The following is a 144,179-nucleotide window of genomic DNA, read 5'->3' as shown; positions in this document are numbered from 1 at the left end:
ATAGATTTAGCTGATCAATCAGATATCGTACCACAATTTAATATAAAGTTTAAAACGATATGATTAATTTCCTAAAATGTATTATCTACTCCCAACATACTGCTTTAGCTACCTACTAATTGTGATTCAGTAAATATTACAATAACCGAAAACCAGAATAAAAAAATACAATAATACACAAAATATACAATATACAATTTTGTGTAAACAATCAAATAGCAAACACATAAGTTTATAGAATTTCGTCACTAACAAAGTTTTTCTGTTAGTTCGTTATTTTAACTTCAGCGGCAATAGTCGTTCTATTCTACACGTACTTCGTTGGATTTCAATTATTTTAAAAACTATTATGCATTTTAAAAGTGTTGTTATTTTCTACGCGGTGTATTTCTTTACATCAGTATGGGTAAGATACTAATTAATCTAAAATAATATTTCCTAAAATAAAGATAATTATGTACTTGAACAAGGTGACTTATGTAATTTAGTCCTATAACTTATACGTTAAACTATTATAGCCTTAAACATTTAAAAGGTAACGCATATTATATTTTATTCCTTTTTTTTTTTTAAAAAAATTACTACAAATATTGACTGGTCGAAAACTAGTTTTGAAAAATTACTTCTTAAAGGGATTGCATGCGGTCTGCTTTTAGGGAGTTTTGTAGGTAATATTTAAGAAAAAAGAGGTTTTATTAAATTTCGACCATGTCGATTAAATTATCAGTTAGTTTGTATATGACTCAAGATATTATTTTTAGTTTAAACAATTTTTTCTATGAGTAAAAGCCATTTCGGTTTATTTTAGACCAAAATTCCTTAAAAAAATTCGACTACATAGAATGGTCCAATCTTAATTGTGTTAAGAGATTTACATTTTTTGGCTGTTTTACTATGTTATATAAGAAGTAGATTTTTATTTAAAAATTTCTGTTTCTTGTAATTAATAAAATTAAATATGTACTTTTTTCAATATTAAAACCCAATTTTTTTACATAAAAAAGGTTAACAATTAAAAATCGGGTTTCTCTATTAATTATTTAGGTTGCCTGAGAACTTCTTAGATCTTAAAAAAGATACATTTTTGATAAATTTATAATATTGTAATTCTTAGTAAACATTAATAAAACTATAATATTGAAATCGTTTTACCAGAAAATGAGTGTCTTACATTTGATATATCACCCGGTACTAGTATTTAACTATAAACCATTTTACTTAACTTAGAGCACCGGACTAAATAAGGAGCAAATAGAAAAATGTATTTTACTATACCAATATCCGATTAATATCCCACACAGTATGAAGGAGGATTTTGGAATTAAATATCCGAATATTGATTTTGAATGGAAATTTAACCAGCCACGTCATTTCAATATTAAGAATTTAGTTTTGGCGTTAGCGTAAGAAGGAACAAAAGACAACTTTGAGGTACTTGATCTTATAGAACTAGTTTAACATTAAAACATTTCAACTATTAACAAATATAAAAATATCACAGATACATGTTTGAACAAAGTTGATAGTTGATTTCTCTTACAATATAATAATTTTTTTCATATTTTTTCCCGTGATAAATACTTAGTTTCTATATCGGTTATTTAAAACTATATATATGTATATATAAACACAAAGTTTAAAACGATATGATCAATTTCCTAAAATGTTTTATCTACTCCCAACATACTGCTTTGGCTACTAATTGTGATTCAGTAAAATATTAAAATAACCGAAAACCAGAATAAAAAAATACAATTATACCAAAAAAATAAAATACACCATTTTGTAGTATGTCTCTACGACTTCCACCTTATCAGTGACTGTACAACGTGAGTAAATAATCAAATAGCGAATACATAACGTTTATAGAATTTCGCCACTCACAAAGTATTTCTGTTAATTCGTTATTTTGACTTTAGCGGCAATAGTCGTTCTATTCTACACTTCATTAAATTTCAATTATTTAAAAAACTATTATGCATTTTAAAAGTGGTGTTATTTTCTGCGCGGTGTATTTCTTTACATCAGTATGGGTAAGATACTTATTAATCTAAAAAAATATTTCCTAAAATAAAGATAGTTATATACTTAAACAAGGTGACATATGTAATTTAATCATAACACTTATACGGTAAACTATTATGGCCTTAAGCTTTTAAAAGGAAACGCATATTAAATTTTATTAACTTTAAAAAAAAAAAAATAAATACTAGTACAGGTAATATTTAAGAAAAAAGAGGTTTTATGAAATTCCGACCATGTCAATTAAATATTAATTCATCAGTTAATTTGTATATAGTTCAAGTTTTTATAATTAGTTAAAATAATTTTTTTTATGAGTAAAAGCCATTTTGGTTTATTTTAGACCAAAAATCCATAAAAAATGTTGAATACATAGAATGGTCCAATCTTAATTGTATTAAGAGAATCACATTTTTTGGCTGTTTTACTATATTATGTAAGAAGCAGATTTTAATTTAAAAATTTCTGTTTCTTGTAATTAAATAAATTAAATTTGTATTTTTTTCGATAAAAGCCCAATTTTTTTACAAAAAAAAAGGTTAACAATCAAAAACCTGTTTTCTATATTAACTAGTTAAATTGCCTAAGAATACTTAGATGTTTAAAAAAGATATACTTTTGTTAATTTTATAATATTGTAGTTCTTAGTAAACATTAGTAAAACTATAATATTGAAATCATTTTACCAGAAAATGAGTGTCTTACATTTGATATACAACACGGTAGTAGTAAATAACTATAAACCATTTTACTTAACTTAGAGCACCGGACTAAATAAGGAGCAAATAGAAAAATGTATTTCACTTTACAAATCTCCGCTTGGAATCCCAGCCAGTAAGAAGAAGGATTTTGGAATTGAAAATCCGAATATTGATTTTGAATGGAAATATAACCAGCCACGTCGTTATAATATTAAGAATTTACTTTTGGGGTTAGCGTATGAAGGAACAATTGAAAACTTTGAGGTATTTGATCTTATAGAATTAGTTTAACATTAAAACATTTCAACTATTCACAAATATCAAAATACCACAGATACATTATTGCGAAATATTCGTGTATGTTTAATATTTAACTTAGAATCGAATGCTGACGTCCTTTGAAGTAGATTATTAGGTCAAAAAGTTTAATGAATACTAGGAAATAATAAATATCTGCAAAGTTAAAGAAAACGAAAAGATTGGTCAATCTGAAAAAAAATATATATATTATGACATCTATGTATACACATTATATTCGATTTTCGAAGCTGTTATAACAAACACTCGCACAAACACAAAAAAAACATTCGAAATACTAACAATTGCCCTACAATTTTAACTAATCAAGTAAAAAATGCGTGGACCCAAAATATAATATAATATCAAAACCGTTTCCACGTTGGAGACTTCAAATAATATAACTAGGTCGATGGTAAAAATGTTGTTTTGTTTTCAAATATTTTCTTATTTAGGACATAGGTGTATGACTGTAACTGTTTGAACAAGCATACAAAACAACATATCGAAACAAGTAGTCTTCTTATTTTAAATAAATAATACAACTTAAAACGAGTTTTCAACACGTTTTCCCGTTTAAGGAAGTGATTATACAATTATTTAGAAAAGTAATGATAAAGGTTTTAAATTTTGAATTTAAAAATAAAATAGTAACATTATTCATGACCGGATGTAGACATTTTTAGGTGTTCCAAGACCAATTGCAGGAATATGGATAATAATAAAATACAATACAATACAAAAAAAAATGTATGTATGAATACTATGTTTTGAAACTTTCACGGATTGAAATATCACATGAAGGATTTTCGGATATGTTCGGTTAACAACCATTGACGCGGATATATCCGAAAATCATTCATGTGAAAATATATGTATTCATAATAACTTATAATTTTTTTTATTATTATATAAATAATAGTATATTATAAATGTATTTACAATTTTCTCATTTCTGTAAATTCTGCCTAAAGTTATACATTACATTTGTGTCTATATCGATTATTTTTAACATAATACAACTTCAAGGTCTTTTATATACTAACGAATTTAATAGTACAAAAAATCTGAGTACATCTACCATTAAGGAGCTTTTTATGTGTATTATTATGACTCGTATGTTTTTTCATACCGATACGAATTTAAGGTAAATAAAACGTAAAAAAAAAATATAATTCTTACCGTGTAATGTTTACGGCATTTATAACGTACAACAAAAATTTAGAGCATAAAATAAAACCTTACATAATATGGTTTCAAACACAGATTTGGGTTTCATAGAGCAATCCAGTTATCACAGATAAAAATACAAATATCGATAAGAGCATTGTACCTAATAACAATTATGTGCTTGAAAATTAATGTTTAGTTTAAGGGTGGATATGATTAGGGTTACATTTGTTACTTTTTTGTTTTAAATGTATTCACTTTTTGTAATCTCTGGTGGAACCAGTTGACATTGACTATTTAATAAAACATTTCAATTAAACAGTTTTTGTTCGTTAGATAAAACTTCTCTTGTATATTGGAATTTAGAATGTAAGAATGAATAAATAATTAAATGCTCTCAGTTTGTTAGTTGTTCATTAACTGATTACTTACTTAACATACTACAATGCATTTAAATGACAATTACACATAGGGCTTTACACATTAAAGGACTTGCTTCCACAAGGAGTTGAACCAAAGTAAAAAAGAAAGCAGAGTTTAAACATTATGTTATCTTTATAAATTAGTCACAAATATAAAATAGGTTTATTTATTATCCACAAATTACAAAGCAATAAATATTTGCAATGTGCATTATTTTTTTGCAAGCTTTAAAGGAACTATACTCATCGATTAATATGTCATCATACTCTAAAATTTTTGTGATGTGCGATTCAATATTTAATTTAGCAATACTGCTTATTTAATGCCCCAAATGATCGCTCTGAAGAGCAGTTTGATACAGGACAACATAGATACATTCTCAGAGCAATATTTACAAAAGGGTTTAAAAGGGTCCTTCATTTTTAAGTGTTAGACACGTCTCTATAATTGATTCACTAACAGAAGATGGGCTATGTACAAATCTGATGGCGCCTCTAAAAAGTTACCACCAAGGGCAATCGCCCCCCCCCCCCCTCCCTTCTAAATACTTCACTGTCGTCTCTCTATATAAATGTATTGCTATAATAACCCATATATCGTTGTTAGCAATATAATGAAATATTTTCATTTCTAGAATCATAAAAAAAAACAATTTACGTGAATTGTTTTTGGTTTTTTTTTTTTTGCAATACAATGTTATTTCAAGGTCATTGTAATTTTTTCTCGTTCGATAAGAGGATTTTAGGGAGGGGTGATTTTGCAATATCTTATAGCAACTTGTATGAATAATAAATTTAAACATTTATGATAATCTATTTTTTGTTTTTTAGTAAAATACAATTTGATTGGACTTTGAAGTTTATAATATAATTTAAAAGAGCCGTAGTCTTTTAATAAGTTGGATCATTATTATTTTTATTTTTATAATACATAAATTAATCGAAGTAATTGCTCAGACTTAAACGACAAAACAGTTCCCTAAACTGCCATAGTCTGCTATGCAAGGTTTCCACTCTAAACTCAATGGTCATCCGAACCAACTCGTTTACAACCTCCCTACTAGTAAACACAATAGTATGATACCGACCGTTGGGTCCTAACCTAACCTAACACGGGTCGATGTTACCAACCGACAGTTATTGGCGTCTGTTCGTTTCTCACATCTGGTACACTATGTTTGTAAATGGTCCAGTATTAAAAAAGTTACAGTGAATACAGATAAAAAAAAGTCCACTTCAGAGTAAAACTAATACCTTCGCCGCTCTGCGTCAAAGCTAAAATTGCATAAGAAAAGCGCAAGATATAAGATACTATGTGTTCGCTGTGCTGCTGCACGGAGTGGAATCCTGGTCTATGAATGATGCTATTACAAAGAAACTGAGAGCATTTGAGTAAATAAGAATACTAAAGATACCTTGGACAATCTACTCCTAATATACTGCTTTGGCTACTAATTGTGATTCAGTAAAATATTACAATAACCGAAAACCAGAATAAAAAAAATATAATAATACAAAAAAATATAATATACCATTGTGTATCTCTCTTCAACTTCTACCTTACCAGTGAGCATACATCATGTGTAGGCAATTAAATAGCAAACACATAAGGTTTATGGAATTTCGTCACTCTCAAAGTCAATATATAAGACTGTAAAATCCATGACAAATGTACTTGTTTTTCGGTTTGTTCCTTATTTTGACTTCAGTGGCAATAGTCGTTTTATTCTACACGTACTTCATTGGATTTCAATTTTTTTTTAACTATTATGCATTTTAAGAGTGCTGTGATTCTCTGCGCGGTGTATTTCTTTACATCTGTATGGGTAAGATAATTATTAATCTAAAATAATATTTCCTAAAATAAGTATAGCATATGTACTTAAGCAAGGTGACTTATGTAATTCAGTTCTATAGCTTATACATTAAACCATTATGGCCTTAAACATTTAAAAGGTAACGCATATTATATTTGATAAACTTTTTAATTTAAAAAAAAAATCACTAAAAACTGGACGATAACTAGTTTTTATTAAGGGCATTGCATGAGATCTTCTTTTTAGGAGTTTTGTATAGACAATATTTAAGAAAATTATTTCTACAGACATTTTTATTGTGTACTTACCCTAGTATTAAGAGGAAGATTATGCAGAACAGTTTGCGTACGAGCCGCAACCACGGGATACATTTTTATGTATCTAAGGTGGCTAGTAAACATATTAAGTTTCTGGCTAATATTTTAGTGATATCTCTTACCCCCTATCTTCTATATCCTATAACATAAATGTAACATCCCCATTCCCACCCTCATAAGAAAGACATATAAAATTATAGAAGGCTATAAATAAGGATGAATTTTCGATGTCGATGTCGATTTTTTCGGTTGTGTTCCAAAGTAAAAACCATATCTCTTATCTCTCTCCCTTATCTCTGATCTCTCTTTTCTTATCAGATAAATCAGATAATTTTTCGTTATGATAACCGGTATCGGTGCCAATTTTTCGGGTTGTGTTCCAAAGTAAAAACCATATCTCTTATCTAAACAGATAAATCAGCTGTTATTTTTTTGTTATGATAACCGGTGTCGGTTTTCCGTGTGTGTGCCATAGCAAAGACATAAAAATATCAAAAAAAGATTTTAATACATTTCGACCATGTCAATTAGCTTATAAATTAATTTGTATATGATTCAAGGTATTATTTTTAGCTTCGATATTTTTTTCTATGAGTAAAAGCGATTTTAGACCAAAAACTAAGACAAAATTTCGACTACATAGAATGGTCCAATCTCCATTCTGTGAAGAGATTCAAATTTTTTGGCTGTTTTAATATGTTATGTAAGAAGCCGATTTCTATTTAACAAATTCTATTTCTTGTAATTAAATAAATTAAAATTTGTATTTTTTTCGATGTTAAAACCTAATTAGTTTACATAAAGAAAGCTATCATAACGCCACTAAGTAAAGTTTTCTAAGAACTCTTAGATTTTTAAAAAATATAGTGTATTTGATAATTTTATAATATTGTAATTAAACGTTTGTAAAACTATAACATTGAAATAATTATCCCAGAAAATGAGTGTCTTAAATTAGATAAATCACCCGGTACTAGTATTAAACTATAAGCCATTTTACTTAACTTAGAGCACCGGACTAAATAAGGAGCAAATAAAATCATGTATTTTCCTATACAAACATCCGATTTATATACCAACCACTATGAAGGAGGATTTTGGAATTGAACGTCCGGATCATGTTTTTAATTGGAACTTATGCATTGACCTTCATAAAAATGTTAAGAATTTACTTTTGGCTTTGGCGTATGAAGGAAAAAATTACAACCCCGAGGTATTTGATCTTATATAACTGATATAAAACTGATCAACTATTAACAGATATCAAAATGTCAAAAAAATGTAATTGCGAAATATTAGTATAGGTATGTCTAATATTGTACTTAGGTTCCAACGCTGACGGCTTTTGAAGTAGATTATTACGTCAAAAAGTTCATTAAACGCTCCGAAGTTTTAAACCAACTTGGATGGCTCCTTCGTGAAGATATAATTGATTTTTATGCATACTTAAACATAAAAGGAAAACAATTGTCAAAGGCCATAGAATTAATCCCTTGGGCTGCAGAGGGTAATATTAAATTTAGTTCGAAGTAGCGGTTTATACCAAGTTAACAATCTTGATTTATTAAATTTTAGAGGGCGGTGTTGCTACCGCAGTGGAATTCTTGTTGACCATGATAGATATACTACCGGAAGTAAACAAATACTCATGCAGTTAATAATATAGTATATTTAGGAACATCAAATGGAAACCGTATTGAAGAACGAACGGATAATCCCTGTATAATAAATAGGAACACTTGGATAGAATTTAAAATCAGAATTTTCAAAAATGAAAAAAAAACAATATCCTATTATTTGTAGTTTTTGAAAACTGACCATAGACATTGACCATTTTTCTGGATAAAAAAATTGAATTTGAAAATGTCGTTTTAACAGTTATCATTAGAATCGCTAAAAATTAAACAAATGCTTAAAATATAAGATTCGTTGACATTTTTTATACAGCTTAATTATATATGTTAACTATTTTGCTTACATTTTAGGGCAATGGTCTAAACCAAAATCAAATAAAAGAGTTCATTGAATTGTATACATCAGGTATAACTGATTCCGGTAGAATTGATCCTTTGGAAGTTAAACAAATCTTTAACGGGTTTGGTATGCCTATTGAGCCGCGAGAAGAGTTATTTGAATATTACCGTAAGAATAGAGTATACATATACTCACGTTAGATATACTCTGAGTTCTTATATAATATATTATAATTGAAACTTTCACAGGGCCCGCTGCCATAGAGTTGATGGAGTTGATGATCGTTACGGCAGAACGTTCTACGACAGTTCACGAAAATGTAATATAATTTATTTATAACATGTACATAAGTTTAGGCTGGGTTCTTTCTAATTTTTAAAACTCCTTCGCTCTCATGCATTACTTCCCCACGGGAAAAAATAAATAGCTGACCCAACAATTTTTTTTTAGTTATATCAACTAGAAATGTATTGTGTCGCTATATTAACTATAATTTTAGTTGGACCAACTATGTATTTTTTCTGTGTCTATTGTTTAATTATTCGTTACACGCTATACATAGTTTTACTTTGTCCTTTTTTTAGGAGATTGTGTTAAGTACACAAGAGGTCAGAACATTGATAGCTGGTTTTAAAAGATATGACACGGACAATGACGGTCTGCTCTACGATGGCCAAGCAAAAAAGTTTCTGGAAGAATCACTCACTAACAATCCGCAATCTTCAAGAACGATTAATTTTGGAGAAATTTTCTCCAACTTTCTATTAATATTTGATTTTTCTTCAAAAAAAAAGAACATTGCGGAATTCTTATTTGTCTACATAACAAACAAAACAACTGATGAATAATCATTAACATATTATTCGAAGTATTGTAATGTTTAAATTTATTTATTAATTATAATATTTGAAATATTGCGCTATAATGTTTTTTACCTTACAATAAATATAAAAATCATTGGTGATTTTTTTTTCACAGAATATGTAAGAATAAGTATTACAATGATAATTAAACAATTCAGTACCTAAATGTAATGGCTCTAATTTATTAAATACCTAATAATATAATATTTATAAAACTATTTTTTTTTCGAAATTAGTTTTTTTTCTCGCAAAGTGGTCTCAGACAATGTAATTTTATTGAGTTCCTTAGGCACTTAGATAATTTTCTTCTGGAACACTTCAACTGTGTTTTTGTGATCATAATTTTTTATAAATTTATAATCCCACATTTTAGTTTTCATTTTTTAGTTGAATAATGCATATTATTAAGTTGAATATTATTTAAAATCAGTAATTAAAAAAAAGTAACCGTTATTTATATATTATGTACTTGACGTCAGATTGGGATATTTACAATCATTTAGTAATAAATAAATGAACCCTATAAAGTTGGCACTTCCTGGGCCCATTCACTAACAAACTAAAACTACTGTATGTATTCATCAATAGAAGTGTGTTAATTAGATCATTTATTTGTGTTGTGTATTATTTAAATACCAAACATCCACTCGTATAAGATCTTATACTACATACATAGTGTATAAAATTGCAACAATAGAAATAACACTACACAATAACACACTAGTATGTAAACGTATATACTGATGAATGAAACAACAATATAGAACACACAAACACACATAATATACTAAATTTCATTCATTTTCTCTATCTATTCTTCTTTTAATTCCAAAACAAAATAAATAATACTAACAAATTATAAATATTAATAATTATTAATATACTTCCAAAACAGAATAAATAATACTAATAAAATATAAATATTGTAATTAAATTATTCGCATCTAAATATATATACATATATATATATATATATATATATATATATATATATATATATATGTATACCTTCCGTTTCAAACCTAACACTGACTAACACTCAAGTTTGTAGCTCTTACACTGTTCGCCCCCTTGTCGTCCTGAGAGATATCGCAGAACATCTGGTCACTTCTGCCTTAAGTAACCGTTCGTTGTTATTCGCTCGGTCCACCAATAAGCTCGTCGACATGTACGTGGGATCTCGGTCTGTTCGGTGACAAGATGGTACGCAGCATATTGGGCCAGCAACTGTTGACAGGGTTGGTGCAACCCAGGCTGTTAATATCGCCCGACAACTTGTCGCTGGCCAACTAACTAGTGTACTTGTAGGACGGCGGGGGCCAGTGGACAACGCGCCGGTGTTGAGCAAGCTGCCGCTCAGCGACCACTCCTCGATCCTGTGCAACGACCGGACGAACCTGCACCATGTCCAAGTGATACTCGAGAGTTTCTGGTAGTATCGGCTCATGGACGTGGCCGTCGTGGTGCCATCGCAGATGCTCTAGATACTCGGAGTCCAGGTGTGACCAAGCCGGTCCGCCGATTATGATCCACTTGTGGCACGCCGGGTTCCACGTGGTAATGGTAGTAGGACTAACGGATTTGAATTTGACCGGTAAGCGTCCAATGGTACTAGGGGTGTATGTTAAATGACCACATCGGACAATGCCTCACCATACCCGACAACTTTCTATCCGCGCATCTTACCCTAGTACCCACAATTTACAAACTGTATTTTACCTTGACGGAACAACACAGATATTGATGTGACAGATGTGATAGACAGATATTGATGTGTAATTAATTTGTAACAGCTTGTGAAGAAATGACAATATAAAATATACTAGAAAAATACGCTTAACCAATTTTGACGGTAGTTCTGTATTAAAAAAGGCACGAACAATTGTCATAAGACGGGCTAAAATCTGTTTCAATACAATTTAGTAATATTTTCATCACCTAACGCGACAAGGGTTAAGTGTAAAGTTTTTTTATTTAATAATTTTATTATTAGTACAATATAAAAATTATATAATAATAGTTATATTATACAAGACATTTTTTTATACAAGTAAGGTTAAATAAAATAAATAAATTGAATAAAAAATTAGAACTGTACTTATTATAATATGTTATACATTATATGGATCGTAACTTAAATTGAATAGGTAATTATTTAATAAAAAAATATAAACGAAATTTTATAAACAGTGAATATATAAATAGATTACAAAGTTAGAAAAAAAACATTTAGGCCGTAACAAAACAAGTAAAAATTGTTTTTGTTCAATATAATTAATCATATTCTGCCTTGGTTAATCAGTGGAGATTTTAACGTCAACTTCAGTACAGAAGTAGAGAGTCTTATAAAATTTCTGAAATATACTTTTAACCTCCAGATTAATTCAGATACACAAGTTAGTACTACACAATCAGGAACCATCGTAGATGCGGTAATCCAGCGGAAATTAGACAACTTACAGTGTCGTGTTTATGTATCTCATTATAATTAACATAAACCGATATAAAATATTAATTGTTTCTTAATAAAGTTCTCGCATATGATAAGTTCAGCTCTATTGTAATAACACATATTACACACTTAAATTCAATACTTTTATACAATAATTATTATCATAATATCATGTTATTATCAATATACGAAGCGCGCGTCGTGTGTGTCGTAGTATCTCATAGGATAATTATCTATTCTCCTTGACACTTTATTACACATGGAAGCGTACATCTTAAAACAACAATACACTCATTAAGAGGGGATTGTATTTTCATGACCCGCTGTCCGAGTCTGATCGAATTTACACGATCATTAACGATCTTTAATGACCCAAAAGACAGGCATATGACCAGCTTCCAGACCAGCGGAGCGTCAGTTCTTCTTCCTTAGCCTTCACTTTCCTTTCAACACACTTTCGCCTGTTTCGGGTAGCTACTATTGTAGTGCGACGTAGAATGTACACTTAATCTGTTCATACCTCCGTGCTTCGTATGAACATTGCTAAATATTCATCACATATCCTCTACATATATATTTCCACTATACGAGATCTGTATAGCACACGTGTCGCATTCACTTAAATTATAAAAATATCGTTGTTCATTCGTTTCTTCAATGACCTTTACTGTTATCCTAATGAACCGATCGCCAAAGTACATAAATCAATTTTAATGGTTTAACTAGCCTGGCTACATTGTATGAGGTTAATTTAACCAGCGAGCTATATAGTCTGTTATAATAATTCTTTGGTGTTGCTACTATTAGCACGTATTAAATTATAAATTATATATGCTACGAAACTTTATATAGAATTGTACTCTGTCGAGATAGGTCAATAATAAGGGTAGCGTTATGACGCGAGCACTTAAAACACGCTATTAGTGTCTGTGGTCATATAGCCACCGGTCTTGGTTGCGTATACATACATATATACTTATATACGATAAACGTCGAACACATCTTGACAGCATCAATTACACACACTAAAGGATAAAATATTATATCCACACAAAGGTACGACATCATAATAATAATAAATACGTAATGATAGAACTAGGTATAGCGGAAGGATCATAAAATAGTACATATTCATGCCCATATTCACATATAAACATTTCTCTCCATCTAATTACCTTTACTACCTTTTTTTTTTTTTTTGTAGAACCCGAAATAAGATGTTTACACATAACTATTGTGAGTACTTTTCGCGGCTCACTTGGTTTTTTTTTTATTACGTTAATTTTTTACCTATTACGCTGCCAGCTGTCAATTTATTAACCATTTAGTAAATTCTAATTAAATTTTCAATACTTTTATACAAAAACTAAGTTAAGGGAAAACTTATAGTTCTCACGGCCAAAATACTAGAATTTGAGCTAGTCAAAAACAGAGTTGTGTATCATTCGAATAAATCGTTATATAATTAATATTCTTTTTTGAGCAATATCTATTCGAATCGTTTTCAAATATATTATTTAAATGGTTCGTACGATTTTGTTTAAGAAATTATTTTTAGAGCATAATTTTTTTAAATACAATACATACCTATAAAATTTATAAAATATATAAAAGCCGGATATCAAGGAAAACTATTTGTTATTCGAATAAATTGTAAATAAAAAATATACAGGAAAGTTCAAATGTCTATAAAAAAAATGCTTTAAATATTTTTAAATTCTTCAAAAGTCGTGCCCATACTATACTTTATTTAGGTCGTTAAAAAATAATATCTAACAAAAACAAAAAATTATTACTTATTTGTAAATTAAATTAAATTTTTGTGTTTGTAAATTTAATTAATGTCAAAAACCGATACACAATAATGTTGTCAAGTCCCAGCAAACGAAAAATTGTTTGGAAAAACACTGTACAATACTTTAAACTTATTAAGAAGACTTCTCAGTTGGAAATGTTTTCGCTCAAATTAAAATACTAGTAATAGTAATTATTATAAAAATAGAGTCAAGTTAAAAAATATGGACCAGCCTTAATGTGCACAGTGTAATTATTTTCTACAAAAAATGAAATTTACAGGTTTCCGTTAAAGTGTTTAGGCGTCCATAGGCTGCCGGTGTCTGTGGTGATGCAGACGCCGACCGGATGGGCATTGACCAGATCCGGGTTGCGCGTAGTCTGTTCCTCCAGCAGTAGATGAACTGCACCAGTTTCCGGTGTCCGTCGTGAATGGCCGCGTGGGACTGAGCTGTGAGCATAGCCACCGAAACACTGCTATTTGACGATGATGTCTATGATCGCCAAACAGGTTAAAGTCTCGCAAGGCCGACTTGGCATTCGGGCGATTCATCCGGATGTTCGACGGCGATTCCGAAGTGGACTTCAACAAGAAAGCCCAAATGGAATGCTTCACTTGGGGTCTGCCCAGCGCCATCGACCGTGACCCATCCGCTTGGCTCGACTACGATGTGGAGTACTCGTCGGTCACTTAGCAGTGTGGCCGTCACCGCCGTCGTCGTACTATTCCTGTCCATCGGCGTTCCTGTTCTACGACAAACCGTCCGTGTTCTGCGACCGGCAGTCAGTGTTTTTCTACGCGTTCGGCACGTTGATCGGCAGCCAAAGCCGCAGCAGGTGTTCCAATCCAACTGGCGTACCTGGGCAGCATGATCACCATCCCGCAGGCCGAACCCGAAATCGACAACCAACAGTCACTGCTGAAAACCGACTTGGGCCTAATCGGGCGCCAGCAATTTACTACCGATCAACTCGTCGTCAGGCTCAGGCAACGATTACCAGGCGCTGGTCCGGTGGTACCAAATTATGCCGGCCGAACATTTCGGCTATTCCGTCCGGCGCATCTTGACGGCTAACGACTCCGTCGTGTTGGCGTCCAGGCGCAAACGGTACACGTGCGAAACCAGCGACACCAGGCGGTTGCACGAGCAGTCGTCCACGGACGTCGTCGAGTCATATTCGTCCACGCTTTTAGTGCGCAAGGGCTCGCCGTTTTGGCACCGGATCGGCGTCATCATTTCGCGCCTGTCCTAGACGAGAATCATGCTGCGCTGGGACCGGGACAACGACGCGACCGGCCAAGTGTTCGCCGAAACGACCGTGTCGCAAGTGAACGGGCCGTTTTTCGGACACTCGTTTGCGCTGTGCGCGTTCGTCTGCGAGACCGTCAGTTGTTTGAAAACCCAGCTGAAATCGGTTCAATTTCTACATTAAATTTTATATTGTTATTTACTATATTTAATAACCGAACCTAACCTAAAAGTATTACAACACATTTGTTTAACCAAAAAAAATCTATAGTCAATGCAAAACAAATTAATATCGTTATTATAAATTAAAAATCATCAAAAGAATAGATTACAAATGTTACTTTATAAGGTTTGAAAAGTTGTATTTTATGACACAAATAAATTATTTGTATACATTATTCATGTATTTAACTAGTATACAAATTAACTATTAAATAAGATTTAAAATAAGAATACAATTTAATGTACATAAAATATACTGAATTGTACATTATAAAAACTTTAGATAGGTAAAATCAAAATATCAAATTACTTTACTTGATTATCAAAGACATGGATTCTCCTCTTTGTCAACTTGATAATAACTTCAAAGTTCAATATAATTCTACTTTACTCTAAAAAAAATCTAAACATGCATGCATATTTAAATTATTAAACAGGTGCTATAAGAGATTCCAAAATCACCCCACCTTAAATCATGTTAGCGGAGGGAAAAAAATGAAAATTCCCAAAAAATATTTGTGTATGATAAAAACGATTCACATAAGTAATTTTTCAGTTATTTTAGAATATCGTAAATAGGTCAGGTTGGCCATGAAATTCATAACAAAACTGTATTTGTCGACGTCAGGTGTACATTATAATAGCGCAAATTCAATATGGGTATCTAAATAATGTTTACAGTCTTTTAACTTGCAAAAAAAAAATTATATAAACGATTACTATATTTTCATTTATGTAAACAGTGCAAATATGGAAACGCACATCATACCACACCAGTGTTTTTCTAAAGTAAAAAAATTGTGTTTTCGAATTAAGGCCAAGGCACGAATTCGATAAACAATACTTTAATATAAAAAAAACATATTTCTAAACTTGTTTAATTTGACCTTTGTGCCTTTTGAAACACGTTCAAAATAACGCAAAACCTCACTTTCTAAAAATTATACATGTATGACAAACCAAATGGTTTCATTAATAATAAGACTGTTATAAAAATATCATTCAGCTCGATTCTCGTTTATGGTAACTCCTTATTTTAATCGAGTTAGTACGCTGGTGTTCTGGACCGATATGCACTACAATTGCCTATGGCAACAGCCGTTTAATTGGTTAACAAACGAACCTTTACTCACAAAATTGGTAATTTTATTAAATTTCAAACTATCTAAATGAAAAATGATAAAAATTAAATCGTGTTATGTTCATAATGATAGTCTATGAAAAATTGTAGGTTGAGATTCTAAAAAGCTTCTTTCAATCCGTGTAGATTATACCGTGTTGTAGTAATTGTTTTATTTATATCAAGATAAAAACTACTATTCAAGTCGACGTTATACAAGAAATGGTTATTCTTTATTTATCATCCAGTCGATTTTAAATTTGCTGTTGCTAAGCCACATATTACTATGACAGACAAACATTGTAATTAGCTATTTTAATAATCGAACCTAACCTAAGATTATTTCTAAATTTTTTTCAACCAAAAAAATCCATAATTAATGCCAATAAAACCCATATCGTTATTATACATTACAAAACCAAACGAATTTTTTAAAAGTTATTTAATGAGGTTTGAAATGTTGTATACAAAGACATACATAATCTATTCATATACATTATTTATTTATTTAATTAGTATACAAATTAACTATATAAAAAATGTAAGATAAAACAAGTTTTTTTCGAATTTAATTTATTTTTATTTAAAATTTCCCAAATCTAAATATACTATGAAAACTATCAATCGTCTAATTATTCTCCTTGATTTGATCATCAAGGACATAGATTAGATTGTCATAATTGTCAACTTCATAATAATTTCCATCAAAGTATCTGTATTTGAAGTATATGCGGTTTATAGCCGATATACAACAATTTACACCATCGATACCAGAAGTTACTATATATAAAGTTAGATTTTCAATTACTCTGAATAAACCTATTAAATGACGCATATTGAGATAAATTGCAAAATCTGGATCTTTTTCACCTAAAAAATACAAATTAAATTAAATTCAGCTTATTCGATATTAAAAGATAAAGTTTCATCTTTATGTTACTGTGTAATACGTCTTTTAATTAAGTGTATTTCAAGAAAAATCCAGTATCCACGTTGTTAACGCTCCATAGTTATATTATTATTAATTGATTAATGTATACAAATGTATACAGAAAATTGTACATAAAATGATAAACAAATTTGATGTGCAAATTTACTTATTACAGTACGGATTAATTTTTTTATAGCTGGAAGAGTTGATAGTCTTCTTTTCCATCCCATTTTAGTACCTAAAAGCTACTTAATTGAGAGGAAATTCTAAATGTTAAATACTCCAACTTTAGGTATTACCGTCGAATTAGTTACAAATTTTTATAGAACTTTGAACAAATTGTATTTTTTAGAATACATTTTTACTAGTGCATAACCATTATACGTTATGATTAGACTAAAAAATATAATAAATCCTCACCCTGAAAATTGTTTTTGTATTTCCATTTTTTGAGCGTAGCAATGAGACTAGTCTCAGAATTTCTAAAACAAAAACTTGCCCATTTTTGGTTGAACTTGTTCATAATTAACCAAGCTGTACCTCTATAAATATACATGTAAAACTGTGATTAGTGGTTACCTTCGTTTATCTGAGGTGCTTCGACACCTATAACCAAAAAATAAAGCAAACAATTATACCATTAAAAAAAATTGTATTATCCATTTATAACAGTTTTCCAATAATTGGGGAATATTTAGATAAATTATTCAACATAATATAATGTCAAAACTTCTAGCAGCCGCGTTTAAGTTAATGACTTTTAATAAGTTATGAGCCACCATCCAAATCTTAATGAAAAATCATAATATATAAATACAACTTTGAACTTTAATAGAATATTTATCGTTTTTATTGCAACCATACAATTATTAAATTTAATCTTTGTTCGTATGCTAATGTAGGTTTTTATATTTTATACCTGTAACAGAATATATATGTGATCACGATAAGACGTTGGCAAGTTGTCCTGTCTAAAATTAAAAACAAAGTATATTTTAATGTAAATCATATTTTTATAATAGAAATCAATATTGAAATTTATGATTATTCACAAAAAATATGAACAATTTATTAATAAGTATTTACCACGCATTGTATCGTCAGAGATTTGGTTTTTGAAAATAAAACTGAAACATTTTATATTTAATCAATATCGAATCTTATCGAATGTTGAAGTAATTTCATAACTTGCTAAAAACATTTATTACCCGGCAGTCCTAGCATAATAGTCATTTCCACTGGAAAAAACATAAAATAAATGTATTATATTTAAACACATAAATATGAATATTTTATGAATTTTGAGCAAAATATGTTTGAATATAATTTTATGTCATATATCTTCATCAACTAGCATGATATATCATTATCATTATTCATTTATTTGCTATATTTTTGAATACCCTTGACTTAAATCTCAGTTTAATAAATTTTTTAGCATTTGTTTAAATTCTTTTAAAGGAATTTTACTGATTATATGATATAATTAAAACACAATAAATGTTTAGCAACAAGAGAATTTCGCACTTCTTGATTACCTATTTATGTTCTTAACATGTTCTTTAATTCTAGTGGCTACCATTTCACCTAACATTCCTTAACTTGTTTTGTTACCAGTGAATTATAAGTGAGTTCTATTTAAATTATGGAAACTGTGCCTTTGAGTATAATAATAAATTTATTGATTTAAGTCATTTAAGTATTAGTAGGAGTTAGTAGCATCCGAGAGCCAAGTTTAAGTAAAAATGAAGACGTCGACATTTGAAGATGGGATTTGTGAGTTTAGTGACGAAAGTTTGTTGTTTACACTACGGATATTTTGATAAAATAAAAAATGTTATCCTTTAATGTATTAACCTCGCTTTTTAGATGTTCGTTTTCTTTAGCTAAATTAGAAATGCGTTCTAACAAATCATCAACTTTTTTACCCAGACGAGAGAATTTATCATTGATAGAGGTAACCAATTTGTTTTGCGATGACTTAATATCGTTGATCGAAGAGATAAGTGCGTCCAATTTCTCCTCCATGATTAAAACGGGATGTATGCTATAGTGATGTATGCTGAGAGGAAATGACAACAAGCGCCTTGATAAGCACCACACGCCTGGAGCAGTTTGAATATGCAACACAATTTACAGTATGAAAACCGTCGCTACAGTCGTGTCCTTGACACGTGCCGAGAGCAGTACGAAAATAGCGCAGAATGAAATAACGAGTGTGTAGTTATGGGCCGTGGACTTCGGACAACGATAAGAAGAACTAAAATGTATTTACCCAATAACCTCGTACACAACAAATTTTGGTCTTATCGAAAAAATATTGGGCAGACTGACTCAAAACCGACACCAGTCTGCACGCGCACTTGTTATACAAATTCTGATTTAAAAGACGTAAAAAACGGACTATTACTTTCAAAGAAAATTCAAAGTTAAGACGGAGTTTAATTTGTACTATTGTAACGCTAAGAAGTTTTACTCTATCTTTGTTCCGTTATGACAACCCACTCTTGTGTCACAACGTTTTTCTTCGCTAGACTAGTGTTTTCGGTTCCCTACTCTGCTGTCTCGGTGCAATTATTTAGGTCACATCTTTATCTTTTCAGGCAAGTATCTAGAGTTATAGCCCGTTCCTGACTTTGTTGTACAGGTGTATTTTTGGCTGTATCCATACGGGTTTTAAGGGAAATCAAAATATTTATTAGAATACTAGTTGCATTTACTAGTTTTAACTTGTTACTTTTCTCAATATTGGTAATGTCTCACCAAAAGTATCTAGTAAGCAAGTATGGACCGTTCTCATACTATAATATTCATTAGTTATTAAACTTCGTTTGGATATAAAATGCTCTAGGGTATGATTTTTAGCATATCCATATTGTAATTCGCCCAATGAACTAAGTATAAAAAAATTAAAATACCAAAATCCAATAGTGTACAATATGACGTATAATATCTCATATATGACAAAATAATAACATGAAATAACCTAATTATTAATAAAAGACATTCCATTTTTATCGTTATGTAATTGTTTAACAATGTTTGCTATCTAACACAAGACATAGTAATACGTCTGTTACAAAGTTTTCGAAGATACCTTTTATTTGATTTAGAAGTCTCTCTTTTTCATCGCCTGTGAATTCCTGAGTATTTTCCCATAAAATATCCACTCCTTCCATGGTTATGATGGACTCACCATTATTTATTAGTTCATCATTCATTAATCCGAGAACCATAAATTTTGCAACACTTATCAATAGTTTGCTTGCTACTTGACATTCTCCATAGACAACTATTATCTGTTGTTCTCTCCAAAGGGTAACAAGATAATTTGGATCTAATTTGCTTGTGTTATCTGTGCACGAATATGAAAAAATATTTTAAAACCAGTTATAATAATGTATAATTTATAATTAAACTGTGCCACGAAATAAAACTCGCTAGGATCAGGGCCATATTTTAGATTTTAGGGTATTTTTTTTTTAAAGATATACATCAAACATGAATGAAATGTGCATTAAATATTCGTTCTTATTTACTTATTTCGCTAAGTTCAGTCACGTAATTATATTAAACGTAAATAAATCAGGAAAACCCCCCCGATTTTCATTAATCCACGTAGAATTTTAATACAGTAATTTCAAACAGGCTTGGCCTGTTCATCAACCAATTTACAGTCAACCACAAGTGTGGGTTTTAGATATTAAAATCCCACAAAAAAAAAAAAATATTAATTTTATTCTGTAGAATGTATAATAAAATACCAAAAAACATTTTGAAAGAATAATTGAGTTTAGTCTTGATTACAAAATAGTTTGATCGGATGTTTCTAAATACATCATTCTAAATTTAAATTACTATGTATGTGTTCTAAATCTACTTTCTGTCATATTTTTAGACCATGTTTACAGCAACTATTTTCAAAATGTATATTTCTTAACGATTAAGTTTTTCTAAATTCTACTGAGAATTCAATAAATGTAGGTTTCCTAAACCCGCGCTCAAAAAAAGAAAAAGAAAAAAGAAACAGTGGTATCTACAGAATGGAAATCGGATCAATTTAATTAACCTACTCTTCCTTTTGCGTATTATACAAAAATAATGATTTAGATACTTACAACGACCAGTACTGTTATCGAATAAAAAAAATCTGGTTAAATTAGCCTCAAGAAGCCTGCGTTTAAGATTAACTAGAGGTGGATAGGTTAACTCCACGAAATTATTTTCGTCACAATCCTGGTACTTCCACTCCTTTTCCGCCACCTCGTACTGCTTCAAAAACTGCAGCTCTTTGGATTTATCTTCCAGGGCACACTTAGCATCTAATAAAATCTGAAAGACATATATACATATAATTAGTTCTATAAGTATTATCATAGAGTTATCAACGACTGTCCTCAAATACCAATAGTATTATAGTATAACAGTTTTGCAGCTTTTGTGAAAGATCAAAGACATTTTAGAGGTTCTGGGAATTAGTGAATGCCTAGTTTAATAAGCTACCTAATTATAGTTTGCATGATATCATGATACAAGTCGTTTTAAGTAAAATTATAACTATAGACAAAAAGGAAAATATTAATATTATTTCAACATTTTGAAGATAATATGCGTGTTGCTATGGAAACAACCGAGTACAAATAGTTTTATACATTTTTGAACAATATTCATACTTGTTATATTTTAAATAGAATGTTGCACTTACGATGAGGCCAAAGGAATAAATTGCAAACAACACGACACAACGAAGACGCATGTTTGAGTTGATTACCAAAAAATACCTATAACAAAAAGAAACAATAATAGGGTCATTCCATACCAAATCACCTAATGTGTGTGCGAGTGGATTTTTGAAATGCCTCAAACTTACATATCCTATGCAAACAGTTCCATAAAATCAATAAACAAAAAAATGAAGAAAACATTTTTTAAAACACTTTTGGGACTTAGGCGATACTATATTTCTGATATTTGCTGTGAAAACACCTTAAGTTCACGATCGCCTTACTTAATGACTAATTATGATATCGTAATGAATCTTTCACTAAACAATTTTAATTTAAGTGTTCTTTTTCATAATATACTTGAACATTTTTTTAAATATTTAAGTACTAAAAAACTGAAAAACAAATCCAATATTTTTCGAATTTCATTCAATTTTTTTACTGATTTAAGGTCAAAATTTCAAAACTTTTTTTTTTTATTCTGATACATCAGACACTACTTGTTTGATTCATAACTTTTTTTTAACATTTTTTTATTTTTTTTTTTGTAGGTAACATTTTAGTTTGACATTTTACTAAAAAGTGATATATTTAAGAGCCTATAACTCATTATTTCCCATTGTAGTCCTACAATAAAACGGTTTAGAAAATTCTCCATTATACAACTTTTACCAAATGTTCTACATACATAAACGTAAGTGCTGTAAAAATTTCAAAATTTTTGGTTTATGTAATAAAAAGTTATAGATTTTTAAGTATAGAACTATTAAATAAAATGCCAAACATTGAAGTTGTTTGTAAATCACAAAAAAAAAACAAAAAATTCTAAAACAAAGTTATGAATCAAAAAAATATAGTATGATGTATCAGAATAAAAAAAAAAGTTTTGAAATTTTGACCTTAAGTCATTAAAAAAATTGAATAAAATTCATAAAATTTTTAATTTGTTTTTCAGTTTTTAAGTACTTAAATATTAAAAAAAATGTTCAAGAATATTATGAAAAAGAACACCTAAGTCCCAAAAAAATTTTAAAAAATATTTTTCTTCATTTTTTTGTTTTATGGAACTGTTTGCATAGGATATGTAAGTTTAAGGCATTTCGAAAATCCCCTCGCACACACATTAGGTGATTAGGCATGGAATGACCCAATATTTATTATTTTTCATAGACAAACACACTTATCAATGGTGGTATGAAATTATAAATCGTAAACAGTAAATGGCACATTATAGATTAATACAAGTAACAAATTCATTAATGAGTTAGTCAAATATTTGTTTATTAATATTCGACAGATATATACACACGTCTTATATTATTTACTCAGCAATAAAAAATCCATATTAGTTATCGATATTAGTTTCCAGTTTTGTACAAAATAATGTCCTGCGAAATATACGTTTCCGATAAACTGAGCAGTATTATTGCATAGAATCTTTTCGATAAAAATACATGGTACCAATTTATAAGATATTGAATTTTAAGTTCTTGTTTATAATATAATAAAAGTTGTTATCCGCTATCGGTTGCCGTGTTGTCAGTTTTTATATTAGATAACGTCCGATCGTTTGCTCGCGGTATACCCATCAGCCACAGGCCAAACATGTTTTATTTGTTACTTGTTAATTAAATTATTTATTATTTAGCAAAATGTATTTATTTGTTCTACAGTAAATTTAAATTATTATCGAAAAATACAATAAATAAAAATATTTTAATCAAACAGTTCTTGTATATGACGCTACCTACTTCCGAAACTTCAATGGTAAATTGCAGAACATTTTGTTTTTAACTAGTCGGTAACCTATCTGCAATAATTACTTTTAAAATGAATAAAGTTTTGAAATCAGGACGGGAGGGCAAGTTCGGTTGAGTATTGCGGGCAGACAAAAATAAACACAACACTCCACCATTACTTCGGCCTAAGACTTTAATAATTCTAAAACTAATTATTCAGAGTTTATCGATCAACAAAATAATACAATAAAAATAAACTTAGCTTAAAACGCCAATGAAATTATGTGCAGTCAATTTTTAAATGACGAATGCACTCTGAAACATACCAAAAAAAAAAAAAAATTATTTAAAATGTTACTTACTTTGTAGTTGTTTGATAAACCTTATAGGTTGAGTTATGTGTGAGAAACTCAAAAAATCACTAGTACAGTTTATGATCGGTTTGACTTTATGTAGTTAGTTTTGTGACTCTCCTCCACTTGCCGCATTTTCTTAAATTGCAATAACACTCCTTTTGCAATATATTGTGTTTACACAGGATAACCAATCGGGTACTATTGTAGATGGTAAAACGGCTCTTCGCTACCCCCACTTTGTCTGGTTAGTCCAATGTGGTTCTAACACAAATGTGACACACGTATATGATATACATTTTCTATAGCGGCCATTGTACAGTGAGCCGTGCATTGCAAATTATATTCAATTTGAATAAACTATAGACTAGAATTATTAAAAAAATATTTAATTTGAAACCACCTATTTTTGTTATACAATCAAAAGCAACGTTTAAAAAATTAACCAAAAAGTATTCTTTAAAAGAGTCATTTTCACCTTGACATGATTGACAGCTGATTGTAACGGCCTTTTGTTTCAACAGTAAGGTGTTCAGCCTGGTCGAAGTGAATAAATAAAATATGACCCAAGCTTTTAAAATTGTATATCTTACGTGCAAATTTGAAATATTTAAGATTTCAATCAATGTTGGCGATCACGATTTACGCTTATTTGAATTGTTTTCTAAATGAGTTTTCTTTGTACAAAATACGGTTTAAAAAGCATATTCATTATAACAACGAAATGGTGTCAACGCAGTATAATATTAAAAAGCAGTAAATAGTGTTTAGATATTCTTTCTAATTTTCTTTTTTTCACAATTATTGTGAAAAGAATAAAAATATCAATTTTTTTTAGAAATCGCCCTAAATTTTCGGCAAAATAGTCTTTATTAAAAAAAGTGAATTATTTGTCTATGGTACCATTTAAGTTTAAAAAGTCGGCCTTCGATGGACTTTGTAGACCCAAAGAATAGATATTATACGTTTTCAGTCGGTATTTTGCTATATTCGTTTTCTTCGACTACTTTTTGCGCATCGATGAAAAATAATAAACCGTCATAAAACAAACACTTTGTACTAATACACGTGCACCTTTTCATTTTCTCTTAAGATAATCGCATTTCTAAGTTTTTACAATAATTGGAAACACTTAATTGACTGTGGACAACACCTTGAACAAACGTCCGTCGCTGGCCATGACGTACAAAATTCGGGGCAGAGGGAAAATGGCACCTATTAAACTGCAGTCCGAACAATTTAAATTTTCTCATATGCTCTAAACACTAAATTATTGTTATTATAATTTTGGTTAAACGAATTTACGTTGTTGTGAGTGCGGATATGGCGCCCACGGTGACCATGTATTCGATAAACGGTATTTCCAAGTGTTCGTCAATAACTGGCAGCGGAGCGACAGGGTCCTAACAGAATGACGTAAATAACATCTATACATATAATATTTTTAATTTCAATCAAAGCGTACTTTGCTCGACATCGAGGTCATACCCACGTCACAGTAAACCGAGGTAATGCATGCAAGGGAAATCACTAGGTTAATAACATGGGTTGCTATGCGTCAGTGAGTAATTAGACAATGCAAATATTTCATTATATTGTTAACAACGATACACGGGTTATTATAACAATACATTTATACAGAGAGAAACTATTTTATGTTTATGACCAATTTATAAAGATAACATAATGTTTAAACTCTGCTTTCTTTTTTACTTGTGTTCAACTCCTTGGGGAAGCAAGTCCTTTAATGTGTAAAACCTCAAGCGTAATTGTCATTTAAATGTATTGTAGTATGTTAAGTATGTAATCAGTAGAATGTACAACTAACAAACTGAGAGCATTCACTTGTTTTTCGTTGATATATAACCATAAATGAACCATTTAATTCTTTAGTCACTCTTACATTATAAATTCCAATAGAGAAGAGTGGTTTTATCTAACGACTAAAAATTGTTTAATTGAAATAGTCAATGTCAACTGGTTTCACCAAAGTGAATACATTTAAAACAAAAATGTAACAAATGTAACCCTAATCATATCCACCCTTAAACTAAAAATTCATTTTTAAGCACATAATTGCCATTAGGTACAATGCTTTTATCGATATTTGTTTTTTTATCTGTGATCACTATATTGCTCTGAGGCCCAAATTTGGGTTTCCAAACCATAATATGTAAGATTTTATTTTATGCTCTGAATTTTCGTTGTATGTTATAAATGCGTAAACAACACACGGTTAGTAATATTTTTTTTTGCGTTTTATTTAACTTAAATTCGTAACGGTATTTTCACATACAAAATTTAAAACATAAAAATGTATATTTATTTTCTTTATCGGGAAACTACGTATTGAAACAGGTTTTAAAACACGTATTGAAAACACGTTTTAAGTTGTATTATTTATTTAAAATAAGAAAATTACTTGTTTTGATTTATTGTTTTGTATGCTTGTTCAAACAGTTACAGCTATACACCAATATCCTAAATAAGAAAATATTCGAAAACAAAAACAACATCTTTTATCATCGAACTAGTTAAATTATTTGAAGTCTCCAACGTTAAAACGATTTTGATAATTATTATACATTATTGTTGTATGTTATAAATGCGTAAACAACATACAGTTAGTAAAATTTTTTTTTTTGCGTTTTATTTACCTTAAATTCGTATCGGCATGAAAAAACATGAGTCATATGAGTCATAATAATACACATAAGGAAGCTCCTTAATGGTAGATGTACTCAGATTTTCGTACTATTTAATGCATTAGTATATAAAAGGTCTTGGAATTTTTACTATGTTAAACATATTCGATATAGACACAAATGTGTTGTATACCTTAGGGTAGAATTGACAGAAATGAGAATATTGTAAATATATTTATAATATATTATTATTTATATAATATTAAAAAACTATGAATTATCATGAGTACATATATTTTTTGTATTTTATTTTTATCCATATTCTTAAAATCGGTCTTAGAACACCTAAATGGGAACCCCCAATTTTTTTTGGATATTCTGTTAGATTATTAATTTTTTAAGATATTGTTGGTAAAATTTTAAATTGCTGCCAAGTAGTTTTTGTAGTATTATCGCTCAAAAATGACAAAATTTGACAATTTCATGCTTTTTGTGAGAGCCAAGCTTCCACTTGCAACGTTAGTATACCGTATCAATAAACCGTCGTTACACCGTATCGGACATAAATTATCGTTTAAGAGTAAGACTGACAGGTTATTATATACGAATTGTTATGAGTTCATTTCCTATCAGCCCTGATATTATGCGGCATTAAATATTATTATTATTCGACTTGTTGTTGACTGTATTGTAGTTTAATTTTCTTATTTATACAATAATTTTAAATATTAATAAACTTAAATTTAAATTTGATTTGTTATGCATTACTATAAAATATATTTGCCTTTTTAATATTTTGTGAGCGTTATTAACATTGCAAATCATTTTATTTTATTGGGATTATACTAATCACGATTAATTTCTGAAACTAATACATTTATTCTATAATAAGTTTATTTTTAAACGTTTTGAAAACAATTTTGTTTTTTTAAGTAGTATAATGTTTAAATAAATAACATAAAATTAATAAAAACGGAGTTTAAAAGTTATATAAATAATAATAATAATTTTATAAGATTTTGAATATTGATATATTTGAATTTAAGTTGTATTTATGGTATGCATTACTATAATATTTGCCTATTTAATGTTTTGTGAGCGTAATTAATATTGCAAATCGTTTCTAAAACTAAAATATTTAATATTATTAATATTTTATTTAATACATTATTAATTAAATATTCTATTATAAGTTGATTTTTAAAACTAATTTTGTTTAATTAAGTAGTAGTATGTTTCAATAAATAACATAAATTAAATAAAAACCGAATTTAAAAGTTATATAAATAAATAATTTATAATGATATAATAAGATTTAACAACTATAATTATATTTGCTACTTATAATGTTTGCTAATTATAATATTTGTCAATTGTAAAAAATTATTAAAAGAAATTTTAGCATAATGGTTCCTCGCCACTACCACAGACAATTCAGAAAGAGGAGAAAATTGTTGTACCCCCTCCCTGAATTACCTTGGCAGCAGTGAGATCTTTCAGTACTAACGGTTTGATAGGATGTCCGACCCCAACCTCCTCGACTTGCATTGCACGTTCCCGACGAGTAAATGTGCCCCCATCACACAGATCCCCGAAGAAAACGCACAAATTAAACCGAGCTTGGATGAGATACGAACTTGTCACCTTATCTGAAATAATTATGAAGTGCCTAACCAAACGCGCCAGTACCCAAGATGACGTCATTAGGCGGTATTGACACTTTTAAATCGATTCGTATCTAGTCATCATCGAAAAAGACTAGATTATTTCTTATTTAAGAGGGCGTCAAAGCAAAAGTGAAACGAAACCTATTTGACCATAACCTATTTGATTTTTTTCATTTGATTGAAGAATAATTACTGAAGTGCAATAAGTGCAGTACCTATCTAATTTGTTTTTATTTAATAATGTAGTGTAGTTATGATACACTATTTTACATGTTATAATTTACATATTAAAAGCGTTTTGGTGATATTAACAGTTTGTTCTGTTGATTATTGTTAATTGACCATTAAAAATTGTAATTAATAAGTACACAATAATTAATTACACATGAGTAAGATATTGATTGAAAAACCTGAACAGATGTTATAAAAGTAAGTACCTACTGTTATTTTGAACAGAAATATTTTTATTTCTTAAATTTCATGAGTTAATAATTTATTATCATTGTCAGGTAACAGAAAACTTTGTAATAGTGGCAATACGATGAACTCCCGTATGACAAGAATTTAGAAGCCTGAAGCGCACAAAATCCATTGATTAATTCCAGATTTGCAGTACAACAATAAAAGATATGCATTTGTCTTAAACATACACATAATAGTAAGTTTTTAAATATCCTATTTAATTAAAATGAATATAAATCATGGTTTTACCTATTTGTTTCAGGTGAAATTGGCTATATTAGAAAATACTTTCTTTTAGGAAAAATGTTATCAATGTCATTTAATATCAAACCACTGATATGACTAAGACTAAGGAGCAAAAACAATGTAAAATATGATGTTTTTGGTAAAATATATTCTTAATAATACTTCTTTTAGAAATATAAAGTGTCTTTTAAACATACATTTATCTGTACATTTTTTTTTTGTTAAATAGAAAATGGTATTTTTTAATCATTTATTTTTAAAACTGTGCATGTTTTTACACGCATAATACATTTTAAATTATAACTGACCTAATTGCAAATACTTTGTACACATTAGCTATACTTTGAGTTTTGACATCATTTGATAATTGATTTTAATAATCTAAAATCCTTAATCTGTTTTTATGTAATTGATAACACAATCATAGATTAGACTTGGTTATGCGAGATCGTCGCGCCCACGGCAGCTATGATGCTGACAAATGAAACAACAATATAGAACACACAAATACACATAATATACTTAATTTCATTCATTTTCTCTATCTATTCTTCTTTTAATTCAAAAACAAAATAAAAAATACCAATAAAATATAAATATCAATAACTATTAATAAATAATAAAAACAATTATTTCCATAATAAAATTAAGTATATAGAATTCTTAACAAAGTTTAGATAAAAAAAATATAACAACTATAAGACAAAATTGGTAAAATTCTTGTTGAGTCTCCCTATTTGTAAAATAATAATATAAATTTATGTATTCTTTAACTAATAAATTATGTTAGAATAGTAAATAGTTAGAATTATTTTTCATTTTTTATTCTAATAAGGTATATATATATATATATAAATAAGACTAATAAATAATAAATACTTGTGTATATATATATATATATATATATATACCTTCTATTTTTAATTCAAACCTAGAACTGACCAACAATCATGTTTGTAGCTCTAACACTGTTCGCCGCCTTGTCATCCCCATCGATATCGCAGAACATCTTGGTCAAGAACACTTTTGCCTGAAGTGTAACTGTTCATTGTCGTTCGGTCCACCAACAAGATCATCGACGTGTACGTGGGATTTCGGTCAGCGGTGCTGTTCGTCGACAAGATGGTACGCAGCAAATTGGGCCAGCAACTGTTGACAGGGTTGGTGCACCCCAGGCTGTTAATTTCGCCCGACAACTTGTCGCTGGCCAACTAACTAGTGTACATGTAAGACGGCGAGGGCCAGTGGACAACGCGCCGGTGTTGAGCAAGCTGCCGCTCAGCGACCACACCTCGATCCTGTGCAACGACCGGATGAACGTGCATCATATCCAAGTGATACTCGAGAGTTTCTGGTAGTATCTGCTCATGGACGTGGCCGTCGTGGTGCCATCGCAGACAGGTAGCGTACAGGTGTACCAAGTCGATCCATTGATCATGACCCAATTGTGGCACGCCGGGTTCAACGTGTTCATTAATAAAACCCCGGTGTTCGGGCTCAACAACAAACACATAAACTTGCACAGGTGAGTTTCCCTAAAAGTAGGTGCCAAGACAGTCTCAATGGTGTCCCGAAAGATGCTCATGCAGCCATGTCAAATTCCGGCATTTGTGCAAATGCCGGAAGTAGGGGTAACGGGTGTGAATTTGATCGGTAAACGGAAGTATACATTTATTTCGGATATACGTCCAATGGTACTAGGGGTGTATGTTAAGTGATCACATCGGACAATGCCTCACCATACGCGACAGCTGTTTCAATACAATTTTGTAATATTGTCATCACCTAACGCGACAAGGGTTAAGTGTAAAGTTTTTTTATTTAATAATCGTATGATTAATACAATATAAAAATTATATTATATAAGAAAATTGTTATTATACAAGTAAGGTTAAATAAAATGAATAAATAGAATAAAAAATTAGAACTATACTTAGTATTATATATTATACATTATATGGATCGTAACTTAAATTGAATAGGTAATTGTTTAATAAAAAATATAAATGAAATTTTTATAAACAGTAAATATATAAATAGATTACAAAGTTAGAAAAAAAAACATTTATGCCGTAACAAAACAAATATAAATTGTTTTAGTTGAATATAATTGATGTATTGATTGTACTTAAGTAATAAAATTGTAAATTAAAATCATGGACAAGAGCGTAACGCAGTACTGTAAGATGTTCATTGACCGCAGTTCAAAACTATTTAATCTAAAAACTTTTTTGTTTTTTTTCTCTCTTTTCTTACATGTCATTTCGTTGTGTGATTAAATTAAAATAATTTACAACTACATATTATAATTGATATTTAAATTTAAAAAAATAATAAATTAATATGGACAAAAATAGATATATTTATATATTTAGGACGAAACGTAAAATATATAAATTGGAATTTGATTCCGAATTCCGATTCACACAAAAAAAAACTTTGAAACATTTAAGCTATGCCTAACACATACGCGTGACAACAATAGGAGTATGAAGAGCGCCATAAGGCCTATCAGTATGTGTAAACTATACTAAATGGTCAAACAATACTCATGGCTGTTGTATACATTTCCCCAAACCAACATAATATACAATCAGTAATAGATTTTCTTCACTTCTGCCATACACAGCAGAGTCGTCAGGTAGTTTGAAAAATAACTATCGCATTCTGCCTTGGATCAGTGGAGATTTTAAAGTCAACTTCAGTACAGAAGTAGTTTTTTTTTATTACATTAATTATTTTACCTATTACGCTGCCACCTATCAATTTATAAACCATTTAGAAATTCTAATTAAATCTTCAATACTTTAATACGAAAACTATAGTTAAGTGAAAACTTATAGTTCTCAAACGGGCCAAATACTAGAATTTTGAGCTAGTCAAAAACGGAGTTGTGTATCATTCGAATAAATCGTATAAGATAATATTATTTTTTGAGTAATATCTATTCGAATAGTTTTCAAATATATTATTTAAATAGTTTGTAAGTGATATTTTTTAAACAACTATTTTTAGAGCATTATTTTTTATAAATACAATATAACTTTAAACTTTAAAATATATAAAACCAGTATGTCAAAGAAAACATTTATTCGAATGACAAATATTATTCGAATAAATTGTAAATAAAAAATTTACACGAAAGTTCAAATGTCCTTAAAAAAAATGCTTTTAATATTTTTAAATTCTTCAAAAGCCTTATGATAAAATATTGAAGATTTTTGTGCTCTCTTGGTACTTAAGAGTTAAATTATTAGATACAAAGCAAACTTCTTATTGGACAATTCATTGGTCATGCCCATATTATACTGTATTAAGGTCGTTAAAAAATAATATCTAAAAAAAAAAATAACTATTTATTTGTAAATATAATTAAACTTTTGTGTTTGTAAATTTAATAAATGTCAAAAACCTATACACAATAATGTTATCAAGTCCCAGCAGAAGGAACATTGTTTGGAAAAACACTGTACAATACTTTAAACTTATTAAGAAGACTTCTCAGTTGGAAATGTTTTCGCTCAAATTAAAATACTCGTAATAGTAATTATTATAAAAATAGAGTCAAGTTAAAAAAGATGGACCAGCCTTAATGTGCAAAGTGTAATTATTTTGTACATAAAATTAAATTTACAGGTTTCCGTTAAAGTGTTTGGGCGTCCATAGGCTGCCGGTGTCTGTGGTGATGCAGACGCCGACCGGATGGGCATTGACCAGATCCGGGTTGCGCGTAGTCTGTTCCTCCAGCAGTAGATGAACGGCACCAGTTTCCGGTGTCCGTCGTGAATGGCCGCGTGAGACTGAGCGGTGAGCATGGCCACCGAAACACTGCTGTTTGACGATGATGTCTATGACGCCAAACAGGTTAAAGTCCCGCAAGGCCGACTTGGCATTCGGGCGATTCATCCGGATGTTCGACGGCGATTCCGAAGAGGACTTCAACAAGAATGTCCAAATGGACTGCTTCACTTGGGGTCTGCCCAGCGCCATCGACCGCGACCCATCCGCTTGGTGCGACTACGATGTGGAATACTCGTCGGTCACTTAGCAGCGTGGCCGTCGCCGCCGACGTCGTACTAGTCCTGTCCATCGGCGTTCCTGTTCTACGACCAGCCGTCCGTGTTCTGCGACCGGCAGTCAGTGTTTTTCTACGCGTTCGGCACGTTGATCGGCTGCGGAAACCGCAGCAGGTGTTCCAATCCGACTGGCGTACCTGGGCCAGCCTGATCACCATCCGCGCAGGCCGAACTCAAAATCGACAACCAACAGTCACTGCTTGTAACCGACTTGAGCCTGACCGGCTGCCAGCAAATTTACTACCGATCAACTCGTCGGCAGGCTCGGGCAACGATTTCCAGGCGCTGGTCCGGCGGCACCAAATTGTGCCGGCCGAACACTTCGGCTACTTCGTCCGGCGCATCCTGACGGCTAACGACTCGGTCGTGTTTGCGTCCAGGCGCAAACGGTACAAGCGTGAGTCCAACGCCACTAGGCCGTTGCACGTGCTGTCGTTCACGGACAATATTATATGAGACGCATACTGTCAGAACAGCTATTACTTAACCTAACAAAAAATACATTTGTCTAGAACAATGTATTATAAAAAGGCTAAACTTTCCCAAACACACCGCACTAGAATAGTATTTTATTAAGAAAATGTACTAGGGTCCCATGCATAAAATGTGTAAGTATAATATTTATCAATAAAATGATTACTAGATGACTGCTGCTGATGTTTCTATCCAACTGGCGTACGAGGGCAGTCTGATCACCGTTCTGCAGGCTTAGCCCGAAATCGAGGACTTACAATCACAACTGAAAACCGACCTTAGCCTGACAGGCCGCCTGCAGACGTACTACCTGATCAATTTCTACATTAAACTTGATGAATGGCTTTATGCAAAAATGCCCTAAGTGCATAACATTTATAACGTTTTGGTAAAAGGAGAAACCTTTGTTTAGAAAAAAAAAAAAAACTCTTCGATGCGAATCTGAATATAGTAGTTGCAATCCTGTACACAAATCAACAAATGTCAACAATATAATTTGTATAACAATATGATATTGAGAAAAACTGTTTATTATGAAACACATACAATTACTGACAATTTGGATATTTGTGCGGTAAGCAAAAACTTGATTAATGATTCAACTTTAACATGTGGCATAAACTGTGATGCCAACTGCTAGTTAAATTTTTCTAGTCTTATTGAATCATCGTCAATTAGGACTTCATCAATTCCGCCCACAAAATGTACGTGATGGCTAACAATGTCCATTATAGTAGTTAGTTCACAAATACCATTTTCCACCTCAGCCTTGACCGTATATAAGTCACTTTGGAAATTTATCAAACTTCTGAACAACCCAATAGAGAGATTCAACGTTACCTTAAAATATAAAACCTTTTTTTTTTAAACAAATTTCAAACTTTAGCTTACTAGATACTAGTTTTCTTTGTTACGAAAGAATTATTAATAAAATAAAAATTATTCTCATAAATGATTTTAATTAGTAAATTATACGTTCAAGAAAGCAAAACCGTTTTAATAATATTTGAATATTTACTTACTATTTTCATAATAGCTTCCATAATAAATGTTATTCGTTCATATCCAAGCGTTGATATCAGCTGTAATAGTTAATAAATAACCGAACTGAATAACAGAGCTGTAATGTAAACAGTTCTGTTGTGCAACTTGCTAATAGCATAGAAAATCGAAGGAAGTAAAGTTCCTTTACTTGAAACCCAATGAACTTATAACTTTGTAGTCAACATTGACTGATCAGCATCGATTTTAAATTTTTATCATTTACTAGAAGGAATGTATAATAATGTGAGGTATGACGAGGAAAATAACATAATAATAAGTTACAAACTACAAACAAAAAACTACTAAAAAAAATACTTTTTATTGTTAGTAAAAAATTTCAGGCACAAATTGTTCATCATAAGAAATAAACTACACATTTTTATAAGATTAGGTATTATAGCTATAATTTATTATCAAAGCTTATTAGATAATTGTATGCATTTCCGTTTGAATATGTTCTTACTTTGTAAATAATAAATACAGTACAAATTATCAGATACACGTTCATTCAAATTGGTCGACAATTGACTTTTTCGACAGCCGCTGTTTGCAAAAATTCTGCCGTCATAATCCTTTCGAACACTGTTATCCATTGGAAAAGTCACGGTAAACCAATAATATACATGTGTTTCTCAAGAAATCACTGAACTTTATTAAGAAAACAATTGTTTGAGTATGTAAAAGTAATGATTATTGTTTATTTATCTTCGAGACGAATTTAAATAAATTCTCTGTTGCTAAGCAACTTATTACTGGTGTATGACGAACAAATATTACTATTACTGCGGGAGCGTTATAATTACTTTTAGCCAATGTAAATAATATAGGAATATAGCTATATTTGATAACCGAACCTAACCTAAAAGTATTACAACAAATTTGTCCAACCATAAAAGTCCATAATCAATGCAAATAAAATTTATATCGTTATTATAAATTAAAAATCATCAAAAGAATAGATTACAAATGTTACTTTATAAGGTTTGAAAAGTTGTATTTTATGGCACAAATAAATTATTCATATACATTATTCATGTATTTAACTAGTATACGAATTAACTATTAAATAAGTTTAAATTAGATTAAAAAGATTTAAAATAAGAAAACAATTTAATATATATATATATACAATATGTTAATTTATACTGAATTATATATTATGAAAACTTAAGATAGGTAAAAACAAATTATCAAATTACTTTACTTGATTATCAAAGACATGGATTCTCCTTTTTGTCAACTTGATAATAACTTCAAAGTTCAATATAATTCTACTTTACTCTAAAAAATATCTAAACTTGCATGCATATTTAAGTTATTAAACAGGTTGCTATAAGAGATTCCAAAATCAGCCCACCTTAAATCATGTTAGCGGAGGGAAAAAAAAAATTACCTAAAAATATTAGTGTATGATAAAAACGATTCACATAAGTAATTTTTTAATTATTTTAGAATATCGTAAATAGGTCAGGTTGGCCATGAAGTTCATAACAAAACTGCATTTGTCGACGTCAGGTGTACATTATAATAGCGCAAATTCAATATGGGTATCTAAATAATGTTTACAGTCTTATAACTTGCAAAAAAAAAATTATATAAACGATTACTATATTTTCATTTATGTAAACAGTGCAAATATGGAAACGCACATCGTACCACACCAGTGTTTTTAAGGCCAAGAAAAATTAAGGCCAAGGCACGAATTCGATAAACAATACTAAATAAATACAACAATACAAATAAAAATTATACATGTATGTCAAACCAAATGGTTTCATTAATAATAAGACTGTTATAAAAATATCATTCAGCTCGATTCTCGTTTATGGTAACTCCTGATTTTAATCGAGTTAGTACGCTGGTGTTCTGGACCGATATGCACTACAATTGCCTATGGCAACAGCCGTTTAATTGGTTAACAAACGAACCTTTACTCACAAAATTGGTAATTTTATTAAATTTCAAACTATCTAAATTAAAAATGATAAAAATTAAATCGTGTTATGTTCATAATGATAGTCTATGAAAAATTGTAGGTTTAGATTCTAAAAAGCTTCTTTCAATCCGTGTAGATTATACCGTGTTGTAGTAATTGTTTTATTTATATCAAGAGAAAAACTACTATTCAAGTCGACGTTATACAAGAAATGGTTATTGTTTATTTATCATCCAGTCGATTTTAAATTTTCTGTTGCTAAGCCACATATTACTATGACAGACAAACATTGTAATTAGCTATTTTTAATAATCGAACCTAACCTAAGATTATTTCTACAAATTTTTTTAACCAAAAAAATCCATAATTAATGCCAATTAAACCCATATTGTTATTATACATTAAAAACCAAACGAATATTTTTAAAATATGTTATTTTATGAGGTTTGAAATGTTGTATACAAAGACATACAAAATCTATTCATATACATTATTTATTTATTTAATTAGTATACAAATTAACTATATAAAATAATGTAAGACAAAACAATTTTTTTTCGAATTTAATTTATTTTTATTTAAAATTTCCCAAATCTAAATATACTATGAAAACTATCAATCGTCTAATTATTCTCCTTGATTTGATCATCAAGGACATAGACTAGATTGTCATATTTGTCAACTTCATAATAATTTCCATCAAGGTATCTGTATTTGAAGTATATGCGGTTACATCACTCGTAAAACAAATGTTTACTTAGGTATAATATTTTAACCAATGTAATGAATTTATTTTGCTTTTTTCTTGTCTAAGATTTTAACCTAAGGTCTAGATTTTTTTCCGATGATATTTAAAACGTTTTTTACCATGAAGACTGAAACTTATTCATAATATTTAATAATTTAGAATGGGAATTTACGGCTTGAGAGGTACTTGTTCTTATAAATGTTATTTATAAGTATAAATAACATTTTGTTATTTTAATTTGTATAGCCTAAACAGTGTCAGCTATACGCTTATACTTTAAACGCACAATTGTCATCCTAATGACATGACAAATAACAACCCTTCAATGCCAATCAGTGGTTAGTACTATTCAAACCGGTACAGTCCAAACTAAGCACATTAAAAAACCAACACAGTAAGAAAGTTAGGGGCAGTATTAAATAACAGTATACAATTCATAAGCAACAAATATTTTAATTATAGTGATTTAAACTGTTTATTGTGAAGTACATTAAATTTATTGACAATTTAGAAATCGGTGCGGTATCAAACAATTGTTTAAACAAAACTAAAATATCACTATGAAATAGGTTATTATTATAGTTCCTAATTCTTAAGTTATTGAAACTCAGAAGAAAAACGCCTAACTGAAGAAAAATCTTCTAATTTTACCTTCCAATGTTCACCATTAAAGAATTTATAAACGTGACCTCCTACGAAAGTTTCATCTATTAAAATGCAAAAGTCTTCGTCAAGATCAGCAATATGTATATATGTACGTGGGTATTTAATGCTTCTAAATACTCCTACTAAACGACACATCATCCTCAAATCCTGGAAAAGTGGATCGTCTTGACCTTGAAAACAAATTACCGAATTTAGCTTATTTCTTACTAATTTTCTTAATTTACAAGACAAAATTTCACACGTGTATAATAAATCGTAGAAAATTAAAACAATACATAGGGTTAGATATAATATATTTCTATGTATATAGGTAAGATCTGGATATAACATATTAGGTAGGTGATTTTTAAGCAACAAAATTGGTGTTAAATAGAATGGACATAAAAACCCAAAGGATCTGTAGGCAATCGAAGAACTATATCGAACAGATAAAATGTAATCTGAATATGACTAACATCATATATACTGTATGTACACTTACGTATTAACAATGTTATAGCTTCTAAAGTCATATCTCTTCTAGCACTGCCCAAAGAAGTCAGATCTTAATTACAAACAAAAAAATAGTTAGTTGCTTGCGATTGAATCATTTATACCCATTTAACACCTTGAAAATTAATTGACATTAAAACACGCTACACGAACAAAGACAAATAATTATGGTCATAATGTTACCATTGGCTGGTATAATATAATAGGATATAAAGATACCTTAATAAACAGACATTATTATTATTATTATTGTAACAGAACAATTTTTTTAAATCAATTATTTTCATTGGTTTATATATTATAATATATATAATAAAGTCATTACAACACCATATAAACACTTACCAAATGAACGGATGATTCTATTTTTTAGAGTTCTTGTCGGATGAATTGTTCTCTCTCCTAAAAGACTGGCTAAATTTTCTGCAAAAAAACATAAATTATCGTTTTGATAATCGGTAATAAAAATAAAATTTGTTGATTATATCACAAAACATTGCGTAACAACGTAATTCTTTCAATTTTTGCACGACCTGTTACTAGTACCAAAAAAATTTAAATACTCTATTTTTGCACTTCTTTTTTTTTAATTTAGTTATGTCACTCAAAGTCTGAGTAAATTTAATTGAACCTATTTCAACCTTTCAAACAGTACATTCAGTTTTTTAATTTGTAACACGCATTTGGTTTAATGAAACTGGCAGGACAAATAGACTAACCAACGTGCTATACGGTAGTTAGCAAACCCTAAGAAAAAATTCATGTATGATCGTGATTACCTAATTTTACTGTAGGTGAACCGATACGTTCTGTAACCAAAATATTAAACAATTATACGATTAAAAAAAATATTTTTAAATTATATCCATCACATTCATCCTAAAATTGAAAACACTTAATCAATTCAATCAGTGTAAGATAATGTAAAAACATCTAGTAGCCTCGTTTGAATTAGCGATTTGGACAATGTTTTAATCATCCGCTCCCATATCTATAGTGCCGTTTAATAATGGTAAAAGTTAAGCAGTACCCATAGATATTATCACAAATTTGATTACATTAGGTACATGGTATTTAAACATTTCTTTTTGACAATTACTGAAACGACAATTTGAAATGAATATCAATGCCGCACTCAATTTTCGACTATTAATTACAGGTCATACTATCTTTAGCAAAATTGTGAAATGTTAAAGTTAAAAATTTTTTTGAAAAAAAATCAACACACACGTTAAATTTCTCAGTTTCACAGAAAAACATTGAATCATTATATGTTTTTGGAGGTAGCAGTTTTTTGCAATCTTGATAATCTAACACTTAAGGAATATTTATGGCTATCGAATAAATTCATGATTACCTCTTCCGGGAACAATAGGCGGATCAAGATTTTGATTTGGATCTAGATTTGGATCTGTAAGACAATTTAGAATAATATACATTCAACTAACATTTTTTGTTTATAATTTCTCTATGACATTTACTTTAAACAGATTGTTAAATAAAAAATAAAGCCCTTAGTGTTATAATGTTATCTACATGCGTACTTCATAATTTTATTAAAAAATACCATTAGACAATAATGTATGAACTTCTAGTAGTCTCATTTAAAATAAAGATTTGGACTATCATAAAAAAAAGGGTTTTGGCTAAACTTAGAATATTTATCATTATTACTTAGAACCATATTATAATAATAAAATAATTGTTCCTATAAAAAGTTTAATTTTTTTGTTTACCCGTTACATCACTTATTGCTGATTGCATCATTTTCTGGTACTCTAACTTATCTAACATTGAAAAATAAATTAATTTTAATGTAAATAATTTCTTATGATATATATCAATATTTTAAATATATGTTTACCTTCAAAATGCATTATTATTTTACCACCAGAATCTGGGTTTACACTTTCTAAAAAAAAAATAATAAAATGTTGTACTTAATGAATATCAAATAACTATATTAAAAAATTTTAATGCATTATTATTTTACCATCAGAATCTGAGTTTTCACTTTCTAAAAATAAAACAAAAACATTTTGTACTCAATGAATATCAAATAACAGCTATATTTAAAAACTGTAGTTAAATGTAACACCCTTATATATTTCTACTATTAGTAAGTTTTACCAGCAAATGTTTACTCGACTGAAAAACAATAGGATACCTAGGCAAGTAGACTAGTGTCAGTTTTTTAGTATCAGAATTTCAACCTTGATAAAAAAATATGTATTATAACACAACTAGTTGCCATAAGATAGAGTAAATAATTGATTAATAAATCACTCTCAATTATAATGTAGCATAAAATTAAAATTAAAACATGTTTTACTTAATCAATAACAAGTAACTATGTTGAAAAACAATATTATATTTTACCATCAGAGTCTTGGTAAGTAAATTCTGAAACCAAAATAAAAACATTTTGTACTTAACGAGTATCAATTAATACAACTATGTTAATAACATGTTCATAAAATGTTAAGAAAAATATTACTTGGCGCTTGCAATACGCAATCAATTTTCTCTGAAATTAACATAACGTCAAAGTATTTATTCGTGGCATTACATTTATTCTATTATTCTAATGTAAAAAAAAAATTAAAATAAGAACGTAGTTCACAGTTCATTTGGTAACGTTTGGTTGTGATGGATTTTCGGAAGGCGTTGACAAAAGGGTACAAAAAACTTTTTACATGACTTGAGGTTACTAGTCAAGACATCCAAGTGGGAGTAACCTCAAGTCATGTAAAGAGTGTAAATATAATACCCCCCCTCAAGTTTTAATAATTTTTTAAGTACAAAAAAGTCGAAGAAAAATACAAAAATTACAGTGTGGCCAACACCCTCGAACTCGGTTTCTCTGCGTTCACTCTCCTGGCTAGCACAAAGAATATACAGACATAGATTTTGAAAAAATGACTCACAGTAATAATTAAAAGTTAATTTTTTAAGTCAGAAGCTAGATTTAGGAGGGGGGGGGGGTACCAAAAACCTGTGAAATTTTGCATAAAAGGTTAAGGTATTACCCGGTACTGCCAACATAAAAGCCATTGCCTCTGAAATTAAGATAACGTAAAAGTATAACTTAAAAATATTTTATATTATTTTTTATTTTAATTGAAATAAAAAAACTCTACGTTGAAATAAAAAGATGTAGAGTAACATTTAAAATTTAAGATTTTACAATCATTTATAAATTTGAAAAAACTTTTATCTTCTAGCATGCTTTTTCGTTATTATATGTTTAATGTTTATTTATTATATAATTTTAATACCCATCCCATATACATCAGATCTCGCAACCATGTTTTTAATTATTGTCGGCAGGAATTCTGGAATAAACAAACAATTTTATTACATCACATAAAAAGTCTCAAATGGAATATTAATAAATATTAAAGATTACAGAAAAAGAGTGAGCCACATGCTCTAAAGTATGGTAACCATTTTACTTAATGCTACTTGTCGTGTTAGGTTAAATCTGTCTGTAGGTAAGTAAATTATAGATACTACTCCTTTAACAGAAATATAAATGATTTGATTTGCATAGGTCACATTGTGTTTAGAACACTGGTTCTCTCATCTCATTTATTCTTAGCCTAAACAGACTACAGAAACAAAGATTTTTAATTTAAAAATCATTTGACAAGTCATCCAAACAACATACCAAAGACATTAAAATATAGTATTTTTTTTTTTAGACATTATTTATTATTTTAAAATTAAACAAATGTTACCTTTTGCTTGCTTGATGTCATCGTCTGTGGTAAATTGTACAACAATATTAAAACATAAAATATTTTTTTGTACAAAAAAAAGTTTCTACTGACTTGTTATGAGAACCTGCTGAATATAGTCATCTGTAAAAAAAAAATTAATATTGATTTTTTTTTTGTAGATTTCTACAACGATTGCAAAAATTAAATAATCACCTAATTTAGCGACCAAAACATGGCCGACCAATGCGAATGATATTAAAATAAATAATTGTTTCATTTTTTATCTGCAAAAAATTATAATAAACAATTAATCTTTATGTAGGTATTAGATTCAGTCACCATAAGCTTCTAACAGGAGTTGTAAAGATATTGGTTTTACAAATATGTGTTCACTTTTCTTCTTGTACTCAAACTCGGTGAACCACAAAAATAAAAACACGTCTAAATTTGATTTCATCAAATTAAAAAAAACATATCATTGTAAGTACCTTTTCAGCTCCCCATCGAAGCTAATAATTAGTAACACTTAAACTAATGTTGTCTACAAAATGTGCTTACAATGTCAGAAGATGATTAATAAGTACAATATAGTGTAAGTAATAAACTTCAACTACCGAAATAGGGACATTCATGAGCAAAATAACAATTGATCTGTTTGTTAAACTATTTTAAAGTAACTATTTTTAGCGACTTTTGAATATTGGCGTTTATAAATTTTGCAGTGCCTTTGTTTATTTATTTACATAGCTGTTTTTATTTTTAATATTATGATGCATCTATCTGTTCATTTGCTATGACTTTGTATGGATATTACATTTCCTCTTGTAATTCTTCACAATTCTCCGGTTTTCCAAAACGCAGTAGCTTAAAATGTTTGTAAAATCCGTTTTTATTAACCACACTCAATGAAATATGTTGAAATAACTATAAAAGCGGTTATTATCACAAGTTAATTCATTCTTTATAACATTGTGTAATATGATACTATTATATCGACAGTTTAGTTATTGAAAGTTTAAAAAACCTGAAGCTAACCAGTTACTATTAACTGGTTAGCTTCAGTTTGTTCAACTGTTAGTTACTGCTAACCGAGTCCAGTGTTTAATAGACAATTTAATACAATCAAAATTCGATTTTCATTTTCGTTTGAAGTTGAATGCTTCTAATGTGAAAATATGTTTAATATTTCTTACACCAATGTTGTCATGACAGTTATATTGAAAATTTAATTCGTTTTAACACCAAGTGAAGTCGAGGCACATTGGTGTCAAAGTATATTAGACAATGAGAGGGCAAAGGTGTTCAGGAATAAATTATTTTGTTTGAAAGTGGTGTAATCATTTTCAAACAAACGGTACGTTGTGAAACTATGGATACAAAATAACTAATTACAGAATATTTTTAGAATACCAATGTATATAATCGTTGCCCTCGATTTTTATTTTTTTGCATTTGTGTGAGTACTTGTCAATATAACTTTATATTTTTAAATTCGAAGGTTATAATAAATCATAGGTTAATAATATTCTCGCACAAACATACAATTTTAGAATTTTATGCAAAATATATTCATTTTTTTTTATAAAAATCACGTGTACAAATTACATAGGAGTTTTGTTTTGAAGGAGTACCGTGTCTGTTTTTTGCACACATTGTCGTTTAGATTAATATTTGTTTTATGACTATATGTGCGTATTAAATCTTGAAACATTTGTGATTACACATAAGTATAATATTGACGATTGTATCGGCTTGGTAGCAAAATGCGTGTACGAAAAGTTTTATTACAAAATCAAAATAATAAAAACCAGTAACAAGGGGGGGGTGGGGGTCATAGGTGTAAAATAATTATTACAAGTAGAAAAATATGTAAATTTATCAGGTGTTTTTCTGGATTTCAAAAATTAAGGTGTATAATTTTTTTGTGTATACAAGCGTGAAACGTCTCATAATTATTAAAAACTTTCCAAATGTAACGACTTGAGTTTATTAAAAAAAAAAACTGCATTTATTAGTAATATATCTAAATGTGAAAATTACATACTAATTTGTAACCATTTCCACCGTTTTTTAAAATGTGAACATTTTTTTTTTTTTTTAAATGGACAATTGCTCTTTGACTGCAATGAAAAATTGTTATTTTAATTGTTTGTTTCTATGGTGATAAATTACTATACACGGTCGATCAGCCTTGATCGTATCCAGCTTATAATAACAAAAATACATTTATAAGTTCATTTTTGTCATTAAGTACAACGTTTTTAGCGATAATGGTATTTACCATAAATTTTGACACAATTTTGAGAGCGAACGGCTGGACATAAATAATGATCATATAAGATATCAGTAGATCGGGACAGTCGTGTAGATGTGTTATTAAAATTATTAAAAAGTTGGTTGAATACTTTCTTATTTACAAGCAAATAAGTACAATATTTTTTAAGGCACCGCGAGGCGTGGTTGCTTTTCCTTATTTTCCCGCTATAGTTTTTCTACTATTTTCATAATATGTGCTGTATTTGCTAGGTCGGAAGTAGGTAAACAGAATTAGACTTCCGGCAAAATTAAATTTTGTAGACGGATTTGATTAGTTGACAACGATTTACAATACATATATTTCATTACGGTATTTACTTAGTTGCTATAATATGTTATGTCATATATTTTAAGACTTTTTTTTTTTTTACTTAGCGGCCATTTATTTTAGCATTGTTTATTTATCGTCCAGGCGATTTTGAATTTTTTGGTGCTAAGCAACTTATTCCTACTCATGTATGGCGAACAAATATTGTCACTACTGCGGGTACATTATAATTATTTTTAGCCAATACAAATAATACACAATAAACTTTAATAGCTATATTTAATAATCGACCCTAACCTAACAATATGACCACATATTTTTTATTATTGTGGTCCTTAAAAAGTAGATTTTCGAATTTTAACCTCGACGCCCCCTAAAATGTTTATAAGATAAAAAAAAAAATTTTAAATATTAATTTTGACCAAAAAACCTGAATAAATTTTCATTTTCTGGCAACAATTTTGACAGGTATGAACTTTTGTGTATAGTGCACGGGTTAAAATTAATATTTTTCAAATTTTCTTTTTTTGATCTTATGTTTATTGTATTTAGAAACATTTCAAGGGGCGTCGAGGTTAAAGTTCGAAAATCTACTTTTTAAGGACCACCCTAATATATATATATATATATATATATATATCAATTATATTGGATTATACACTAAAAACTTTCGATCATATTGTCCTTGATTTGATCATTGAGGACATGGACTGGATTCTCATCTTTGTCAACTTCATAATAGTTTCCTTCAAAGAATCTGTATATGAAGTATATGTCATCTAAAGCCGCTATATAACAATTTTCACCATCGATACCAGCAGTCATTATGCATAAAGCTGGGTTTTCAATTGCTCTGAACAACCCTATTAAACGACACATCTTGAGATAAATTGCAAAATCTGGATCTTTTTCACCTAAAAAATACAAATATTATTAAATTTAGCTCATTCGATACGACTTTTCTTTCTGTGTAAGACACAACTTCAAAAATTGTAAAATAAAACAGTTGTTTGTTTCATAATAAATAGAATAAAATTTGTCATTTTAATAAAATTCGATTTTGTTGACGCTCTATAGTTATATTATTGAAAAAAATTTAACTGTGTCTTACTGTAAAAAGAATAATTGTCTGTAAATCAATTATTATTTTTATTTTATTCTGATTATTAATAATTTAATAACTTTTTAATAACTTTTTAATAACTTTTTTTACAAATGAATACAATTAAAATTAATACCTTAAGTTGGTGACTAATTTTATAGAAATTTATACAAATATTTATATATAAAATGGTAATCAAAATTGATATGCATTAAATTTGATATGTATACTTACTTATTACAGTACGGATTAATTTTTTTATAGCTGGAAGAGTTGATAGTCTTCTTTCCCATCCCAAATATGACAGATTAGCGTTTTCAAAATCGCCTTTAAAACAAACGATAAAAACAAGTTTTCAAATAATTAGTTGTTAGTAGGGTTGGGCCTATCCGGATAATCGGATATCCGAAACTATCTGGATAATTTTTAACTACCCGGATAGTTTCGGATATTCATTTCATTTTTATAAGACAAATATTTCTTAATAATATACAGTGTTTTTAAACATACCGAATAATAAAATAATGACACCTAATTAAATTTTACTATCACATGAATGATTTTTAGATATATCCGTGTCAGTGGTTGTTAACCGACTATTCGGACTCTTTGCAGAGTCCATCCTCGGGGTTGTCACGACTGTTTCGCTGCCGGTTAATAACCACTGACACGGATATATCTAAAATCATCCACGTGATATTACAACCCGTGAAAATTTCAAAAAATACATAAATTTGAGTACTCAAAAAAATATACTCGGCTGGTTAAAAATTAAATGAATATCCGAAACTATTCGGATAATTTTGGTTCTACGGATAATTGAAACATTATTTGACATCCGAAACTATCCGGATAGTTTCGGATATCCGGATAGTTGATCAGTTATCCGGATATCCGAAATTATCCGGATTTCGGATATCCGTATCCGAATTATCCGGATATCAAATAATCCGGATATCCGCAAAATCCGAATATTAGTCCCAACCCTAGTAGCTAGTCGCTATTGATATAGTTGAATTACATCTTAAAGAACTATAATGTTGCCATTTTATGTACAGCCTACCTTTTTTACTTATACCTAAAATCTACATTATTAAATCAATATTTTAAATGTTAACCACTACACCTACAAAATCGATAAATACACCTTACAACATTTATTTATTTTTCAACTTAAGCGCTCTAACTTTTTTAGGTATTGTCAAATAAGTTGGCAAGATATTGGCCACGGGGGAGCTTCCCCGACTCTTAAAAATATCATATTCATGAATAATTATTGTGATTACCTTCGTTTATCTTAGGTGCTTTGATACCTATAACCAAAAAATAAAACAAATAATTACAAGGTTAAAAAAATAATGTGTTTAACAGTTATTCTACAATTCAGTATACTTAGACAACTTATTCAATATAAAATAATTTTAAAACGTATAGTAGCCGCGTTTGAAGTGATGATTTTAATAAGTTTTAACGACCGTCGAAACATTAAGCAAAAATTATAATACAGGAAAGAAGAATTTTTATTTTAAACCATACAATTATTATTAAATGTAATCATTGTTCGTATACAAAAATTTTATTTTTATATCTACCTGTTACAGAATATATATGTGATCGCACAAGACGCTGGCATGCTGTCATATCTACAATTTAAAACAAAACATATTTTAATGTAATTGTGTGATTATTCACAAAATATATGAAAAATGTATTTACTAAGTATTTACCATATATTCCATCGTCATCGACGTTTTCTTTGGTTCCTGAAATTAAAACAAAACCATTTTATACTTAATGAATATCAAAACGCTATATTAAAATAATTCCATAATATGTTAACATAATTATTACCCGCCATTACTAACATGAAAGCCATTTCCACTGAAATTAACATAAAATAAATGTATTATTTAAAAGAAATAAAATTTAAGATTTTATTTGAAAAAGTCAAGCATAAGACACATTTATTTTAGGATTTAAAAAAAAAAAAATATAACATATATTTTAATTTAAAAGATTTTTATCTATTAGCATGCTTTATCATTTATCTAAATATAAATATAATTACACATAATGTATCCTTTAAGGACAATGTCTTTTATGATTGCCGGCAAATCATCTAAAATAAACAAATAATGAGTTTAGCTATAAAAAGAGATAGAAAATACTTAAGCAATACTTGTGGTTGTACACAGTTAAGAAATAAAATAATAAAATGTTTTTAAAAAACCCTGGGATTAAATTCAGCTTAGCAAATTTTTTTTATATTTTAACATTTCTCTCACAAGGGGAAGTCACAGTGATGGCGTGACGGATTTTCTTCAAATTGCGAATGAATGTTATTTATGAGAAATAAAAAGACCCTTATTCGAGCGTTTGTGCCAATGCGTCCTAATTCCAGAGATAATCAACTTTGAAATTTACATATTTTTTCGGTATATCTTAAATAGACCTATTTTACAATCGCCGGTAAAAACTAAATGTGGTGCAGTCGAGCATGATCGGTACTCCGGAGCGCGCAATACCGGGTTCAACTCTGGCTACCGCCGCAGCACTTTTTGCATTTTTTTACAACTTTTTTTTAACTTTTATGGTAATTTATATTACAAGAAGTCTAAAAACTTATAAAATATTTATATTTTATTACTACAGAATACATTTTTACCCTTAAAAGTACTTGATAACCTATATTCCATTCGGTTTTTCGTCATTTATTATACCTCTCGTAAAATAATTTTTTTCCATTTTTCTATAATAGTTATTGGTTATTAATTAATAATTTTTTTACAACCAAAAAAAATACATTTATACTCTGTTAAGCAATGTAGTGTATTAATGTTGATGGTGATATTATAATTTATCTTCATTGGGGAAATTACGACCCGGGTGGGATGTAATAACCAATAACTATTATAGAAAAATGGAAAAAAATTATTTTTTTAGTCTTACAACTTTACAGGTTAAATTGCACTATACAATAGTGCAATTATACAAAAAAAATTGTTATTCAATCATCAGTACGAGAGGTATAATAAATGACGAAAAACCGAATGGAATATAGGTTATCAAGTACTTTTAAGGGTAAAAATGTATTCTGTAGTAATAAAATATAAATATTTTATAAGTTTTTAGACTTCTTGTAATATAAATTACCATAAAAGTTAAAAAAAAGTTGTAAAAAAATGCAAAAAGTGCTGCGGCGGTAGCCAGAGTTGAACCCGGTATTGCGCGCTCCGGAGTACCGATCATGCTCGACTGCACCACATTTAGTTTTTACCGGCGATTGTAAAATAGGTCTATTTAAGATATACCGAAAAAATATGTAAATTTCAAAGTTGATTATCTCTGGAATTAGGACGCATTGGCACAAACGCTCGAATAAGGGTCTTTTTATTTCTCATAAATAACATTCATTCGCAATTTGAAGAAAATCCGTCACGCCATCACTGTGACCTCCCCTTGTCAGTTCTTTTTTAGGGATTTTAATGATTATATGATATGATATGATTAGTATATAAAAAATGTTACAGAAAACAAGAGAATTGTGCACTTCTTGATTAATTATGTTTCTTATATTAATATGTTCTTAATAGGTGCTACCTATTAAAGATTTTAAATTATTACTTTTTGATGCAACTAGAACTATAAGAGCAACTTAAAAAATACATCTGTATTTTTGTTGAAAACCTTGAGATAACTGGAAAATACCGTATCACATTATATTTTCTTCACTCCCTTCTTCTCACTAAGCGAGGTGGCCGTTCTAACTTTGCTTGACCATTTATGTTTCTTAACTAACTTAAAAATCCTATTTGCATCACATCGATTTAATTAAGTTTTTTCAATAATATGCAGTATTTAATTATTTAGTTTTAGTTATTTTTGAGTAGTTCGTTTGTGGAACTACAACTTAACTGTTTTGTCAGTTTAACTACGACGTATAGTTGAATACTCCTAGCTTAATATGTATTGTTCTATTTCACTTGACATTACTCAGCTTGTTAGGTTAAATAGTCACTGTCTGTAATGAATTATTAGTGGGTTCTAATTAAATTGTAGAAACTGTTTCTCGGGATAAAAATATAAATGAAGTATTAATCTACGCTAAGTTTATAACTCTGGTATGTTCAAGTCATTTGAATAGATTATAAAAAAATACAATTTTTAGGTTAAAAATCAATTTAAACATCTCTGACAAACATAATATTGTAAGCATTTTATTATTTGATTATTTAAATTTAAATATATTTTACCTTCTACAAGCTTAATATGTTCGTCTGTAAACAATTATACACATTAAGCAAGACTTTAAACGATTACTTTATATGAAAAAAATGTTTACTGACTTGTCAGGATAACCTCCTTTACATATTTATCTGTAAAAAAAAAAGTGAAATATTAAATTTTTTATAAAATTGTCTATTGCCTCGTGTAAGTACGTGTACAAATAAAATAATCACTTATTTCAGCTACCAAAACATTTACCAAGGCAAACGCTATTAAAATAGGTAAAATTTTCATTTTGATCTGCAAAAATGTTATTAAACATTAAATCATTTCCGATTCAGTAACCATTTAATCATCAGCTTCAATGTGGAGCTAAAATGCTACAACAAGTTATATTTTTTTTCCACAAATATTATATGATCAGGTCCACGCAGTTTGTAAAACCACTGACTTATTAAGGAGAGAAAAAGGTCTAATAATATTTACATTTTAAACTTAAAATTACACTTTTGAAATGAGTAAAACTTAATAAAATGTATAACAAAATATGTACTTACTATTTTAGAAGTTTTTTAATATGTATAAAACAAGTAATACTCTTAAACTATTGAAATACAAGAACCTAATGAGGAAAATATAAATTTATCAATATGTTAATCTGTTTTTATAATGATTTTCTATAACGACTTTTCAATGGGCTTTTATGTCGACCAAGAGTATTTACACAGCTGATATTTTTAAAAATGTATTTCATATTTACATTATACTGACGCAAGTTCAGATAGACTATTTTTTTCTTAGTTTGGGGTCTTATTATCATTCATAAAACAAATATTTACTTTATAGATTTTAACCATATTATACTATTGTGGATGCTATTCTATCGATAAAAATCATAATAAAAGAAGTTTAAGTAAAACAATGTAATGCATTTTTTTTATCTATGGTTTATGTATCGTGAGATCTAGATTTTTTGTCCGTTGATATTTCAAATGTTTCTTATTTTGAAGACCAAAACTCATTTTTACTATCGAAATAATAATTATTTTTTTGTACCTATTATTTCTCTATTTTCTTTTATATTATTATCACAATTGTTAACATAAAATTCATCTAATATAATTGTAAAATCATGGTTCTACAATGCAATAGTTCTAACATTTAAGTGCACAAATGACAAAACAAAGTTCTTTCAAAACCAACCTATTTTCGAAAAAAACAATAATAGTTTTACAATAGTAGTTTTTGTAACCATATAAAGTTAAAACTTAAAAATATATGATACCTACAGTTGTTTGTCATTAATATATTTTATTTTGCAACAGATTTTTTTTTATAAGTAAATTATAAAACTATACAAATTGTTCAATAGATAATTATAATTTATAAATAATTAGCTGTTGTTTTCAACATTACTATATATGTATTATTACGTTAGTATTTCTTTTAATTATTATACACTATCTTTTAATCTATTTTGTCTATTCACTCCGTCAACTTAGCATTTTTATTCCTACTACTTCCATTTATTTTTTGTACCTTAATTGTTTTTAATGTACAACATTCATCTGTATACATTAACGTTGGTCTCACTATATTATAGTCTTAAAAAATATGTCCTTTTACCTACCTTAAAATACACATTATGTTTCAAATTTCACAACACATTATAACAATTGTATAGTTTCGCGATTCTCTTGTACCATCGTCGGTAACTAGTTCTTGAATCAGTAGATGATAAATAACACAAAATACAATTATTTGCACAACTCATATTAATCGTATCACAATAAATTAAACGGTGTTTAATATAATATGTAAAATAGAAAATTATTCAAAATGTAGTACGTTGTTTAATTATTGTAAAATATTAAACACCAAAATCATAAACACACTTTTTACGCGTCGCTTGGATACACATAACAAATGTTTATTAGCGAATAATAATAAAATACGGCAATATGATTTATTTAATTTTTATTGACATTACATTTTGTTATGAGCCAATGAAAAAAAAACTAGTTTGCACTAGAATCGATTACAGAATTAATTATTATACAGCGCACGACAAACGAAGAAAATAAATAATATCTATTTGTTATTATCGATAGTTTGTCTAAAATGTTTTAATGCTTTTATTGTAAAACATTTTGACTACTACTTAAAACTATTAGAGGTTACTCATCGTTACGGTAATTCATTTAAGACCATGTGCTGGAAAAAAATGCCTACCACTCGATTGGCCCTTTGTCTAGAGAACGCCTCAATTTGTTTGCAAAAATTCTACTTATAAGTCATGGCAAACCTTAATTAAAGCATTACACTGTGCCGACGTCTGTCACAATAAAAAAAGCTCGTTGTTGTTATTTGCACCTGGACTCTACGATCATTCTGTCAGAACCCGTCACAGTCATTAATTACACAAAACCAGCACGCTTAATAAAAAATCTCGGAAAGCAATTGCGTGCAATGCTCTTATGTGCTGTGCATTGTGTTTTGCTGCAAGTTCACGTGCTGCAGCTGTCTTCAAGGCGAATCGTGTATTATGTTACACAATAATTATGACGTTTACACGTGGCAAGTGGTTCGAACAACGTGGCTATCCCCTTTTGCGGAACGGCACAACAACTATCCGTCAAGTGCAATTTCATTGACGGTCGATGATAAACGCGGCAGTTTTAAACGGACCATTTTCAATAACGATCGGACTGCTGCGGTCGTAACTAGTGTCGGCGGAAAGTCTAAATTTGTTACCATCAACCCTGTTCGACAGTTATTCTTCCCGACCACTTGGGCCGAATCCAAGAAGCGATTTCGACAACTCCGACGGGGTCCAACACGATGAATGACAACTCCATTGAACCGAATGGTTCTGCACAGAGAAGCGCGCGAGATGCCAACGATTCTACCGTAAGGGTCTCGTACAATCCAGCTGGCGACGATCAGACCGCTGAGAACACCAACTTGATAATCGACCCTTCGACCACAAATGCGGTTAGTGAAATAATAACAATCGATTCCTTGCATCTCCTAAGCGTATCGTGACCTGATGAAATTTCAGTCAAACGGCCTATTGGAATAATATTGACTCCACCCACATACAGACATCCAATAGTTATACTCTAGGGTATTAACAGTCTTTGATATATTTTCGATAGATCCTCGACGATGACACTCCCAGAGCGTTCAATTTGTACAGAAACAAGAAACTGATATCCCACGGCATGATGGACGTGGCTCTGTTTTCAGCAAATGCCAACCAGCTGAGATACGTCTTGGAAACCGGCAACGGCGATGTGTTTTATGTTATCTGTGTAATCATGTTGCTGGTTAGCATCGTCTTGCAGGTAATTCGAAACGCACACACATTTTTTTGATGGCAGCCCCTTTTTCGGTCAAAACCGATTCCTTTTGCGGTCATTTCAATCTAAATGAGCACGAATCGCAAAAAATAAGTTATTTTAGCTTGGAAGTATGTTCATTTCTAAAAAAAAAAAAAATGATATAGGTTTCACGGTTTTACTGACATTATTAAATGAGTTATGAGAAATTGAAAAAAGCAGTCCGACCCACCAATGATGATGTCACGCGGCTATTCTAAACGTCTTAATATATTCTAAAATAGTAATTTTTTTTACATTAGATTATCACCAAATCGTTTTTAATAGTTCTGACTAGGAAAAACAATTATTATATAAATATGGGCCCGTTCATGCAAAACATATCAAGTTCAAAAACGTCGTTTCCGAGAATAGCCGTTTGAAAATTTCACAAAATTAAAAATTGTCCTAGATAGATTACATTTGTTTTTTCTTTGTCATAAGTTATCGTTTTCTTTATAAAAACTTGTATTTTATTGATTTTTGCAAATAACATAATATTTAGTATTTTTAATAGGTAAATAAAAGTGCAAAATGTATCAAATAGGGCTTGACGTTTTTGTTTCACAATACACAATTGATACTTATTTTATGCATAAACTACATTTTTTTTTTACAAACTCCTCACATACGCTACTGGTTATCTACTTACTTGCATTCATATTAATTGAATTTAAAAACATCTGTTACCTATACACATTTTATTTTATTTTTATCTAATTTTGATATAATACATTTTTATTTCTTTCAAAAACAACATAAGTCAAATATTTTGTGCAGTGATTTATTAAACTATATGGTCACATGTAGACTAGTTATAACCACAAGTCGTGAATACCATAGATCCTACATATGAACGCTTAAATAGGTGAAAATGCAAACTAAGTTAAATTTCTGAAGTAATTGAGTTTTTTGTGGTTCCTGTAAAATTAAAATTTAATGACATGTCGACTGATTTAATAGGATTCCGAGTGTTTACCAGTGTTTTCCATACATCAGACAATGTCTTCCGACTGACCATCGGTCATGACCTGTTTCTTAATTACTCAGTCCCCATTTTATGTTTCCTTCACTAGGAACCTAGTCCGGTCACGTTTACACCCTGTCCGTTGATTGTAGGTACAATACATCTGTTACTCGTCAGGTCTTCTTGCCAAAATGCGTTGTTCTCGTGTAGTTGAACAATACTTATGGGTAATCCTTTATTTATAAATTAATTTAAATGTATATATTTTTTTCTTTCATGTCAGATATTAGTGGGCATAACGCTTTTGTTGAGTGCCCGGTACAACGTGACTCACAGCGACCAACGAGCGATGGCGTTTAAGCTGGGAAACTATGTCATTGTTGGCATATTTCTAATAACTGTCGTCAACGTCTTCATCACGTCTTTTGGAGGACCAACGGTACAACCGCCAACAATAATGACCAATATAGTGACCGAACTACCGTCCATGTAAAAATTAAATGAAAACATTTACAATAAAGCGTTGAAAATAATCCGTTTCAACAAACCTGTTGTGTCGTATATTGTGTTTTTTATTCACTTAGAAAATCGCACGTGTATAATTTATAAATAATTTGTACTGTATTATGTAAATGATAATAATATGTTTTGTAAAATAATTGCTCAATAAATTGTATAAAACATACAAAAAATATCATATTCTATTTTAAATTATTATATCAATGCACGTTTGGTTAGGTCATGTGTAGGCAAACTCTTATACAGCCGAAAACATATGTAGCCTATTAGCGATTACTATAGGCAAAATATTGGATTTAATTTACAATAATTAAAAATACAAAAAGTGAACAGCGTATGACTATTATAGTTAACATATATATATATATATATATATATATATATTGCTACAGTAATCCAACCGATTATAGTAAAAATAAAAAAATATACAATAAACTAAGGAGAGCTTGCAAAACACCACCATGTGTGTTTATTTTGTTTAAATTCTTAGCTCAAGGTACCGAATTGATAAGTTTCACTTTTTTAAAATTAATTACTCGATTTGTCCGGGTTTGAGAAGTACGAGATATGATTTTATAACATATGTAATCATGGTTGTAGTTTTTGATAAAACTATTCCACGTGATAAACATAATATTAAATTTAAAAACCTATGAAACTCGAGAAATCTCTCATTTATAATACAAACGCTTGGATATTCGATACTTTGATGCAACAATGTCTTGTTACGTTTCGTTTAATTCGTTAGGTATTTGTTTACTTCATGCCAAAATGTACACAATACACCTGTTGTCGGATGAAATCATTTTTTGAATAACGCGCCATTTACTATTTGCCGATAACGCGAATACAGTATGTGCAACGTTGAAAAGTTGAGCAAATACAAAAATATTGTACACTATAGTTTTGCCAAAATTCATGCTAACGAAAATTTAAATTAAAACAAAAAACTGTATTCACGATTCGGGTTTTAACCAACAAATTAAATTTGGTAAATTAAATTAGTTTTTTTAATTTCTACGCTATACGAATTTTATCACGATCCCCACGCAGTGTTGCCAACACGAATAATTCAAGGCTAAATACCTTCGTCTACGATACCGACACGATAGTATTGCATTCTTGAGCTGCTGTTGTGTACATTAACCGAAGCCGTCAAACCTCAGTATTTTGGTACTCGTCCTGTTGATCGGTGCTTAGTTTAGGCGTTCGGTTAATTTTTTTTTTTTTACATATTTTTTATTTTATTTCTTAGACCGTTTTTAATCTTTTTTTTTCAAAAATGTATAAGCTCGTCGACACTGAGCTATACATAAACAATTTAATCATGTACCTATGAATGACTGTGAATTTTAACAAATAGGCATAATATAATATTATCATCGTGCATATCTCAAGTTCATATTATTATAAAACTTAAAATAATACACCTACCTACTCTTCGTAATGGATAGTTCTGAATACGAATCGGTGAGAAATCAAACCCTGCTGTTTTTCTTTGAAAAACTTTTGGACAAGGGTACTCCGAGATCGCTGCACGATCTTAGTTGCCAGTTCGGTTCCAAAGGCTTCACCAAAGAAATGCGACAAATCGCCGGAGGTTCGCAGTCGGGTTTGAAAAAATTCCTATCGCAACACCCGTCGTTGTTCACAGTGGACGGTGATCTAGTGGCTGCGTCTCAAATCGTTGCGCCCGTTCAGACCGACTCCAATTACAACCACAAGGCGGTCGATTACTTCAGAGATAAGTTATTAAAATACGGAGTTGGAACCGAAGTTCCTATTCGATGTCTTCTCGGCCATCGTTCTCAGGCTCCGCCAGAAATTCGACTCATATCCGGATTGCATATCAAAGAGTTTAGAGATTTTTTAATAAGATACCCAGATGTATTCACCGTCGGAGAAGATAGCGTCATACTCACTGAGTATGCTGGTCTAGAACGAAAAATGTATGACGACAGCGAAAAACTAGAAACGAAAATTGATCCGGAAGTCACCAAACGCCTTTTAACTTTTTGCGTACAGTGTTTGGAATGCAAAGGACCTATGCTTACCGATCAGTTGTTTCATAGTATCTCGTTGCGTTTCACAGAAAATACATGGTCGTCAATATTTAAAACGCCTACGGATCTATTCACATTCCTGAAAATGAACCCTGAACAGTTTAATACGCAATCAAATTTGATTACATTAGTGAAAAATAGTCCTAAGCCAGAACCAAAAATTACTCGAACTCCTATTGAAGTAGTTCCGTTGACGCCGCCCATGTCTCCACCGTTACCAAAACCAATAAAAAACCAATCGCTGAAACAGCGTATCAATAGTTTAGTTATGAAGACAATTGCCGAGAACACCGAACGCAATAATAGAACAACAAACGGCCATGACGACGGCGATGCTTGGAAAGGAAAAATGGCAAACAGCGTTAAAGCTATAGTGACAAGCACCAAGGAGTCGTTAAACATTGTCGATAAAATGTTAGCCCAAAAATCACCCGTCGGTGTAGATTTTGAAGGCGTGTGTGTTGGAGCCAACGGTCAACTTAGTTTGATGCAAATAGTCAACGAAGACGGAACGTGTTTTATATTTGATCTGATTGCTTGTCCACAATTGATTAAAAATGGAGGACTACAAACATTGCTCGAAAGCGAAGAAATTGTTAAAGTGAGTGGAAAATAATATATTGTACGCTTCTATTATGACTTTCTTAACTAGATATGTTAGGTTGTAATTAATATTGTGGAAACAATTTCTAATGAAATTTTATTTTGTACATTAATGTGACGATTGATTAGGTAAATTTATGTTATGTTCAGCAACCTTATGATAAAACCACAATTATTAATATCTTATGACAATTTAAGAAATTGTATTTAAATATTTGTTTTAATTTCGTTACTTTTTGCATAAAAGCGAATAACAAAAAAAAAAAAAGGCGCTCCTTTTTTAATTAACGCTTAATTAGTTTGAGTTGTAATATCTTTTATTCGGTTCATTGTCTTACGGCCTTGACTATTAATCTAATATTTTATTCTAGTTAATTTTATATGTGAGAATGCATGGAATCATTTGAAACATTTAGCACCAATGTTTTAAGTTGAATTTCTTTTACTTCTGTACATTTATCTGCTATTTTTATTATTTAACATTTAACGTATGCGGTAAATCTTTAAAACTTCTTTAATCTTTGCATAATTCTCTTCATTATCTGGAAACAGGGTACTATGTGCTACACCATTATTGTATGGGTACGTCACCAATGGTAGGCAAACCAAAATAAAGATACATAATTCGTGCACCTGCTGTCTATGTTGCAAACTAGGTAGTAGGTAGGCATATAATAAAAATATTAAATATATGAATCACATTATCTTGTCAAGATGAAGAGGGTTTGTTTCTGTTCAAAAATCTTCAACCGTTTTGTATGTAGCGTGACAATATAATATTCCAGAATAACAAAAGTTGTTTTGTCATAATGTAGGAACACCTAACCTACATTATTACAAAATCGTATGGGTATAGATTTAGGTAGGAGGAGTGTATCTATAGTTATCAATACTATTGTATTATTCTATACAATTCCATTTTTTTTCTATAGAATAACCTTAGACAGGTCAATTATTATTTTTTAAGTATAGACTTAACCTTAAATTCTTTTAAAATCATAACCAAAATGACCTCTGCAGTATATTTAAAAGAATATCAATTATAAAATTGAATATTATATTTGTAATTAAGTCATAATTTTTTTTTTAATCTAACGTTCATACTATTTTAAAGCCTTACCTACTATTGCCAATTTTCAAAATTACAATTTCCATAACTATTTCAACGCCTCTTAAAAATACTAAAATTTAGGTTTCTATAAACTAACTTTCTCGAAATAATGATTCAAATTTGGTAGTTATTTAAATAATAATTGTAATATAAACTCAATTAATAAATACAATTTTATTATTATTTTTATTTAAAAAAAATTTTGTTTTAAAATAATATTTCAAATACCATTAATTGTAATTGATCAAAGTTATATACTCTATTAGAGTTTGTACCGCCATCACTATATCTCTCCGTCGCTCTCAATCATGAACAATTTCCTTCCATTCTTCCACTCCTAAAGCTTTAAGATCTTCTACATCCGCCTTTTCCTTGGTCAGCCTCGAGGTCTCTTCTCTTCCGGTTTCCATAACAAATCTAAATTCGTATAGATAACAAATAAAAATAATAATTAAATGATTTTTAATTAAAACTAAATATTTAAATAAAAGTTCAAATAATAGAACTAATTAACTATCAATTTAAAATAACAGATAAAAAAAATGAAATAAAAATGTTTTAAATAAAATGTATTTTGAAATATTAAAAAAGTATAAAATAACAAATTATTTTAAAATAATGTTTAATTTGAAATACATTTTTATTTGTTGCTTCAAATAATATTTTATTTAAATACTTTTTCGTTTTAACTGTTTTAGATAGTCTGTTATTAAAAAGATTTATTTATTTCAATTAGAAAGTATTTTCATTTTTATTTAAATAAAAAATATTTTAAGTTTCTTTTAGTCAAATTTTGTTAAAATAAAAACAATTTTTATTTTATTACTTATTTTTTGAGTTTATAAATCTTGTTATTTTAAATAATTATTGAAATTTGAATATAAATTATACTAATGTTTGTATTCTAATCACTATATTTATTTAAATTCTTTCAAATACAAATTTATTTGAAGTTATTACTTGTATGAAATTGTTCAAATAAAATAAAATAAATTCTTTTAAGTTTTTTATTAACTAATTTTTTTATTTAAATTATACTCAGGTTCGGATTAGATTACATTTTTTTTTTTTTTTAATTGGCAGTTGTAGCAGACAATAAAATACTGATAATTGAAAGGTAGTCTTTTTTAACTTAACTTTTGCCGCAATTCTTAGAAAAATAAATTTGATAAATTAAAAAATATTGCAACAAATAAAAAATAATAATGGTATAGGTACCCTTTAATTAATTGGCTTTGTATAAATGCCATTTAGAACTATTTATGTAAAATAATAACTATATTTTGCCACTTCATAATTATCTGGTACCAAACGCCTCAAGGTGGACTTCTGTAACGAAGCTAAAAAAATAGGCTAAACGTGGTAAACATTAGAAATATGATGAATTTACAAATACATTTATACTGATTGCAATCCTAAATACAAATTTTCAAATCAACACTATTTTACAGCAAAATAATTGGTGATTAATGAAGGAACCACTTACACTTAAAAAGGTTAATAACCTACGTGATTATCTGTCAGTGAAAGTTGAGAGCTATTATTATAATAGGTACCATAATTTGTTAATTTTATCAATTTGTTAGAGACTGTTGACGTTAGATAATGATGATAAAGTTCTTATTTTTTTTTTTAATAAAGAATAAATGTACTTACAGTTCTAAACTTAAAGACTTGTATTTTGACACGGGGTAGAATTATGAGTAGAACAATTTTGTAGATTATCGAAATTCCATCTTTACGATTTATTTAATTAGATAAGTTATTAATGATCGACCAAATTTACCATTTTAACTTATAATAATTATTAAGTTACTAGTTTTTCTACAATTTACTTACAATAAATGATAACATTATTGTCTGTTATCAATAATGTAAACTGGAGGGAAAATACTATTTTATCAGTTATCACACTTCTATTCGACTTTTTAAATTTATTTTAAACGAAATAAACACAAAAATCAAAATATGTATTATATGGATACTATTCTCTAGTTTCTCGTCCTTATGATAATATAACAAAAGTAATTTAGTAAAAATTTGTATGAATTAGGTACTTAAACCATTTAAGTGTTAAACACATGGTATTTATATAACTGTTTCTGAACTCAATGTAGTATATTATACATATCTAATTGTGGCGAAATCTAAACATGCCCGTTTAATTGGACACTAGTAAAATGTTTAAAAGAAAATAATTGTTATATTTGTCTAACCTACTTGTTGTACAATCTGCTAGATAACAATGCGTTTAGTGAGATTAAAGATATTGAGTTTTACATAAACACACTTTACATGCACTCTTTATCACAGTATATTATGTTATTAATTAAGTACCTACCTACCTGAAATTTATACATAATTAGAAAATCGTTTATTCAATATTGTAATACTATTTCAACGACAACAACCGATATAGTTGTTATGGTTAATCGCTGATAATGATTGGGCATTATTCGAATAAATAAAAACCATTCTAATTTATTTAATGACTTATTATTTGCTTATTTTTATGACAAAATTAATTGTTATTAGTTATTTGTTTATAATTAATTATTACTCGTTAATAGAATTTATTTATTATTAACGACACAACGATAATTTAGAAATATTTGTAAATATAGTAATAGGCACCTTACGATCTGTTAGATAAATACTACGATTTTAATTTAATTTAAACTTACACTAACTCGTGGAAACATTTGTTTTGACTTATTTACAAAAGTATGTCCAAATATTATAATGTTATTCTATCGCGTGGTAAATAAAAATCGTGTTTGTAAAAAAAAAATCAACAACATATATAACAGTTGGCCAAATGTACTAAAAGCGCATAAGTTACGTGCATTGTGTTCACTGATGTTTAGACAGTTTATATCCAAACCTACAATAAACCCCACCCAACAGATAATAAAAGTTGCATGACGTTCTTATTTTTTATTGTTTTCAAGGAACTATTATTGTCTGGCATACGAATGATTGGAAGTGGCATTCGGGTTCAGTTTACTTGGAAAGCACTAAAAAAAATATTTACTTTTAATAATGACGTATTTGCGTTTTATATTTGTCATCTTGGTAATGTAATTTGGAAATATTACTTTCTTTTTAAAATTGTATACCTCGTTTCTCCGCACATTTACGATTTTAGTGCAGGCTTGTCAATATGTTAAGTATGTACATTTACATAATATAGGTAATGTAGGTATTCAAAGGAACAAATTATTTTAAAACAATAGATGAGCATCAAGAATGTTTTGTTCAGTGGCCAAACTTAACTTCGTGAAAGCCAGAAATCAGAGTTGGTCAAAATATAATTAAATAACGAATAAAAACAAAATGGATATTTTATTCGAACATTATAAAATATAATATTATTATTATATCAATTGAGTTCTATTGTGGACAACCTGATATTCGCTTACTATTAATTTTACCTTACTTATCAATTTTTTACCTTACTATTAAAGAAATCTATTTTTTCTTGAAAAAATACTGCGTTAAGAATTTTACTTTTACTATTAAAAGTTAGGGGGGGGGCACGTTTCAACGGGACCGGGTACTGGTTTTTTTTATTATTCTACTTAAACGACCCAATTCTGACAACTAGGAAGTATTTTGTATTTTCAATAATTTTATTAGATTACAAGTATAAGATATTATTTTTGTTTGTGAAAAAAAGAAAAATCACTATCCCCAAAAGTATACAAAATAACGCAATTCTTCTTTTTTATATTCCAAGTCCACGACCTAAAGATTTAATAATGCTGCGTGTCATTGCGTTAGCAAGTATTGGTTTTGCTTTAAACTAATCGTTTAATAAACTATATAGGATACTTATTATGTGAATAACAGCCGTTGCACACAAATCATATTATTTCCCTACATTTTTTTTCGATTATAAACCGTTCGAATTTGATATGTTGTTCGTTGACGTTTCAAACGGTTTAGGCAGAGCTGCTATTATAAGATATAGCGTAACTGCTTCTATTTGGATTGGCATTTCATGTGTTTTAATGTACAATTGTCAGAAAGCCATCAAATCAAATCATGCAATCGTACAAATACCTTTATCCTTTACGAGGATATTATTAATCAAGTGTATAGAATGTACAGCTGATATTTTTTTTTATAAATTAGAAAAAAAGCTGTACTGTTTCAATAAATACGTATGATGCATATAAAATAACAAAAACTATAAGTGGCATGCGTTTCATAACTTTCAATTACATTTATATAATATACGCAACGGTATTAATTATTATATCACCTATGACTTATAACCACTGAACTCAATATATGGCACGCGTATTAAAATTGAAAGGATTTTTTAAATCGCATCCAAAAACAACTTGCAAAACAAAAATCGAAATTTTCTTGTTAAAAAAAATACTAGGAATTCTACAACAATTTCTGAGGCCGTTGGGAGGCAGTTTAAAAAATGTCTAGCCAAAAATATACCTAGTTATATTTTTGTGCTGCTCCCAGTGAAATTATTCCGAGGCTTGACCAAGTATCGTAGAGCAAGGTCGGTTTAGATTTATTTTTTAATTAGTCGATATGTCCCGTTTGGCATCTCGCAGCCAAATAGATATTTTAATAATATACTGTATATACTGTTATGTTATGTATTTCCCACGTGGTCATTCCATATTGGACTGTACACGAAATTAACGATTACTTTCACGATTTCATCCTATCCGATGTGTACCTCCGGTCGTACAGTGCTTTATTCGGTTACTTGAGCCCAGTAGGTAGATAGCTTAGAAGGATATATGTTTTTGGATGAGAGGGGGTCTATGTGGAATGAGTTGTGAAGTGTGTGTGTGTGTGTGTGTGAGGAAATTACGAAAGAACTGTTAAACGCTCGAAGTATAAATGGGTGTGTGTATGGTCGGTGTGCGAGGAAGTCGTCCGGTTAAACGGCTGTAGCTTGTATAAATCTACGTACATATATAATAATGATGATATTATTATCATTATTATTATTATACTTGGTAGTCTCTCATATGGGTGGCAAAACTGTGACGGTTCGTCGTCCGAGGTCATTGACGACCGACTGACTAAAACGGCATTCTTGGCGCATCCACTGCGGCATAACATAACGATGATAATAATAATAAAAAAAAATAATTATGGCCAAATGAAAACAATCGACTTGTTGATTGCGAAAACGTCAAGCGACCGTCTTTGGAGTGGGACTTAATCGACCTACCTATCCTGTAATAAAATGCATTGTGTGTGCAGTACCGGAGAGTGCATATCTAATTCAAACAGGAAACGGCCTACACCCTTTGAACAAACCGTCGTAAATACACAATGTAATAACCTTGCGGTACGTTTAGTAGCGCGACGATAGGTAAGAGTAGAAAAAAGAAAAAAGATAAGAGACCTAATAAATTCCATAGGCGTAATTAGGGGGTCTTAGTATCCCCCACCCCACCCTTCCAGTCATGATTTAGACAGGGATTGGAAACGTTATCCAGCCAAAATGTGCACTAATTTGTAAAACTACAACAAACTTTGATTAAAATTATTGACAGTATGATGATCAGATTTTAAACTTGTTAAAAAAGAAATGTTAATAAATTTAAAGTTAAGTTTTGTCTTACGGAACGACATAAACGAAATCGTTCCAACTATAAAATGGTTTTTATTAATTTTTTTTTTTTACAAGTTTAAAATCAGTTAAGCTATCCGACTGACAATAATTTTAATAAACTTTTGTTGTGGTTATAACTCATAGTGTAAAGTTTGGCTTGAACGTTTTCAATTCCTAATTTTAGATCCCCAATAGCTACATTCGAAATACTATCTATAAATTATCTTCTCTTCTATACATTTTAAAGTTAAATTATTAAACAAAACATTCAAATTTCAAAATATTTAAATATTTAATTATTTTGATTAAAATCAATTTTTTTTCGTCACTTTTAAATTTTAATCACTATCATCAATACAACAATTTGCCTCAAAATAATAATTTATATCTGTTTAAAATCGAATTGATTTTTAAGTCGTTTAATTAACTTGGATGAATACATTTGACATGATACATACATATTTATATATGAATAAATGAACATTATGGTCATAAATTTGAAAAATTGCGCCAACAGCAATTGAAAATATGATGAGAAAATAATTTAAGATCTGGGCACTTCAAATGAAGGAAAGAAAATTAGAAAATAAAATGATTAAGAGATATTTTGATGTAGAGAGATTTAAAGGTACAATTAAGGAGAAGTGTGTGATTGTCATTAAATAAAGCCTAGTAAAGACACGAGTGGAGTGTGAAATGTGTGGAGTGGATAAAGAAATGATGAAATAAAGATAAGAACACCACATGTGTATTTAAAGAATATGTAATACAATAACGCATAAAACCATGTACTTCATAATAAAAGTAATATTATAAATTGAATTATAATATTATGTATTCTCGATTAAGTAGTCTAATGTAAAAAATAAAACTGCACGTATCTGCTTGGTTATATTTTTATTTTTTATTTAGTAGAAAACATTTTTGGTTTGACGGTTCGGTAATAGAACGTTTGACCTGGCAAATCATTTCACATTATTCCTGATGTCGTGCATTTCTCATTAGTTTGTATATTATTATGTTTTGTATCGTTGATGATTGCCCACGGATTATCAGTGTTAAGCGTGTTAGCAAGATGCGTAGATTTCACTTAGGTTTTACCAAAATATATGGTCAATACGAACCAACTGTTTTATAAAGACAACTAGATTTTGTATTAATTCAGATTTTAAAAGCGTATAGTAACGAACAACGAGTTGTGTGTCTTTTATTTCACCCTTCTCGCAACACGTTCAGTTAAATATAAACTCGCCCATTTAAATATCCTCGACGGACTTACTTTGATTGGACAGACACGGATCGCATATGGTACCCATGGCGTTGCTTATTTAAAGAACGCATAAACTTACACAATAATAATGGTCTCCTCAGGAAGTTGAATGTTTAGTACATCTCATAAACAATGCGTTTTAGTTCTAGGAAGAAAACTGTCTTAAAAATAGTAAAAACCGATGGGAGGGAAATATATCAGTTGTTTTTCAGCATCGAAACTTACTCTCCATATTTTATTATTGAATCAAAAGCTAATTAATGAACTATAATCAGAGTTGAGCAAAATTCAATTAAATAACAACTAAAATAAATCGAAACACGTATAAAAAGATAATATTTTATTAGAACAACATTATTTGAATGAAAGGTTTTCTAAAGGTCTATTCAAATTATATGTATGTATTAGTTTCTAAGTCGAATAATTCTAAACTCTGATATTTTTATCAGTCAAGTTTTATCAGACAGAATGAGTTCGTAAAAAAACCGATGTAGAAATGAATAAACCAGTTTTTTAAAACGACGGCGGAATTTACTCAAAATAAAATGCTAAAGTATGTTCAGCGTGTCATTGCCATTTACTTAGGCGATAAAAAGAACATGTTAATAAAAAAAAACACTGTTATCTTGGATTCAATACTAATAGGGCAGACCTAAAATAATTTTGCTATCAGACTGCATTAGGTTGTTTTCAGTGTACGTATAGCATAAAATAGTTAACGCAATAATATATTATAATATTATACCTGTGCTGTTAAAAAAAACAACCGCTAATTTGAATTTATAAGTATTTCCTGATGGTGACGTTGTTTGTGGTGTTATACTTGTTCACCAAATGGCAAATATTAGCATTTAGCAGGGTAAAAATTCTTGGATCAATAAAATATGTAACAAGGTCGGTTTTCGGGAAAATAGTATATAGTAATAGTAATAAATTAAATTTAAACTATAAATCAGCTGTGTCAATACACGTCACATAAAATTATGACCTCGCATGTACGACATTTGTAGCGACTTTTGAGTGATTTCAAAGCCATTGTCATATGCCAAACAAAAAAACAATTACATTAATATTAAAAAAAAATTGTATCTATAAATTAATTTGAAATTGTTTTTTGTTGTTTAAACGAAACAACTATGAAAATCTCTTTATTTACCCATTTTAAATTAAGGGCTTTGGCACTTGACCTACCTACCGTGTAGTTAAAAAAAACAGATCTTAGAAAAACAAAAATGTTGGACTGTTTAGCGAAATCGTTTTGTAAGTACTAAATTAGAATTTTGTTAGCTGAAAGCTTCCACTATTTCGGTCTTGGTCTCGTTGCGTTTTAGAGTGTGCTTGTGTTAAACACCGTTTACTCTCAATAAAAATATAACACGGTTAATGTGACTTTTGCCAATACCGCGTGGACGTCAGTGCTAATAATTATGAGTGTAGGTTTGTGTTATTATAAATGACTCACATAGTTATAACTTTTTGGCGATTTAAATTCAATTTTTTTCGTGGCCACATTAACGGTTTAATAACATTACCCACACGGTTTATCCGCCCATTTTCTTTAAAATTTTTGTTAGTTGAGGCAGTCGTTTGAGAGAATTTAAAAGGCACCAAACATTAATCTCGTCGAAGGCGTTTCCTTATGGAGTATAAATAAGGACTCTAATAATAATCATTTATTTAGCGTTGTAAACACGAGTTGGGAGGGCAAACGAAAAATGTGATGTATGTCGGTGTTTAATTTAGTTGTAATTAATTGGAAAATATATAGTGTTAATGTACGCCGACTGAGTGTCTGCGAACACGAGTTCATGTTATAAATGGTGGAATACTAAAAAAAACCTGCGTGTGTTGTATAGTTCTTTTGGATTTCTTCCAATCGTGTAAAGCATGTTTTTTTTTTACCATTGTAGTGTTCACCGATATTTGACTAATGACGACTAGAATAAACCATTTCGAATTGTCGCCTAGTCTGTGGGACGTATTCCCTTTAAGTAAAAAAAAATACTTTAGATTGTGAAATATATAACACACACATGACACATTCTCTTTGCTTTTAACGTTTCAAAAAAAAAAAAAACTGTAAAATAATATATATATAATATTGTGCACTTTAAATGAGTAAACACGGGTAATTGTATCTTGCAAATTTGATGTTAATATTTGAATCGAACCAGAAACCAAAACATATGTGTGACTCGCTTTTTTTCTCTGTGTGTTTATCTGTTAAAATACAATTTAAAAAACGAGGTAGTTTTTAAGGACTTAATAGTCGATTATAACGAAAATCTATGCTAATGCGTTTCAGCTAAAAATCCAAAAATATTTTGACAACATTTTTACCTGTGAGATTCTAGCTACGAAGCGTACAAGTGTTTTTCTAGTAAATTAGTAAATAATTATACTTATCTATTTTCTTTTCTTTTTTTTTTTACAGGTGATCAACGATTGTCGAAACGAAAGCTTGAACCTGTACAACCAGTTTGGAATCGCCATGAAAAACGTGTTCGACACACAGGTGAGTTTATATAGTGTGCTCTACACTATATTAAGAGTGTGTGTTTTTTAATTTGTTCCAACAACATTAATTCCAGTAAAACCGTGTACTATTTAAGTAGCCTAGTATTTATGGATATTGGCGCAAATAGAGGGCGGGGTGGTAGTAATAAAGTAAAATTCTTCTAAATTTCTCTAGACTCTCCAAAAATGTCAGCAACCAATCGGGCTTAGCTCCCAATCAACTATTTGATTTTTTTACCAAAATTTTAACAGTCTTTTGAAAAAGTCTGAATTTCCCTCGCTTAATTTGTGCGTTGACTCTTTGTATGTGATTTTGAATATTTTTACTAAGCGACAATATATATTACATTTTCTGTAGTTGAAGTCGTCGCACAAGTGTTAACATCATAGTAGTTGCTAGTTTTGCACTCCGGTTAGCAATACATCAATAGTTATTGCAGTAAATAGTAAGTGTTCTTGAACGCAATTCGGCTTAGATAGTACAACAATGTTTTAACGCCCAACTATTTTTCTAATTGTTTTTTAATGTAGCGCTGACCTTATTTACCTTGAGATTTTTTTCAGGTTTAAAACCATACTTTTCCTGGTCATTTATTTTGTGTGTACAATTTATTTTTCACGGTTAATTACCGACCGAGACCTTTTGGTATTTGGAGCGTACCTACCTACCTACCTACCTACCTACCTGTTAATGTAATATTTTCCTTTTTAACCCCCAGGCCGCCATCGCCGTGATCCAATACCAAGAAACCGGTCAACCCGTGTACAAAGCCAAAAACTGCAGCCTGAACACCATGTGCGAAAAATACGGTTTACCCGAAAACCCGACCAAAGATCAACTTAGAGCCCTCAACAAGAAAGACCAAAGGTATTGGCTCCGAAGGCCTTTGTCCAGGGACATGTTGGCTTATGCCGCCAGCGACGTGCTCGCCCTAATGCCTCATTTGTACAAAAAAATGTCTGCGTGAGTATTCTTTAAAATTAATGTTTTTTTAATCATTCAATTAAAAATCCGGGGATCTTTATTTAAAAAAAAATCATAAGTTCCATCTTTTCCTTAAAGGAAAAACATTGCCAGTCGCATTTGACTCTATACAATACTGGGCTATCCGTTAAACGCAGGACACCCGATTCCTCTTAAAAAATTTGAAAGTTTGTAGTTATTCTTTTTCAAAAAATGTTTGTTTATTGTATTTTACAATACTGTGAAATTGAAATAAAGTTTTACAAAGTATATACAAACAAAGTGTTACACTCCACTCTCCAGTAGTCTTCGCCTGACAACTGTTTTGTGTTTCTATCAAATACCTACTAGATAACTTATCTGGTTGTTGAACTTAAATTAAAATAAAATAAAACGAACAAAATTAAATTCTAAAATATAATAAAAACTCAACGACAATATTATTTTACTCTATAAAGGCTGGGATTTGTTTGGTGTGTGCAAACACCCCATTGATTACGCCAATGGGCTTAGCCGTCATATATATATTATATAATACAACTGTATATTGTCTGGTCTGGTGAGCAGAAAAACATAGTATTTTGTAATTCAATAATGGCGATACCTGGTGTGTTGATAGCACGAGGAATTTATATGGTTTCGTGCATACATTAAGTACACGGATAGGTTTATTAACCTTATCGTCTGAGTTGTATAATAATATATAATTAATATTATACTATCAGCTCTCAATGCACCGAATACCCGATGATATTGTTGAAGAATTTCATAATGTAAATTACAGACAAACATTTTCAACAGATCGGTATGGTATTGTGTTGTAGCTAAGTGAAATTGTCAATACTTTGTTAACAGCTCCAGTTTCAATAAGTGTTAGTTAACAATTATCATTCATTAGCTATCCGTAACAATTACCGCCATAGAAATGTTTTTAATTTCTATAATCTGTTATAGAAAATATCATTTTCAGCGTGGATCGTCCCTTCTGGTAGTTGGGTCAAGTGTTGGTTTAAGTTAGGACAAGTTCTTTTTAATAATAGAGAAATCATCAATTATAAAATGTATTTAAGGGTTTAAATTGGTTTGAAAATTCATAACGTACTTGAATTAAGCCATCAATTGTAGTGTATAGAGATAAATTTCGACAGTCGTTATTGTGTATCATTTTAATTTAGTGTTTTTTTTTTCATTCTAACTGGCATACACATTGTAGATTGTCAAGTAGTTAAAAAAAACTATTTTTAATATATTATTTTTATAGTAGCTATACTAATATTATTTCTCTAGTCGAGCTCTGTTATCAAATAATATAAAATAGTACGGATGAAACAAACTACTATACCGTCGGAGATGGCTTTTGATAAAAAAAAAAAATATAACATTAAATAATATTTTTTTATTATTACTGTCATTATTCTTTTGTAGTCAAATTCATCCGTCCAATTCAAAATTACTCGAAGAACTGTGCGAAGAGCAAGTGTACTTGCTTATTGTGCCAGACAACGTGCAGAAACGCAAACATCAGCGAAAAATCGACAACGAGCTACACGTCTTGAAGGAGAAACTGTCTGCCGATAACGGGAAAAATGTCGTTCTCAGCAACAGAGAACTGAGATTACTTAGGTTGGTATATTATTTGATAAATGTGCATTTCAAGAATCAAATTTCAAAATAGTTTTCTTATTTTATTTATTTTTTGTTACAATAGGCATTTGGAATTGACTGACGAGGACAAAGAGAAACTGAAAGGGTCGTTGAAGGTCGCCAAAAAACTGGAAAAAATGGAAGGGAAAAATATGTATGTATCGATATTTTAAATTGTCTACGAAAAACCATGGAGTTTAATTTTTAAATTAATTATGCTTTAGAAAAACCAACGGCGAAGAATGCGATTCAAACGAATTTCTCAGCTTGGACAGTAACATAAGCGGTAAATCCACGTCGTCGGACAATTCTGCTTCAGGTCAGTAAATGGGGTTTTTTTTTAAACCGTAATACATATAAATGTTGTAGGATTTTTATCTCTACACTTTGCAACAAACATTTTGATTACAATTATATTTTCATAAAATGTATATTTCTTACCTAAACAGTTTTAAAAAAAAAACTATTTTTGATGGATATGGTGTCATATGTTGTCCGTCAAATTGTCTATTGTTTATTACTATCTTATTTAAATTGTGTTCGACTGTCCAGAAGTGACTAACCAGCATGTGTTTTACATAAATATGTATAAGCGAAACGCACCTTTTAAAAAATATTTAGAAATACAATTTTTTCCGCTATTTTGGGTCTAAAACCATAAAGTCCATAATATACCGAGTTCGGTGGTGTCCAATTACTACAACTTCACACTTTACATTACTGTACTTCTATACTACTTGCTACTTTCTTACTGTGCGCTGGTTTGGCCACAGATTCGCATCGAAGCGGCGTTTATTCAAAAGTGATTTTGATCACTCTCGGTTGTAATAATTCACGTAGACCCGTGGTAAACTCCCCGACCCCCCCCAACTGTACCGAGTTTTTGTTATAATTATTGCTGTAATTTTTTCTGTCGTTTCAACAGGCGAATTCCAGTCTTTGGCATCCGAACAACCGAGCCTGACGGAATCCATGCAGATGATGGACGACGTGTTGTCGGACAAGTTGATGGATCGTTTGGAGAAAATCGAACGGTTAGAATCGCTGTTGACAATGGCGATGGACGCGGAACCGGACGACCAAACCTCGAGCCCGGACGCTTCGCCGACGGGCTGCCAGTGTTCGTGCCATCTGTTCGCCAACGACACCGTCGAAACGTCCACTCAAACCGATCCGCTGTAGTGCCGTTTGCCCGGCAAACGTTTGTCTTGCAACACACGAGGAACCGCCGAAGAGAGACGGTCGTCGAGGGATCTATCCCCCGGGGATCGACGATCGAGACGGTGCCGACTTGGCCGTGGCTTTCGACGGGAATGCCGTGTTTCCACATAGACACGGTGAGGCGCCTGTATACGAGTAGTGTATATAATATATTTTGGGGGAAAACCCCCCCCCCCAAAAAACAATATGTCTATATCTATAAAAATGAATTGATTAACAGGGTCGAGTACACGATATCCGTCCGTAAAAATTATTATTTTTATCATTATTATTATTATTATACCTGCTATATAGTGTGAATATATATAGCGGCGATTATATAAAATATAATAAGCGGAAATTAACGGCAATAATACAATTATTTTTTTTTTTAAACCGCAACGCGTATTAGACTGAGAAAATCAATAAAAAAGATGATAATAATTATATTATTATTTAGGTGTCATGTACAATACCTAAATAATTAGCATCACGTGCCTTATTTTTAGACTAATTATTAGTGTAACTATTATTATTATTATAATTAGAGATAGGTTTTCAAAACCCTAGTGAATTTGTTTGCTCAAACAGTATTAACTGAAAAAACATATTATTTTACACGACATTCATCGTGTGTTGTTATATTATTGAAACTTAATAATATAATATGTTTTTCTCGTTGTAGTTGTATTATCGTATGTATACCGACAATCCGCCCATAGCTAGTGTGTATTATTTTCTGCTAGTCGTGTAACACTATATGCGTTTTGTATATTATAATAATTATTATGTATTTTATTTGTCTTCCCTCGTATGGTGTCACGTTGTATTTTTTTTCATCTTTGCGGCGGACTGTTATAGCAATCAATAGTATTATAAACACAAAAATAATATAGTATTTTTTTATATATAACATTATTACACCAACGTTAACGTTTTGTATTGTAAATTATATTGTACATTTTTTCGGTATAAACGCAAAAAAAAACCGTCATATTATTATCGTAACTTGTGATTTATTTTAACAGATATAATTGTTACATGCTATTATTGTGTTGTTTATTTTACTAACTCGAGTTATGCGAAAATATCATTATCGTTATTTATTGTAATGTAATATACTTAATGATATTTTATCAAAACCGTTATCTGGTGTGTTTTATTATCGATCATAGAAGGGTTTAATTGTCATTATCTTTGAGACTGTGTTTGGCAACAATTGGCGTTGAAAAACCAATCAATGTGGCTACAAAAGTAGATATTAAATAGCGCATTGTATAAAACTGCCAAAAACAAGTAAAACAAATGTTCGTACCATGTGCTGCGACTGACGTTTTATTACTCTATCGCGTGCTCGACCCCATTTACACCTGAAGATATCTAATACTGTTATTGTGTTAGAAACGTTCTAACCCTCTGGCCTGATTTTCCTTTGCCGGCACAAATGTTTCCTATTGCCCCATAGCTTTTAGTCGCCAACATTACGACTTAATTGTATAATATTTTGCCTGTTTAGTTACTTCATCAATAGCTACTTTACTGTAAGCAAGAATAGGTTTAGCTTTAAATTGGGATTATAAAAAAACAATTTCTAATAAATAAGAGGAGTGTCGTTAGTTAATCAAAACCACAATAGGCAAAAATTCGGATGTAAATTTAGTTATAGTTTTTATTTTGAAATTGCAAAAAAAATATTCAGAAATATATATATAAATACGGTTGACAGTATTGTTGCCTTTTTGCTAAAATCATAATTTAATAACAGCAAAATTTGGAAAATTTATTTTTTAAATTATAGGTTTTTAACAAAAATAAGGAAACGTTGAAAAAAACTTCTTCGAGAATAATGACTTGTAGAATAAAATCATTACTTTGTGACATACTTGACACTTGTGATAAATTGTCAATATGACTCAGATAGTGGGATATAAAAACAAAATAAGACGTTTCCATTATAAAAATATATAATTATATCTATAGATATAACCTATTTGCTGAAGCCAAGAATGAAAGTTTTGGAAATGAGGTTTTTTTGGCGGGGCTGATAAAAAATAAAACCATTGGAAATAATTCCAATAAAGATAATAACTACAAAAATAATTGCCACAAGTGACATATTTTATAGCATTATATTTCATACTATTCTGGTATTAATTACAAAAGGCGTTTCAGTACAAAATAGATGCTAGAGCTAATGCCAAGGTTGAAGGCGTTAAGGTGATTGAAAACGCGCGGTTTTATAAAGGCAATATTAAAAAAAAAGGCGGTTTTAATAAATTTCGACCATGTCGATTTATTTTCAGGAAAATTTCTATAATATATGAATAACTTTTTTGTTTACTTAAAAAAGACTATAATGCGAATACGGAAAATTTGAGAAGTTCAAATAGTATTTAAACACGATTTTGAAAATGTTTAGCATGTAATCTAAACTAAAAATACACCACCGATTGTTAATATTTTATTATTCTAAAGAAATTTAACATCATCTGTCATGGTTTCGTTGGCAGGTCTAATAAAATATAGGAACTGTCAATTTATACCATTGTTGTATAGCCGAATGTGGTAGACTTAAAATAATAACCCATTTGTTTAATGGCGCACTTATCGATTTCGATTCGCAATAAAAGCACATGACTCTAAGAAACAAAAAAAGTTTTTCAAATAGACACAATAAATAAGCTATTCCGCTATTCGTAGATATTGATTTTAATACTTTGAAGATAGCATACTATAATAGTAGAATAACATGTTACTTGAGGTCACCACCGAAAAGTTTTGTTTGAAAATAATAATATACATTACAACAAAAATATTTTTTTTTCAATGATTATACAATATTATAATATTATATAAAGTAATAAATAACTTAGGCGAGTACTTATTTTCTATGTGGCACCAACAACTAATCCTGAAAAAAAAAACAATTAAATTTAATATTATGAAATTTTAATAATAATATAATATATTTTAATAATAGGCTATGTCTAATTTTTCCAACTATAAGACGTTTAATATTTAAATATATATTAAGATTCTTAAAGCTGAAATATGACACTACCACAATAAGAAAATTCTTTGTCAAAATTGTTTATCGGGTTACAGCCCATTGAAACTGATAAAACTCATAACTTGATATCTTGCTAAATGAAATGTTATCACAATATATAATTTCAAAAGTCATACTTCAGCTTGAAGGATATTTTTTTTAATTGTAAAAATGTTGAGTAGTTTTCAAGTTAGAATTTATGAAATTCAAATTTCCCATGTCATTCAAATTTAAAAAATAAACAATTCATAAGGAAGTAATTAGAGTTGAGCTAGGGATAAGAAATTTGGAGGATTTCTTATTTAAATAGACTGTAATCGATTTGGGGAATAAGCCTTAGCAAAAAAAGTATTTAAAAATCAATACTAGTAGTAGGAACATATATATATATATATATTATTAGTACAGTAATAAAAGAAGTTAAACTAATAAGAACTGATAAGAGATGGTTTATTCTTAGCCGAGGGAACAAAAAGCCATGTTTATCTGAAGTTTGTTGTGTTTTTTAGCCGTAAATTTAGTTGAATTGTTGAATTTGATAAATTAAGTAAAATTTAGTGGAATTTGTTAGGAGTTAAAACTCATCTGTATCTATAACATAATGAACAAATAAAAAATTCGGGACTATAGTTTTGTTTAACTGCCTGCAGATATTTGTATACATTTTAACATAAACACGTTAAATCGGAAAAAAAAAATTATCAAATCATACTAATATTTTTCTCATATCATCTATTATATGGACCCTAGTAAGGACTTACACGCGTTTACAGGTATACGTTAGACCTATTTTCACACTAATTTCCAGCTCTAAAATCCTAAAATTGCACTTGAAAATATATAAATAATACAAACAAATTTCAAGCCTTGCGAGGGGGGGGGGAGATTAATTAAATTTTGCATTTGAACTGTTATTGTCGTCGCAGCTGTGCATTCGAAACCGAAAAAACAAAATAATACCTACACCATAAATTGTGCGACGTATATTGAATCCCTAAGCTGCGTGAGTAAGCACAATGAAAAATACAAAAAAGGTATCTCTTCAGTTATTTTATTATGAATTGCTTTTATATGACGAGCTGTAAAATATATATTAGAATTTATAGGTAAAAATTGTTGTCGATGGAAAGCATACAAGTTCTACAAAAGAATTTAAACCAAAAACTCGCGAGGAAAAAGTCGTCACTGTACGTAAGCATAATGTTAATACGAAATAATATTTTTCAAAATAGACAGTTTTGTAAATAAATAACATAGGTACCCTGGAAAGTAGACTAAATAGTCGACTCGCGTGTAAGCCCAACGACGAGTCTCAAGAAACCACTTCAAGACAGCTGTTAAAAACTCTATCGACTCATCTTTGTGTTTTGTGATCTACTTTTCGACCAACAGCTAAAGTGAGTAGTACAATCGATTTGCAAAGATTTTAAGGTACACTTTTTTTTATTAAATTTATTATTTTTGTACGTTCGCATGTGGTTAGTCTTGAAATACATTTTTAACCGCTAGACCAATTTTTGTTTAATGTCAGTATTAAAGTAAACATTGTACACAACAGATAAACTTCGTTGGGCCAAAACAGTTCTATATTGTTCCAGCGATTAAAAAGTTACAAAAAACACAAAATTCTAATTGTAAAGCAATACCTTCTCAGCTCCTCGTCGGAATGAATATTAATTGGCGACTGTGTTTATAAAGCATTTTATACAAAAGGTTTTATTGTAAATTATTACTTGCAGATTAAAATGAACATATTTCCATGTATTTTAATATCGTGTACCTTTGTAAACGTCTTGGCCGTTAATGTGGGTAATTATTTAATTTTTACACGTACCTTAATTACTCGTATACTTTAATTAATCAAAGTGGTAAAAATAAAATTCAATATTTAACTTTTCTTTGCAGAGAAATATAAAAAAATGGTTTTCTATACAGGTCAGTAGCATTTGTTTTTCTTACAAACCAACACTTTAATGTCACTTTAATTTTACTGTTAATTTTACAGACTACTATATCCAACAGGCTGTTTATGCAGGTAAAATATTTTTTAAATTCGTGTACTGATAGGTATATTATTATTATTATTTTTTTTTTTTAGTAAAACCATCTTAGTCACAAAACGACTTTATAAATGGTTGTTCTTTGTGAATTTAATTTCTTAAATACATTTTTAATTGTTGACTTGGACAGTTTTTCCAGAGCACAATTGACAAAGCTATTTTATTATGTTTGTCTGATTAGAATATAAATTAAAATTTAAAAAATTGTAGTTCCTATACTTCTTATAGGAACTACAATTTTTAAACAGTTGAAGAGTTCAGGAAGTGTGTAGAACCAATGTTCGATAGACACTAAATGCTTAATTTATGAAATTCAAATCATTTATATTTATACTCAGCAATTTCTATAAATAATTTTTAGCACACTTGGCTAAGGACAATGACTAATTAACCTAACAGGACGAATAACGTTAATTTAATGGCCACCACCTATAGAGCATGGTGTAGTCTTGTTCTGAAGATTAATTTTATACCTTTTAATGTTTTTATTTGAGAGTTTTTTATAACTTCGAAAATTATTTGTTTACTATAGGTGTTTTATCTAAAGTAATTACAGAAGTTGTTCGTGGAAGTGGATATTCAATGGGTAGCCATAGTTATAATATAATAAAGAAATACTAATACCGGTTGCTAGTAGAAAAAAACAATTTACTTTAATTCATGTTAGTTTACACTATTAGAAATTATTTTCAAACGCGTACCTTTAAAAACTTAATGGGAATGTACATATTTAATTTATTTTTTAAATTGACAGTAGTTTGCTGAACACTTTGATTGGTTGATAACCAGTTTAAAAAAAACTAATTTTAAAGTTAAAAATGTTAAGTATCTATCTAATTATGGTTATCGACCAGCGAAATATTTTTAAAAAAAATTCTCAATTTATAAAGTTAATTAAATATATACGTTACCATTTAAATTTCAAAAGTGGTTAGAGCTCTGAAATATATTAAATAAGGTGATATTTTAGTAATTTTATTATATTGTCTTGTCCTTAATAATTCTCTCTGTCTTTTATTAAATTTTTAAACTAAGAATAGGTTTCTCATAATTTTGAGTGATTGATACCCAGTTTTGAATATATATTTTTTCAAATTATCAAGGCTTAAAGTTTATGACTAATGATTTTATTCTCAACTCAAAAAAAATCATACTCGATAGACTTTAACTATTAAATTGATAGCTTTTTGAAAAATAATAAAAAAAGTTAAATATTTAAGATGCCATATGTTTATTAAAAATAAAAATAAAAAAAATTGCAATTATATTAAGAGGTTTTGAGTGTCTTACATTAAACGGATCACCTTGTATTGTCTTTAGTCAAATTCAATATGACCTTAAAAATCCTATGATTTTTCCTTAATACTTTTAACAATCGACTCGGTTTTTTAATGCTTTTTCAACACTTTCTGAGTTTTTAGTTTTCGTATCGAGCTTATCAATTTACTCACTAAGTCACTTCTTTCAAAATATTATATGTCTATTTGAAATCTAGAATCATTGAAAAATCATGTACACGTCCCATGTTAGATTTTATTTTATAGTTAAAAATTCATCAACATAGATTAATATTTACTAGCAAATATATAAAGGTATTTTTATTTTTTTATGCAAACCAGTATTGCAATTCTATAATCATTTTGTGTTACGGTTATTTCAGAACAACTGGCCGTTTTGTTGGTTGTACCGGGTAATAATTTTCTCTGAGGTTTATGGAATTATTTCCGCATTTTCATTTGATGAAATATATTAAGTATAAAATTTATTTGTTCCAATTTCAGAACGTGTAGATATTAGACGCCTAAGAGGTAACCACCTTTGTATATAATTAAATATCACTTGATTACTATCAGCAAAAAATATGTACATTTAACTTGTATATTTGTGAATTGTAGAAGGCTATGAACTCAATGATGTTTTAAAAAATAAAATAAAAGACACCGTGCGTAAGTGTAAAATTTTACAAATTTTTGCGAACGATTTTTAAAATTGATAATATTACTTAGTTCTAAATAAAAACCGTTAATTTTTTTTATTCGAGTATAAATTTAAAAGGCTTGGTGTGTGTTGACGATCGTTGTAAAAATAATAATAAACATAACATTTAAATTTACAATATTTTATTTCTATTGATGAACTGTATTGGACTAGTAACTTCAATTTTAAAGAGACTGTTGTAGATGACACGATAGTATAAATACCAGATTTTATTAACTGTATAATAGTAATGTTATTTTATGTTTTATATATTTGTTGTAGCCAATATCCCGAAGCCAAAGAAAGAGCAAAGTAATCACTTACTAATTCCATTGTCGTAAATAGTTCTTATATGTTATTACTTATTACTCCAATTATATATAAGTTAATCAATACTATTTCTATTTAGTTTTTGGTCATCTCTTTCTTTAGAAAAAACTGTTTACCGCACCAACCCTTCATTCTACCGTTTTTTGTTTTTTTTTTTAAAAACGCTATTAATTTATTTTTTACACCTTTTCTTTTGCTCGAATATATTTTTCAATCGTAAAAGGTACAAAGACTTTTCATACTGTCTACTTTTACCGGTGATAATATTTCAAATCATTAAAGGGGTATAAGATGGATATTTTTAAATACAGTTTTACATGTTCATTGGTTTTCTTAAAAAACTATTTCGAAAAATTATGACCATTGTAAAAACAAAACAAAAATAATTCAATAGGTTTTTTTTTATAAACTTTGTACGACCTAAAATGTAGCAGTGAACCTTTTGAGTAGTTTTTTTTTTTAGTTTAAATTACAGAAATATTATTATTTTCGATTTTCACTACTAATTGCGGGTTGCATAAAACAAATATTAATAGTACATATTTTTGAAATGTAATGCGATTATAATTAGTTATTTTAATATTGACATAATTTAATTACCTTATATCATTTTGAATTTGATACTTTCGAAATTTATTAAATTTATTATTTGTTATAAAAACCATTTCTTATTCATTTTTGCAGTAAAAATGATTGATGATTTACTATACGGATATGAAAGAAGAGATATGACTCTTAAAACTATAAAACAAATAATTATCAGCACACCAAGTAAATATCCATATGTTTTTTTTTGGTTACTATGTAAATATATACTTCTTAAAATAATTATTTTACAAAAATATTTGTATGACAATTTTTTAATGACAATGGTGATATATAATAATAAAAATTAATAATAATTAACAATAATTGATTTATTAGTAGGTATAGACATATATATCCAGGATTTGTTTTTATGACATTAACACAACTTTTAGTTTTTTTTTTTTTATAATAATACAAGTATAGAACTGTCATAACACTTATTATTAATAGTCTATTTTTCTAACATACGTTTAGTTTGTCTTTGGAATTTAGTTTTTATTCATTTTTTTTTTCTATGGGCACAATAAGTCTATTATAAATTTGTCTACAAAATATATTTCATATTTAACAATTCACAACAATATAACATATTAACACCAATTAGTTAGCGTTATAACTTATACACGTGCATTAGTTATATCTGACGCAATAAAGCAATCTAGTAAGCTAAATAAAAAAAACAAAAATGATTAAAACTTTTTTATTTTTTAAGGTGGAAACGAACCAGCAATGACTTTTGAAAACTATTGTTTCCTTATGGGTTTATTCAGTTGTTCGGGATTTCTAAAATCATATTATATAGAAAAGGCAATGATCGAAAATGATCGTTGTATCTTAATTTCAAACCGTGAAAAACAATTCATATACGACTCCATTCGGGCTATTGTGAAAAAGGTTACCTGACATTACCTAACCGTTATGAGTAATAAGCAAGACATCCTTTTCACTTGGAGAGTACCTAAATAGTAAAAAAACAGAAATGTCATTTTTTTTTTAAACTATGAAAGGCATGGTTAAAATTAGTTTATAAACGTTGAGTCAAGCCAACGCTCAAGATAATGTCATGAACTTTGTTTTCTTAAAAAAACTGAACTATATAGTTTAATATAAAATTAGCATGTACCCTAATGGCCTTAGTTGCTGATGTACTTAAATAAAGACCAATAAAAAAAAAAAAAACAAATTTAATTTAATTGTGGACAAATCCCAGTCCGTGTTCTCGGTAAGCCATTTCTATATTCCTATACTAAACAGTGTTCGTTTAATCCAACACACGAAATCATACATAAAAACTCAACCAAACACATAACATTTGGGTTACATTAACATTAACTACTGGTACTTAATACATTTTTTAAATATTAACCAGTTCAAAAAAAAAAAAGCAGTAGAAGGATAAAGGCAAACTAAAATTAACAATAACTACATTATTCTATGGATTATTAATATGATTAAAATTCAAAATAATGTTCATGAAAATGTATGTTTGTATTTACTGATGTATACTGGATTTGCAGTTTTTATTTTAATATGGATTACCTTTTCAAAAATTCAGTAAAAATATTTTTAAAATTTATCAAAATATGTGCATGATAAAAATAAGTGATGTAGGTGTTGGCTCTAACGTCTATTAAAGTAATAAAAACAAAAATATTTAAGAAAATAAATATGCAAAACAATGCCAACGGCACGTAGTGTTCCCAAGCGGTCACCCATCCAAGTACTAACTACGCCCGACGTTGCTTAACTTCAGTGATCGGACGAGAACTGGTGTATTCAACGTGGTATGGTCGTTGGCGAATGCAATTGGCTTGTCTTGCTTATTTAAGCACATGATTATGTAATTTTAAATGATTTATTATATTGATAATTTGTTTAGTAGTAAATTTAATGTAATAGCCAATAGCCTATTGACAATAGGTACAACACTCCGGGTACGCTTAAAATTACAGACATTTATTTTGAATAATAATATAATTAGTTTTCTTTACTGAAACTTAATATTATGTTCAATTAGGGATAAAGAGAATAACAATGTTGAAGTAATCAATGCTATTACTTTTGTTGGGAATTTTAAAACCAGCCGGTTTTAGAATAAAAAACAAAATTTGAGTTACTTTACTGTGTATTTAGAGTACTATTACTATATTGGTTAAAATAATAAATCATTATTATGTACCTATTTTAATTTGTTTAACATGCAAGAAGCTCTGTTACTAGTGATGTATAATATAAATATAGAAAAAAATCTATCCTTAAGTTGATTAAACAGAGAAAATATGGAAAAAAACTTATCTTGTTGCCTTGAACAATTAAAAAAAATATTTTTATTTATAATATTTAGTTGCTTTTTTTCAGCTACGAAGGCAATAGCATTTCCAGTAAACTCTGGTAATTTGAATTAGTTTGGAGGCATTTTATTCGATTCTCCTTGAAGATCATTTTTCTCATTACTATTCAAATCTGACTTGTATGAAGTTAGCGATAACATTTTATCAATTTGTGATAACAATTATTCGGTTCGGAGGAAAATAATCGTTATCATATGTTGCTAACTTCATACATATAAATACCAAACAGGAATCGCAAATTATTAATGAAACAAAATCATTTTTTCAATTATCAAATTTAAATATTCCTTGCTTTCCATAATACAATATTATCGTGTGAACTGTGAAGTGTTTGGTCGGTAAAAATGAGGATTACAATTTATACACAATGAGATTATAAGGTATGAAATAGTACATAATATATTATGAATTAATATACTTGTTTGTTGTAAATGTTTTGTTAGTTTTCCAAAGTTATCGTGTAAGTTCAGTCAGAAAAATCGTCTATCCAAGTAGAATTTAAAAAAATAAGCGATCCTTTCTGATTGAAGACTATTTATATTATATACCTAATTACAAATACTTATTTGTTTGTGTTTATTTTTTAAATTTTAATCCATTTATTTGTTTGTCGTATTATTTAGCAATTTGTCACATCTAACTTGCCAGCAGAATTTTCACACAATACCAACAAATCGCTGTATCCTCAGCTGGAACTCTCTTGTTTGCTGTCAACGAATGTAGTTCATAACAATTAAAGGTTTTTGGAATATTTGTGGTTACAATTTGGCCTTTGTTTTTAGTTGGTGAAGCAGATATGTTCAGACTAATTAGCAATATACTTATCAACAAGTATCGTTTCAACTGCAAAGAACTTCACATAAAATACAGTCCCAATGGATAACACATAGCCGCTTGTTATCTGTAGGTACATCTAAAAGTTTATCATGTCGTTTGCATTATGATTCATGCTAAACTTAATTTTTATTTTAGTTTTCCTACTGCAAATACCGGGTCGCTTCAACGGCCAGTCAGATAAGTTTGCAATGGAACTCGTCTTCAGCGACATATTCCACAACACAACAGTTCCTGGTTAGAAATAATACACAAGAGTTATTATTGCATTGAATGGTATTACCTTTTTTGTTTTTCAGCCTAACCTTATTTGTGGTGTGCAGTAAAGACGCCACAATCAGGTTGTACAAAATAGAAAATTACCATAATTTTCATTCTTATTCACCGACGAGACATACAGACTGAATTGTGATCGTAGCTTTTAAAAAAACATTATCTAGACCTAATAATGATATTGAGCAGGTAGGTTAACCCAAAATATAATTTATTATTGATCGTATTTAAATGCTTATAATTTTAATCTAAAATTAAATGGCCATTTAACATTATGACAGAGTACCCATTGTTTTTCGCCAGGACAACAAAAAAGTAGTGGCCATGCTGGTTGGCCAATTATTGTCTTTTACGTTTGTGTGTCGACTCGAGTGGGAAGTGCTGAAAGTAGAAACAACTTAAGAGACCGGCCAAAACAATACTGATTTCATAACAGCGAAATAAAATCTAGCAAAGTATACACTATTCGATACCTAATTAGTAGTATTATAATAATTATTACAAATTTATAACTGTTTTGTTTTTTTTTCACCCAAAGCTTTCATTTCTGTTTGTTGTTCGGACGATGGACAATTTACTATAGCCAAGGGCACCCAGTCAATAAATTGTTGTATCTACAATGTCGTCAAAGCGGTTACTCGTTATAAAGTTTATCATTACGCAGAACCAGTAGTTCGATTCTGTACTTGTAAGTACAGTTGTTTAATTACATTTTTTTTACTTTATCTATTTAGTATTACTTTTTGGTAGAGCGTTATTAATCGGCCTAAGATGATAGTTTTTGGAAGCAAAGATTTTAAGTCAGACAGAGAGAATTGAAAGAAGGCGGAAACATAAACTCCCACAATTGTGGTTAAGCAGCAGCGAGGACTGTACCCTCAAAAGACCGTGAGTGCCGAATGAGTTATTTAAATATTAACTGTGAATTAATTTTATACGATGTGTGTTTTATATTTAAATAGGTTTTTATTTCATTTCAAATACATAGTGATTTCGGCTGGAATTACACATAACATGGAGTTCTTACGTTCACTGGATAAAGTCTTTACCAAACTAACGCCAACTTAATCAAACTGTTATTTTAATGTTACACAAAAATCTAACATAAGAGTTAAATGAATTTGTCTAAAGTATAAGAAAAAATAAAAATAAATTTTATTTGTTGCTACGCTTATAAATATTGGCTATGGGTTTTTAAAACCAAAGTTTGGTCATCTTGCCTAAGACGACGCAACATGCCGTATTAATTTTTTTAAATTATTATTTTAGATATGATTTTAACCAATACACGAGCATGATAGTTAAAAGAATTGCTAGTATACAAAACATTGAAGCGAAAGACAGAGTAGATGCGATGGTCGTGGATGATGTCGTCGTGACTGAATGAATATTCAGCCTGACTAAATGGACAGTCTATAATTTTTTTTTTTTTAAAGACTAAAACAATGTAAATGATGAAGTTATTATTACGTTATAGTTTTAAAACTTAACGGTTTCCATGTTTTTTAAAATTTATATTAATTTATTATTTTCTTTTCTTCTCGTTAGGCTTATCCGACCCCGGCCGTAATAGATAGAAAACAGATATTCTTTTTTTTTTTAAATAACTAATAAGTAGATTCATTCTATTTGGGTAATCTTGAAAAATTAAACAAATTTCTACACGACAAAATAGTAAATTTGAATCGATGACTGTTTGTATGAAATTAAGTTTTTAGTAAAAAGTTCTAGTAATGTGGTTCTATCCCTTGACTGTATAAATGACTCGAATGGGTACTAATTTTACCAATAAAATTGCCATCATCATTCTTAAAATAAACTCTAATTCAAATCTATTTATATTTATAAAAATTGTTATTATTTTTCTGTAATTAATAAGCGTGTATGCGTAGTCACTTTGAGACTTATGATAATTAGGATTCAGGTGTCCTATGTTACCTTAAAGGTAAACTCTAGAGTATAGTGTCTATTAAAGATATTATTAATTAAAACGTTAAACGTCCAGTTAAACATTTTTCTATATTTTCTAACATAAATAATGCAGCCCAATACATAATATATTATTTTAACTAGTTGAAAGAGATCTATTTTCGATTTTCTTTTTTTGAAATACATCAAACTACCGATTTTGTGCACCTCTATTGGGATTTATAAATTACAAATTTTCGCCTAGCACATTAGCTTTCAAGTTTCAATTACTATTTCTATCTAGCCATACGAAAAAAATGATTACAGCTATTATGTAAAAAAAATGTAACGTGGATGTTTTTTGGGCAATGAGTCAAATTCACCTGACTCGTGTCCCTCCCCTCCTCCCCCCTTCCTTTCCTCTGTCTACAATTTTTTTGTGGCCAGATAGCGTTGCATATACCGTGCCGTGACGCTAATTATTATTATTGAATGACCCACAGGCCAAAAATATAATAATATATCCATGTTAAAATCAATTTAGCGGCCTAGGAAATATCGTGGGTTTTCGTCAACACGAAAAGAAATATAATATTTATATATATTTATCAAAAAAAAAAAAAACACAGTCTTGTAATGCCAAAACCTTCACAACTGGCGGCGACTGTTACTCGTATCGTTTGCTTCTATGTTAATTAATATTTACAGATAAAAATGAAACGTTTGAGTTGTTTAATATCATTTGTCTTTGTAAATGTTTCGGCGTACAATACAATTAATTATTTTATTTCCACACCCGCCTACTTGAGGTAGATGAAAAAAAAAGAAAAGAAATGAATATTTCACTTTTCTTACAGTGGACTACCGTACGAAGAATATGTTTCCATTTACAAGTCGGTAACATTTTATTGTTTTATCAGAATAACGTTTTAAATTTTTACCGATTTTATAAATATTTTTTACATAATTTATTACGGACGCACACGTCGAGCTTGCTTGTAATAAGAATAATTTTACTAATTACTTAATAGAAAATTATCTTCTGTAATATATTCATATTATAAGCAAGCTCGATGTGTGCGTTTGTATTAAAATATGTATAAAAAACGGTAAAATTTTAAAGCGTTATTTTTGTAAAACCGAAAATGTCATACCGACTTGTTATGAAAACATCCTTCAATAATATACCTACTGTGAAAACAATTGAAATATTGATTGTTTTTTTTTTCTCTTAATTTACAACTATCGCGAATAGGTAAGCGTGGAAATAAAATAATTACCGAAATTGTATGTTGAAACTCTTACAAAGACGAATGATATTAAAAAACTGAAAAGTTTCATTTTTATCTGTAAACAATAATTAACATAAGAGCAATTTATATTAATTCACTTTAATTTTACAGACTACTATATCCAACAGGCTGTTTATGCAGGTAAAATATTTTTTAAATTCGTGTACTGATAGGTATATTATTATTATTATTTTTTTTTTTAGTAAAACCATCTTAGTCACAAAACGACTTTATAAATGGTTGTTCTTTGTGAATTTAATTTCTTAAATACATTTTTAATTGTTGACTTGGACAGTTTTTCCCAGAGCACAATTGACAAAGCTATTTTATTATGTTTGTCTGATTAGAATATAAATTAAAATTTAAAAAATTGTAGTTCCTATACTTCTTATAGGAACTACAATTTTTAAACAGTTGAAGAGTTCAGGAAGTGTGTAGAACCAATGTTTAATTGCACTAAATGCTTAATTTATGAAATTCAAATCATTTATATTTATACTCAGCAATTTCTATAAATAATTGTTAGCACACTTGGCTAAGGACAATGACTAATTAACCTAACAGGACGAATAACGTTAATTAAATAACGGCCACCACCTATAGAGCATGGTGTAGTCTTGTCCTGAAGATTCATTTTATACCTATTATGATTTTATTTGAGAGTTTTTTATAACTTCGAAAATTATTTGTTTACTATAGGTGTTTTATCTAAAGTAATTACAGAAGTTGTTCGTGGAAGTGGATATTCAATGGGTAGCCATAGTTATAAAATAATAAAGAAATACTAATACCGGTTGCTAGTAGAAAAAAACAATTTACTTTAGTTCATGTTAGTTTACACTATTAGAAATTATTTTCAAACGCGTACCTTTAAAAACTTAATGGGAATGTACATATTTAATTTATTTTTTAAATTGACAGTAGTTTGCTGAACATTTTGATTGGTTGATAACCAGTTTAAAAAAAACTAATTTTAAAGTTAAAAATGTTAAGTATCTATCTAATTATGGTTATCGACCAGCGAAATATTTAAAAAAAAAATTCTCAATTTATAAAGTTAATTAAATATATACGTTACCATTTAAATTTCAAAAGTGGTTAGAGCTCTGAAATATATTAAATAAGGTGATATTTTAGTAATTTTATTATATTGTCTTGTCCTTATTAAATCTCTTTGTCATTTATTAAATTTTTAAACTAAGAATAGGTTTCTCTTAATTTTGAGTGATTGATAACCAGTTTTGAATATATATTTTTTTAAATTATCAAGGCTTAAAGTTTATGACGAATGATTTTATTCTCAACTCAAAAAAAATCATACTCGATAGATTTTAACTATTACATTGATAGCTTTTTGAAAAATAATAAAAAAAGTTAAACATATTTAAGATGTCATATGTTTATTAATAATAAAAATAAAAAAAATTGCAATTATTTTAAGAGGTTTTGAGTGTCTTACATTAAACGGATCACTTTGTATTGTCTTTAGTCAAATTCAATATGACCTTAAAAATCCTATGATTTTTCCTTAATACTTTTAACAATCGACTCGGTTTTTTAATGCTTTTTCAACACTTTCTGAGTTTTTAGTTTTCGTATCGAGCTTATCAATTTACTCACTAAGTCACTTCTTTCAAAATATTATATGTCTATTTGAAATCTAGAATCATTGAAAAATCATGTACACGTCCCATGTTAGATTTTATTTTATAGTTAAAAATTCATCAACATAGATTAATATTTACTAGCAAATATATAAAGGTACTTTTAAAAAAATTATGCAAACCAGTATTGCAATTCTATAATCATTTTGTGTTACGGTTATTTCAGAACAACTGGCCGTTTTGTTGGTTGTACCGGGTAATAATTTTCTTTGAGGTTTATGGAATTATTTCCGTATGGTCATTTGATGAAATATATTAAGTATAAAATGTTTTTGTTTTAATTTCAGAACGTGTAGATATTAGACGCCTAAGAGGTAACCACTTTTGTATACAATTAAATATCACTTGATTACTATCAGCAAAAAATATGTACATTTAATTTGTATATTTTTGAATTGTAGAAGGCTATGACCTCAATGATGTTTTAAAAAATAAAATAAAAGATACCGTGCGTAAGTGTAAAATTTTACAAATTTTTGCGAACGATTTTTAAAATTGATAATATTACTTAGTTCTAAATAAAAACCGTTAATTTTTTTTATTCGAGTATAAATTTAAAAGGCTTGGTGTGTGTTGACGATCGTTGTAAAAATAATAATTTAAATTTACAACATTTTATTCCTATTGATGAACTGTATTGGACTAGTAACTTCAATTTTAAAGAGACTGTTGTAGATGACATGGTAGTATAAATACCAGATTTTATTAACTGTATAATAGTAATGTTATTTTATGTTTTATATATTTCTTGTAGCCAATATCCCGAAGCCAAAGAAAGAGCAAAGTAATCACTTACTTATTCCATTGTCGTAAATAGTTCTTATATGTTATTACTTATTACTCCAAATTTATATAAGTTAATCAATACTATTTCTATTCAGTTTTTGGTCATCTCTTTCTTTAGAAAAAATTGTTTACCGCACCACCCCTTCATTCTACCGTTTTTTGTTTTTTTTTAAAAACGCTATTAATTTATTTTTTACACCTTTTCTTTTGCTCGAATATATTTTTCAATCGTAAAAGGTACAAAGACTTTTCATATTGTCTACTTTTACCGGTGATAATATTTCAAATCATTAAAGGGGTATAAGATGGATATTTTTAAATACAGTTTTACATGTTCATTGGTTTTCTTAAAAAACTATTTCGAAAAATTATGACCATTGTAAAAACAAAACAAAAATAATTCAATAGGTTTTTTTTTATAAACTTTGTACGACCTAAAATGTAGCAGTGAACCTTTTGAGTAGTTTTTTTTTTAGTTTAAATTACAGAAATATTATTATTTTCGATTTTCACTACTAATTGCAGGTTGCATAAAACAAATATTAATAGTACATATTTTTGAAATGTAATGCGATTATAATTAGTTATTTTAATATTGACATAATTTAATTACCTTATATCATTTTGAATTTGATACTTTCGAAATTTATTAAATTTATTATTTGTTATAAAAACCATTTCTTATTCATTTTTGCAGTAAAAATGATTGATGATTTACTATACGGATATGAAAGAAGAGATATGACTCTTAAAACTATAAAACAAATAATTATCAGCACACCAAGTAAATATCCATATGTTTTTTTTTTGGTTACTATGTAAATATATATTTCTTAAAATAATTATTTTACAAAAATATTTGTATGACAATTTTTTAATGACAATGGTGATATATAATAATAACAATTAATAATAATTGATTTATTAGTAGGTATAGACATATATATCCAGGATTTGTTTTTATGACATTAACACAACTTTTAGTTTTTTTTTTTTATAATAATACAAGTATAGAACTGTCATAACACTTATTATTAATAGTCTATTTTTCTAACATACGTTTAGTTTGTCTTTGGAATTTAGTTTTTATTCATTATTTTTTTTTTCTATGGGCACAATAAGTCTATTATAAATTTGTCTACAAAATATATTTCATATTTAATAATTCACAACAATATAACATATTAACACCAATTAGTTAGCGTTATAACTTATACACGTGCATTAGTTATGTCTGACACAATAAAGCCATCTAGTAAGCTAAATTAAAAAAACAAAAATTATTAAAACTTTTTTATTTTTTAAGGTGGAAACGAACCAGCAATGACTTTTGAAAACTATTGTTTCCTTATGGGTTTATTCAGTTGTTCGGGATTTCTAAAATCATATTATATAGAAAAGGCAATGATCGAAAATAATCGTTGTATCTTAATTTCAAACCGTGAAAAACAATTCATATACGACTCCATTCGGGCTTTTGTGAAAAAGGTTACCTGACATTACCTAACCGTTATGAGTAATAAGCAAGACATCCTTTTCACTTGGAGAGTACCTAAATAGTAAAAAAACAGAAATGTCCTTTTTTTTTTAAACTATGAAAGGCGTTGAGTCAAGCCAACGCTCAAGATAATGTCATGAACTTTGTTTTCTTAAAAAAACTGAACTATATAGTTTAATATAAAATTAGCATGTACCCTAATGGCCTTAGTTGCTGATGTACTTAAATAAAGACCAATAAAAAAAAAAAAAATTTAATTTAATTGTGGACAAACCCCAGTCCGTGTTCTCGGTAAGTCATTTCTATATTCCTATACTAAACAGTGTTCGTTTAATCCAACACACGAAATCATACATAAAAACTCAACCAAACACATAACATTTGGGTTACATTAACATTAACTACTGGTACTTAATACATTTTTTAAATATTAACCAGTTCAAAAAAAAAAAAGCAGTAGAAGGATAAAGGCAAACTAAAATTAACAATAACTACATTATTCTATGGATTATTAATATGATTAAAATTCAAAATAATGTTCATGAAAATGTATGTTTGTATTTACTGATGTATACTGGATTTGCAGTTTTTATTTTAATATGGATTACCTTTTCAAAAATTCAGTAAAAATATTTTTAAAATTTATCAAAATATGTGCATGATAAAAATAAGTGATGTAGGTGTTGGCTCTAACGTCTATTAAAGTAATAAAAACAAAAATATTTAAGAAAATAAATATGCAAAAAATTGCCAACGGCACGTAGTGTTCCCAAGCGGTCACCCATCCAAGTACTAACTACGCCCGACGTTGCTTAACTTCAGTGATCGGACGAGAACTGGTGTATTCAACGTGGTATGGTCGTTGGCGAATGCAATCGGCTTGTCTTACTTATTTAAGCACATGATTATGTAATTTTAAATGATCTATTATATTAATAATTTATTTTGTAGTAATTTTAATGTAATAGCCAATAGCCTATTGACAATAGGTACAGCACTCCGGGTACGCTTAAAATTACAGACATTTATTTTGATTAATAATAGAATTAGTTTTCTTTACTGAAACTTAATATTATGTTCAATTAGGGATAAAGAGAATAACAATGTTGAAGTAATCAATGCTATTACTTTTGTTGGGAATTTTAAAACCCGCCGGTTTTGGAATAAAAAACAAAATTTGAGTTACTTTACTGTGTATTTAGAGTACTATTACTATATTGGTTAAAATAATAAATCATTATTATGTACCTATTTTAATTTGTTTAACATGCAAGAAGCTCTGTTACTAGTGATGTATAATATAAATATAGAAGAAAATCTATCCTTAAGTTGATTAAATAGAGAAAAGATGGCAAAAAACTTATCTTGTTCCCTTGAACAATTAAAAAAAATGTTTTTATTTATAATATTTAGTTGCTCTTTTTCTGTTTAAAATAGTTTTTTTTTATCGACTTTGAATTAGTTTTGATATAACCCGGATTTTGCATTATTATTATATATTATGGACATTTTGTCATCGAAATTAGTTTGTTATAGGTGTTGACTAATTAAAGAGAGATGCAGTATTAATTGTTTACCATGTTAATTAAAATAACCAAAAAAAGTACTTGATAGTTATGTACTTTTTATTTATTTCTCTATTTTCTTTACTACCGAGGTAGGCATTTAGGATAAATTTGTGTATTTGCTATTATGAAAAACATGGCACTAAATTAGTATGGAACACATGTTGGATCATTTACTAAATAATGATAGCGTTAATAGGTAAATGTATGATAATGACCATTATGTCCATTTTATCACTAACAAAAAGTAGTAACGCAAATAGTAAACTGTATAGTTTATTTTAATATTTTGCACCATTTTTAAATAAAATAAGTTTTTAAGTTATTAGAAGTTTCGAAATGGACACTATCGTGTTGAACACATTGCACGTAACGTTCAACCATTGAGGAGTTTGTTACAAAGCTTAACATTTCTTTTGTTACAGTTTTACATGCCTCGGTAATCTTTTCTTTTGACTGTTCAAATGAAGTTGGCTGAGAACTGTAGACCTTATTTTTCAAATATCCCCACAAAAAAAAATCCAGATGAGTTAAGCCTGGAGAGCGCAGTGGCCACGTAAGCGGACCATCAGTACTGATCCACCTCGATTCAAACTGTATGTTTAAATAATCTTGCACTTGGAGGGATATTTTCCAACAACAACGGCATGACAACATCCAAGCCTCTGTAGTGCACCGGTCGGATGACCAATGTTTGTAACGTAAAACTAGGAGTAGGTTTTGTTGAATGAAGTTGAACACTTTTTAGTTAATTGTAATATACATATATATAATAATTATAAGAAAAGTATGATAGAGTAATTGGTTTGAGTCATTTGCATTGCCTTTGTACAAAGATGATAAACATTCAATACAGTTTATCCGATTGCTCACCTATTACATGACAAATATTTATATCAGCTGGTAAGTGGTATTGTTATTTAGTTTTTATTTTCATTTTTTGGAAAAATTATTGACTCACCATTCTTATAGTTATTTATCCAGCTACGAAGGCAATAGCATTTCCAGTAAACTCTGGTAATTTGAATTAGTTTGGAGGCATTTTATTTGATTCTCCTTGAAAATCATTTTTCTCATTACTATTCAAATCTGACGCGTATGAAGTTAGCGATAACATTTTATCAATTTCTGATAACAATTATTCGGTTCGGAGGAAAATAATTGTTATCATATATTGCTAACTTCATACATATAAATACCAAACCGGAATTTCAAATTATTAATGAAACAAAATCATTTTTTCAATTATCAAATTTCAATATTCCTTGCTTTCCATAATACAATATTATCGTGTGAACTGTGAAGTGTTTGGTCGGTAAAAACGAGGATTACAATTTATACACAATGAGATTATAAGGTATGAAATAGTACATAATATATTATGAATTAATATACTTGTTTATTTATGTTTGTTGTAAGTTTTCCAAAGTTATCGTGTAAGTTCAGTCAGAAAAATCGTCTATCCAAGTAGAATTTAAAAAAATAAGCGATCCTTTCTGATTGAAGACTATTTATATTATATACCTAATTACAAATACTTATTTGTTTGTGTTTATTTTTTAAATTTTAATCCATTTATTTGTGTGTCGTATTTAGTTGGTGAAGCAGATATGTTCAGACTAATTAGCAATATACATAATAATAGGTACATCTTAAGGTTTATCATGTCATTTGTGTTATGATTCATGGTAAACTCAATTTTTATTTTAGTTTTCCTACTGCAAATACCGGGTCTCTTCAACAGCCAGTCACATAAGTTTGCAATGGAACTCGGGACATATTCCACAACACAACAGTTCCTGGTTAGAAATAATACACAAGAGTTATTATTGCATTGAATGGTATTACCTTTTTTGTTTTTCAGCCTAACCTTATTTGTGGTGTGCAGTAAAGACGCCACAATCAGGTTGTACAAAATAGAAAATTACCATAATTTTCATTCTTATTCACCGACGAGACATACAGACTGAATTGTGATCGTAGCTTTTAAAAAAACATTATCTAGACCTAATAATGATGTTGAGCAGGTAGGTTAACCCAAAATATAATTTATTATTGATCGTATTTAAATGCTTATAATTTTAATCTAAAATTAAATGGCCATTTAACATTATGACAGAGTACCCGTTGTTTTTCGCCAGGACAACAAAAAAGTAGTGGCCATGCTGGTTGGCCAATTATTGTCTTTTACGTTTGTGTGTCGACTCGAGTGGGAAGCGCTGAAAGTAGAAACAACTTAAGAGACCGGCCAAAACAATACTGATTTCATAACAGCGAAATAAAATCTAGCAAAGTATACACTATTCGATACCTAATTAGTAGTATTATAATAATTATTACAAATTTATAACTGTTTTGTTTTTTTTTCACCCAAAGCTTTCATTTCTGTTTGTTATTCGGACAATCGACAATTTACTATAGCCAAGGCACCAAGTCAATAAATTGTTATATCTACAATGTCGTCGAAGCGGTTACTCGTTATAAAGTTTATCATTACGCAGAACCAGTAGTTCGATTCGGATAGTGATTTCGGCTGGAATTACACATCACATGGAGTTTTTACGTTCACTGGATAAAGTCTTTAACAAACTAACGCCAACTTAATCAAACTGTTATTTTAATGTTACACAAAAATCTAACATAAGAGTTAAATGAATTTGTCTAAAGTATAAGAAAAAATAAAAATAAATTTTATTTGTTGCTACGCTTATAAATATTGGCTATGGGTTTTTAAAACCAAAGTTTGGTCATCTCGCCTAAGACGACGCAACATGCCGTATTAATTTTTTTTAATTATTTTAGATATGATTTTAACCAATACTCGAGCATGGTAGTTAAAAGAATTGCTAGTATACAAAACATTGAAGCGAAAGACAAAGTAGATGCGATGGTCGTGGATGATGTCGTCGTGACTGAATGAATATTCAGACTGACTAAATGGACAGTTTATAATTTTTTTTTTTTTAAAGACTAAAACAATGTAAATGATGAAGTTATTATTACGTTATAGTTTTAAAACTTAACGGTTTCCATGTTTTTTTAAATTTATATTAATTTATTATTTTCTTCCGTTAGGCTTATCCGACCCCGGCCGTAATAGATAGAAAACAGATATTCTTTTTTTTTTAAATAACTAATAAGTAGATTCATTCTATTTGGGTAATCTTGAAAAATTAAACAAATTTCTACACGACAAAATAGTATATTTGAATCGATGACTGTTTGTATGAAATTAAATTTTTAGTAAAAAGTTCTAGTAATGTGGTTCTATCCCTTGACTGTATAAATGACTCGAATGGGTACTAATTTTACCAATAAAATTGCCATCATCATTCTTAAAATAAACTCTAATTCAAATCTATTTTTGTTTATAAAAATTGTTATTATTTTTCTGTACTTAATAAGCGTGTGTGCGTAGTCACTTTGAGACATATGATAATTAGGATTCAGGTGTCCTATGTTACCTTAAAAGTAAACTCTAGAGTATAGTGTCTATTAAAGATATTATTAATTAAAACGTTAAACGTCCAGTTAAACATTTGTCTATATTTTGTAACATAAATAATGCAGCCCAATACATAATATATTATTTTAACTAGTTGAAAGAGATCTATTTTCGATTTTCTTTTTTTGAAATACCTACATCAAACTACCGATTTTGTGCACCTCTATTGGGATTTATAAATTACAAATTTTCGCCTAGCACATTAGCTTTCAAGTTTCAATTACTATTTCTATCTAGCCATACGACAAAAATGATTACAGCTATTATGTAAAAAAAATGTAACGTGGATGTTTTTTGGGCAATGAGTCAAATTCACCTGACTCGTGTCCCTCCCCTCCTCCCCCCCTTCCTTTCCTCTGTCTACAATTTTTTGTGGCCAGATAGCGTTGCATATACCGTGCCGTGACGCTAATTATTATTATTGAATGACCCACAGGCCAAAAATATAATAATATATCCATGTTAAAATCAATTTAGCGGCCTAGGAAATATCGTGGGTTTTCGTCAACACGAAAAGAAATATAATATATATATATATTTATCAAAAAAAAAAAAAAACACAGTCTTGTAATGCCAAATCCTTCACAACTGGCGGCGACTGTTACTCGTATCGTTTGCTTCTATGTTAATTAATATTTACAGATAAAAATGAAACGTTTGAGTTGTTTAATATCATTTGTCTTTGTAAATGTTTCGGCGTACAATACAATTAATTATTTTATTTCCACACCCGCCTACTTGAGGTAGTTGAAAAAAAAAAGAAAAGAAATGAATATTTCACTTTTCTTACAGTGGACTACCGTACGGAGAATATGTTTCCATTTGCAAGTCGGTAACATTTTATTGTTTTATAAGAATAACGTTTTAAATTTTTACCGATTTTATAAATATTTTTTACATAATTTATTACGGACGCACACGTCGAGCTTGCTTGTAATAAGAATAATTTTACTAATTACTTAATAGAAAATTATCTTCTGTAATATATTCATATTATAAGCAAGCTCGATGTGTGCGTTTGTATTAAAATATGTAAAAATATGTATAAAAAACGGTAAAATTTTAAAGCGTTATTTTTGTAAAACCGAAAATGTCATACCGACTTGTTATGAAAACATCCTTCAATAATATACCTACTGTGAAAACAATTGAAATATTGATTGTTTTTTTTTTTCTCTTAATTTACAACTATCGCGAATAGGTAAGCGTGGAAATAAAATAATTACCGAAATTGTATGTTGAAACTTTTACATAGACGAATGATATTAAAAAACTGAAAAGTTTCATTTTTATCTGTAAACAATAATTAACATAAGAGCAATTTATATTAATTGCAGTCGTCGTCAGTTTTAAAGATTTTGGTGTTACAACGCTGTTTTTTGTTTTGATAAATATGTATATTCTTTTTTTTTTTTTTTTGACTAAACCTACGATAGTTCCTAGACCACTGACATTTTTTTCTCGATCTACAAGTAAAATACAGAAACGTATTTTGCAGTGTAACTACGTTAGTTTACATAGCTGGTTGTTTTTTACCACTACATACCTGTTTACATTAGACCAAAGCGGAGTTGTGATTTTATGTAGGACACCGGTTTTCGGTGTCTATAACAAACCTTGATCGTTCATTTATATTATACTACCATTGTTCGACCTCAAACTAGTATAAGTACCTGCATACTCCTGGGCATGAATGGGTTAAAGAATTTGATTTTATCGATTAGGTAATCCGTCTTTATAATTTCAAATAAACCCTTTGACACTCACGACTGCACCTCACTTTTATACTTTCTTACTGTGCCTGATTTGAGCTTACTATCCACGCATTTAATTTGAAAGTTATATTAGTACTGTAAACCTATCCTGTAACCTTTCCGTCACCGCTATGTCTCGCCCCACTGTACTGTCTTTTTTATTTGATTGAAGGAGTAAACGCTTTCGCATTTTTCACCACCCAAGGTACCCAACAAGACCTAAGAGTTTGTGATTTAAAGAGTTACTAATCGAAAAAAACCGGTACAGTGAAACAGACTAAAAAATCTTAGCGCCGCATGGAGGCTAAAATCGAAATTTAAATGAAAATTTGTTAAACACTGTCCAAGTACGTTGAAAGTGAACAACCCATATTCAATAGAGATACATGTAGTACTGAATAACTGAAAACAAATTGTAAATACAAAAAAATGTCGACGGGTGGGTGAGTACAAGGAACAGATAAATTTGTATTCTCTAAAAAGAATACTTTAAACCGATCCGTATAATATGGTAAAAATGTCAAGTGTCTGTTTATACTAACACACAAGCAACACATGTGATTATAATCTTGACTAAAACTGTTTATTGAGATTACATTAAATTGTGAATTAACAACTTCGACAAAAATGATTTAAACCAAATAAAATGTGTATGATTATCATAACAGTTCCTTAAGTGGTTGTACTTCGTTGTCGATTAATTGGCACCATTGGCCTTCAATTATCCCGTATGTTTTGTATGTTTTGAATTCTTCTTCAAAGTAGTCATCTTTCAGGGTACAAGTACCATCAGAGTTTTTCTGAATATATGTTATATGCGACTCTGGGTACTTTGTACTCATGAACAATGCTATCAAAATGTACATACATTGTAAAGATATTTCCTTTTCCGGTCCAGCTATAAAATAAAAAAATGGTTTTCAGTTCGACAAACTTAGTTACCAAAACTTAGTACCACATCTCTTTATAGTACAAGTCACATTGAGGAAATATATTGTAGATAGAAGGAGGGGAGGGGAAATGAGGATATGCTGACTCACTGCTCGAAAATATAAAGGATAAAATGATCACCCCGTACAATGTTTACCTAATGTATGGCTGATTCTTTTTTCGAAAGTGTCTGTACCAAGATGACTTCTCTTAGCTATAAGATGTGTCACTTTTTCTGGTTTTCCGCAATCTGCAACAGTTAATAAATAACGGCGTTGATACAAAATAATAGAAATTTAAAATAATTTAGCTGCTTCACGATGGTAATAGATTTTTAATTGCATTATAGTCCAAAGAACTTTTAACAGTACTATTTGTCTTGTACAATCAGCCATTGGATTTGAAGCTTGAACAAAGCATTCTTACTTAATTCGAATTTCATAATAAATCGTTTAAACAAATATATTGCTATTTCAATAACAAAAGTGGTCAACTAATGCAATCGAAATAAAAATTGGATTTCGCCGTCCAAAATTTAACTGTAAATATTTATTGTAATAACTATTTTGTGATAAAAAAATTAACTTATTTAAATTATAAGCATTTACTTATTGTTCGCTTCAATATATTTATTAAAGCTATTCTAGTTAATTCTCTTCTTTTCGCTCCAAGCTCATTCAAATCTAATTTTATAAAATCTGCAAAAAATTATTAAATGACCGTGTTGATAGTTAATAATATTTATTAATATTAATACTATATGAATAATATATATTTATTACAATTTATTCACATAAATAATTATATATATTTTAGCTTCGATGCAAAGCGAGAAGGTATTGGTTTTACTCTGATGTGTTTTTTTTTGTCTGTATACACTGTAACTTTTAGCTTCGATGCAAAGCGAGAAGGTATTGGTTTTACTCTGATGTGTGTTTTTTTTAATACTGAACCAATTCCTTCGAGCAGCGACTCTATAAATCACAAATTTCATCTAGTTGATACTTTAGGGGGGGGGGGGGTAAAGTTGAAAAAGTTTACTTCTTCACAGTCGAAATTTGAAAAAAAAAACCGTATGAGTTTTTAAATTAGAACTTTTACTGGCTATAATTTCGAGAAAAAAAGTCGGATCGAGTTGAAATTAAAAAAAAATATTTATTTGGTATGCCCGCACACGTCAGTTGTATCAAGTTTAAATTAAACTCATTTCCCACCCCCCTAGAGGTGGGTTCACGTTTTTTTAGTTTTTTAGCCGTCATTTAAAGACCTTTAAGTTGAAAATTTGCCAGTAGTTGGCCCACTATGCCCCGACCTCACTGTACTGGTTTTTTTTCTTTTTCAATTAAGTAAAAATTCATTTACAAACGTGATGTTCAAAACATCACCTTAAATGTGAATAATGTCTCATTCTCTCTCACCTACTTGATTTTTGTTTCATTAAAAATTACAGCTTGTCATTAAAAATATATAAAAAAAAAAAAGCAAATCTCAACTCTAATCAATACTTAAAGGCTATTTACGAATATCGAAAAATGTGTAATTACTTTCGTCCGGAACTTCAGGAACAGGAATATCTGTCACAAATATAACAAATAACAATCACTCCGAAACTGAGAATAACTAACTAAATTATTAATGCGTAATATCGTAATACTATTCATTTATTTCCAATAGCAACTTTTGAATTAACGGCTCAAAATATATTACGAATTAAGGCTTATGCGAAAAACATAAAGCGGTAATATGATTGAGCTTAAATTTAATTTTTATCGTTTTTCTTTAGAGCAAAGGAATAATATATTAAAAAAATGTTCGCTTAAAACTGTTAAATTTACATAATTCCAATTGTATGACGTCTCGGAAACGTTTTTCAAATTCCCTTAATGCTTATATAATTATATGAATATAAGTCAATGACTCTTTCATCTCTGATCTCTTCCTATTCTTCCTGGCCCCAGATAATTGGGGCCGGCCAACCTTGTGCTAAACTGGTCCACTCAACACCATCTCCACATCTTTTTCACTTACACCAACAGTCTTCAAAACAATTTCCATCGGATCTAATCACCTATTTTTTCGTTCATCTTTCTCCTAAGAAGTGTCAACACTGGAAGTGTGTAAAGGGCGAAACCCGAATGAGTTAACCTAAACTGTCTAGTCAAAAGGTATGTATAATTTTTTTTTAATGAGGTAAAAATTAATTTAAAAACATGACGTTTAAAAAAATTCCGTAAATGGGTATAACGTCTCATTCTGTATTACCGACTTAATTTTTACATCATTAAAAATATAGACAAAAAGCAAATCTCAACTCTAATCCATACTTAAAGACTATTTACGAATATCGAAAAATGAGTATTTACTTTCGCCTGGAATTAGAGCAACAGGAATATCTGTAACAATAATAATTATTGTTACATTTTTTTTTATTATAATATCATTTATTATCAAATAACAATCGCACTAAGGTTATAGCTCGGTACTATACTTTACACCCTGTATATATATATACATAGTATTTTTAATGAGGTAAATATTCATTTAAAACATGATGTTTAAAATATCACCGTAAATGGGAATAATGTCTCATTCTCTCTCACCAACTTAATTTTGGCAAATTTAAAGCAAATCTCAACTCTAAACAATACTTAATGGCTATTTACGAATAGTAATTACTTTCGTCTGGAACTTCAGGAACAGGAATATCTGTAACAAATTTATCAAATAACAATCACTCTAAAACTGAGAATAACTAACTAAATTATTAATGCGAAATATTGTAATAGTATTCATTTATTTCCAATAGCAACTTTTGAATTAACGACTTAAATTACATTTCGAATTAAGGCTTATGCGAAAAATAAAAGAGCGATAATATGATTGAACTTTAATTTAATTTTTATCAATTTTCTTAGAGTAAAAAGAATAAAAGATTTTAAGAATGTTGATTAAAACTTTAAAATTATATACTTACCTAATTCCAATTTTATTACTTCTTGCAAATCTTTTTGGAATACCTTTAACGCTGTAAATTTAAATAAATACAATTTTAAAAATGTACTCTTTTTGATTGAAACTATTATGACGTATGTATACACAATATGATTATTTTCCATCATTTTTATCAAAAATAAATTACTGCAAATCATTGTAAATATAAAATATAAATATGTGTTTACCACACCAGTCGGTATTAGGGGGTAGATATTCTGAAATTAATACAAAAACATTGTGTACTTAATGGATATGTTTGACTGTGTAGAAATATTTCCTTTATGTTTATTGAAAATTATTACCCGGTACAGTGAACATGTTATTGATACGTTCTGAAATCAACATTGCATTAATGAATAATAATGGATTTAATTTTCTATTATATAATAATAAAGGTAAAAAACAAAGGTATTAGTAACTTGGAAAAAATACGCTTGGTTCGATTATATTAAATAAATGAAATAATAAAATTGCTGAATTGAACCAGTTGTGGCGATAATATAATTAATAGATAAATATGACATCATTATTTAAAAAAAAAGATTCCATTTAGATACTAAAGATAAACGTATAATTTATATTACTTATACATTTGCACAAAGATGATATTAAATTGTAAATTTTATATAATTCTCAAATACTTTTTTACTACTGTTCGTTATTATTGTATAACTACCTAAATAATTTTGTCTTTTCGCAATAATAGTTTTAATAACGTGCTCCAATCCATCTGAAATAACCAAATAAAGGTTCGAACTATTATACAAGTATTTAACAAAATTTCAATATTTAAAAAAAATCATCAGAATAACTAGCACTTTCTTTCATCTTTCTTTAAATGATAACTATTTAACTTAACACTACTTCCCCTGTTACTTTGAATAATCCCTGTCTAAAGCCAAGTGTATGAAATTATAGATGCCATTACTTTAATTGTAAATAATTTGTATAACTTTAATAAACCATATAGTATTTAGAACATTGGTACTATATACCCAGTGCACATTTCTTAACTGTATATAGAAACTATAATTTTTAATCATTTAATTATCAGGACATATCCATGTATTGATGTATCTGCATGAAATGTGGATACTCTTAACCTTTAATTTTTTAAATAACTCGACAATCAAATAAATATAACAAAACAATAATTATATACTATTATATTAATAAAAAATATATCTTACTTAATACAACTTTGTCTCTTATAGTAAAGTTATTCATAATAGAAGCAAGCCTAATATGTGCGTCTGCAGTACATAATTAAAAAAAAAAAATGTATAAAAACATCAAAACTATTTTATAATTATAATTGTTATTATTTTTAAATAATAAAAATGTTTCTGACTTGTAATGGCAACATCCTTCGTATACTCCACTGTAAAAGAGAGAAATATTGAATTTTTTTAAAATTTTCACTACTTTTTAACTACTCTAAGTGTGTATAAAAAATATTTACTTTTAGTAGTATATGATGAAACATTTAAAAAGGCAAATGATATTAAAAAACTGCAAAGTTTCATTTTTACCTGTAAATAAGAATAAGCATAAATACATTTTCTACAGGTTGATAAATGATCAAGGTTGATCATTTTATCGTGAACTACTCTATATCTCAAAGGGTTTTATAAGAACATTAATTTTAATATTCCATAATGTTGTTGTTGTACAATGTGATCTCAATTTTCATAATTTTGTGTTAACCCCACTTAGTTTTTTTGATAGCAATTTTTGAAACTTAAATGGTAGGTAACGCATACATTGACTTTTTGAATTAAGAGTAATGTACTGGACATTTTTACTGGTCGATAGCCAGTTTCAAACAACTATCCAAAACTGGTTTTGGATTACTATTTTTTAAGTTATTGAAGTTTCAAGTTTAGGGCGGGAGGAAAGGCGGAGTGTAAAATTATTTTTATCTGCTCGCACTTCTCCTTCCACCTTAACTTTTTAATTCTTATTACTTCAAAAGTAGTTGTTTTAACTGGTTATCAACCAGTTAACATTTTTAGTACATTATTCTCAATTTAAAAAGTTACATACATGTATGCGTTACCGTTTAAGTTTCAAAAGTTGCTATCAAATAAACTAGATAGGGTGGGGATGAAAACAAAACAAAAGTTGTGAAAAATTGAGATTGCATTGTATGAAAAGAAAAATTAAATTTGTTATTAAACCTTGATTGATTCACGATAAAATTATCACCCTGTATTAGTAGTAATAGTCACCACCAGAGTCGTGAAGGTTTTAGCACTATTACAAGACCTTTTTTTTTTGTAGACAAATACTTTTTTTTTTTTTAAAAACCCTACAATTTTTCTTGGGCAGCTAAATTTTAACATGAATATATTTTGAGCTGGGGGTCATTCAATAATAATTAGCGTCCCGTCACAGAATATGCAACGCTGTATGTTCACAAAATTTTTAGATGTAAAATTATAAGCGTAAAAACAAAATACAAAAACATATAGTTTTCAATACTGCATATTAAGTCAAACAGTGATAAATTAAGAGTTTAGTATTGCATGCTCTCCAAAATGTCATCGTCAAGTGTTTTTATAAAGAAATTGATGTTTAATATCCAGTAATTACCATTCATATTTCAACAGTTTTATTTATTTTAAATACCTAACTGTAATTTTATTTTCATTTAATTTGCCACTAAAAATAAATAATAACTTAGAGACATAATGTATAATATTTAACAAAAAAAAAAAAATACAATTTTGTATCTAAAACACGCATTTAAAAAAAAATCTTTTTAATATTTACCTATATTGTATTATTACAAGCGGACTTAAAACTTTTAAGCTTGTTAGTGTTACTTACTTAAATTATTAAATGTATTTAACTTTTAAGAAAATTATCAGCCTGTTTAATTGTATCGATGTGACTTTCTTGTCGACTAAAACAGTAAATCGTAGTATAATTTGCATTGTGCCTTTATGTTAGTTTACATAGCTGGTTATTTTTTTCAATATGTTTAACATATTTATACTACACTGACGTGGAGTTTTTATTTTATTATTTTTTTTAACGATTTACATAAAATAATTTTCACTAAAATTTCGTCCATGCTATTTTATCGACATTTTCAACATTAGTCCATTAGCCGTTTGCATAATAATTGTTTATATGATTTTTGTGAGGTTTGAGTGGCCAATTCGAAGTCTTGTTAGGCGTTCCATTTTTTTTTATAGATGTTTTACATGATTTCAGTTTATTGATTTTCTATGTCATCCCATTTATTTTGCCATTTGTTTGCACAAAGCTCGTTTATCAGTGTTTTTGAGTCAGCGTATGGAACATAAAGAATCAGTGGTATATGTGTGTTTGTTGATGCCTCTATTGCTGCCGTTTCATTTTGTGGGATGTTAGTATGAGAGGGTACCCAAAACCGGATAATTTGAGTTGGTTGAGAACATGTGGAGGATTATATTTGTTTGATTATTTCGTTATTTGTTTTGTTGTTTTTGACTGCCTCCAAAACACTGAGAGAGTCGCTAATGACGATTGTTTTGTTAAAGTTTAGTCAGGATGCTAGTTCAATTGCTTTACATATAGCCAGGGCTTCCGCTGAAAAGATGTTAATCAAATTGTTCATTTTATATTGATTTATATTTTCAATGTTAACAATGGCTATTCCTACTCCGGTTTTTGGATCGTGACGCATCAGTGTAAATCGGTTGGTAATCGAAAAATTCGGTTCGAATGGTGTTATTAAACTTGCTTAGAAAGGTTTCCTGATCTGTGTTTGCTTTTTTTAACTCTGTTAATTTTGTATCGACTCTTGATCGAAGGTCTATTTTACAGTATGGATGTTTGATGTTTTTATATGTATTGTCTTTATTGTTGGAAGCTGGACTGCCTTACTATATTTTATGAAACGTTGTAGTTGAGTTAGCGGTGTCTTTGATGAGATTGTTTCTATTGGTTGGTATAAAGGGGATCTAAGATTTGTGTTTACAGGGTATTCTGCATTTCTTTATGTGCGTGAGACGAAATTTAGTGTGGTTTTGATGTATCTTAATTCTAGTGGCAATTCATTCAGTTTGCATAGTATAATTTCCGTCGGACTAGTGCGAAACGCTCCCGATGCTAGCCGAAGTCCTAGGTTGTGAAGTGGTTCTAGTCGTTTCAATGTTTTTTGATTTGCTGAGCTGAAGACTATTGAACCATATTCTATTTTGGGTAGTATGATAGTGTGATGGATTCTAAGTAATATATTTTTCTTAGCGCCCTAGTAGGTGTGGGATAATGATTTAATGATCTTAAAGCTAGGCCATACTTTATTTTTAATTTCTTTTATATGTGGTTTCCAAGTAAGCTTTTTTTTAAATGTAAGATAGTTTTAATTTGGTTGGTATTTGGAATATTATCGTTGTTTAATTTTAACAGCGGAGGTTTGGATTTGGTATTCCTGGAGAAGTGTGGGCTTTTGTGTTTTTTCCACGGCGATAAATTGTAATGTCGTCTACGAGGATACTTAGTTTTGTTGGCGACTGTTTTGTAGAGTTGCCACTAAAAAGAGGGTTACACTTAAAGAAGAGCCTTGTGGGAGTCCATTGTAGTTCGTAAAGGTTTTGGATGTGCTGTCATTGGCTTTGACAAAAAAGGACCGATTTGTTATGAAGTTTTGAACGAATTTTAAGGTGGATCCGCGTTGATGTCCCAATTTAACAGATTATTTAGTACACGTCTGCCCCATACCATATCATACACTATTTCTAGATCTAGATACACGGCTGTTATATTTATAAATGCACTGCATATTTCATTGTGTAAGCAAATTAGAGGGTCAATTGTCGTACGGCCTTTTCTAAAACCACTTTGTTCTATAGCTAAGAGTTTGTTTGACTCTAAGAACCATCTGATTCTAGTGCCAACTATTTTTTCAAGTGTTTTACTCATTTTGCATAATAGAGATATTGGGTATAGGAATAATTATAGCTGTTTTCCAGCTAGAAGTAAAGTTACCTGATGACCAGATTGTGTTACATATGTTTAGTAAGGTTTGTGTGCTGAGCAGTGAAAGTTTTTTGTAAGAAAATAAATGGTATACTATCCGGAACTTTTACTTTTTCTGCCTTGGAGTGCTTCATAAAGTTCTTGTAGTTAAAATGCGCTGTTAAGCGGATGTGATGAGTCTTTTATTATGGTAGTCGGGTGTAGTTCAGTTGTTGATTTGTATTCCAAGAAGTCTTTATCGTAATTTATGTTAGTACTGTTTTTTTTTTTAAAGTTTTGCCTAGTGTGTCCGCTATTTCGAGGGGGTTGGAATTTATTATTTTATTTATTCTTAGTGACCGAGGGAATGTAATGAGTACTACTGGATAAGTAGTGAGTTGATCAAGCTCTGTGTGGTTGCTCTCTGGTTGGTGTATTTTATTGGGATAAAGTCATACTGTAGGAAGTTTCTGGGGTTACTTCAGTTTCGTTAAGTATACAGTTAGATTTCTTTAGCGAATTATTTACAGTGAGAAGAAGTATGGCCCGGTTTTTTACATGTAAAATAAGTAAGGTTGTCGTCTGTTAAAAAGATTCTATAGTGGGGACGGGGAGGTCACAGGTTTACAGAGATTATTATAAATAAAAGTGATAAAATTGAATAAAATCATGTTTTTGTTAATTCTATTATAATCATACACGTTTTTATCCTTGCTGTCTCCCACATTATAATTTAAAACACACACAAACACGGAAAATACAAATTGAAAATTACAAAACATTTTACCAAATCTTCAACCCTTGAGTTACATTAAATATACCAGTGTCATTTTTTATGAATTATTGATTTACTAAATATTCCGACCGTAGGGATAGAAGGACGTAGTGCTGAATGACTCGAAACAATCTAGAAATAAATAAAAGCAAAAAAATGTCGACAGATGGGTAGATACAAAGGATAGATACATTTTGATTCAAACGAATACTTCAAACCGGTCTGTATAATATAGTAAAAATATTAGGTGTCTGATTAAATCAAAACATAATTAACAAATGTAATTATAATCATGGTAAAACAGTTTATTATAATTTACATTAAACTGTAAATTAACAACTTGATAATAATGCAAAATGCAAGTATTATATAAATAAAAAAAAACATGTATAATTATCATAATAGTTCCTTAAGTGGTTGTCCTACTACATCACCGATGATTTGGTACCATTGCCCTTCAATTTTTTTGTATTTTTTATGTGTAGAGCTACTATACCAGTAGTCATCTTTTAGGATACAAGTACCATCAGAGTTTATCTGAATATTTTTTATATGTGACCCTGGGTATTTTGTACTCATGAACAATGCTATCAAACGACACATCCAATGCAAAGATATTTCTTTTTCAGGTCCAGCTAAAAAAAAAATTAATTTTTTTTTTTTAACTCGCTTAACTTAGTACTTTACAAATTTGTGTTCTAGTTATTATTTATTATGTTTATTGCTAAAACTTAAAATCAGCGGTATGCTTGATAGATTGCGGTGAATTATCTTTATTAAAATACCAATTAAGTAGTTACCATAATTAAGTTTAAGTAGTCGCTATTATGAAAATAAGTTGTACAAAATTGAGAACAAATTGCATAAAAACATAACGAAAAAAATTTGAATAGTAAAAAAAAGTTTATTTATTTTTGAACTCTATAAGTATCTTATATATGTATGTATGGTATTATATATATATATATGGTTTATGATAAATGATCAAACTGTATAATATTTACCTAATGCTCTGCTGATTCTATTTTCGAAAGTGTCTGTACCAAGATTTCTTCTCTCATTTATAAGATGTGTCACATTTTCTGGTTCTTTATAATCTGTAAGAGGTTTTATGTAACGGCGTTGATATAAAATAATAAGTATTTAAAATAAACATTTTGTTGCTATGTGCTGGTAATAGTTTTTTAATTGCAATACAGTCCAAATAACTTAGATATTACTATTTTTCTTGTACAATAAGCCTTTAGATTTGAAGCTTGAACAAAGCATTGTTACTTAATTCGAATTTTATAATAAAAAGTTTAAGCAAATATATTCCAATACTAATAACGAAAGTGGTCAAATAATGCAATACAAATTGAATTACGCCGTCCAAAATTTTAATGTTAATATTTATTGTAATAATTATATTGTGATAAAAGAATTAACTTATGCTTAATTAATAAGCATTTACTTATTGTTCGGTTCAATATATTTTTTAAAGCTGTTCTAGTAAATTCTCTTCTTTTCACTCCAAGCTCATCCAAATCTAATCTTATAAAATCTGCAATAATATTAAATGATTGTGTTGATAAAAAATAAGAACAATAATAACTAGTATTAATACTATAGAAATAATATTTATATCATTAATAATTATTGTTTGCTATTAAAATTATAAAAAAATTTCAACTCTGAACAATACTTAAAGGCTATTAACGAATATCGAAAAATTGGTAATTACTTTCGTCTGGAACTGCAGGAACAGGAATATCTGTAACAAATTTATCAAATAACAATCACTCTAAAACTGAGAATAATTAACTAAATTATTAATGCCAAATATTGCAATATTATTCATTTATTTCTAATAGCAACTTTTGAATTAACGACTTAAATTATATTTCGAATTTAGGCTTATGCGAAAAACATAAAGCGATAATATGATTGAGCTTAAATTTAATTTAGAGTTAAGGAATTAAAGATTTAAAATTTGTTTTCTTATAACTGTTAAATTTTATATTTACTTAGTTCCAATTGTATTTTGGCTCCCAAAGGTTGTTGGATTTCCCTTAATACTATAAATTTACATAAATTAATTTTAATATTATGTATAAATAATACAGAATAATGAAATTGTAAGAATATACGGATAATTTTTATCATGAGCCACTCAATATATCAAGGTTTAATAAGAAATTACATTTTTTTTTTTCATATTGTTTTTATAATGTGATCTCAATTTTTAATATTAGTTTTTCACAATTTTTTTTTGGTTTTAACCCTCTCCCAACTTAGTTATTTTGATAGCAACTTTTGAAACTTAAACGGTAACGTATATATTTTATTAACTTTTTAAATTGAGAATAATGTACTAAAAATGTTGACTGGTCGATAACCAATTTCGGATAACTACTTTTAAAGTTATAAGAGTTTTAAAGTTAAGATGGGAGGGGAAGTGCGCGCAGATAAGAATAATACTACACTCCACCTTTCCACTTGCCCTAAACTTGAAACTTCAACAACTTCAAAAATAGTTAATAAAATATTATATACGTTACCATTTAAGTTTCAAAAGTTGCTATCAAAAAAACTCAGTTGTGAGGGGGGTAAACAAAAAAATTGTGAATAATTGAGATCACATTGTATAAAAACAATATGAAAACATTTTTTTAAATTTCTTATTAAACCCTATGAGATATTGAGTGGCTTATGATAAAAAAATCACTCCGTATATGTAGTTACCATCCCAATCATGACATTGATATTCTGAAATTAATACAAAATCATTGTGTACTTAATGAATATCAAACAACTGTGTGGAATTATATCCATCATTATCATTGAAAGTTATTACCCGGCACAGCGAACATATTATTCATATCTTCTGGAATTCAAATTGCATAAATTTATAATATTGGATTATATTTTTTTTTATTTTAAACCGGAGGAATAATTTTAAGTTAGAAAAATATAGGTATTAGTAACTTGGAAGAAATGCGTTCAGTTTGATTATACTAAATTTAAAAGCAAATTTTATACAATTCTGAAATACGACTTAATTACTTTATTTTGTTGATTATCGTATAACTATATCTACCTAAAATGATTTGGTTGTTCTCAATAAATTGTTTAATAACATGCTCCAATCCATCTGGAATAAGAAAATAAAAGTTTAATGTACCCGTTACAAAGGTTTGAGCTACTTTAAAAGTTATAAATAAAATCATAATAAACATAAAAAATCATCAGAATAAATAGCTTTTTATTATATCTTGTTTTTAATGATATCTATTTAACCTATCGATACTTCCCCTGATAGAATAAATACTGCCTAAATCCAAGTGTATGAAATTATAGAAATCAATAACACACAAATTATTTAGAACATACATATCTATATGTTACGTTTCTATAAATCATCTCATTCACATTTTTTTAACTGTTTATAGAAACTATATAATTAGTATTTTATAAATAACTCGACAATCAGATAAAATATATAACAAAACAATTATACATCAGTATATTAATTTTAAATATATCTTACTTAATACAACTTTATCTTTTATAGCAATATTATTCATATTATAAGCAAGCTCAATATGTGCGTCTATAGTGAAAAATCAAAAAAATATATTTAAAAACAATAAAATTATAATGTTATTATTGTCATTGTTTTGACAATGGATATTATGTCACGCTGGATGACAAACTCGGCGCCGGCAAAGGTCAGGAGGATTGAAATAGCGATAAGATATTAAAAATAAGAGGTAAGAGATAAAGGAATATAGATAGGAGCTTAGAGATAAGAAAAAAAACAAAAGTACCAGGGTCCTATAATTGTATATCCATAAATATATATATATATGTGACATATCCATGTGCCGATGTATCCGTATATAGCGTGGATACTGAACAGTTTTTGTAACTGTAGTTAAAGCTATAATATTATTACTATCATTATTTTTAAATAACAAAAATTTTACTGACTTGTAATGGCAACATCTTTCATATAATCCACTATAAAAAAATTATAATATTGACATTTTTTTTAAATGTACAACTTCTTGAATTGTGGAAAAAAATAATTACTTTTAGTAGAAAACGATGACATATTTACTAAGGTAAATGATAATAAAAAACAGTAAAGTTTCATTGTTATCTGTAAATAATAATAAACATAAATTATAGGAGTTTTTTTTTTGTATGGCGAGATATAGAAATCGTACTTAAAAGGTACTTTAAAGGACCAAAACTGTAATTAGGAAATTCTGTTAATGAAAATAGGAAAACCTTTTAGATAGTATTTCATATAAAGTTTTAAGCGTTATAAATAATACGAAAACATATTTTCCAACAGTGCATAAATAGCCAAAAACTGGACAAATTAAAAGTTGAGTATTGCATGCTCTCTAATATGTCATCGTCATTAGATTTCTTAAAGCAAAAACCCATAATGTACTTTATAAAACTTAATTTTAAAGCTATGTTTTGTAAAAAAAATATAAGAAATGCGTCGTTAACCAATTGACGCTCTGATAAAAATAACAACAAAATTAAATATATTAAATACTGTTTCAGGTTTATTACTCAGCAGTTTTTAGGTTTTCAGTAGGATCAAGTAATTTCTTATATCGCACTCTTGACGAAATAGTTGATATAATATCCCATAATTCCCATTCTTTTTTCAACAGTTTAATTTATTTAAAATATCTATTTTCATCTAATTTTTTAACGGTTTTTATTTTATTGTTACTTAAATTATTAATACAAAATATAAAATAAATTAGACATAATATGTATTTAAGGCACAAAAAATAAACTAAAATGTTGTACCTAAATTACGCATTTAAAAAAATGTATTGTTAATATTTACCTATATTATATGATTACAAGCGTACCTCTATTAAATCTTGTTAGTGTTACTTACTTTAATTGTGAAATTTATTCGACTTTTAAGAATATGATTAGTTTATTTGACTGTATGTTATATCGATCGAAAAATTAAAATCTAAATATATATTGCATAGTGGGGTTTATGTGCACACGTGTTAATTTATTATTTATAAGTACGGCAGTTTTTTTTCTTAATGATTTTAACTTAAATCCCCCACTGTACTGGCTTTTCTAATTTTGCTTTTGTTTTAAAACTTTTCAAACACTCATTTTACTGTCAAGCGGGTACAATATTTCATTTATGTGTAACCACAAATGGTTTTTTTTTTAATGCGCATGTAATCACAAAACAAATATACATCAAAATGACAACGCGTACAAATTAAAATCATTAGACCTATGTAATTTTTCCACGTAATTTTATTAATAATCGTTTAATACAATCTTCATCACTTCAGGTAATTATAATATACCCATGTAATTTGTCTGATATCGGTCTGTTTAATATAGTAAAAATATTAAGTGTCTGACCAAATCAACACATAAGCAACAAATGTAATTATAATCACGGTAAAACATTTAATTCTGAATTACATTAAATTGTAAGTTGACAACTTGAATAATATATATATAATAATAAAGTAATATTTAAAGACCCTTAACCATGAAAAATTATATACTCTCCGATAAATTAACATGGCGTCCGGGCTTCTCGAGCATAAGACTGAGTCGAATAAACTCATGCACACTAATACGAAGATACGGTTAATTGGGGCAGATATTTATTTTTTTAAAAATGTACACAGTTTAAAGTCACACCAAAATTTACTAGATTATTCAATCAGTCAAATAACAATATAAATTTTTCTAAACCCATAGGTCACGCACAGGAGAAATTCATAAAATTAGAAATAGCCAATCATTACCGCAATAGAAGCAAGCTAGAGATCCAAGCATATCAAACATAAAATATATGAAGTTAAACAATATACTCTGAATAATGTAATGTGTGTAGTTTGGAATGAAATTTTTTGTAGGGTTTTATGGCTGGTTTTATGGCTAATTGGTTGATTGATTCTATTTTAAATTCATTTTGAACTGTGCAGTTAGATACGTACCACGGAGCAGAAGAGGTATTGCGTAGAGTAATGGATTGGAAATCTTGTAAGGTACAAAGTTGGGATAGTTTTGTACATCCCCGAATTTGGATTTTATAGGCCTTAATAGGGATTTGTATTTAATGATTTTAGTATGGAATGGTAATTTTAATTTGAGGATTGGACGTAGTAAATGGAGTCTAAAATTACGGTATAACTCTAGTTGCATCAAAAAGTAAAAACTTAAAATCTCTATTAGGTAGTACCATTGGTTTTAGAATATACAGATAAGCGGTAGTATGGGAGTTTTTGGTGACGTTTGTTTCGTCTCTTCTTTTAATGTTAGGGGGGTACTTCAATTTTTTAACGTTTAGTTTTACATTCCTAAGTTTATTGGAAAGAGGAAGGTTTAGCCAAAAAATTTGCCATTTTTCCATTATTTTGTGGTAAATTATGTTAAAAGTTTCGGGTGAGGTTGATGTCTGGATTTTTGTGGAGAATGATTAAATTGTATGCACTAAAAATCTACATATACTTGCACACAATTAAATAATGTCATTTTACATAATATAAGTTGTATATTCTATAATCAATTGTATGCACAAATACTAATACCGCACACAATTATCAATTATTTATATATTATTTTAGTACAATATTTATACAAAAAGTATAAACGGATATCTTAAATAAAAATGACACATAAGATACGCTGACTCAGACTTTACGCATGGATGATTTCATACGAGGGGACATTTTTATATCTTCCCCCCGCTGATGACGCACATCCATCCCTATATAAGACAAGCAACAGGATTGCCGTAGAGCCAGTAGATCCAGTTTTCAAAGTCTTATGCACAAACAAAACATTGTATTCATTTATTATTCTATTTAATAATAATTCATCTATTAATTTAACTATCTTAACATAGTCCGAGAGACTGGCCCGGTTCATTTAATTCTCTTGGGAAGCGTAAAGCAGCTCTAGGGATCCAATTCCATTGAATTAAAATATTCACTTGGAACTTGGATGTTCTCGTCAGCAATTGGAAAATTTAAGCAGTTAAATAGTTAATTAATTAGTGTTTAGCTAAGGGAAGTCAACCAGAGTAGCGGCTGTTTAGTGAGGTTAAATATCGACCCTTAAGGTCGGTTGCTTCTAAATATCGCGGCCCGGTATGTCTGAACTTCTGAACGAACTTGTGTAGTCCTCTGACTAGTTATCATGTAGCATGGTAGAGGATCACCAAGTTAAAAAGATATAAAAAGTACAAATAAAAGCAGCAACTTCATTTAAGCAAATAATTATCATACGCTGAGTGAGCCACAGATATATCATTTATAAGTACGCGCGTTAGAAAATCATATCAGTTACTAAAATAGGTGACTGATTTAAATTAGACGCAAGTGTATTTTATTATTAAATCTAAGTAATAAATTAATTTAATCTACAAGCTGCTGCTTCAACATTGTTGCTTCACTACAAACGAGGTACATACACAATAACATATTCACACACATCACAATAATATTTAGCGTAATGGTTTAATTTTGAAGAGGTTAGGGGAGTGTAGGATAGCTCCTTCAGCTTCCATAATCTTTTCCCATTTACCATACGATGAGCCCCCTTACCTCTCCTTTATTTGAACCACTACAATGTATTTTAATAATTACCTATATTTTATTTTTACAGGCGCTTCATCTTTTAGAGCTTGTTGAACAAATGTTTCGTTTTAATACCCATATAGTCATAAAACACATATTAATCTAAATGCAATGTATTACTTATCATCTCACTAGCGACCTGGAAATTGACTTAGGCCAAAGTGTAACTTTCACTTTTTCTTGAAGGTTTTTCTCAATTAAAAAAAAAATTTGACCGCACATTGTTGAGAAAATTGTATATGTTACTGTTTCATTCTAGATCAATCTTCTGTAGTAATAAAAAAAAAAAAAAAATTCTAGGGAGGAGTAAGATTTGCAGGTATGATATGGGACTGTGTGCTGATGCAATTCTTATTGTGCCCTAGTTTCATTTAATCATACTATTACTCTAATATGTATTATGATAAAGTATATCTCCACGTACCTTGTCTCTGGTCCAGCGATGATCTCGGAATAGAAGCTTGTAGATAAAGTTAATTTATTACTTAGAATGTTAAAAAAAAAAACCACTTGCGTCTACTCTTAATTGGTCGTATCTTTTACATAACGAAAGTAAATTTATATACCTTGATGTGAGGTCAAACTCAGTACATATATATATATAATTGTATGTATAATTTACCTTGCTTAAACAATCATTTATGTATTAATATTTTAGTTAACGGTTATCCTCGCCACACCAATTTCATTTTATACCGAGGACTGCTCGTAACTCACCTATAAACAAGTTATTCAGGCTTTGATCCCACGCACAGCTCCTGGTTACAAGAAACCATTCCTCCAATAAAAAAAAAAACTATAAGTTAAGACTTCATGCAGATACACCGATACACGGATATGTCCCGATAATTATATAATTATTTCCGATCTATAATCTCTTTGCGATATATGACGAGAGTATAGTCTTGATAATATGTTCTGGCCAAACGTTTTTTTAGTAGTTTTATAATATCCGCGTAATAATATTACTGAGTGGTACAACGCCGTTAATATCATAAGTAATTCGCGATCGTTTTTTATAATTTTCTGTTTTCCGTTTACACTACGACTCCTTTTATCGACGACGGTGGAGGGAGCATCGTAGTCTCAACCCTCGCGAAGAGAGACGTGAAAAATACCCCGGCGACCACGTTGCTAGGGAAAAATAATTAATCGAAACAGGAGAACTGGAGCAACCCGACTACTCTGGACTTGTCTAGTTGATTCGGGCGGTGTTCCTTACCCGAAGCGTCGATTCGGAGGTCCGGCGAAGGGCTGGATGACGTGAAACGCAAAGGTTAGTCTTTAGGTATAGTGGTCCTTCGAGACCTATAATACTTTAATTCTAAGTACCGGATTCTCGCGCGCAAAGTCTCGACAGATAGAGGAAAGTCCAGCGATTCCAACCCGGGGTCGCGCGCCTTCCTATCTGCCGTGGTGGCCGAGTAATTCCGAGTTATCAGATTTCAACATTGGAATTTTTGAAATATTTATTGTTCGTTATTCGTGCATAGCAACGCCCGACAACGACGGGTAAATAAATAGGTTTTTGCGGGTTTTCGACCTTGTAGCCGTTGTTTGACCAATTTAACGCCGCCAATCTGTCTGGCCCGGTCTGGGACCTATATTAACAGGGGTTCATCCCCCCCCCCGGACTAAGACAAACGGGAGAATTTGTGAAAAAACAATATTTATTACTGACATTCGTAACGTCGTCTATTGTCTTGAGTGATAGTGATGTTTCGAGTACGCCGGATGTGAGACCCAAGCTTGGAAAGAGAGAGAGGAGGAAGTCGTCCGAGGACGAGGAGCCCGGGGAAAAGCTAAAGACTGCGGAGAAAAGATCAAGCGGCGAGTGTTGTGAAAGGATTATGGCAGAACTGGATTGGCTCAACAACAAGGTCAGAGAACGTGACTCTGATAATAAGGCCTTATCGAATAAAGAGAATATGAAGCTCTTTGCGGACAAGGCGATGCTGATCATTGACCTGATCAAAGAAGGGCTGATGGTTAATAGAGTGAAAGCGGATCCTTATAACTTTATATGTCCTTTTATATCCTTATAGCCTAATTAGGAGTACCTAATTTGGAGTATCTAACGTCTAATCACTTACAACCGATTGGACGCGCCACATGCACAAATTTTCCTAGGTAACGTTCCGCGTGATACACACACGTACAGATTTCGAATTGACCCCCAGCCAATAGACATATTGTACATGTCAAAAAAATTGATGAACAGTTCCTATCTAGATCTATCTTCGGTCTAATTTTCAGACCTAAATCACTAAATCTATACTCGAAAAATTAAAAAAAACAGAATTATGAAATAATGTTTTGTCCTGTGCTAATGATCGGTACTGTCCATTATCCAAATAACATGGCCACAGGAGTTCCCGTAGTTTACTGAAATACCGGTATTTTAAGTTTAAAATAAACATTTTGCTAATCTTCTTTTTGAACGTTTTTTTAATGTTTAAATTGTAAGTGAAAATTGCTGAAGATATTTTGAATAACGCTTTCATACATTAAAACTGAAATACTTAAATGTAAATATTACACACTAATTTTCTTCAAAACCATTGAAAAAAAAATTATTTATGTTATATTTTTCCCCAGGAAACGTCGACCAGCAATCGTTTTAAATTTCTGTGTAGGTAGTTTTTTAATTTAATAGTTTTGCTCTATAAAAAACACCTAACGTACCCATGTCATTTGTTTGATGTTTTAGTGAGCGACAACACTGTTATGCGTTTTTAGTTAACCTTGTCCTTGGCAAACATGTTCGGTCATAATTATAACTCTGCTTATGTTTTCTTAAAATATACTACGAATTTAAAATAGTGAAAAAATGTCGACAGATGGATAGGTACAAAGGATAGATAAATTTTGATTTTATTGTGGCACTAAGAGTAGTTAAAACGCCTAACCAGGTTATCGTTTTAAAGCAAATAAATCAAATTTTTGTCAATCTGCAAAATTTCAATTTTGATTAGCTATAATTTGCCTCAGAAAATTCAGATTTTTTCTGAAATAGTTAAGAAAATATACGTCAGGCTTATGTTGATAAAACATTTTAAACACTCAGTTAATTAAATATAAGAATCTGAGTGGATATAATATGGTTCATCACGTTGAAATTACAATGGCTTTCCTAACTTGTTTTAGAGAAATAATAACTATAATCCCCATATACATTTAAATCGATATTTTTTTCTTGAATTAATCAACAATCGAATCTTATCATTTTAATAATGCCTATTCATTGTCATGATCGTTTGCACGAATTGTTTTTTAAGTTCAGTATTGTGTACATTATACCTTTTTGCACAACACCTATACGGTATTATGTACACTGAACAAGATATTGTCAACTGACGATTTACAACCTTCGAATATTCACAAAAAAAAAAACTTTCAAATTGAAAACGAAAATTCTATAATATATTTTTTAAAGTATATTTCATTACCTAACCTAGAATATAAAACTAAAAAATACAGAATGAACTAGAAAACAATAGAGGCTATTATAAAAATAAAAATAAAACTTGAACGAAGGCAATATAGTGATTCTATACTACGTCATATTATATTGTATGAGCGCAAACTCGTTTTACACGTGCCAATGAATTGACAAATCATCTGACAAAATATATTTTCATTATACTGTTGACTGTTGTATTCCATTTGGAGAAACAGGCGTACAACCCCTTTAATTTAAACCGTCTTTAATTTTTCAAATAGTAACAAATCGCATCGACACATTTCAACACATACTGTTAGGTCTAAAGTAAGCAGTATATATATATATAATATACAAGTATAAAACAATAAATTAACAACAGGCGGGTTTAAAATAGTGAGGAAAACTGTTTATTCATTAGATACACACGTTTAACTATTTGACAAAAAATTTATGAGCGAGTCACGTAAAACATGATATAAATATATTAATAACGGTACCATAATATAATTTATGTATTAAATATTAAAAACAGACTTGTACGAGAAATCGTTAAACCTTCGATTTCAATAACTGCGTATAAAGGTTTCCTAAAGGACTTGGTATTATCACATGAGATTGATTACGGTATACTTCTCGAAATTCGTTGTCTCGTATTATGTATTTTCTTTGATTGTCTGCTATATCTGTTATGACGCAAATGGGACCAGTAGAAAACACATTGTCAGCATTTGAATCTTCATCAACACGTACATCTTGTGCAAAATCGCAGTTGTTACAACTCACTGCCAATCCTACTATAAAACATTTCTGTCCAGGAGTATAGGGATGATCTTGGTCTAAATAAAAAAAAAAAATTTAATTAGTCGAATTTAGCCGACTAGTCGTTTAACATACTAGTCTGTCGTTAGCGCTGAAGATGACAACATTGTTGCCGAAATGCATCGTAATAATTGTTTCGGTTAAGGGTTTTAATAGGTTAATATTATCTTATTACATATAATCATAAGTTGCTTAAGTTTTTTCTAGATCAGTCAATTAAAATCACCAATGTAATCACGTGAGACAACGTTATTTTAGATTCCACGCCGAACTGTTAAGTTATTTTTTACATTTCCATTTTAATTGTTTTTTTTTCATTATTAATAAAAAATGACTAAAATGACCCAAACATTATACCAGCAGCAATCAATAATCATACCGTAATAATTGCAATCAAGTAAATATAACAATCAAGTAACATTATTTTACTATCCACAATAGTTATCATATTTTGCCGTTTTATAAAAAACACAAATTCGAAGCTAATGAATCCATATGGGTCCCAGCACTATAGTCGTCGTATTATGTACACGATAATATAATACAATACCAATGTCGTTATACTAATAGCCTAATAAAGTTGACCCATACACACTCACGATCATCTGATTTTGTCAGTAGTGTTTTAATACTAGGTAAACTCAATTTTTTTATTCTGTATGGTATACTATATGTACAGTGATATGGTTAAAAGAGCAAACAAATTATAAAATTCTGATACTTACTCTGCTCAGGTATAAGAACATCAAACTTGAGGAGATTCAATAAAGCTCTTCTAGTTTTTCTCCTTAGGTGAAGTGCAAGTTTTTCTATTTCTTTAAGTATTGGAAAAGGATTTTCTGTAATACACAATAAAATTGCCCGTACAGTGGGTTTTAGGCTTAGCGGAAACGTACCAAATTGGAACGGCATAGGTTACAGTACTATTTTCAGATGTAAAAAAAAATATTGTCAATAATTTATTTATTTATTCATTTTTTATAAAAAAAAAGGCCAAAACCCCTTAAAATGTATAATGTATGAATTGGGACACAAACCCAACTGTGATTAAAAACAGGACATTCAATATTATATATTTTTTAAATTAATAAAACGAGATTAACAAGATTGTAAATAAACATAATATCTGTCATACTACGCCTTATTGCAACTAAACCGGGACATATTGAGTTCACAATTGAGAAAAAAAAATGAGTCTTTAGTGATCTATAAATCCATCTTAAAGGCTAATGATTTTGAAAACCTATACTCGACATTCTCAAATTTCATAATATGAACGGCATAGTTTGGAAATTGTAGTGTAGATACATATTACAAAATCGATTTAACCATTTTTCAATACAATAGTTTAAAACAAAAATATTTTTTTAAAGTTCACGTCACTTCTATTTAGCAAATTTTGCATTTTGAACGTTTTATTTATAACAATACTTTATAATAATACTACATCAAAATAATGATTTTTCAATGATAGGTTTCATTCCTGCCAAAAATGAGAATTAAACTTGCTCGTTGGCGCAATTAGAGGGGGTGCTAAGAAAGTTCAGACCTTTTTAAAACTCTGAAAGTTCTGAAATTATAAACATTACTTGGGGGCTGTGTCTGATGGTTGCTGGCATATTTTTAGATACTAAACGAGTTTATAAGGATTTGAGCTTCCCTAACACCCTCTCTAATTGCGCCAATGAAACTGCTTCTTTTAAATTCAAGAAATTTCAAATGATAATCGAAGTCTAAAGGGCTATTTACGACTAACTAATAAAATATGAATGCTTACCTGGCGTAGGCATTGTAATAGCTGTAATAAAAATATAACATCTTAATATAACAGGAAGAAAGTCTCTGATGAAGACACTATATATCTGATAGTTAAAAATATAGTAAGAAAGAACAGTAAAGTGTTGAAAATTGTATTTTTAGTATTAAGGTGACTACGACAAGGGTTGATTGTTTGACTATAACATGACCCTTTATTGTCATAATTGCCATATTTTCTAAATTTTAACACTAACATCCAACTGCGTCCAACTTTAAAAGTATATCTGGCTAGTAAACAATAACTAAGTTGAGTCATAGTAGTCGTTTATTTTAATAGTAATTATAACAGTTGCAATTTTGGTAACGATTTGTAATGGTAAATACTAGTAAAAAAATGCATGCATACCTGTCACAGACGGTCCCTTAACTGTAACAAAAATATAACACATTAATATAATTGGAAGAAATCGGAGAAGTGGATTGCTTCTTTCAAATTCAAGTAATTTCGAATTTCGATTGATAATCTAAGTGTAAAGCGTTATTTACTTACTTATTGAACTTGGCGGAGGCGGCTGAATGTCTGTTACAAAAATATACCATATCAAAATATAATAATACACGAATAAAAACCAATAAACATGTTTCATTTTTAGGGGTCGCAATAAAACTAAACCAATATCAATGTAAAATATTGTATGTACATACAATAATTATTTTTAGTATATATAAATAATTTTACGAACTATCGTCATAACTTTAGGCAAGAAACATATCGCCTTATGAATTTAAATTTTAAAAGAACAATCTAATGTTAATCTTTTTTTTTTAAACTTATTGATAATTATTGTTCACATAAATATGATTAATTTTTAATTTACTTGTAACACTGGTCAATTCCTGTTGAAATCGTAACTGGAATCTCATGTATTCTAAAATTAAAAAGAAATTAAATTTTAATGTACATCTTAAGTCAAAATGGAAATCCTCATAGAAGTTAATTGTTCTCTAAAAAGAACACAATTGTTCTTGATCTATATTAGTTATGTACGTAATGGAGTAGAAAGCATTTTTTTTTTTAATTTAAGAATTATAGAGAAAATTGTAATTATTACCGCCTAGATTGTTACGTTGTGCACGTTCTGAAATTAAAACAAAAACATTTTTATACCTGATGAAAAATCAAACGGTTGTATTAAAATATAGCCATGTAATGCTAAAAAAAAACTATTACCTGGTACTGCCACCATAAATTTCACTTTATCTGAAGTTAAGACAACATAAATTGATTACATGTTCAATTATATTATAATATATTAGAAGACAGAAATCAAGGTACAAAATAAATGTTGATAATTTATTCGGTAAAAATATGAATGGTTCTATTTTGTTAAATTGAGTGAAAATGTCATCATTATAAATTATTAAATTAAGCAGACGTAAAATATAATATAGCAATTATATTCGATTTAAAGAAATTCGTTAAGATTTAAGAGCAAAATTGAAAATTTATATCACAGATCTAAGTCAGGTTCTTAAGATCATGTAAAGAATCCTGTCAGGGCTGCAATTATATGAAGTATAAAAGATAATATGAAATATAGAGTTCTGATTAGATTTCTGGCACAAGCATAAAAATGTAACTTAATAACCTTGAGATTCCCGTGGAACGGTTATGGGATAATTTTTAAGAGTTGCATTTGGTTTATGTTTTTATTATAAAACAATTTATAACTACCAAAGACGAAATCATCATGATCTGATAAAACCATTCTCCTTATGGTATGCACGAATCCATCTAGAATAATCAAATAATAGTTTAAACTATAAAATCAAATTCCAATAAAATCATAATTTAAAAATATAAGTTCTTAAAATAAAAGTATAAAATATTGTATGTAAAAATATAACCACGCAGCCATTATATATCAGTGTAGTATTTTAAGTATTCCTTACTTAAGTTTGGATTACCAAAATCCATACGAATAGCTTCATCGATGAGTCCGTCTAAATTGATTAAATTTAAACTATTAAATTATTTAATAAAAATAATGTAATTTAATTTCAAATTTGTTTAAAACAAAAAAATGTAAAAACTTAAAAGTAATTATGTAGGAAAAATAAGGTTACTGACTTGTAATGAAAACCGCTCTATAATAGTCATCTGTGAAAAAAGTTAGGTTTAGTTTTTTTATTTTTTAACTTATTCGAGTACGTAAAATAAATAATTACTCATATCATAGGCCAAGACATTTAAAAAGGCACATGATATTATAACACTATAAAGTATCATTTTTATCTGCAAATAATAAAAAAAACTTATTTTGGTGGGACAAATACCCCTAACCATTTATATTCAAAGAGGTGGAAACATTTTTTTATTGCACTCTTTTAGAATAGTCAACCCTTTTTTTTTTAGAAAAGCAAAAAAAAAAATTAAATGTTGTGGTCAAGTTATGGTTGTTACGAAGCATTGATATATATATGTATAATTATTTATTTGTTTTTAAAAGATTGTGTTAATCATACAAGACATTTTATACTACATACTTTGATTTCGTACAATATTACTCATAGTTACTTTGGTACAAACGGTTATTAACATAGTAATGAAACGTAATGAGGTAATATATTTTAGACGTATATCAATGACAATTATTAATTTTCATCAAACAGGTACAGGTTATAGGTTAAATTCTAAAATAGTGCAATTATACAAAAAAAAAAAAATTTATTCAATCATCAGTACGAGAAGTATAATAAATGACGAAAAACCGAATGCAACGTAGGTTATCAATTACTTTTAAGGATAAAAATGTATTCTGTAGTAATAAAATATAAATATTTTATAAGTTTTTAGACTTCTTGCAGTATAAATTACCATAAAAGTTGAAAAAAAAGTGCAAAAAGTGTTGAGAGGGGAGCCGGATTTGAACCCGGTACCACTCACTCCTGGGAACCGATCACGCTCGGTTGGTCCCCTCGCCAACCCGCGATAAGGAACTTCGTTCCAAAAACACTTTAAAATTAAAAACTAAAAAAAATGCTTAAAAATGTATTTATTGAAACTAGCAGAACGGTTAAAAATTATCGCAAGCTTAATAAAAAAATTTAAAAAATGTAAACTATATAAACCTATGAAAAAATGTAATTACAAAAGTAATGCTGTTATTCCGAAAAAGATTTCATTCGTTAATGTTGCTACAACATATAGTTAGTAAAGAATAATAAAAAAAATAATACATAAACCTAGAAAAAATGGTATAAAATGCGTACCTACAAACTTTGAAGAACAAGACTGTTGCTTATTAATATTATAATTTAAATGGTCAAATTATTTAGTAAATTTAGCACAGTTTGATAAAATGCCTTAAAGTGATTTTCTCAACTCTTGCGATATGTAGATGGGTTCATATAACGACAGAAACAAAAAAACCATAATATGTTTTGCACGGTTCTCTTTATTTAACTATTTACATAGCCGGTTGTTTTTTCAATACGATTTAATACATTATTCTGACTCAGTCTGTACGCTGTTTTTCTTATTTTTTGCTTTTCAAACTAATGTCTGTACTAGAGTTTTTATTTATCTATTATAATATCGTGTTCTATTCCGTCGACTAAAAATTGCACATGGTTTTTTTATTTTGCAGGTCTTCGCTATTTTTCTTCGCATGATAAAAATAATTTAGAAATGTACGTTTAATAGTTTCAGTTTCGACGCCAAAGCTGAGAAAGTATATGGGTTTTAAAATGATGTGTTTTTTTGGTCTTTAGGCACAGTAACTTCCAAGGTTATACCGAACCATCAAAAGTTGACGAAAATTTCAGATGTACTATTTACATAGGATTTGAGAACATAGATATTTTATTATTTTATTACTACTGTCCTTAACAATCCGTGAAATGAACAGTAATAATTTTAACAAGAAAAAAAAAACCTTGCTTGAACGATTACAGACAATGACTACGTGTATTAAGTACGGCTTTCGGCCGATATACACAAAGCACGAAGCCAGTACAATGGGTTCGGGATTTGAGTTGGACCGACCTGATTGAATGTGACAAAATCACATTTAAACAAACGGTTCAAAGTGAATCTATTGAAATACAGCTATAGATACTAATAGTGTTGTAATGACACGAATGATTAATGCATTTAACATTGTATTTTTACTACTAGGATGGTTACGATTAGGGTTGGTCGTTTTTCTGTAATAACGCGTTGCCTTCATTACCCATATAATATGGTAAACAACGATAAAATGCAAATATATTGCAAATGCCGGTTGACTGTTGATTCACTGTCACCCATTGCAACTTATAAACTAGCAATCATCAAAGTGTAACTTTTCCCTTTAGTTTGGTTTTTACTTAATAAAAAAAAGTTTCACCGCAGATTTTTAAGAAATATGTTTATTTTTTTGACGATGTTATTTGTTGCTTTCTATATTTTTTGTTTACAAAATAAAGCTACAATTCAACATACTTTTAACATAACAAATATTCGCTAAACTAATCTGAATAATCATTTTAAGGAAAATAATAAAAAAAAACTGAAACATAATAAACGCTTCAATGCGAATCTGCGGATATTAGGTACAGAGTAATACAGTAAAGAAGCAGTATAAGTAATTGAGTAGTAGTAAATAATGAAGGTCCAGTATTTAAAGATAAATATAAAAATATCGATCAAATCATTGAAGCTATGTTCTTTAATTTTTTTTTTAGCTTCAATAGTTTATTTCCATAGATACTCAAGTGTCATAATTAACATTTAATTGAATACATTTTTGGGTACCCGTTGACTGTTGATTCACTCACATATAGCAACCTAGATTTTTCCTTTTTTTTTAAATTTGTTTTTCCTAAATAAAAAAAAAAAGGTAAACATTTTATATTATATTATATTTCCACTCTTGACCTACAGTTGGTCTAATTTTCTGGTATAATACTTTTATAGTATAAATTTATGTACATGTAAAATACATAGAAGCTGAAATAGAACTCGAAATGCCTAAAGAGAGAAGTTCAAATAAATACCGTTTAAGGGTATCTAAAAGTTATTTTAATATTTGTGTAGTGGATTGGTTAATTTATTATTTGTATGTACGTTTTCTTAATAATTTTAACTAAAGTTCCCACTGCACTAGCTTTTCCAATTTTGCTTTTTTTTTAATCTTTTCAAACACTAATTTTGTTAAAAAGCAATTAAAATATTACATTTTCGTGTAACCACCTAACCTGGAAATTGACTACGATCAAAGTGTAATTTTACCCTTTTTTTGGGAGGGTTTTTCTTAAAAAAAATTTGTTGAGAAAACTGTATATGTTACAGTTCCATTCAAGATCAATCTTCGGTCTAATATTCAGACCTAAATTCCTAAATCTTGTAATTAATTTTAAGCTGTAGTAGTTTATTGGCATAGATACCCAAACGTCGTAATTAACAATTTAATGAATACATTTTTGGATACCAGTTGACTGTTGACTCACAAATAGCTACCAAAAAATTTACTCCATTTAGAGAGTAATTTTTTATTTTTAACACGGATATGTTTCTGGGGTTCATTCTGAAATTTGCGCGGAAAATTCGTGTCACAATTAAGATTTATTTATTGAATAATAAATATGTGTGCCAGGGTTCTATAAAACACACCTGTTCATAGCAGCCGCCACCATATAATGCGTTTTGTCTACAGCTGCTGACAATCCACACGTGCACAGTGCACACGTTGAATGTTAATAATAATTAATACGTCACTTTGACTTGCTCCTCTCAGTTTTACAAAGCCATAATCAAAAAAGCGATCCGCTACTGACTCCGATCTACCAGGGACCAATATATTATATTATAATCTAATTTTATCCCATTCATGATAAATAATATATTTACATGTATATGTTTTCGGGCTGGGGTTTTTTCCAAAATTTGCATGGAAAATTCGTGTTACGATTTCGCATCATCGACATAAAGAAAAAGATTTTCAGCCGAGTCTGCAACCACGAAAGAGCATTTTCATATCTCGTTGAAGTACCGAATAAACGTAGATTAGTTGTGGAATTATAATAAAAATAAAAAAATGACATGGAGCTTCCAGTTACCGCATAAGCTAAGGAGATTAAAAAATTATGTACAATCAAGTTTCTGGCTAAAATTGTAGTGTTTATTATCTGGCCAAAAGTAACTTAACATAGAGAATTAAACTATTTTGAATTTATTATTTAGTTCTAATTTGAACGTACAACATATCTCTTATCTCATATCAGATAACAGCGTAACAGATTAATATTCGAAATGGATCCGAAATGGTCTTTCCGATAATTGTCTTTCGTCGTCGCTTCGTAGTTTTTGTTACCTTGCGGCGCGTGACAGCGTAACGCTTTTTTGGTAACACTTTTTTTCGGTTATTTACCGGCTAATTCTCACCCTTGTTAAGTCCTTGTTTGTAGCCGCAACGAAGGAACCCAAACTCAAATTGCACTAGATGGCGACACACTAGAGCAAGTGAATGAGTACAAATACTTGGGAAATACGATAACTGAGGACGGCCGTAGTACCAGGGAGATCATAAGCAGAATAAACCATGCTAAATGTGCATTTCAGAGCAAGAAAAATATGTTTATATCTAGAAATATTGACATAAAAGTGAGGAAAAACCTACTAAAGGCTTATGTTTGGAGCGTAGCACTGTATGGAAGTGAGATATGGACCATAGGCAAAACAGAAGAAAAAGACTACAAGCGTTCGAGACATGGTGTTACAGAAGACTAATTAGAATAAGTTGGACAGAACACATGACAAATGAAGAAGTTTATCGAAGAGCCGGAGAAACAAGAAGTTTTCTGAAGACCTTAAAAACAAGAAGAGCCAAGTTAATTGGACACATACTGCGTCAAAACAGTCTACTTAGGAGGATAATAGAAGGTGCCATTGAAGGGAGTAACAGCAGAGGGCGATCGCCACTGGACTACATTAGTCAAATAGTTAGAGATATGGACTGCAGATCTTATTGCGAATTAAAAAGGAAAGCGGAGAAGCGTCAGGAGTGGAGAATTGCTGCCAACCAGCCAAAAAAAAAAATTCTCCCCCAAGCCTATTCCATTCCACCCCCAACCTCATCTCAACCCAATCTTTTTGGTAACGCTAATTTGACATTTTCATGTCTTAGCTCTGGCACATAACCGAAAAAAGCTTACCAAAAAAGCGTTACCACACGGAGTTGGTTGGAGGTGGAAATAGGGTAGGAGATAAGGGGTAGGGGTGGGATAGGGTTGGGGACAGGAGATAGGGTGGGAGATAGGGGTGAGTGATAGGGACGGGAGATAGTGGGTAGGGGAGAGGGGTAAGATATAGAAGATAAGAGATATGTTGTACGTTCAACGTTCAAATTAGAACTAAATAATTCAAAATAGTTGAATTCTCTATGTTAAGTTACTTTTGGCCAGATAATAAACACTACAATTTTAGCCAGAAACTTAATTGTACATAATTTTTTAAGAATAAAATAATGTAAACAAAGCCAAACTCTTGCCCACACATACCACACTAGAATGATATTTTATCAGGAAAAAGTACTACGGACCTATGCGTAAAACCGTATCGCTAAAACATAACCATGATTCTATGTTTTTCCCTTGGAGCGGAAAAAAAAACTAGGGTTTTTTAAATTGTGTTTTTCTTTAATAAAATAAAAGAGTTACGACACATAATTGAGAAAATGTTATATTTGTTAAAAATCAATCTTTTAAGTCTGTGTTTTGACTTGAATTAGTTAAATACTAATTAATTTACTTAATAGCATTTCTTATTATTATATCAAATAACAAGATTTCCTTTTATTATATATAAATTGTTGTCGTTTATTCTTTCATTTGTTAATGTACATGGTTAAAAAAAAAAAAAACAATAATAATAATAGCATTAATAGTTCTACATAACATTTGAAAGAGTTTCGGACATATCCACTTCACTTGTTATATGCCGACGTTTCGGACTCTTTGCAGAGTCCATCTGCAGAGCGATAATGGTCTCGACTGTTCAGCTGCCGTGGCCATACTGACTGTTTTGCTCATTCCCTACCGCTATTTATACGTGCCATGTCCTAGACGCCGTGTTTCTCGACCAATGGGGATCGAGCGTATTACCGTATCACGACATGTTGTGACAAGTCAAAACTGGTTATCGGCTAGATAAAATGTTTAGTACACTTTTTTTATTTAAAAAAGTTAATGAAATGTATGCGTTACCATTTACGTTTCAAAAGTCGCTTTAAAAAAAAACTTATTTGGGAAGGGGTAGAAACAAAAAAAAAAATGGTGAAAAATTGAGATCGCATTGTATAAAAGTATTATGGAAAAAAAATATATATATTCATTAAACCCAGTGAGATATTGAGTGGTTCACGATAAGTTGATCACCCTGTATGTATCTTATAAACTCTACATTCAGATCTTAGAGATAGGTGCAGAATGACCTAAAACTGACTAGAAATTCATAACGGTGAAAAAATGTCGACAGATAGGTAGTGACGGAGGGTTGATAAACTTATATTTAAAAAAAAAAATACTTCAGACTGATCTGTATAATATGGTAAGAATATTAAGCGTCTGACTAAATTAACACAATGCCAACAAATGTGATTATAATTGTGAGTAAAATTGTTTATAATGAATTACATTTAATTGTAAATTAAAAATTCCGATAATAGTGCTATATTAAAATATTATTTAAATAAAATAAAAAGTGTGTAATTAGCATAACAGTTCTTTAAGTGGTTGTACTTCGTTGCCGATGACTTGGCACCACTGACCTTCAATTTGTCCGTATGTTTTGTATGCAGAGCCCCTATTACAGTAGTCATCTTTTAGGGTACAAGTACAATCAGAGTTTATCTGAATATATTTTATATGTGACTCTGGGTATTTTGTACTCATGAACAATGCTATCAAATGACACATCGAACGTAAAGATATTTCATTTTCAGGTTCAGCTGGAAAATTAGAAATTTTATTTCAATTAGCCCAAATTAGGCATTACTTTTCTATCTAGTACACAACGCAACATCGGTACTTAATTATGAAATAATACATTTGTTGTCCTAAGTTAGCAGCTATTTATATTAATTGGAAGTATGTGTTAGCAGTGACTAGATATATTATTTTAAAAGTACATATTTGTGATCTAGTTATGCTTTATTATGTTTATGCTAAAAACTAAAATTAGCTGCATCATTGTTAAATTGTTGTGAATTATCCTTATTAAATTACCAAATAAATAGTTACTAATTAGGTTCAAAAAGTTGCTATCAAGAAAATAAGTTGGGAGAGGGTAAAAACAATAAAAAATGTAAAAAATCACATCGCATAAAAACAAAACGAAAAATATTTTAAAAGAAAAAAAATTATTTCTTATTAAACCTTATTAGATACTGAGTGGTTTACGACAGATGATCGTCCTGTACAATATTTACCTAATGCACGGCTGATTTTATTTTTTAAGGTATTTGTACCAAGTTGTCTTCTTACATTTATAAGATGGCTCACGTTTTCTCTTTTTTTATAATCTGCAAAAGTTAATAAATAACCTCGTTAATAAAAAAATAACAAACAATTTTTAATAATTTAGTGGCTTTATGCTGGTAGAAGATTTCTAATTCCATTATATTCTAAAAAAAACTTTGATAGTGATATGAGAAATGCACCCCTGGACAGAATGATGCGCGATTTCAATAATCATCATAGTACGTAGACCATATTTGTTAATCATGTTTTATTACATTCCTGTTAATCTTAGAATCACAAATTATGTAAAAAAGCCGTTTGGCGTCAATTATATAAAATAAAATGTAAAATGTAAATGAATAAATAAAATAGTATAATTTTTCTTGTACAACAAGCCATTCGATTTTATGCTTGAACAAAGCATTCTTATTGAATTTAAATTTCATAATAAAAGGTTTAAACAAATATATCCCAATTTAAATAACGTAAGTGAACAAATAATGCAATATTTTAATCGGCTCTCTGGTATGATACAAAACAACAAAAACCTACATTGCGATGTGGTCACGAATGATTCATTACTTAACTTAATTCTCGTCAAAATATGTTCTCAACTATATAAATTTGGTTGTTTTTATTGCAAAATAGAAAAAGTTGCTTTAAACCGTCCAAAATGTTACGGTAAATCATAAATATCAAACATTTATTAGATCTTACATTTTGTACAAAATAATAGTTTACTTTATTGTTTGATAATATTTTACTTATTTCATTTATAATCATTTACTTATTATCCGGTTTAATATATTTTTTAAAGCTATTCTAGTAAATTCTCTCCTTTTTACTCCAAGGTCTTTCAAAACTAATCTTCTGAAATCTGCAAAAATTATAAAACAGGTTTAGGGTGTCCAGCCAAGTTCTTCTTATTAAATAACATTTTATTTATAATAGCTTTGATAAAATATATTGATGTATTGTTTGATTGAATTTGATTATGTAATAAAAATATTAAAAACCGTAATAAAAACCATAACATGTGTAAAGTCATGAGAATTCGTTAACTTAAATCATCTACTCATAAATTGTTTATGTTTATATTTATATTACTTTTCTTTTACAATTACTTAAAAATCCATTTACAAACATGCCGTTTAAAATATCACAGTAAATGGATATAAACTATTAAGTCTTCCTCACCAACTAAATGTTTATTCCATTAAAAATTATTCATAAAAACAAAAAAATAATTAAATAAAACGAATTTCCACTCTAAACAATACTTAAAACCTATTAACGAATATACGAAAATTCGTAATTACTTATGTCTGGAACTTGTGGAACAGGAATATCTGTTACAAAAATACCAAACAGCAATCACATTACAACTGAGAATAATTAACTATATAATTAATGTAAAATATTGTAGTAATATTAATTTATTTCTAATAGTATTTTTGGTGTAAAGGAATAAAAGATTTCAAAAATTTTCGCTTAAAACTGTTAAATTTTATATTTACTTAATTCCAATTGTATTACGTCTTGCAAATTTTTTTGGAATTCCGTTAATGCTGTAAATTTACATAAATTTAACATTAATAATTTATATCTTGTTATGGAAACCATTATGTATATTTATATAATATGATTATTCTTTAAATGTATAAAAATTAATTTCTTTAAATTACTGTAAATATTGAATATAAATATGTGATTACCACTCCAGTCATGACAAAATGTTGGAAATTCTGAAATAAATATAAACACATTGTGTACTCAATGAATACTAAACAACTGTGTGGAGATATTTCCATTATATTTATTGAAAATTATTACCCGGTACAGCAAACAAATTATTAATTTCTTCTGAAATTAATATAGCCTAAATTAATACTATTGATTATAATTTTCTTTTCTGTTACAAACCGGAAGAACAATTTTAAAAGGTAGAAACAAGGTAAAAAACATAGGTATTAGCAACTTGTAAGAAATGTGCTCTGTTGGATTATATTAAATAGAGGAAAAATTAAAAAATTAAAATTACTTAATTGAACCAGATGTGGCGATAATTTAATTATTAGATGATATTGACAGAGCATCATTATTTCTTTAAAGATTCCATTTAGGTAATAGTTAGAAATATATAATTAATATTACTTACACATTTGCACAGAGATCAATTTAAATTGCAAATTTTATATAATTCTCAAATACTTGTTTACTACTCTTTACTTTTATTTTTTTTTATTATTGTACAACTAACCTAAACTACCTAAAAGGTTTTGTTTGTTCGCAATAGTTTTTTTAATTACATGCTCCAATCCATCTGGAACAAACAAATGAAGGTTTGGGCTATTATACAAGTTTTAAACAAAATTATAATAAACATAAAAATCATCAGAACAACTGGCGCTTTCTTACATCTTGTTTTAAATGATAACTATTTGACTTATTGCTACTCCACCTCCTAGTTTTAATAGTCTCTGCATAAAGCCGCGTGTATGATATTATATATAAAATATTTTTTATCCCTTATAAAACACAAAATATTTAGAACATTGTTTCTAAATACCTCGTGTACATTTTTCAACTGTTTATAGAAACTATATACATTTTATTATATAAATAATACGATAATCAGATAAATATAACAAAACCATTATAATATAGTAGTATATTGATTTTAAATAAATCTTACTTAATACAACTTTATCTTTTATAGCAATATTGTTCATATTATAAGCAAGTTCGATATGTGCGTCTGTAGTAAAGAATAAAAAACAAATTTATATAAAAACAGTAAAATTTCATAATATTAATTTTATCATTATTTTGACATGGATATGTCTCATTGCTAGGGATCATCCTAAAAAAAATTCCGCAACGTCACGCTGGATGTCACCCTCGGTGGCGGTGGTGGAGTGGAGGGGAAAGGTTAGAGATGAGAAAAAAAATCAAAAACACCAGGTTCCTTTAATTGTATATTAAAACGTATTCATGTGCCAATGTATCCGTATATATCGTGAATACTGAACAGTTTTTGAAACTGTAGTAAAACTAAATTGGTGTTACTATCAGTATTTAAAAAATAACAAAATGTTACTGACTTGTAATGACAACTTCTTTTATATAATCCACTGAAAAAAAAGTGAAATATTGGTTTTTTCGAAATTTACAACTAGGTACAATCAATGTGAGAAAAAAAATTATTACTTTCATTGGTAATTGATGAAACATTTACAAAGGCAAATGATATTAAAAAACTGTAAAGTTTCATTTTTATCTAAAAATAATAATAAACATAAAAGCAATTTGCATTGGTCACAGTCGCCGCTAGAGTAATGAAGGTTTTGGTATTACAAGTCTTTTTTTCATTTTACAATTACTTATTTTTTATTATTATTCTTTTTTTTATTACAAATTCCACATTAGGCATAATATGTTTCTCAAACACAAAAGAAAATATAGAAAGTTGCATTCAAAATAATGTTTTATTATACTTACCTATATTAAGCGTACATAAAACTTTTAAAGCTTAATAGTGTTACTTACTTCAATATTTAAATGCATATAACTTTTTAGGAAATTAGTTTGCTTGTTGTGTTGAAGTGACTTTTTTTTCTCTTGTCTCGGGACCTAAATATCTACCGAAACAGTAAAATCAACATTTTTTGTTCGTTGTGTTTCTTTATGTTAGTTTACATAGCTGGTTTACTTTTTCAATATTATTACATATTTACATTATAATGACGTGGAGCTTTAATAATTTGTTTTAGTGTTTTACAACCAAAAACATTTTTACTAAATAATTTCTGGACTGGGGGTCATTCTGAAATTTTCGTGGAAAATTCGTGTTACGATTTCTCGTCATCGACATAAAAACCGTCATAAAGATAAAGATTTATTTATTGAATAATAAATATGTGTGCCAAGGTTCTATAAAACATATCTGTTCATTGCCGCCGCCGCCACCATATAATGCGTTTTGTCTACAGCTGCTGAAAATGTACACGTGGACAGTGCACACATTGTATGTTAATATATAAATATATATATATAACGTGATTCATCCATTGAAAAAAAAAATAATATTTACCACAAACAATTCTTCAGCAGCTTGTATTGGAATAAACGGTGTAAACCGTGTGCTGATATATCGAAGGCGGTTTCTAATTAGTTGATTATTATACTTGCTACACTACGAAGGATAAAATACAAAGAAAAACTTTTAACTACAAAAACTAGTTCGTTATTCGGGCTATATTTGCTATCCGTATCCCAGTATTACCGATACGGAAACGGCTACTTGGTTTTTCAGGCAGGGAGGTATGGTGTTTTTTGAAAATATGTCTATCACACATTTATTTTCAAACCAGTTTTAAAATTTATTTTTGTCACAAATTACAGAAACATTGCCAATTGTAAAAAATAAAAAACAATCCACTGTCCTAAACTTGAAACTTTATTAACTTCAAAAATAGTTCTCCAAAACTGGTTAAAAAAAATTTACCATTACGGACCGCCATTACCCTCGACCTTGCGCCCTATATTTTGCCATTTTAATACAGGCGACCATCCGACCATCTTTTGTGTGGGTCCGTTTCAACTCCAAGTTGACCAAATATTTAATGGTCCAACCCAGGTCAGAGTGTATACATATATATTGTATAATTTTGTATTTTATTTAGCGACCTTAATTTAGAATAAAACATCTGGTAGCCTACAACTGAAAGTTAGATTATTTAACAGTGTGACCACTCGTTCTAGCTCCTCGGGCGATATATTAAATCAATAAGGGAGACTTTAAGGCTACTTAAACGTAGAAGTGGACTTGCCAACCGTTTTCCTGTAGGAATCCGTCAATTTTAGCCTTATCGACGGCCCCTTTATCTAGCTTAGCTACGCATCCAACCTTTTTTTTTTTGTTCGACCTCCTCATAAGAAGAGTGAAAGGCTTAATGGGCGAAACTCACATTTTCATAATTTAAAATCTAAACAATACTTAAAAGCTATTTATGAGTATCGAAAAATGAGTAATTACTTTCATCTGATGACGAAAATGATGACTATTGTGATTTACTATATTTAAATGATTTGCTATTGTGTATACTGTATGGGTTCTTTTTAGATGTCTTTCAAGTAATAAAACTATACATTAATACAGAATTAGTACAATGCACAGCTCATTGCCATAAGTTGACTGCAAATATTTTTTTGATATTTCATATTGCGCGATTTGATTTGAACTGTACTTGGCAAGCAATAATTAAGAAATAACACATTTCGCGAAGTAGTTATCTAAAACAAAAACATAACAAACAAATTGATTTTAGTACTCGTTTTATAATTTAACAATAACGGCTCTGCCGTTTAAATTAAAGATGATTTGATGTTTCCAAATAAAGATGCTCTGATATTTGGAATATTACTAATAAATTACACGTCGACATGAAACTAAACGGCGGATGCAAACTTTTCGCACTATTATATTATGTAAAAAGCAATTGGTTACCTCAATGGCAAACAGACACCCCTTTTTTAAGGCCGGAATCCGTAAGTTCGCCCACTATTATAATGTAACTGATGGGTTACCGCTGCCACCAGATGATTTAAATGGATAGGCCGGACAAAAAGAAGGTGTTTTCGAAAAAGAAAGAATAACCAATATGTTTATTGAACTAAAATAAACTGTAGATTTTTATTATTAAACTTATACTATTAAATACGGATTACACTTTTAAAATTAAACTTAACTCTAAAGAGGTTCTGCTATAATGTACTACTGAATTCCGACTGACTAACTAGGCGATTTGCTCGTGTCAACCGACGGGCCCAGGACACCCGACACCAAAGGTTTCGACATAACCACGATAGCACTTGCAATCGCATATTAATATTAATACCAATATAATGCTACATAGAGCATTCCAAACTATTATGAAATATGCTACACTACAATACATTTATATAATAAACCTATATATATTATATCTTTATATATAAATTTATTCTGTTCGTGTGTAATTATACAAACTCCTCCTAAACGGCTGGACAGATATTTATGAAATTTTGTGTGCGCGATTAGGTGGATTCATAGAACATGTTTTTAATTTTAAATTAATTAAAATGATTAATTATGATTATCAATAGTGTCAATAGTTATTAATACATCTCTATGGTTTTTCATACCACAGGGATACAGTGATCCGATCAGCTGATTGTATGTCTATTCTAATTAGTGATGGGAATCCGAAAATCCAGATTTTTCAAAAAAACGCTTTTTAAGTAATTTGAAAATCATATAATTGTTAAATACTATTACAATATAAAGATGTGTACCTAAGTAAAATTTTTTGATAAACATTTTTAAAAAAACTCTGAACTTTGTCTATAAAATGCTTTCGGATTTCGGATTCCGGATTTTCGGATTTCAACAAATCCGAAATTCAAAAGCAGTTTACTCTTTGGTGTTTTGTTTTATTTTCACATATTTATCAAAAATATGTTACTTAGATATAGAGCTTTATATTGTAAAATTATTTAACACTTATATGATTTTTAAGTAGCTTAAATAGCGTTTTTTTGTGAAAATCCGGATTTTCCGATTCCCATCACTAATTCTAATACACGGGCAACGCCGGGTCGGGACAGCTTGTATATGTAATATATATATATACATATATAATATAAGTAAAATAAAAACTACAAAAAATCATCCGTTGCCCATTTAACACGATTGACATAATACGCCACTACTGCCTTCGTTGATAACATTTAGTGTACTATTATCATGGAAGAAAAACGAATAACGGTCAACATTTAAATTATTTCTTTACCTATATTAAATGATTATATTAAATTATAACTTATACTTATAAATTAGGTATATTGATATTATTATGTAAGTCATTATGAACTATATCCATTTTATCACTTTACGAGTGTGCGTTTTTAATTAAAGAATTGATAAATATCAAACTAAAATTTGCAATAAAGATAAGAACCTAACTAAAGGCAATATTTTTTAATAAATATAAAATAAATAAATACAAAATTTCTCTTGGCGGATTTTTGGTAAAATCGCTGTTGCTCTACATATTCTACATATATTTTAAAGGTTATGTAACATTTATTTCTTATCACGTGTTATCATTTTTTTGAAGAACCGCGAAAATAAAAAAAACAACTATGTTTAGTTATTATCGTACGTTAACTGAAACTATTTAAAGTTGCTGCTCATTCCCTATTTGTAAACCATCCAAATTATCTTGCAAACGTATACCATAAACAGATCAACGAGGAAAAAGTTAAAATTTGCAACAATCAGTTAGATTTGCATTGAAGCGTTTTTGTAAAACGAACACATTTTTTTGAAAAAATGAATCGATAACACCAACATATTGTTCACACAGTTGTAGCAATAACATCGGTGAATATGAATTCGGAACAAACGTTAGCTAAAACTAAACTGGTAGGTAGATACATTATATCTGTTCGTATTGTAAACAGTAGAATAAAACTTGGTAATAGGTGACCTACTTGTACACCTACTAAAATTTTAGAAAACACTAAAAGCATACTATAAAACGGTCATATCATAACTAATTTTGGATAGATAAGATAGTTAAAGGCGTATTATGCTAGTAATTAAAAAAAAATTATTTTAAATGGAATGAATGCATCAATGCAAATATCTTCGACTCGATTTTTTTGTAATTGTGTTCGTTAAAAGACCGAGGATATTAGTTACAAAAATGTATAATTGTATTAGCTACATTGTATTTATACACGCTAATGTAAGGCAATGATGAAGAAGTAGAATTGTTTTTTTTTAGACACGACAAAAGTTCACCTTTTAAACAAGATAAAAAGAAACTTCTGAATTGATAAAACATAGAATATGTTTTGCCGCTGTCGAGTACCAAATAGTCACAATTTTCAATTTTAATCTCTTGTCTCTGCTATATCACATCACCAACTTTTGTTTCACGATGACTTCGGTGAAAGTAACATAAATTCTGTGGTAAAAATCATAAATGCGTAGCCATTGAACGGGAAATGGGCTTAGTCTTCACTGCATTCGTTGAGCTTATCCAGAATGGCAGTGTTATCAATTCGATTTTCATTGTAATTGCATAATATCAACATTTGCCGATTACTGATAATAAACAAAACCAGAAAGCCAATTGACACATTGTATTCGAATAATAGTGTAATATTGATACATATCATTTGTTTTTAGATTAAAAAAATAATTTTGATACTAAATTATAATCGTCCGTTAACTGTAACTACTAAAGATTGCTGCACGTATACAATTTCAAAACCATATAAACGTTATTCGTACGTCACAAATAAATTCATGGTAAATTTCGAAATGTAAGTTTAAGTCGACGCGTCTTTATAAAAAAACGTTGGTTTATTTTCAAATAGATTGACAACACCAACTATTGTTTTGCCGTTGATTATACATCGTGGAACACATCTCTTAAAAACTAAACGCCTAGATATATTATATCTGTGAATATTGTGAGCAATTAAAATCTCATGAATTTACATTCACTCTTATGGATATCAAAGAATTTAAATTCTATCTTTAAGCGTTAGTTCTATTCATCTAAATTGTATATTAAAAACCATTTATTTTGAATTTTCAATAGACAGTCGCAGCATTAGATTATTAAGAAAATCTTTATTGATATGAAATATGTATAATAAAATTATGTGATATAATTTTGGAATTCATCAATTTGCGTTAAGTTAATTTCCGGCAGTTTTTCTTCTTTCAGGAAACCTAATTTTCTGTAGTAATTATTGATGACCCTGTTTATTAGATTTTCAATTTCCAATTGAGCGTCTTCAACGGAATGAAAGATAAAGACCTGATTCACACTCAAAGTCTGAGGTTCGCTTGTGTTTGCGGTTTGTGGCATCACGCAGTATTCGTTTGTAAAAATTATCAATTTTCTTACTATATGAAATTTGAAAAATTTTTCCAATACACTGGGAATTCTCGAAATTTTCAAATTGTATTTATAACGGTTATAGTCGTTGTAATGTTTTAAAGTTTGCTTCACGTTACGGATTAGAATGGTACTTTTCATTATTAGATCTATATTTGAATCCGTCGGGCCTTCGTGTAATTTGTCAAGCGATTCTTCTAGAAATCTCAACGCATCGGTGATACAGTCAAACATCAGTTTACTGTTTCCCGTTTGACCCAACGCTAAATCGAGAAAATCCCAAAAACTCTCATAGCCGAAATCAGGTTTAGCTCTCGGTTTTTTTACTAAGTTTGTTTTATGACGATACCTTCTGATACGGATTACGTTACTTGCACGTTTTCCCCTGCGTGAGATTTCGTGTAGAATCAATCGAATGAAGCATAAATAATCTAAGATAGCCCTCGCGTACACACATTCCATCAATCGAGCCGTCATTGAGTATTTATCGTAGACATTTTCGTCGGTTACGTAGAAACTATCGGGCTCTTCGATGGGTATAAACAGATCAATGCCAGAAAATGAATTTGTAGAGCACTGGTGTTTTCCTCTGATGTAGTCGATCCGACTCCACCCAGGATGACTTAGTATGGCGTTGAGTCTGTAAATTAGATCTTCATTGTGGTTACACGATAACAACATCTGCCAACTATTACTGACTATTAACAATATCATAAAGCCGTTTAACACGCTATAAAACATTTTGTTTAAATACTGCTGTATTATTCTTTTTTTTTAATAAAATTGACAACCATGTTTAGCAATAAGCGTACGTTAACTGAACTACTTAAGGTTGCTGCTCATTCCCTGCTTGTAAACCTTACAAACAGGTTTTGAACGTATTTCGCAAAAAACGTTTGTTTACCTTAAATAAACTGAAAATAACGCTGTACTTACATTGATATTTTGTATTTGGAGAGCTTTGGTTGGTTTTTAGTTTTGGTGCGAAGATAATAAAAATTCTTGAATATTTTAAAGTCTTTGATTTAAAGTAGGTTGTTAACAATAAATTTTCAGTACCATTATTCGATTAATAATAATTTTGCGTTATTAAATAAAAATCAATGAAAATATACGATTTTAGTGGCCAATGACGGCTTGGACCACTAGGTGACTACTATATTATAACTATACATACCTATGTTTGCGGTATTCACGTCGCGTGATAACATTGTTCATCTACAAGTAGCTTATTTTGTTTATTTAAAGCTATTTTCTTGTACTTGAGGTCCAGGACTCACTACCATGTAACGCTACACATAAACATATGTTTTAATAAATAGCATTCTAATTTTAATCGATAAGTGTCTGCTTGTTAAGAGATTTTGTTGCCTAATGAAAGCTTGCTTGGCCAACGCTAGTATTCTTTGTATTTCTGGTGTGCATAGGCTATCCTGCGTAATGCGGTTAACTAGGTAGCAAAATGATTTGACTTCTTCAATAGGTGTGCCATGTAAACTGACAGTTCTTTGCATTTCTTTTCCATGTTTGTCTACTATTAGCATTTTTGTTTTTTTGGCAATTATTTTTAACTGAACTTGTTCTAGTGCTATTGATAAATTTGTCAACATATTACTCAAATCGCGCTCGCTTTCGGCTACTATGGCTATATCGTCTGCGAACCTTATACTGTGGATTTGTCTTCCTTTTTACTTTCACACCTTTCGTTTTTGCTTTAAATTTTTCAACGACGCTTTCAATAAATATATTGAACAGCAAAGGTGACACAGAGCAGCCTTGTCTCACTCCTTTCCTAATCAATGCGCATTTTTTAACGGGTTTTATTTCAATTTGGGCTTTTTGTTGTTTGTATAATTGGAAAATAATACGTCTATGCCTATTTGTCTCATTGTTTTAAATAATCTTTTCCAACTGACGTTATCGGATGCCTTTTTAATGTCGACAAACGCTATATAAGTGCTTCTATTCATATCTATTCTCCTCTCCAATAATACTCTCAATGCAAGTAGCGATTCCCTTGTTCCTTTTCCGGGTCTAAAACCGAATTGATCGTCATTAATATTGTTTTCCACCTTATTTTGTACCCTGTTTTTTATTAAGTTTAGCAAAATTTTCTATGTATGCGATATCAAAGACAATGTCCTATAATTAGCGCATTCTGTCGCATTACCTTTTTTTAGGAATCGTGACTAATTTACTAATCGTAAAATCATTTGGTATATTTCCTGTAATATAACAATCATGTATTATTTCACATAAGATCTTCTTCATTTCTTTATCGGCATTCTTCAATAGTTCGCTTTTCATTAAATCCGGTCCTGCTGCCTTATTGGTTTTTAAGTAGTTGCAATGCAATATCAAATTCCCTCTTAATGATCGATGGTCCTTCAAGTCTATTCCTACTTCATCTTCTTGTGTACGCTCAACAAATATCAAAATTAAAGGTACTTATAATAATATATTATCTAAAATAAATAGAGTATTTTGAATTACTTTTGATGATATTTTAATTAAAACTTTTATTTTAGTTTACAGTATTATGCCGTTGTTTCTTAGAAGAAACCTATCAATGTGTAGTTTTAACATATTGGTATCTGAATACAAAGAAAGAATATAACAATTTCTATGAAAAAATTGAATCTTCAATCATCGTTTACTGTACACTAATAGTTAAGATAATGTGTTTATTAATATAGGTGCATTGTATAATTTTTTGCATTAGAAAAAAAAATTAATCGTTTTTTTGTTATTTATAAACATAAAAAATGTTTTTACATAATATGGTTTTTTAGATTAACAATTAATCATACTTGTATAACTATAACCATTTTATGTGTATGTTGATATTTGTTGCTTTACCATATGATTATTTAAGTATCTATGAAGCTTATTTAAATTTGTTTAGTATATTCAATATTATTATGGACTAGCTCCCCTTAATTTGATATTTGTTATTGTCTGCATCTACCACTACTACCAACCGCAAATTTGATAAATTATATTATTGTAGTCAATCAGTCTAAGCCAATTCCATCGATACATTGTCGAATGTCGAGTCGTATTTAATTTTCAGTAACTTTATAACTGTTTTATTCTAAGGTATAATATATAAGATCGCCAGTTTACAATAGTTTAGTTAGTTGCTATGAATTCATCACTAATATTTCTAAAATATGTTAATGTCTTAATCCAAATCTTGAAATTGTTTTCATCATGGCATAGTTTTGGCATTAGCTATTGCAGAAATGATTGTCATCTTTCTAGTGGTTTGCGATTAAGTTTTTATAAGTAATATAGTGAATAAAATGATAAAATACAAAATAGAAAAAATATAAACTATTGGTTGAAGTGTAAAAAAATAAATTAGTTTAAAATAATATTTAACCAATCCTTGAAGGCCAAAAAAAGGGATTTTAGTTTTTTTTAAATGGCAACATATTATGTTTTTAATTACATACATGTGTAGACAAAAAATTAAAAAATATTTTAGCGTTTGAATTTTTATTTATTACTTCATTTGATATGACTTTATAAAGATTTGATTTTTTGACAGTATTTCTTAATATTTTCAATCGTTACTACAAAGACGAGTAGTTTTATTACACGCATAAAAATAATTTGATAAAGTGGGTTTGTAAAACCAACCTGTGTATCTGTGTTGGAATAGGTAATCTGTAGATAAGAACCGTTTGTCTATCATTATTTCAAAGTCTTTTATGCCAGTAACTTTTTTTTTTTGGTAGAGTGTTATCGTCAAATGGACAATGCGAACATAAATATGAACTTTTTGTACTACCGGTTTTGGAAAACCGAAGAAACATGATAACTATTAAGAGAAAATGTAGATTAACAAAATCATAGCTAATGAACAAAAAAATGAAAATTCAAAATTCAAACGCTAAAATATTTTTTTTATTTTTTGTCTACAAATGTATGTAATTAAAAACATATGTTGCCATTTAAAAAAAACTAAAATCCTCCTTTTTGGGCCCAAGGATTGGTGATAAAAATTTTCAAAATATTGAAAAATATAGAACAATGTGTACCGAAAAATCTTGGAAAAAAATATTGTTCAAAATATTAATATAAACCGAGAAAATGAGTGTGTTGTCCTTAATGAATCACTCTGTATAAAAAAAAACAATCAGCCGGTATATTGAAAATATTAACTGTCTGTTTAAATTAACACATAAGCAATACATGTGATTATAATCATGAGTATAACATTTTATTGTGAATTACATTAATTTGTAAATTAACAACTTCGATAAAAGTGCTTAATTCAAATATTATTTAAAAAAAATGAAATGTGTATAAATATCATAACAGTTCCTTGAGTCGTTGTACTTCATTGCCGATGACTTGGCACCATTGACCTTCAATTTGTCCGTATGTTTTATATGTTTTATTCTCTCTATCAAAGTTGTCATCTTTTAGGGTACAAGTATCATCAGGGTTTATCTGAATATGTTTAATATGTGACTCTGGGGATTTTGTGCTCATGAACAATGCTATCAAATGACACATGCATGATAATGATAATTTCTTTTCAGGTCCAGCTATAAAATTAAAAAAATAGTCAACATTTTTAGTAAATTATTCTCAATAAAAAAATTTAATTTCTTATTTAACCCTATAAGACACTGAGTGGTGTACGATAAAATTATCACCCTGTAAAAAATTTACCCAATGCTCTGATGATTTTATTTTCGAAAGTGTCTGTGCCAAGATGTCTTCTCTCATTTATAAGATTGGTCACATTTTCTGGTTTTCCTGCAAAAGTTAATAAACAACCGTGTTGATAAAATATAACAATAATCTAAAATAATTTAGATGCTTCATGCTGGTAATAGTTTTTTAATTGCATTGCATTCTAA

General features: G+C 29.2%; 9 protein-coding genes, 2 long non-coding RNA genes and 2 other non-coding genes across 35 annotated transcripts in view; 4 read left to right on the top strand and 9 right to left on the bottom strand.

Moving 5' to 3' along the window:
• Window positions 1-17,096: 17,096 nt before the first annotated feature.
• On the bottom strand, window positions 17,097-24,284 carry LOC126835417 (uncharacterized). 4 transcript variants are annotated; one of them, XR_007685197.1, is made up of 8 exons: window positions 24,178-24,284; window positions 22,058-22,133; window positions 21,471-21,684; window positions 20,450-20,707; window positions 18,439-18,590; window positions 18,272-18,323; window positions 17,773-17,958; window positions 17,097-17,291 (listed from the first exon to the last, which is right to left on the bottom strand). XR_007685197.1 is itself a non-coding variant. In XM_050567996.1 (6 exons), the coding sequence occupies exons 2-5, from the start codon at window positions 22,106-22,108 to the stop codon at window positions 18,544-18,546; spliced, it is 570 nt and encodes a 189-aa protein (XP_050423953.1). In that variant the 5' UTR covers window positions 22,109-22,133; window positions 24,178-24,284; the 3' UTR covers window positions 18,254-18,323; window positions 18,439-18,543. The 4 variants fall into 4 exon arrangements, 2 of the variants coding, with proteins under 2 accessions (XP_050423953.1, XP_050423952.1); XR_007685198.1 differs by lacking the exon at window positions 17,097-17,291 and having other exon boundaries at window positions 17,769-17,958; XM_050567996.1 differs by lacking the exons at window positions 17,097-17,291; window positions 17,773-17,958 and having other exon boundaries at window positions 18,254-18,323.
• Window positions 24,285-38,063: 13,779 nt separating this feature from the next.
• LOC126835815 (uncharacterized) lies at window positions 38,064-43,003 on the bottom strand. The gene is made up of 15 exons (XM_050568641.1): window positions 42,905-43,003; window positions 42,560-42,630; window positions 42,458-42,487; window positions 42,365-42,388; window positions 41,903-41,959; window positions 41,654-41,683; window positions 41,122-41,151; window positions 41,004-41,027; window positions 40,618-40,641; window positions 40,489-40,536; window positions 40,361-40,411; window positions 39,404-39,433; window positions 38,970-39,047; window positions 38,614-38,676; window positions 38,064-38,302 (listed from the first exon to the last, which is right to left on the bottom strand). The coding sequence occupies exons 2-15, from the start codon at window positions 42,621-42,623 to the stop codon at window positions 38,064-38,066; spliced, it is 792 nt and encodes a 263-aa protein (XP_050424598.1). The 5' UTR covers window positions 42,624-42,630; window positions 42,905-43,003.
• A 1,792-nt stretch (window positions 43,004-44,795) lies between these two features.
• LOC126835416 (uncharacterized) lies at window positions 44,796-50,927 on the bottom strand. Its single transcript, XM_050567994.1, has 11 exons — window positions 50,817-50,927; window positions 50,493-50,559; window positions 50,379-50,408; window positions 50,286-50,309; window positions 48,101-48,151; window positions 47,884-47,913; window positions 47,760-47,795; window positions 47,625-47,675; window positions 47,319-47,345; window positions 46,267-46,359; window positions 44,796-45,844 (listed from the first exon to the last, which is right to left on the bottom strand). The coding sequence occupies exons 2-11, from the start codon at window positions 50,551-50,553 to the stop codon at window positions 45,591-45,593; spliced, it is 657 nt and encodes a 218-aa protein (XP_050423951.1). The 5' UTR covers window positions 50,554-50,559; window positions 50,817-50,927; the 3' UTR covers window positions 44,796-45,590.
• Window positions 50,928-52,951: 2,024 nt separating this feature from the next.
• On the top strand, window positions 52,952-55,194 carry LOC126835744 (ninjurin-1-like). The gene is made up of 3 exons (XM_050568530.1): window positions 52,952-53,253; window positions 53,418-53,606; window positions 54,890-55,194. Exons 1-3 carry the CDS (start codon window positions 53,101-53,103, stop codon window positions 55,097-55,099), a joined length of 552 nt encoding a protein of 183 aa, XP_050424487.1. The 5' UTR covers window positions 52,952-53,100; the 3' UTR covers window positions 55,100-55,194.
• Window positions 55,195-56,282: 1,088 nt separating this feature from the next.
• On the top strand, window positions 56,283-73,147 carry LOC126835743 (egalitarian protein homolog). Its single transcript, XM_050568529.1, has 7 exons — window positions 56,283-57,789; window positions 68,206-68,286; window positions 69,008-69,252; window positions 70,678-70,875; window positions 70,961-71,050; window positions 71,121-71,215; window positions 71,822-73,147. Exons 1-7 carry the CDS (start codon window positions 56,572-56,574, stop codon window positions 72,076-72,078), a joined length of 2,184 nt encoding a protein of 727 aa, XP_050424486.1. The 5' UTR covers window positions 56,283-56,571; the 3' UTR covers window positions 72,079-73,147.
• Window positions 59,062-60,722, bottom strand: LOC126835745 (uncharacterized). Its single transcript, XR_007685246.1, has 2 exons — window positions 60,559-60,722; window positions 59,062-59,319 (listed from the first exon to the last, which is right to left on the bottom strand). It is a non-coding gene; the product is annotated as an uncharacterized LOC126835745 (long non-coding RNA).
• A 3,412-nt stretch (window positions 73,148-76,559) lies between the features above and the next one.
• On the top strand, window positions 76,560-81,231 carry LOC126835437 (uncharacterized). The gene is made up of 9 exons (XM_050568019.1): window positions 76,560-76,576; window positions 76,885-76,954; window positions 77,051-77,080; window positions 77,151-77,180; window positions 78,866-78,895; window positions 78,987-79,013; window positions 79,101-79,151; window positions 80,197-80,283; window positions 80,813-81,231. Exons 2-9 carry the CDS (start codon window positions 76,891-76,893, stop codon window positions 81,001-81,003), a joined length of 510 nt encoding a protein of 169 aa, XP_050423976.1. The 5' UTR covers window positions 76,560-76,576; window positions 76,885-76,890; the 3' UTR covers window positions 81,004-81,231.
• A 548-nt stretch (window positions 81,232-81,779) lies between these two features.
• LOC126836280 (5S ribosomal RNA) lies at window positions 81,780-81,898 on the bottom strand. The gene has a single exon (XR_007685304.1). It is a non-coding gene; the product is annotated as a 5S ribosomal RNA (ribosomal RNA).
• Window positions 81,899-82,562: 664 nt separating this feature from the next.
• LOC126835438 (uncharacterized) lies at window positions 82,563-95,781 on the top strand. Of its 9 annotated transcripts, none has more exons than XR_007685207.1 (9): window positions 82,563-82,831; window positions 83,075-83,170; window positions 83,234-83,358; window positions 83,424-83,522; window positions 83,585-83,747; window positions 83,840-84,013; window positions 84,097-84,246; window positions 84,309-84,446; window positions 84,521-84,879. It is a non-coding gene; the product is annotated as an uncharacterized LOC126835438 (long non-coding RNA). The 9 variants fall into 9 exon arrangements; XR_007685209.1 differs by lacking the exon at window positions 84,521-84,879 and adding an exon at window positions 95,074-95,781 and having other exon boundaries at window positions 82,564-82,831; window positions 83,234-83,354; XR_007685206.1 differs by having other exon boundaries at window positions 82,565-82,831; window positions 83,234-83,354; window positions 83,862-84,013.
• LOC126836275 (5S ribosomal RNA) lies at window positions 91,455-91,573 on the bottom strand. Its single transcript, XR_007685299.1, has one exon. It is a non-coding gene; the product is annotated as a 5S ribosomal RNA (ribosomal RNA).
• A 2,323-nt stretch (window positions 95,782-98,104) lies between the features above and the next one.
• LOC126835194 (uncharacterized) lies at window positions 98,105-133,963 on the bottom strand. 8 transcript variants are annotated; one of them, XM_050567569.1, is made up of 14 exons: window positions 133,892-133,963; window positions 133,553-133,622; window positions 133,447-133,476; window positions 133,038-133,100; window positions 102,131-102,184; window positions 101,757-101,786; window positions 101,640-101,669; window positions 101,435-101,485; window positions 101,137-101,166; window positions 100,824-100,853; window positions 100,005-100,034; window positions 99,069-99,158; window positions 98,618-98,710; window positions 98,105-98,428 (listed from the first exon to the last, which is right to left on the bottom strand). In XM_050567569.1, the coding sequence occupies exons 1-14, from the start codon at window positions 133,907-133,909 to the stop codon at window positions 98,190-98,192; spliced, it is 858 nt and encodes a 285-aa protein (XP_050423526.1). In that variant the 5' UTR covers window positions 133,910-133,963; the 3' UTR covers window positions 98,105-98,189. The 8 variants fall into 8 exon arrangements, with proteins under 8 accessions (XP_050423526.1, XP_050423529.1, XP_050423528.1 ...); XM_050567572.1 differs by having other exon boundaries at window positions 133,844-133,940; XM_050567571.1 differs by lacking the exons at window positions 133,038-133,100; window positions 133,447-133,476; window positions 133,553-133,622; window positions 133,892-133,963 and adding exons at window positions 102,645-102,707; window positions 102,806-102,835; window positions 102,917-102,986; window positions 104,287-104,357.
• LOC126835195 (uncharacterized) lies at window positions 118,649-124,273 on the bottom strand. 3 transcript variants are annotated; one of them, XM_050567577.1, is made up of 13 exons: window positions 124,115-124,273; window positions 123,071-123,137; window positions 122,973-123,002; window positions 122,795-122,845; window positions 122,577-122,636; window positions 122,073-122,102; window positions 121,954-121,980; window positions 121,720-121,770; window positions 121,392-121,421; window positions 121,248-121,268; window positions 120,861-120,881; window positions 119,809-119,922; window positions 118,649-119,100 (listed from the first exon to the last, which is right to left on the bottom strand). In XM_050567577.1, the coding sequence occupies exons 2-13, from the start codon at window positions 123,129-123,131 to the stop codon at window positions 118,814-118,816; spliced, it is 783 nt and encodes a 260-aa protein (XP_050423534.1). In that variant the 5' UTR covers window positions 123,132-123,137; window positions 124,115-124,273; the 3' UTR covers window positions 118,649-118,813. The 3 variants fall into 3 exon arrangements, with proteins under 3 accessions (XP_050423534.1, XP_050423535.1, XP_050423536.1); XM_050567578.1 differs by having other exon boundaries at window positions 124,119-124,273; XM_050567579.1 differs by lacking the exon at window positions 123,071-123,137.
• Window positions 133,964-143,583: 9,620 nt separating the features above from the next.
• The window catches only part of LOC126835197 (uncharacterized), a 12,348-nt gene continuing 11,752 nt past the window's right edge, over window positions 143,584-144,179 (bottom strand). For all 3 annotated transcript variants that reach the window (XM_050567580.1, XM_050567581.1, XM_050567582.1), the window contains exons 11-12: window positions 143,989-144,075; window positions 143,584-143,861 (exon numbers count right to left, since the gene is read on the bottom strand). In XM_050567580.1, coding sequence (XP_050423537.1) covers window positions 143,623-143,861; window positions 143,989-144,075 — 326 coding nt within the window. In that variant the 3' untranslated portion in view covers window positions 143,584-143,622. The remainder of the gene's footprint in view (window positions 143,862-143,988; window positions 144,076-144,179) is intronic.

Source organism: Adelges cooleyi, unplaced genomic scaffold (genome assembly GCF_023614345.1).
Source record: "Adelges cooleyi isolate 19-005CV unplaced genomic scaffold, UGA_ACOO_1.1 ACOO_flye_CR_arks_rails_tigmint_CR_PRNA_23, whole genome shotgun sequence".
Classification (NCBI taxonomy): domain Eukaryota; kingdom Metazoa; phylum Arthropoda; class Insecta; order Hemiptera; family Adelgidae; genus Adelges; species Adelges cooleyi.
Note: the sequence above shows the minus strand (reverse complement) of the source record. Positions and strands in the feature narration are given on the sequence as shown.

Excerpts from the sequence above, each read along its gene's own strand:
- LOC126835417 (XM_050567995.1), bottom strand. The coding sequence starts at position 22,108 with ATGCGTCTTCGTTGTGTCGTGTTGTTTGCAATTTATTCCTTTGGCCTC. Across the intron at positions 21,685-22,057 it reads TTTATTCCTTTGGCCTCATC|ATTTTATTAGATGCTAAGTG; the intron begins GTAAGTGCAACA and ends TATGTCTTTCAG. Across the intron at positions 20,708-21,470 it reads CGATAACAGTACTGGTCGTT|ATAACACAAGCAAATTAGAT; the intron begins GTAAGTATCTAA and ends ATTCGTGCACAG.
- LOC126835815 (XM_050568641.1), bottom strand. The coding sequence starts at position 42,623 with ATGAAACAATTATTTATTTTAATATCATTCGCATTGGTCGGCCATGTT. Across the intron at positions 42,389-42,457 it reads TCAGCAGGTTCTCATAACAA|ACGATGACATCAAGCAAGCA; the intron begins GTCAGTAGAAAC and ends AATTTACCACAG. Across the intron at positions 41,684-41,902 it reads ATCTGATGTATATGGGATGG|AGGCAATGGCTTTTATGTTG; the intron begins GTATTAAAATTA and ends TCTTAATTTCAG.
- LOC126835416 (XM_050567994.1), bottom strand. The coding sequence starts at position 50,553 with ATGAAAATTTTACCTATTTTAATAGCGTTTGCCTTGGTAAATGTTTTG. Across the intron at positions 47,914-48,100 it reads CCTTAAAGGATACATTATGT|TGGAAATGGCTTTCATGTTA; the intron begins GTAATTATATTT and ends TGTTAATTTCAG. Across the intron at positions 46,360-47,318 it reads AGCACCTAAGATAAACGAAG|GCGATTTTGAAAACGCTAAT; the intron begins GTAATCACAATA and ends TTTGTTTTAAAG.
- LOC126835744 (XM_050568530.1), top strand. The coding sequence starts at position 53,101 with ATGAATGACAACTCCATTGAACCGAATGGTTCTGCACAGAGAAGCGCG. Across the intron at positions 53,254-53,417 it reads ACCCTTCGACCACAAATGCG|ATCCTCGACGATGACACTCC; the intron begins GTTAGTGAAATA and ends TATTTTCGATAG. Across the intron at positions 53,607-54,889 it reads TGGTTAGCATCGTCTTGCAG|ATATTAGTGGGCATAACGCT; the intron begins GTAATTCGAAAC and ends CTTTCATGTCAG.
- LOC126835743 (XM_050568529.1), top strand. The coding sequence starts at position 56,572 with ATGGATAGTTCTGAATACGAATCGGTGAGAAATCAAACCCTGCTGTTT. Across the intron at positions 68,287-69,007 it reads AAAACGTGTTCGACACACAG|GCCGCCATCGCCGTGATCCA; the intron begins GTGAGTTTATAT and ends TTTAACCCCCAG. Across the intron at positions 71,051-71,120 it reads AAAATGGAAGGGAAAAATAT|AAAAACCAACGGCGAAGAAT; the intron begins GTATGTATCGAT and ends ATTATGCTTTAG.
- LOC126835437 (XM_050568019.1), top strand. The coding sequence starts at position 76,891 with ATGAACATATTTCCATGTATTTTAATATCGTGTACCTTTGTAAACGTC. Across the intron at positions 77,081-77,150 it reads AAAAATGGTTTTCTATACAG|ACTACTATATCCAACAGGCT; the intron begins GTCAGTAGCATT and ends TTAATTTTACAG. Across the intron at positions 79,152-80,196 it reads TAAAATAAAAGACACCGTGC|TAAAAATGATTGATGATTTA; the intron begins GTAAGTGTAAAA and ends TCATTTTTGCAG.
- LOC126835195 (XM_050567577.1), bottom strand. The coding sequence starts at position 123,131 with ATGATACTTTATAGTGTTATAATATCATGTGCCTTTTTAAATGTCTTG. Across the intron at positions 122,103-122,576 it reads TCATGATGATTTCGTCTTTG|ATAAAGTGAAATTTATGGTG; the intron begins GTAGTTATAAAT and ends TCTTAACTTCAG. Across the intron at positions 121,771-121,953 it reads ACAACGTAACAATCTAGGCG|AATACATGAGATTCCAGTTA; the intron begins GTAATAATTACA and ends TTTTAATTTTAG.
- LOC126835194 (XM_050567569.1), bottom strand. Across the intron at positions 133,477-133,552 it reads TTCATCAATTACCAATGAAA|TGGATTATATAAAAGAAGTT; the intron begins GTAATAATTTTT and ends CTTTTTTTTCAG. Across the intron at positions 98,711-99,068 it reads TATATTGAAGCGAACAATAA|ATTGCGGAAAACCAGAAAAA; the intron begins GTAAATGCTTAT and ends TAACTGTTGCAG.